Genomic DNA, 121896 nt, shown 5'->3' with positions numbered 1-121896 from the left:
CGGACACAGCTCAGTGTGACACTGACACAGCTCAGCCTGGCACTGACACGGCTCAGCCTGGCACTGACACAGCTCAGTGTGACACTGACACAGCTCAGCCTGGCACTGACACGGCTCAGCCTGGCACTGACAAGCGTGTCCCTGGCATGGCACGGACACAGCTCAGTGTGACACTGACACAGCTCAGCCTGGCACTGACGCGGCTCAGCATGGCACTGACACAGCTCAGTGTGACACTGACACACGTGTCCCTGGTGTGGCACTGACACGGCTCAGCATGGCACTGACACGGCTCAGCCTGGCACTGACACAGCTCAGTGTGACACTGACACGGCTCAGCATGGCACTGACACAGCTCAGTGTGACACTGACACAGCTCAGCCTGGCACTGACACGGCTCAGCATGGCACGGACACAGCTCAGTGTGACACTGACACACGTGTCCCTGGTGTGACACTGACACGGCTCAGCCTGGCACTGACACAGCTCAGTGTGACACTGACACAGCTCAGTGTGACACTGACACAGCTCAGCCTGGCACTGACACGGCTCAGCCTGGCACGGACACAGCTCAGTGTGACACTGACACAGCTCAGCCTGGCACTGACACGGCTCAGCCTGGCACTGACACAGCTCAGTGTGACACTGACACAGCTCAGCCTGGCACTGACACGGCTCAGCCTGGCACTGACAAGCGTGTCCCTGGCATGGCACGGACACAGCTCAGTGTGACACTGACACAGCTCAGCCTGGCACTGACACGGCTCAGCCTGGCACTGACACAGCTCAGTGTGACACTGACACAGCTCAGCCTGGCACTGACACGGCTCAGCCTGGCACTGACAAGCGTGTCCCTGGCATGGCACGGACACAGCTCAGTGTGACACTGACACAGCTCAGCCTGGCACTGACACGCGTGTCCCTGGTGTGACACTGACACAGCTCAGCCTGGCACTGACACGCGTGTCCCTGGCATGGCATGGACACAGACCAACACGGCTCGTGTGTGTCAGTGACCCAGCACAGACAGCTCGTGTGCCCAGGGCGCCCTGGCACTGGGGGAACTGGGAGCTCTGGGCTCAGGGCACTGCAGTGACTGGGAGCCCCGGGGGGACACTCAGCCGGGATTTTCCTTTCCTCCCCCCGACGCTCCCTCCCGGCTGCTTCCTTCCTCAGCCTGGGCCATGCCTGGATGCCCCAAACCCACTGGATCCCCTCGGCTCCCAGGAACACCCACCCCAGCCCTCCCCAGCCCGCTCTGTCCCCTCTCCAGGCACCCCGGTGCGGCGCCTCTGCCGGGCGGCGGGGCTGTGCGGGTCGGTGTGGGCAGAGCTGTGGCTCGGTGGGACCGATGGGTTCCTGTCGCGGGTCCTGGCGTTGCCGTGCGACGCTGTTTTGGCGGGGCTGAGTCACGGCCGTGACTCACCGGCAGCCCCGGGACCGGCACCACCGGGCGGGGCCACCGGAGGCGGCCCTGCGGGGGCCGGGGCTTGCCCAGGGGAGCGTCCCCGGGGGGGTGTCCCCCGGGGGGAGGGTGCCCGGCCCCTCCCAAGGCACGAGGCAGAGGGCCGTGGGCACCCACGGACCCCCCGGCACCCATGGGCCCCCCTGCACCCTTGGGTGCCCTCCTAGGCACCCCCAGATTCGCCTTCACCCCGAAGCCTCCCCCGAATCTTTGTGTCCCCTCGGATGCCCCTGCTTCGGTCGGGGGGGTCCCGGGGGATCCCGGTGCCGCGGGGAAGGCGGGGAGGAGGCCCCGGTGCCCCCGGAGCCGCGGGTGGGGGTACGGGGGGTGACTCAGGGCCCAGCCACGCGCCCGTGAGTCACCCTGGGGTGGGATCGGCGGGTTCGGACAAAGGCGCTTTCACAGCAATGGGTCCCCCGGCACCCCCGCAGACCCCCCCAAACCCGTAGGGCCCCTCCCGGGTGTTTGGGGGGGGCATCACCCTCGCCCCGTGCCCCGAACCCCCCCCTGTCCCGGCGTCAAGCCCCGACTTGTGGGGGCCGGTGAATCAGCGCAGCCGGGCGGGGCCGGCCCGGGGGTTGTGGCACCGCTGCGACCACCGGGAGGGGCCGCCGGGACCCCCGGGACAGGCACAGGGACCATCTGGACCTCCGGCACCGCCAGGACGGCGCAACGGGACCACCACGGCAGTGGCGCCGGGACGGCCCCAGGATAAAGCGGCGGAGCTCACGTGCCACCGTGTGCTACCGCACGTTCCACGAGTGGCTCCTGGCGGCCCGTGCCTCAGTTTCCCCGCTCGCACCGTGCCAGACTGCCGCGCCACCGAGCCCCCGCTCCCCAGCTATCCCGGGGGGCGCTGGTTGGGGCCCGGCGGGGGGAACACGGGGCTCCCCCTCTCCAGACCGGCTCCAGACCCCCCTCCCCGAGGCTCCGGCCGGGCTCGCAAGGGTTAACGGCGCCTTGCAGCGGGCGGGGCTGAGCGGGGCGGGCCGTGCCCGGAGGGAGGCGCCTGCCGCCAATGGCGGGGTGCGCTCAGCAGAGCGGGGGGACACCTGGGGACACCTGGGGACACCCCACCCACACCGGGGGGATGTCACTGTTTCTCCAGTCCTGGGACAAAAGCCGCTTTGGGGTCAAATTCGGGGGAATTGGGGTTCAGCTGGTCAGTGACCACCGCCCCCCCCAGTTTATTCCCTTTTCCCCATTTCTCACTCCAGGAGGGTTTTCCTGCTCCACTGGGGCTGCGCTGGCTCCTGGGAAGGTGCTGGGGTTCGCTGCCTGCTGGGGTTGGCTCTGGTGTGAATTACCCTTGGATTCGGTGCCTCGTTAGGGAGGAATCCCGGCGGGATTCCCGAGGGATCCCGGGTGAGACAATGCCCGCAGCAGGCTCGGACCCCGCCCGCACATGGACAATAGCTCTGGGTCCCCGAGCCGCCAGGCCACGGAGGGTGCGGCGGGATCCCCGCAGGAAGGAGAGCAGGGAGAGACCCCGGATCCCGCCGGAGAACAAAGGATGAGAGCAGATCCCAGATTCCGGGGGGAGATGGGGCCGGATCCTGGCTCCTGGTGGAAGGAGGACAGTGTTGGATCCCCTGTCCCAGCAGGGGAAGGGGGACAGCGTCAGAGCCCAAATCCTGCCAGTGAATCCCAGCGCCGTAATTTGGGTGAGTTTGGGGTAAAAGCACCGACCTTCGAGTGTATCCTGTGGCCCCCTGGAGCATCCCCAGGATCCTGGTGATCCTCACCAGGTTGGAATTTCCCGGAGCCATGGATTTCCCCCGGCAGGAGCAGCCAGGGGGTCCCTGCTCCCGAGTGGTCCATTCAGTTATGGAGCTTCTGAAGCACCCAAAATTGTGTGTTTTTCCCCTAAAATGCTGGTACTCCCGGGATTGCTAGAATGCCCCAGGGCGGGGAGTGGTTTATTCACGGTGATTTACAGGTTGATCGTGGTCATTGACGCCATGGCCAAAATGCGTCCCGTTTAACCGGACTCTCACTGGACTCTCACCTTTTCCTGGGAAGGGTCAGCGCGGACACCCGCGGGATCTCTGGTGACCACTCGGGTGGCCTGAGGAAGTGACACCGAGCAAGTGGAGCTATGTCCAGGCCCGAACCGGGAGACTGGGAGCGCTGGGAGAGCAGCACGGTGTCCGGCCCCACACCACCGGGAACAGTGGCCGAAGCAGCCCCACGCCACACCCGGAGCACCGGGAACATCTGGAGCGGGGAGCCGCATGCCGAGGGGCGCTCTGCGGCGAGCGGGGCTGCCAGAGGTGGCCCCCAGCCCCGAGCCACAGCGGAGGCTCCTCGCTCTGGAGGGACGAGAAGCCTGTGGTATCCCACTCCACGCGGATCTGGGATCACCGGGAGCACTGGGAGCACCGGGAGCACCGGGATCACCGGGAGCACTGGGATCCCCATCCCGCTGCCTCGCGCGGGACCCGCGGGCCACTTCCACATGTGGAGGGACTACTTTGGGCTGGCGGCCATGATGACCACGTGTCCCCCGGCTCCGAGCACCGAACCGGCTCCGAGCTCCGGACCGGCTCCATGTACCGGATCGGCTCCATGTACCGGACCGGCTCCGAGCTCCAGACCGGCTCCATGTACCGAACCGGCTCCGAGCTCCGGACCGGCTCCATGTACCGGATCGGCTCCATGTACCGGACCGGCTCCGAGCTCCAGACCGGCCCCATGTACCGAACCGGCTCCGAGCTCCGGACCGGCTCCATGTACCGGATCGGCTCCATGTACCGGACCGGCTCCGAGCTCCAGACCGGCTCCATGTACCGAACCGGCTCCGAGCTCCGGACCGGCCCCACCTTCTGAGCCGGCTTTGTGCTCGTTCTGCCAGCACAACGGGGAGTCCCCGGGCGTGTACCGGAGCCACAGCCTGCGGGACGCGCAGGGCCGCCTGCAGTGCCCGGTGCTCCGCAGCTACGTCTGCCCGCAGTGCGGGGCCACGCAGGACCAGGCCCACACCCGTCGCTTCTGTCCCCGCACACACCGAGGCTACACCTCCGTCTACTCCCGCCCGCTGCGCTCCGGCAGCGCCGGGAGGAGGCAGAAGAGCTGGATGTAGCCGAGAGATGGAGGATCCCGCGTCCCCCTGCAGGTACCCGCGGGCTGTGATGTGGCACATCCCATGGCACATGTGGCACATCCCACGGCACATGTGGCACATCCAAAGCTGGGCTCGGCCGGGGCTGGGATTGCCGTGAGGAGCGGCAGGGTGGAATTGGGAGTGAAGGATGCCCCTGCAGGGTTTGGGGTGTCCCCACGGTGTTTGTGCTGCACCCAAGGCTGCGTTTAGCCAGATTCCCGTGGGGAATCTCATCAGGGAATCGCAGCTACCCAAAGGAGGGCACCAAACAGGTGGCAGGTGACACTGGGAAGTAGCCAAAGCATGGAAGACTCCATGTCCCCGTGCAGAATTTTTGGATCCAAGGCTGGATTTAGCCAGGAACAGGATTCCCATGAGGGAATCTCAGCGATGAGCCAGAGCCGAAGGAAGGAGGAGGAGGAGGCACCTGGGAAACAGGTGACATAAGGAAGGAGTCATGCTTGGAGCCTGGATTTATCCAGGACGGGATTCCTGCAAGGAACCCCAGCAGGAGTTTGGCACTAACCAAGGGGCGTGTGCTGGTGCTTCCCAGTGCTCCTGCCTCTCCTGCTTTCTCTTCCAGGGACTTCCTCAGAGCCCACGGCTCGGTGCTTCCCGCTGGGACCGGCCTGCGTGGGTTTGTGTGACGCTGTGCCACCTCCTGACACCGTGGGACCCTGCAGGAGCCGCTCCAGCCAGATCTGGGTGCTCTGCCAGAGGCACCAGTTCAGTTTTGTGTTTTGTGTTCAGTTCTGACTTTTGAGTTAGGCTGGGAAGGAGCCGGTGCTCCAGCTTTGGAGCAGCCAGATCTGGGTGCTCTGCCAGCAGTGCCAGTTCTGTTTTGTGTTTTGTGTTGAGTTTTGAGTTCTGACTTTTGAGTTAGGCTGGGAAGGAGCCGGTGCTCCAGGTGCTCCAGCCAGATCTGGGTGCTCTGCCAGCGGTGCCAGTTCAGTTCTGTGTTTGTTTTGAGTTTTGAGTTGAGTTAGGCTGGGAAGGAGCCGGTGCTCCAGGTGCTGGAGCTGTCGCTGGATGTTCTGGGTTGGATTGTTGAGTTTTGGACAATCCCAGGCCAGGAAGGGACTGGGAGGGTGCTGGTGCTCCAAGTGTCAGAGCCTTTATCGCAGCACCGCAGCCGTTGCTCAGTGTTTTGGGTGGGCTTGGTGGGATTTGTTCACCCACGATGGTGGGAAGAGCCCAATAGTCAGCACTGGAGCTGTTCTCCAGATGAAGGGTGGTTTATTCCCACTGTTTCCATCAATAAATTGCTGTTCTACAACAGTTCCTGACGCCCCTACCCCTCTTTCCAGCGGCTTCCGCTGGGCACTGGCCTCCGGCCCCGCCGTGGCTTTGGCCTCCGGAGCAGCTCCAGTCCCCGGTGGGCACCCATGGCCAGGCGGCTGTGGGGGGACACAGGCGTCACCCCCAGCTGCTGGACCCCCCATCCCAGGGAAATGAACACGGATTTAGGACTCACTTGAGGTTGGAGAGTTCCCGGATCAGCCCGCGGATGACGTCGCTCGCGTCTGCCGGCTCCGCGGCTCTGCTGGGAGAAGGGGAATCAGCGCCTTCCCACTCCCCAAGTCAGGGATTTTAGTCAAAATCAGGATTTTATTCCTGCAGTGGGGTCTGGTTCCATCCACCTTTCCCGTGGCTGCACCGGGCTGTTCCCTGTGGATCCAGTGGTGTCCCAGGGCTGCTGCCCTGTGGCACCCGGGAATGGCTGCAGGGAAAGAAAGGAGCTGAGCCCAAAGGGATGGGGAGGGTCCCCGTTTGGGTGGGGAGGGGTCTCTGGGTCCCCGTTTGGGTGGGGAGGGGTCTCTGGGTCCCAGTTTGGATGGGGAGGGGTCTCTGGGTCCCAGTTTGGATGGGGAGGGGTCTCTGGGTCCCAGTTTGGGTGGAGAGGAGTCACTGGGTCCCAGTTTGGGTGGGGAGGGGTCGTCCCAGTTTGGGTGTAGGGGGGTCTCTGGGTCCCCGTTTGGGTGGGGAGGGGTCTCTGGGTCCAAGTTTAGCATGGGGAGGGGTCTCTGGGTCCCAGTTTGGGTGGGGAGGAGTCACTGGGTCCCAGTTTGGATGGGGAGGGGTCTCTGGGTCCCAGTTTGGGTGGGGAGGGGTCTCTGGGTCCCAGTTTGGGTGGGGAGGGGTCGTCCCAGTTGTACCTCCTCTGCTGGGAGCTCTGGGCTGGTTCCTTCCCGGTGTTCCTGGGGCTCGGTGCTGCTGGCTGCTGGATCTCGTCCTGGTGTTGCCATCCTGGGATTCCCGCTCTGGGAATTCCGGCTCTCTGTGTCCCCTCCATCGCTCTGGGGATCTCTGGGACCATCTGGGGACCCTGTGTCCATGCTCAGGGCAATCCCAGTGCCACCTCCCTCCTCCAGGGCACCTTCCCCCCCTCCCGCTGCGTCCGGCACCTCTGAACTCTCCGCAGGGGCTGTGCCGGTCTCCGTGTCCTCGGGGCTGGATCCCTCTGCTCCACAATCCCCTGGTTTTGGTGGCTCCAGCTGATTCTCTCCTGCCCCATCCCAAATTCCCTGTTTCAGTGGCTCTGGCTGCTCCTCTCTTGCCCCATCTGCGTCTGAAATTCCTGGTTTCACTGACTCTGGATGCTCCTCTGCTGCCCCATCCGAAATGGCGTGTGTTGGTGTTTCCAGCTGCTCCTCTGCTGCCCCATCCACCTCTGAAATTCCTGGTTTTGGTGATTCCAGCTGATCCTCTCCTGTTCCATCCAAAATTACCAGCTTCAGTGACTCCAGCTGCTCTTTTCCTGCCCCATCTGCCTCTGGAATTCTCATCTGGGGTGACTCCAGCTGCTCCTCTCCTGCTCCATTCCCCTCCAAGATCCCCAGCTGAGACGATTCCAGATGATTCTGACCCATTCCATCCAAAATTATATGTTTCCCTGACTCTGGGGGCTCCTCTCCTGCCCCATCCACCTCCAAAATTGCTGCTTTTGGTGATTCTGGACAATTCTCTCCTGCCCCATCCAGAATTCCTGGTTTTGGTGACTCCAGCTCATCCTCTCCTGTCCCATTTGCTTCCAAAATTCCCGGCTGGGGCAATTCCAGAAGATTCTCTTCCATCCCATTGGAAATGCTCTGTTTGGGTGATCCTAGTGCTCTGTCGCCTCCAATCTTGTCTCTTCCTTCCTGAAAAATAACACGTTAAAAACCCCAGTTTGGGGAGTTTTTCCCTCTGCTGGGTGTGAACACCGTGCTGGAGGTTTTCCGTACCTGCAGGGATCCGGCTCCGTGCTCTCCCACAGGGATTCCCTCTGGATCCACCTTGTTCCTGCCGTTGGACCCAGCAAATTCCAAAGGATTGGATCTGAGGGGATCCAGACTGTGAAAAACGAGGTTCACATAATTTTTATAGAATTTAAAAGTTTAATGGAAAAACAATTAGAAGAAAAAATAAAGTACACAGATAGTGCCGGGTGTCTCTGCATTCACCTCACTAACAAAGGATTGTCCCTTAAAAACAGAACCCTACTACATATCCATAAATTCTCATACATATTCCTACATTCTTCTTAGGATCTTTGGTGTTCTTCTGTTTAGTTTTCTCTTGCCCCCTTCCCAATAGATCAATCTTCTTGGTGCCATCGAGATTTACATTCCCTGATACCAGAAATGCAATAAATTCCTCCCCCAGAGTTCTGGGCACTGCTGTCTTCATCTGGATAAAATAGTTTACAAAAGAAAAAAAATATCTCCAGCTTTTTTTCAGTCTTTGGGTTACACAAATAAAAGTAGTTTTTGTTTGAATGCTGTGTCATAGCCTAACATACATGTATTATACCACTATTTCTAAGTTTCATTAATAACAGAAATTAAGAAGACTATATTTTTACAGCTAAATTTTCTAATCTTATACATATAATATTCATTATAATACTTGCGAAAAGCCAATAATATGATATGCATTTATAACACAGCCCAAGTCGCTCCCTCCCAGTTCCCTCCCATTACCTCGCCTGGGACTCCACCTTGGCAGGATCTCCATCGGGATCGCTGCTCTGGGAAGGAACGGGCACGGCTGAGCTGGCTGAAGCTCCTGGAGCTTCCTGAAGGATCCGCTTGGCTTTGGGAGCGTGGAATTTCCTGTCGCCTGTTGTGGGCAGGAAAGGGAGTCTCGGTTTTGATGTGGGGGAATCCCACTTGGGTGGGGAAGGGCCACCGTGGGCCCAAACTGGGACATTTGGGAGTTTCCCTGTTACCTGGGAGTGTGTGGGTCCTACGCTTCCCCATCCTGGTGTTACCTGAGACAGACAAGGAGTAGCCCCACATTACCCCAGCTCTCCATTATTGACACCCCTCTCATACCCTCCTGTTTCCCCTCAGCTCCCAGCAAGTCATTTTTCCCCCCAGTCCTCTATCCTGTCAGCCCAATCAATATCCCCCAGCCCCCCCAGAGGCACAACCGCAACAGAAAGCCTCAATCCCTCCAGGCCTGAGGTGAAAATCGTGGAATTTTCTCCGATTTCCACCCCATTTTCCACCTCAGCGCATTCTGCCCAGTGTCCCCCTCACGTTTTTCCCGCCTTTTCCCTGCCCGCGGGGCACGCCGGGAGTTGTAGTTCTCCCGCGCCGCCAAGCGAGACGCAACCGCAGAGGTTTTTGCGACAGCGGCTTTTGCGACGGCCGTGCTGTAAAGCGCGGGGTGTTGACAGCAGCCGGCGGAGCAGGAAGTGAGTGAGGATAAACCGGGATAACCGGGATAACCGGGATCGGCCCGCATCGCCGGGATCACCGGCATCGGGGGGTGAGGGGCGGCGGAGAGCTGGGGGGTGACGGTGCCTTGTGGGGTGCCCTGGGAGGGGGGACAAGGGGCTGTCGGGCCTTGTGGGGAGGGGCGGCGGGGCCCCGTGAGGGGGGGGGGGCACCGAGGTGTTCTGGGGGGCTCTGAGGCGGGTCGGGGCATGAAGGGGTGCTCGGAGGGGCTCGCGGGAGGCCGGGGGGAGCGGGGGCTCAGCTCAGGGCCGGGGTCCCCCCGTGTTCCCCCGCAGCTCGGCCCGGTGGGACACGGAGCCATGAGCAGAGCGAGGAGAGTCCCGGGCCGGGGGGCGGCCATGGCCAGGCAGGTGCGTGTGACCCCCGAGACCCCCTGCTCCGGATCCCGGGGGGGGATCCCCTGCTCCGGATCCCGGGATCCCCTCGCTCTCCCCTCAGCACTGTCACCGCCCTCAGATGGGGCTGCTGGCGGATCCCGGCGCCGGGGGCAGCCCGGGGGACGGGGACGGGGACGCGGCGCTGGAGGCCGAGCTGCTGCTGCTGCTGGGGGGCCGGGAGGGGCCGGAGCGGGGGGAGCAGCCCCCGCCTCCCCCGCAAGGTGAACCCCCCTCCCCTCGCCTGGACCCCCTGGAACGGGGACCCACCTCCCCCCAGACGGGTTTGTGACCCCTCCGCTCCCCCCAGCTCTGGCAGCAGTGGAGGCCCTGGCCCAGCTCTGCCTCCAGGACCCCCCGGAGGAGGAGGAGGAGGAAGGGGAGGAGGGGGAGGAAGATCTGGAGAACGAGGAGGAGCTGCTGGTGAGGAGGAGGAGGAGGGAACAGGGGAGGTCCTGAGCCTGGAAAAAGGGATCCCTGCCCCAAGCAAGGGCTGATTCCCTGGATCCCTGAGCAGGCAGAGCTGCAGGAGGTGCTGGAGGAGGGGTCCAGGAGTGCAGCCGCCGCGGAGACCCCACAGGTACGGCCTGGGCCATCCCAGCCCCGAGCCCAGGCTCGATCCCGGTGGAGGATCCCAGTGATCCGGTGTTCCCGCAGGAGCCCGCGGGTGTCGGGGCGCTGCTGGCGGAGCTGGCGGAGCGTGCGGAGCTCTACCGGGCGGCCCTGGGGAACGCCGCGAGGGAGAACGGGAACGGGGCCCGGCTCCGGCGCCTCCAGCGCGGCCTCAAGGTGAGTCCGAGCCCCTGGAATCAGGGCTTTGGTCTCTCTGGCCAGACCCGCTCCCTCTGCCCTCAAAATCCTTGGAATAACCTCGTGTTCTGCTGTTTTTCCCAGTATGGAGCAGCTTGTCACAATTCTGAACCCTGTTTGACCGAGCTTTGCCTGAGTCTAAGCAGTTTTGTCGTGTTTTTTTCCAGTTCTGAGCCCAGTTTTATCTCACTTTTCCCAGTCCTGACCAGTTTCATTCCAACGAAATTCCATTTCATTCCATTCACTTTGTTCCGTTCCATCCACTCCCTTTCATTCAATTCTGAGCCCTCTCTTACCCCATTTTCTGATTGCAGATCCCTGTTTTACCCCATTCTCCCAAGCTCTGCCCCCGTTTCACCCCATTCCTCCAGATTTTCACCGTTTCCCCCATTCCCCTTTTCCCCCAGACCCTGGAGCAGATGCTGGAGTCCGTCCGGAGTGGGAAGCCGATCGACAAGGCCGACATTCCTCCCCCGGTGGCTCTGGGGAAGGGTGGGGGAGCCCCTGGGCCACCTCCCCCTGCGAGCCCTGAGCCCCCAGTGCAGCCCCCTGCCCCTCCACAGCCTCCCCCTGCCCCGGATCCCTGCCCGGATCCCTGCCCGGATCCCAGCCCGGATCCCTGCCCGGGTCCCTGCCCGGATCCCTGCCCGGATCCCGGCTCGGTGCCGGCGCTCCAGCTGCGGCTCCAGGAGCTGCAGAAGGAAGCGCTGGCGGCCAAACGCCGCGGGGACACGGCCACGGCCCTCGGGCACTTCCGTGCGGCCAAGGTACACCCAGGATTCCCAGAATCCCCCCAGATCTCTCAGTTTCTGGGCCCAGCTGCCGTGCCGGAATTCCCGTTTTCCTGTGGTTTTCCAGAGGCTGGAGGCGCAGCTGGAGGTGCTGGGGCAGGGCCGTGTTCCGCCAGCCCCTGGTGAGACCCCGATCCTGATGGAAAGAGTTTGAACCCCTTGGTTTGGGGGTCCTGCAGGTCCTGGTGGGATCTGGCTGCTCCCTTCCCGCAGATCCACAGCCGGAGGAGCCGAAGGCTCCGCTCCTGAGGGATTCTCCAACAAAGAACCCACCGGACACCAGCCCAACCCCTCCTGCCGCAGGTCAGCTCTGGCAGCTCCCTGGGGAGGGAAAAGGGGGGACTTTTTGGGATTCTCCCGTTTTCCCCACCCCAGAGCCCCCCCGGGCGCCACGGGACGTGCGGGAGGCGCTGGAGCAGCGCATGGAGCGGTACCGGGTGGCCGCGGCCCAGGCCAAGGACAGCGGGGACGCCAGGAAGGCACGGATGCACGAGAGGATTGTCAAGGTGGGAGAGCTGCATCCCAGGACAGAGACCCCAGAACAGAGATCCCAACCCCAGGACAGAGATCCCAACCCCAGGACAGAGATCCCAGTCCCAGAACAGAGATCCCAGTCCCAGAACAGAGATCCCAGAACAGAAATCCCAGTCCAGGCACAGAGATCCCAATCCCAGAACAGAGATCCCAGTCCAGGCACAGAGATCCCAATCCCAGAACAGAGATCCCAGTCCAGGCACAGAGATCCCAGTCCCAGAACAGAGATCCCAGTCCAGGCACAGAGATCCCAGTCCAGGCACAGAGATCCCAGTCCAGGCACAGAGATCCCAGTCCCAGAACAGAGATCCCAGTCCAGGCACAGAGATCCCAATCCCAGAACAGAGATTCCAGTCCAGGCACAGAGATCCCAGTCCAGGCACAGAGATCCCAATCCCAGAACAGAGATCCCAGTCCAGGCACAGAGATCCCAGTCCAGGCACAGAGATCCCAGTCCAGGCACAGAGATCCCAGTCCAGGCACAGAGATCCCAGTCCCAGAACAGAGATCCCAGTCCAGGCACAGAGATCCCAATCCCAGAACAGAGATCCCAGTCCAGGCACAGAGATCCCAGTCCAGGCACAGAGATCCCAGTCCAGGCACAGAGATCCCAGTTCAGGCACAGAGATCCCAGTCCCAGAACAGAGATTCCAGTCCAGGCACAGAGATCCCAGTCCAGGCACAGAGATCCCAGTCCAGGCACAGAGATCCCAATCCCAGAACAGAGATCCCAATCCCAGAACAGAGATCCCAGTCCAGGCACAGAGATCCCAATCCCAGAACAGAGATCCCAGTCCAGGCACAGAGATCCCAGTCCAGGCACAGAGATCCCAATCCCAGAACAGAGATCCCAGTCCAGGCACAGAGATCCCAGTCCAGGCACAGAGATCCCAATCCCAGAACAGAGATCCCAGTCCAGGCACAGAGATCCCAGTCCAGGCACAGAGATCCCAATCCCAGAACAGAGATCCCAGTCCAGGCACAGAGATCCCAGTCCAGGCACAGAGATCCCAGTCCAGGCACAGAGATCCCAGTCCCAGAACAGAGATCCTAGTCCAGGCACAGAGATCCTAGTCCAGGCACAGAGATCCCAGTTCAGGCACAGAGATCCCAGTCCAGGCACAGAGATCCCAATCCCAGAACAGAGATCCCAGTCCAGGCACAGAGATCCCAGTCCCAGAACAGAGATCCCAGTCCAGGCACAGAGATCCCAATCCCAGAACAGAGATCCCAGTCCAGGCACAGAGATCCCAGTCCCAGAACAGAGATCCCAGTCCAGGCACAGAGATCCCAGTCCAGGCACAGAGATCCCAGTCCAGGCACAGAGATCCCAATCCCAGAACAGAGATCCCAGTCCAGGCACAGAGATCCCAGTCCAGGCACAGAGATCCCAGTCCAGGCACAGAGATCCCAATCCCAGAACAGAGATCCCAGTCCAGGCACAGAGATCCCAGTCCAGGCACAGAGATCCCAGTCCAGGCACAGAGATCCCAATCCCAGAACAGAGATCCCAGTCCAGGCACAGAGATCCCAGTCCAGGCACAGAGATCCCAATCCCAGAACAGAGATTCCAGTCCAGGCACAGAGATCCCAGTCCAGGCACAGAGATCCCAACCCCAGAACAGGAATCCCAATCCCCGAACAGTGATCCCAGTCCTGTCCTGGAGGGAGCCCAGTCCTGGTGTGTGATCTCTGATCCCAGAACGCTCCTCCTGGTGCCACCATGACGATCCTGGTCCCAGTCCCCCCACAGGGACACCGGTCCCCGCTGTGTGGGTGATCCCAGTCTGGCCCCAGTGCTCCCAGTTCCCCGTCTGAGTGTCCCCTGACCCCCCTGTGCCCCCCCAGCAATACCAGGCCGCCATCCGTGCTCACAGCGCCGGCAAAGCCGTGGATCTCTTGGAGCTGCCGGTTCCCCCGGGTACGTTCCCGCTTCCTGACCCGTGGGAGGGGGCGGTGGAGCTGGGAGGCTCCCATTCCCACCGGGACCCCCCCCCTTTTCCAGGCTGCCCCCCCATCCAGGGCACCGAGATCCAGTCGCAGCCGAGCATTTCTGGGATGCTGGAGGCGGCCTTGAAGCTGACGGGGCTGGAGCAGGAGGAGGAGGAGGAGGAAGAGGGGGACAGCAAGGTGGCCAAGGTGGGATTTGGGGGTCCAGGGAATTTGGGGAGGCGGGAAGGACCCCGAGTGGGACATTCCCAGTGGTACCAACACCATCATCCCATGGCTCCAGGTGCAGCCCAGCGCTCCCCCCGCCGCCCCTCCCAAACAGCCGCCGCCCCCTCGGAATTCCCAGCCGGCTCCCAAACCCTCTGGAAAAGGTACAGGAGGGACTGGGGGCAGGGGGGGCGGGCTGAGGGGAGCCCCCTGAGCCCCTGCCCCGCTCCCAGCTCAGCAGCAGCTGGAGTTCCTGGAGCTGCGGCGGCGGCAGCTGGCGCAGGCCGCGCTGCGGGCCAAGCGCCGCAACGACCTGGAGGGAGCCAAGCTGCTGCTGCGCCGGGCCAAGGGCATCGAGGGACTCATCGGGGCCGCCCGCGGGGGGCTGCCCGTCGACATCGCACAGGTGCGTCCAGTCAAAGATCCCAGATCCCTTCGCCTTGGGGATCTCGTTCCTCGCATCCCACAGGATCCCAGATCCTTTCACCTTGGGGATCTCACTCCTCACATCCCACGGGATCCCTTCACCTCAGGGATCTCACTTCCCGCATCCCATGGGATCCCAGATCCCTTCACCTCGGGGATCCCAACTCCCTTTGCCTTGGGGATCTCACTCCTCTCATCCCACGGGATCCCAGATCCCTTCACCTCGGGGATCTCGTTCCTCACATCCCACAGGATCCCTTCACCTTGGGGATCTCACTCCTCACATCCCACGGGATCCCTTCACCTCAGGGATCTCACTCCTCATATCCCACGGGATCCCAGATCCCTTCACCTTGGGGATCTCACTCCTCACATCCCACAAGATCCCTTCACCTTGGGGATCTCACTCCTCATATCCCACAGGATCCCTTCACCTTGGGGATCTCACTCCTCACATCCCACGGGATCCCTTCACCTCAGGGATCTCACTTCCCGCATCCCACGGGATCCCTTCACCTCAGGGATCTCACTTCCCGCATCCCATGGGATCCCAGATCCCTTCACCTCGGGGATCCCAACTCCCTTTGCCTTGGGGATCTCACTCCTCACATCCCACGGGATCCCAGATCCCTTCACCTTGGGGATCTCGTTCCTCACATCCCACGGGATCCCAGATCCCTTCACCTTGGGGATCTCACTCCTCATATCCCACAGGATCCCTTCACCTTGGGGATCTCACTCCTCACATCCCACGGGATCCCTTCACCTTGGGGATCTCATTCCTCGCATCCCACGGGATCCCAGATCCCTTCACCTTGGGGATCTCACTCCTCACATCCCACGGGATCCCAGATCCCTTCACCTTGGGGATCTCACTCCTCACATCCCACGGGATCCCTTCACCTTGGGGATCTCACTCCTCACATCCCATGGGATCCCAGATCCCTTCACCTTGGGGATCTCACTCCTCGCATCCCATGGGATCCCTTCACCTTGGGGATCTCACTCCTCGCATCCCACGGGATCCCTTCACCTTGGGGATCTCACTCCTCGCATCCCACAGGATCCCAGATCCCTTCACCTTGGGGATCTCACTCCTCACATCCCACGGGATCCCAGATCCCTTCACCTTGGGGATCTCACTCCTCGCATCCCATGGGATCCCAGATCCCTTCACCTTGGGGATCTCACTCCTCATATCCCACAGGATCCCTTCACCTTGGGGATCTCACTCCTCACATCCCACAGGATCCCTTCACCTTGGGGATCTCACTCCTCATATCCCACGGGATCCCAGATCCCTTCACCTTGGGGATCTCGTTCCTCACATCCCACGGGATCCCAGATCCCTTCACCTTGGGGATCTCACTCCTCGCATCCCATGGGATCCCAGATCCCGTCACCTTGGGGATCTCACTCCTCACATCCCATGGGATCCCAGATCCTGTCACCTTGGGGATCTCACTCCTCACATCCCACGGGATCCCTTCACCTTGGGGATCTCACTCCTCGCATCCCACGGGATCCCAGATCCCTTCAGCTCAGGGATCTCACTCCTCACTTCCCACGGGATCCCAGATCCCTTCACCTTGGGGATCCCAACTCCCTTTGCCTTGGGGATCTCACTCCTCTCATCCCACGGGATCCCAGATCCCCTCCCCTCGGGGATCTCCTCTCATCCCACGGGATCCCAGATCCTTTCCCCTTGGGGATCCCAGATCCCTTCCCCTTGAGGATCTCCTCTCATCCCACGGGATCCCAAATCCCTGCCGCAGGTCCCGGAGGTGCCGCTGGACGGGGCCGAGTTTGAGCTGGGGCCGGGCCGGGGGGTCCCGATGCCCCCCGAGGCCGCCAAGACCTTCCTGCAGCTGGCGGGGGCCCTGAGGAGGCAGCACCAGGTGGGAGTGAACCCCCAAAAATGGGGGGCACCAAAGAAAGGGGGGGAAACCCCAAAAAAATGGGAGTATCCCAAAAACTGGGGGAGTGTCCCCAAGAATTGAGGGGGGTGGGGAAGCACCCCAAAGAGGGGGGGGGGCTCCAGGATATCAGATGGATGTGGAAAATTTCCTTTTCTTCCTCCTTTTCCTCTTCTTGTCCTTCCCTATCTCCTTTTCTCCTCTTTTTCTTCCTTTTTCTCCTTATTCCTCTTTCTTTTTCCTTTTTTCTCATTTCTTTTTGTCTTTCCTTCTTTCTTTTTTCTCTCTTCCTTCTCTTTTCCTGCCTTCTCCCTCATTCTTCCTCTTCCTCCTGCTGCTCTTCCTCGCGTTGCTCCCCCAGATGTGTCTGAGCTATTCCCGGCAGTTCGCTCAGCTGGGGAACATCTCGGAGACCACCAGGTGAGCCCTGGGGTGGGGGCAGCGAGGATCTTCCTTCTCCTCTGATCCGGGGGGGGGGTCACCTGCCCAGGTGTGTCCCCCCCCTCCCCAGGTGTGAGGCTCTGGCCGAGGAATGCCGGCGGCACATGGAGACCCTGCGGAGGGAGCACAGCCGGGGGGGGCCCCCCCCAAAACCCCGCTACGAGCAGAGAACCTTCAGTGTCATCAAGTGAGGGGGGGCTCACCTGGGGTGGGGGGGTTAACCTTTGGTGGGGGCTCACCTGGGGGGTGGGGGACACACAGGGGAGGGAATGGGGGACACACCTTGGGGGTGGGGGGCTCACCTGGGGGTGGGGCACATCTGGGAGGTGGGAGCTCACCTGGGATGGGGGGCACACTTGGGGGGTGGGGGGACACACCTGGGGTGGGGGGGCCTCACCTAGGTGTCGGGGGCTCACCTGGGGGTGGGGGGGCTCACCTGGGGGTGGGGCACACCTGGGGGGTGGGGGTCGCACCTGGGGGGTGGGGCACACCTGGGGATGGGGCACACCTGGGGGTTGGGGTCACACCTGGGTGTTGGGGTCGCACCTGGGGGGTGGGGCTCACCTGGGTGTCGGGGGCTCACCTGGGTGTTTGGGTCGCACCTGGGGGGTGGGGGTCACACCTGGGTGTCGGGGGCTCACCTGGGGGGTGTTGGGGTCACACCTGGGTGTTGGGGTCACACCTGGGGGGTGGGGGGGGCTCACCTGGGTGTTGGGGTCACACCTGGGGGTGGGGGTCGGTCTGACAGGCTCCTCCCCCCTCCCCTGTAGGACGTTCCCGGAGCTGAGCAGCAGCGACCTGGAGCTGGGAATAGAGAGAGGGATCGGCCTCCCAGTGCCCCCCGGTGAGGGAATGGGGGAGCTGGGAACGGGGAGCTGGGTCCCTGTGTCCCCAACACCCATCGTGTCCCCAAAACCCGCCGTGTCCCCAACACCCACCGTGTCCCCCAACACCCAACACCCACCGTGTCCCCAACACCCGCCATGTCCCCCAACACCCGCCGTGTCCCCAACACCGCTGTGTCCCCAACACCCGCCGTGTCCCCCAACACCCAACACCCACCGTGTCCCCCAACACCCAACACCCACCGTGTCCCCCAACACCCAACACCCACCGTGTCCCCAACACCCGCCGTGTCCCCAACACCCGCCGTGTCCCCCAACACCCGCCGTGTCCCCAACACCGCTGTGTCCCCCAATACCTGCTGTGTCCCCAACACCCGCCATGTCCCCCAACACCTGCCGTGTCCCCAACACCGCTGTGTCCCCAACACCGCTGTGTCCCCAACACCCGCCATGTCCCCAACACCCGCTGTGTCCCCCAACACCCAACACCCGCTGTGTCCCCCAACACCCAACACCCGCCGTGTCCCCAACACCCACCGTGTCCCCCAACACCCAACACCCGCCGTGTCCCCAACACCTAACACCCACCGTGTCCCCAACACCCGCCGTGTCCCCAACACCGCCGTGTCCCCAACACCCGCCGTGTCCCCCAACACCCGCCGTGTCCCCCCGCAGGCGTGGCCCCCGGTGATCTGGACACCTTCGTGCGCTTCGAGTTCCCCCACCCCAGTGTGGTGAGTCCAGGGGTGCAGTGACCCCCCCAGTGACCCCCCTGTGTCCCCAGTGCCCCCCTGGTGTCCCCAGTGTCCCCCCAGTGCCCCCCGTGTCCCCAGTGCCCCCCCGGTGACCCCCCCCAGTGACCCCCCCGTGTCCCCAGTGCCCCCCCGGTGTCCCCAATGTCCCCCCAGTGTCCCAAATGTCCCCCCAGTATCCCCCTGGGTCCCCAATGCCCCCCTGGTGACACCCCCGTGTCCCCAGTGCCCCCCTGTGTCCCCAATGTCCCCACAATGTCCCCCCGTGTCCCCAGTGTCCCCCCAGTGCCCCCCCGGTGTCCCCAGTGCCCTCCTGGTGACACCCCCGTGTCCCCAGTGTCCCCCCAGTGCCCCCCTGTGTCCCCAGTGTTCCCCCAGTGCCCCCCCGGTGTCCCCAGTGCCCCCCGGTGTCCCCAGTGCCCCCCCATATTGTCCCCGAGTCCCCCCCGCAGGAGGAGGCGCAGCGGGACAAGACCAACGTTGTGAAAAGCACGGATTGTCCTGGTAAATGCTGGGGGGTTCGGGGGGCTCTGGGGGTCCCGGGGGTTGTCACTGAGCCTCCTGCCCCCTCCCCAGAATTCCGGGCACGGTTCCGGCTGCGGCTGCTCCGGGGGCACCGGGGGCTGCGCAGGCTCCTCAGCTCCCGCGGGATCAAGTTCGAGGTGACCCAGAAAGGGTAGGGGGGAAATGTGGGGAGAGGGAGGAGGGGAAATGGGAAACCTCCCGGGAAACCCTGCGGGGGACACGGGAAATGGAGAGGAAATGGGAAATGGAGGGGAAATGGAGGGGAAATGAAGGGGAAAGGAAAGGGGAAATGGAGGGGAAATGGAGGGGAAAGGAAAGGGGAAATGGAGGGGAAATGACACGGGAAATGGGAAATGACACGGGAAATGACACGGGAAATGCAGGGGAAATGGGAAATGACACGGGAAATGGAGGGGAAATGACACAGGAAATGGAGGGGAAATGGAGGGGAATGGAGGGGAAATGACACAGGAAATGGGAAATGACACAGGAAATGGGAAATGACACGGGAAATGGGAAATGACACAGGAAATGACATGGGAAATGACACGGGAAATGACATGGGAAATGACACGGGAAATGACACGGGAAATGGAGGGGAAATGACACGGGAAATGGGAAATGACACGGGAAATGAAACGGGAAATGCAGGGGAAATGGAGGGGAAATGGGAAATGGAGGGGAAATGGAGGGGAAATGGGAAATGGAGGGGAAATGAAGGGGAAAGGAAAGGGGAAATGACATGGGAAATGGAGGGGAAATGACACGGGAAATGGAGGGGAAATGACACAGGAAATGGAGGGGAAATGACACGGGAAATGGAGGGGAAATGACACGGGAAATGGAGGGGAAATGACACGGGAAATGGGAAATGACACGGGAAATGACATGGGAAATGACACGGGAAATGGGAAATGACACGGGAAATGACACGGGAAATGGAGGGGAAATGGAGGGGAAATGACACGGGAAACATGGAAGATGCAGAGAATAGGAAAAGTGGCATAGGAAATGTGGAAAGTACAGAAAACAGGCAGGGGAATTGCGAAAAATACAATGGGAGATGCAGAAAATACGGAAAATAACACAGAAAACACATAGAATAGCACAGGAAAGAGAAAATACAGAGAGGAGCACAGGAAACGCAGAACACGAGCTGGAAAATCCAGATGTATCCGGGCAAAGAGGGGGTGAAAGGCGACTCCGGAGTGCTGCAATTCCCCATTTCTTGGGGACGCCTGTGGGGCTGGGTCTCACAGCCCCACTGCCACCGGGGTTAGGGTTAGGGTCCTCTGGGACCCCCTCCCCTGCTTTGGGGGTCCTCTGGGACCCCTCCCCTGCTTTGGGGGGGCTCAGAGGACCCCCTCCCCTGCTTTGGGGGTCCTCTGGGACCCCCTACCCTGCTTTTGGGGGGGCTCAGAGGACCCCTCCCGTGCTTTGGGGGGGCTCTGGGAACCCTCCCCTGCTTTTGGGGGGGCTCAGAGGACCCCTCCCATGCTTTGGGGGGGCTCTGGGAACCCTCCCCTGCTTTGGGGGGGGCTCAGAGGACCCCCTCCCCTGCTTTGGGGGGGCTCTGGGAACCCCTCCCCTGCTTTGGGGGGGCTCAGAGGACCCCTCCCCTGCTTTGGGGGGGCTCTGGGAACCCCTCCCCTCCTTTGGGGAGGCTCTGGGAACCCCCCCCTGCTTTGGATCCAGCCGATCCCGATGATCCCTGATCCGCAGGGGGCTGTTCCGGCCGGAGCGGGCTCTGGGCTCGGCGCAGCTGCGGCTGGAGGGGCTGGAAGGGTCCTGCGAGCTCCGGGAGCACCTGGAGGTGAGCGGGGTGCTCTTCCCTCTTCCCTGGTGTTCCCGATCCCAAGTGCTCCCCAGCACATTCCCAACCCCATTCCAGCCCCATTCCCATTCCCATTCCCAACCCCATTCCCAGCCCCATTCCCAGCCCCATTCCCATTCCAGCCCCATTCCCATTCCCAACCCCATTCCCAGCCCCATTCCCGGCCCCATTCCAGCCCCATTCCCAACCCCATTCCCAGCCCCATTCCCAGCCCCATTCCCAGCCCCATTCCCATTCCCATTCCCATTCCCATTCCCATTCCCATTCCCATTCCCATTCCCAGCCCCATTCCCGGCCCCATTCCCAGCCCCATTCCCATTCCCATTCCCATTCCCATTCCCATTCCCATTCCCAGCCCCATTCCCAGCCCCATTCCCATTCCCATTCCCATTCCCATTCCCGGCCCCATTTCCGGCCCCATTCCCAACCCCATTCCCGAGCTCATCCTGCCGGTGCCCGCTGTGTCCGGTGTCCGCAGCTGCTGGACGGGCGGCGCCGCACGGGCGGGCGGCTGGAGGTGTGGGTGAGGATCCGGGAGCCGCTGGGCTCGCAGCGGCAGCTGGAGCCTCGCTCCGAGCGCTGGCTGGTGCTGGAGCCACGGGCCGAGGCCGCGGTGAGTGCGGGGAGCCCCGGGGTGGGCAGGGGGGGAGATCTTGGGGTGACCCAGAGCTGCTCCCGCTCAGGTCGCCGTTCCCAAACCCACCATGGCGGCCCCGAAGGACGGGAACAACAGGTGAGGGATGGGGGAACAATTCCGGGGGGAGATGATCCTTACGGGGGAAGCGTTGGGGTGAGGATGTGGCTGGGAAGCTCTGGGGTCCCCTGGGACCCCCATTCCCCATTTCCGATCTCCTGGGGCCGCTCTGGATTTTTCAGGGGTCCCAATCCCCCTTTTTATCTCCATCCCCGATCGCTCGTCCCAGATCCATGCCCACATTCCCGAGCCTCAACCTGCTGCAGTTTGACCGGGAGCGGCTGGAGCGGAAGGTGAGGGGGCGCTGGTGGCGCTTTGGGGGTTCAGGGAAGCCGGGGGATGTTCCTGACGCCCCCCGTTTTCCACACCCCCCACCCCAGATGGTGCCGTTCGGCCGCGCCGGGCGCCCAGTGCCCCCCGAGCTGCGGCAGCAGCACCAGGATCTGCTCCGGCGCATCCAGGGGCTGCGGACGCGGCTGCAGGCGGGGGACCCCCAGTTCCGCACGGGTGAGAGGGGGCTCGGGCTGCCCTGAGCCCCAAAATCCTCCTTTATCCCACTTTTCCTTGCTGTATCCCGGTTTTCCTGGTGTATCCCGGTGTTTCCCGCTCCCAGAGTACGCAGAGCACCTGGAGCGGCACCTGCGGCTCTACACGGAAGCAGCGCGGCGCCTCGGCATCCAGGGAGAGCGGGTGAGACCCCCGGAGCCTTCCCCGCACCCCCAAACCCTGGGGTCCCGCCCCAGAAATCCCCCCCAAAACCTCGGGACCCCCCAAACCCTGGGGTCCCACCCCAGAAATCCCCCCCAAAACCTCGGGACCCCCCAAACCCTGGGGTCCCGCCCCAGAAATCCCCCCCAAAACCTCGGGACCCCCCAAACCCTGGGGTCCCGCCCCAGAAATCCCCCCCAAAACCTCGGGACCCCCCAAACCCTGGGGTCCCGCCCCAGAAATCCCCCCCAAAACCTCGGGACCCCCCAAACCCTGGGGTCCCGCCCCAGAAATCCCCCCCAAAACCTCGGGACCCCCCAAACCCTGGGGTCCTGCCCCAGAAATCCCCCCCAAAACCTCGGGACCTCCCAAATCCTGGGGTCCCGCCCCAGAAATCCCCCCCAAAACCTCGGGACCCCCCAAACCCTGGGGTCCCGCCCCAGAAATCCCCCCCAAAACCTCGGGACCCCCAAACCCTGGGGTCCCGCCCCAGAAATCCCCCCAAAAACCTTGGGACCCCCCAAATCCTGGGGTCCCGCCCCAGAAATCCCCCCCAAAAACCTCGGGACCCCCCAAACCCTGGGGTCCCGCCCCAGAAATCCCCCCCAAAACCTCGGGACCCCCCAAACCCTGGGGTCCCGCCCCAGAAATCCCCCCCAAAACCTCGGGACCCCCCAAACCCTGGGGTCCTGCCCCAGAAATCCCCCCCAAAACCTCGGGACCTCCCAAATCCTGGGGTCCCGCCCCAGAAATCCCCCCCAAAACCTCGGGACCCCCAAACCCTGGGGTCCCGCCCCAGAAATCCTGGACTGTCCCCCCAAAACCTCAGGACCTCCCAATTCCTGGTGCCCCCTAAATTCCTGCTGCCCCCCAACCCCGATGTCTCCCAAATTCCTGCTGCCCCTCCAAACCCGCCTCAGTCCCCCCAAATCCTGGTGAACCCCTCAAATTCCTGGGCTCCCCCTAAACCCTGGAGACTCAACTCTGGTGATCCCCCCAATTCTCGGTGCCCTCACAATTTGTGTTCCCCCCCCCAATTCCTGTTGCCCCCCGAAATTCCTGATGTGACCCCCAAATTCCTGATGTGACCCCCAAACTCCTGATGTGACTCCCAAACTCCTGATGTGACCCCCAAACTCCTGGGGTGCTGTTTTGTGTCCCCCGCCACAGGAGGCAGCCAAGGAGGCTCTGTACAAGCGGAACCTGGTGGAGAGTGAGGTGAGGACCCCGAGGGGTGGAATTTGGGGGTCCCCCGGCCCCCCCTAACCCCCCCCACCCTCCTCCCTCACTGCCCTCTTCTCTTCCAGCTCCAAAAGCTCCGTGGATGAATCCCCCCGGCCCTGCCCCCTCCTGGGGCTGCCACCACGGGGGTGCTGGGGGGGCTCAGAGGACCCCTCCCCTGCTTTGGGGGGGGCTCTGGGAACCCCCCCCTCTGCTTTGGGGGGGCTCAGAGGACCCCTCCCCTGGTTTGGGGGGGCTCTGGGATCCACCCCCCCCCCACCATGCCCACTGTGACAATCACAGGGATCAGAGCTGCTACACCCCCCCTTCCCCCCGGGGTGACACTGCCCCAGTGACAGGGTGACACTAAACCCCCCCCCCAGTGACAGGGTGACACTGAACCCCCCCCCACAGTGACAGGGTGACACTGACCCCACAGTGACAGGGTGACACTGACCCCCCCACAGTGACAGGGTGACACCCCCCCCACAGTGACAGGGTGACACTGACCCCCCAGTGACAGGGTGACACTGACCCCCCCACCATTGACAGGGTGACACTGACCCCCCAGTGACAGGGTGACACTGACCCCCCCCCAGTGACAGGGTGACACTGCCCCAGTGACAGGGTGACACAGCCCCCCCCGAATACGAGGGTGACACCGACTGTCCCCATCCGGGTCCGCGTGTCCCCCCAAGCACTTTTTCCCCATCCCCGTGTCCCCCCCACCAAAGCGGATCCCCCCCAAGTGCCTGTAGGGGAGGGGCTGTTCCGGGCGCTCTCACAAATGATAAAAGTTTTTAAGAAGAAAAACGCGGATTTTGGTGACTCCGACGCGCCGCGTCCCCGACTTGTCAATCACGGCAATGGCCCCGCCCACCCCCGCCTGGCCCCGCCCACTCTGGGACCGCCCCCGCCGCTGCCTCGTCTCCATGGCAACCCCGCCAGAACGGACGGGCGCGGGCAGCAACCAATCACATTGTGGGTGTTGGCTTCCCATTGGTCGATTTGCCGCGTGGGGGCGGGGCGCGCTGGGGATTGACGGATGAGCTAGCCAATGAGGTGCGCGGGAGGTGCGTCAGCGGCCACTGGGAGCGCGGTGTGGGCGGGGCGGCGGCGGCGTGCGGCGCGCCGGAAGCGGCCGGTCCGGGAAAATGGCGCCGAGCTCGAAAGCGGAGCGGGGCGGCCCCGGGGGGAAACGGGGGGCGGCGGGGGGCGCTGGGCCCGGGGCCGCTCCCCGAGGCCGCCGCGAGCACCTCGTGAGGCAGCTGGACCGCGTCCGGGTGAGCGGCGGGTGCTGAGGGGCCGGTGGGGGAGCTGAGGGAGGGGTTGTGAGGGGGCCCTGAGGTGGGACGGGAGCGGGGTCTCTGTGAGGGGACCCTGAGGGAGGGATGGCGGCGCTGAGGGGACACTGGGCTGGGACGTGGCGGGCGCCCTGCGGGAGGAAGGGGCGACTCTGAGGGGGGGAATGCCGGCAGGGTGGGGGGTCCCTGAGGGTGCCTTGAGCTGGGGGGTCCCGTGTGGGGGGCTGCGGAGTTGGGGGCGCGGGGGGAGCCCCGATCTGGGGGTGTTCTCTGAGGGGCTGGAGGTCACGGGCTGAGGGGCTGCGGGGGGCCGTGTGGGACCCCCGGTACGCCCCCAGCTCAGGGGGCAGCTCTCCCCGGCTCTGGGGGTGTTGGGGGTCTCTGACCCGCCAGTGCCCCCCAGCTCAGCTGTGCCCTGGCTTCTGGGGGGTGTTGGGCGATTCTGGGGGTTCGGGGGTCCCCGTCCCCCCCGTGCTGCCCCAGCTCGGTGGGCAGCTCCTCCCGGCTGTGAGGGTCTGTGGGGAGGGGTAGAGGGGTCCCTGACCCTGCCGTGCCCCGCCCAGCTCAACTCTCCCCCCACCTGTGGGGAGTGCTGGGGGGTCCCTGACCCCCCCGTGCCCCCCAGCTCAGCGGGCAGCTCTCCCCCCGGCTGTTCCGGAAGCTTCCACCGCGCGTCTGCGTCACTCTCAAGAGCATCGTGGACGAGGAATTTCTATGGGCGGGGTGAGGGGGGGACCCCAGCCCTGGGGAGACACCGGGGGACCCCAACTCTGCTGGGGACCCCAGCCCTGGGGAGACACTGGGGGACCCCAACTCTGCTGGGGACCCCAGCCCTGGGGAGACACTGGGGGACCCCAACTCTGCTGGGGACCCCAGCCCTGGGGACACACTGGGGACCCCCAACTCTGCTGGGGACCCCAGCTGTGCGGGGGGACCCCCGTTACATGCCTTCTCCCCGTTCCCGTGTCCCCACCTGCCACGTCCTGCGTGTCCCCTCCTCATGTCCCTGGCCCTGTCTCGGTGTCCCCATGTCCCCCCATGTGCCGCCGTGTCCCCTCGTGTCCCCCCAGCCACATCTTCCTGGGCTTCTCCAAGTGTGGCCGCTACGTGCTGTCCTACACCAGCAGCTCTGGGGACGATGACTTCTCCTTCTACCTGTACCACCTCTACTGGTGGGAGTTCAACGTGCACAGCAAACTGCGCCTGGTAGGGACCCTCGGGGACAGCCTGGGACACCCGGGGACAGCCTGGGGCACCCGGGGACACCCAGGGACAGCCTGGGACACCCGGGGACAGCCTGGGACCCCCAGGGACACCCAGGGGCAGCCAGGGTCACCCAGGGACACCCGGGGACAGCCTGGGACACCGAGGGACACCCAGGGACAGCCTGGGAAACCCAGAGACCCCCAGGGACACCCAGGGACACCTGGGGACAGCCCGGGACACCCAGGGACCCCCAGAGACCCCCAGGGACACCCGGGGACAGCCCAGGACACCCAGGGGCACAGAGGGACACCCAGGGACAGCCTAGGACACCTGGGGACCCCCAGGGGCACGCAGGGACCCCCAGGGGCATGCAGGGACCCCCAGGGACAACCTGGGACCCCCAGGGACCCCTAGGGCCACCCAGGGACAGCCTGGGACCCCCAGGGACACCCAGGGACACCCGGGGACAGCCAGGGACACTGAGGGACACCCAGGGATACCCAGGGACCCCCAGGGACACTCAGGGACCCCTGGCATGGCCCTGGGGACTCCCCACCCACTCAGGGTCCCCCCCAGGTGCGCCAGGTGCGGCTGTTCCAGGACGAGGAGATTTACAGCGACCTTTACCTGACGGTGTGTGAGTGGCCGGGGGACAGCGACAAGGTCATCGTCTTCGGTTTCAAGTGGGTGGCGCCCCGCGAGCCCCGCGGCGTCCCCGCTGCAGCCCCGCTGACACCGCTGTCCCCTCCCGGCCGCAGCACGCGCTCAGCGCCGGGGCTGCAGGTGAACATGATGCTGATGAGCGACGAGAACCACCGGGACATCTACGTGAGCGCCGTGGCCGTGCCCCCGCCGCGGCACTGCCCCGCCTGCCGCCGGGCCGCCGCTCCCCCCGGTGAGCCCCTGAGCCCCCTGAGACCCCCCTGAGACCCGTGAGACCCCCCCTGAGCCCCCCCTGAGCCCCGTGAGACCCCCCCTGAGACCCCCCTGAGCCCCCCATGAGCCCCGAGACCCCCTGAGCCCCCCCTGAGCGCCCCCTGAGACCCGTGAGACCCCCCTGAGCCCCCCCTGAGCCCCGTGAGCCCCCCCTGAGCCCCGTGAGACCCCCTGAGACCCCCCTGAGCTCCCCCTGAGCCCTGTGAGACCCCCCTGAGACCCCCCTGAGACCCCCCTGAGCCCCGTGAGCCCCCATGAGCCCCGTGAGCCCCCCCTGAGACCCATGAGCCCCCCCTGAGCCCCCCCTGAGCCCCCCCTGAGCCCCCCCTGAGCCCCGTGAGACCCCCTGAGACCCCCCTGAGCTCCCCCTGAGCCCTGTGAGACCCCCCTGAGCCCCGTGAGCCCCCCCGAGCCCCGTGAGACCCCCCTGAGACCCCCCTGAGACCCATGAGACCCCCCCCTGAGCCCCCTGAGCTCCCCCTGAGACCCGTGAGACCCCCCTGAGACCCCCCTGAGCCCCGTGAGACCCCCCTGAGACCCGTGAGCCCCCCCTGAGACCCCCCTGAGACCCGTGAGCCCCCCCTGAGAACCCCTGAGCCCCATGAGACCCCTGAGATCCCTGAGACCTCTGAGCACCCCCTGAGACCCCGAGACCCCTGAGCCCTGTGAGACCCCTGAGCCCCCTGAGAGCCCCGTGAGACCCCTGAGACCCGTGAGCCCTGTAATACCCCTGACCCCCCGAAAACCCTGAGACCCCTGAGGCCCCTGCCCCGTGAGACCCCTGAGCCCCCTGCCCCGTGAGCCCTGAGCCCCATGAGCCCCCTGAGCCCCCCCTGAGCCCCCTGCCCCGTGAGCCCCGTGAGCTCTGGGCTGGCAGCTCCCACGCTGAGAGCGACTCGGGGCTTTTCTGGGGGGGTATCCCAGGGGGGGACCCCAGTCCGGGGTGTCCCCCCTGACCCCCCCACGCCCCCAGGTGAGGCCCCCCCCGCCTGCCTGCGCCACGGTTTCCTGCTGCACACCAAGTTCCAGGTGGTGTATCCGTTCCCCACCTTCCAGCCGGCGTTCCAGCTGCGCAAGGACCACGTCGTGCTGCTCAACACCAGCTTCTCCCTCGTGGCCTGCGCCATCGCCGTGCACCCCGCGGGTACCCCCAGGACACCCCGACACCCCCTGACCCTCCCCGGAACCCTCAGAGCCCCCCAGGACTGCCTGAACCCATCAGGAGCCCTCCAAACTCCTTGGGAACTTCTGGGCCCCCTCAAACCCTCCTGGGACCCCTCCGAATCTCCCGGGGCCCCCCAGGCCCCCCCCTGACCCCTGCACCCCCCGCAGGTGACAGCAGCTCCCAGCAGATCCTCTACGAGCGCCGGAACGTTCCAGGCCCCGACCGGAGGGGGGAAAACGCCCCCTCGCAACTCCCCGAGGAGCTGGAGGGGGCTGGGGGGGCCCCCCCGGCCGCGCAGCCCCCCCAGGGACTCCCTCAAACCCCAGACCTCCCCCCTGCGCCCCCCTCCCCGGCGGTGGCCAAGGCCAAGGAGTTCGTGGCCGACCTGTTCCGGAGGGCTCAGGGTGCGGGGGGAGGGCTCGGGGTGGCTCACGGGGAAGGGGGGGACGAGCCCCCGCCCTCCCCCCGCGGGCCGCCCCCCGAAACTCCCCCCCCAGCGCCCGGCAGTCCCCCAGGGGAGCCACATCCCCCCGGGACCTCCCCCGAGCCCGGCTACGTCAACTACACCAAACTGCGCTACGTGCTGGAGCCCGGGGAGCCCCCCGAGGGTGAGCGGGGGGCTGGGGGTGCCCCCTGTGGGGGACGGGGCTCCCCCCGTTATTGGGGTGCCCCCCTGAGCCCTGTCCCCCCCCCTCCCCCCCAGACCTGGAGGATGACAAGATCTCGCTGCCCTTCGTGGTGACCGACCTGAGTGGCCGCAGCCTGAGGCCGCTGCGGGACCGAGCCACGGCCCCGGTGAGGCTCAGGGGGTCCCCAGATCCACAGGGCACCCCTGGGAGCCCTTGGGGGGAGCCCCAGTGACCCCCCCGGACCCCCCCAGGGGCAGTACCTGACGGTGGAGCAGCTCACGCTGGACTTTGAGTACGTCATTAACGAGGTGATTCGTAACGACGCCGCCTGGTCCCGCCAGTTCTGCTCCTTCAGCGACTACGACATCGTCATCCTCGAGGTGCCGGGACCCCCCGAGCCCCCCCGAGCCCCCAGAACCCTGGGCTACCCCAAATTCCCAGTGCCCCCGCGCCAGCTTCACTGTCCCTTGTCACCCCCTTGCACCCCTGGGATACCCCAAAGCCCACCCAGCTCTCGCCCAGACCCCCGTGGGACCCCCTGAACGGGGGGGTCGCCCTCACAGTTTCCCCCCACCCCCTTCTGCACCCCCAGGTGTGCCCTGAGACCAACCAGGTGGTGATCAACATCGGGCTGCTGCTGCTGGCCTTCCCCTCCCCTGACGAGGAGGGGCAGCTCCGGTGAGAGGGGTGGGGGGGTCCCAGAGCTCCCTCGGAGCCCCCCCAGGCGCTGACGCCCCCCGTTCCAGTCCCAGGACGTACCACACCAGCCTCAAGGTCGCCTGGGACCTCAACAGCGGCACCTTCACCACCGTGGGCGTGGGGGACCTCACCGAGGTCAAGGGGCAGACCAGGTGAGGGGGGATTTTGGGGTGTGTCGAGGGGCTTGGGGGGGCTGGGGGTGGATTCAGGTGGGCCCTGGGTGAGCTTTGAGGATTTGGAGGTTCTGGGGGGGGATTTGGGTGGGCCCTGGGTGAGTTTTGAGGGGGATTTGGGGGTTCTGGGGGGTGCTCAGGTGGGTTTGGGGAGGCTGCTGCTGTTCTGGGGTGCTGGGTGAGGCCCCTGGAGCACTCTGTGCTACTGGAGGGGCTCTGGGACCCCCCCAAACCTCCCCCAGACCTCCCCGAGCCCCCCCTGGCAGCGACTGCGCTTGGGGCACCCCAAATGCTGCAGAGCCCTTTGGGGGGGCCCTGGGGGTGCAGTGGGGGGGGCGCGGGGGTCCCGGCAGCCCCCCCAAAGCGGCTGTGGCAGTGGCAGCGTGTGGAGCTCGTACCGCAAGGGCTGCGTGGACACCGTGATGCGCTGGCTCGTCCCCGAGGGGCCCGGCCGCGGCGTGCACAGGATGACCAACGAGGCCCTGCACAAGGGTGGGTCCCCCGAGGGGCTGGGGGTGTCCTGGAGGGGTCTGGGGGGGTCCCTGGAGGAGTCTGGGGGGGTCCCTGGTGGGGTCTGGGGGTTCCTGGGGCAGTCCCAGGGGTGTCCAAGGGAGGTGGGGGGTGGATCTGAGAGCTTTCAGTGGGGCTGGGGGAGTTTGGGGATACCCTGGGGGGGTCCGTGGTGGGGTCTGGGGGGTCCGTGGTGGGGTCTGGGGGGGTCCCTGGTGGGGTCTGGGGGTCCCTGGTGGGGTCTGGGGGTTCCTGGAGGAGTCTGGGGGGTCCCTGGTGGGGTCTGGGGGTTCCTGGGGCTGTCCCAGGGGTGTCCAAGGGAGGTGGGGGGTGGATCTGAGAGCTTTCAGTGGGGCTGGGGGAGTTTGGGGATACCCTGGGAGGGGTCCTGGGGGGTCAGGGGGTTCCTGGGGTTTTGGGGTGCTGGGTTTGGGGTCGTGCCCCCCCCATGGCTGCTGTTCCCCCCCAAGGCTGCTCCCTGAAGGTTCTGGCGGACAACGAGCGCTACACGTGGATCGTGCTGTGACAGCGGGACCCTCCCCAGGGGGACACAGACCCCACCCCCTCTTTGGGGACATTTCTTTTTGCTTTTCTTTTTTGTTTTTACTTTTTCTTTTTTTTTTTTTTTCTTCTTGCCGTTCAGTGTTTTATCAGGGGCGGGGAGGGGTCCCCCGGACCTCCAGTCCCACTCCCCAAAATAAAACTCCCATTTCCACGTTTTGGCGCCGTGTTTGGGTGGGATTTGGGGCCGGTTCCGAGGGCAGGTTCGGGGGGGGGATTTGGGCTGAGCCCCCTGTGCAGGCGGGGCCGGGCAAACACCGCAGTTGGTTTTTATTCCTTTTACAAAGAAGCTACAAAAGGTAAAAAACAGCGTCTGCAAGGGGGGGGGAGGGGCAGGGGGCGCGGGGGGCGGGCGGGGGGACCCCAGCCCCCCCCCCGGCCCCCCCCCAAATTCCAGGTTTGGCTTAATTTCCACACGGGCGGCCACGGACACGGCCCCTCCCCCCGGGGGGGCACAAAAGCACAAAATGATCGAAAACGCCAAAATCTAATACGGGGGGGGAGGGGCGAAGCGCGGGGGGGGGCCGGGGGGGCCCCGACATGCGGGGGGAGGGGAGGGGGCGTAAGGCAGCGGGGGAGGGGGGTTGGCACTGCGAGGGGGGAGGGGGCAGCGGCCAGGGGGTCCCCGCGGTCTTCATCTCCCCCCCCCCACCCCCGGCTTCCCCTCCCCCTCCCCCCCAAAGGGTCCCCACCCCCCCCCGGGGGGAGCGGCCATCCCCAAGTCCTGCGGGTCCCTTCCCCCCCCCGGGGGGGCCGGGGGGGGCTTTGGCACGGTCCCGGCGTCGCTTAAGGCACATTGTCCCCCCCGGGGGGGCGCGGGGGGGCTCAGCTCGAGGGCAGGGCCTGCACGAAGAGCCCGCGGGGGTCGGCCCGGGGCAGCTTGGCCGGGGGGGGCTCCAGCGGGGGCTCCAGGGGGGGCTCCAGGGCATCGGGGGGACCCTCGCCCCCCGCCAGCCCCAGCTCTGCCGGCAGCTCCTCGTCACTCTCCTCCTCCTCCTCCTCCTCCTCGTCTGGGGGGGCGGAACAGAGCGGGGAGGGGGCTGGGGTGACCCCCCCAGTGCCTCCCCTCCCAAAAAAACACAGCGGTGGGGTGGGGGGGCTGCCATCATTGAACCTCTCAATTAACACAGCACCCCAAAATTTACCCCCCCTCAGAATTAACCCCTCCCCATCCAGAACTACCCTGCCCCAGTGTAGCTGCCCCCCCTCACTGGTGAGAGGAGGGGGCTGCACCTCGCTGGGGGGGGGCGCAGGGACGGGGAGGGTGTCACCCACCTTTGTCAGGGTCCTGTGAGTTCAGGGAGCTGGTCAGGTTGGCAAACTGGGGGAGGGGGAGGAAAGGAGGGCAGGTCAAGTTTGGGGATGTTTGGGGGGCGCTGAGGGTCACTCCCCCAAATACCCCCTGCACCCCTCTATAATCCCCCCCCGTGTCCATGGCAGCGATGGGACACGTGCTGCCCCCCCGGGTGACAGAGGCGAGGGCTGAGCCCCAGAGTGCAGCCCCCTGTGCCCACCCGGGTGACAGAGGTGAGGGCTGAGCCCCCCAGCGCAGCCCCCCATGTGAGAGAGGTGAGGGCTGAGCCCCCCAGCGCAGCCCCTCCTGCCCCCCCATGTGACAGAGGCGAGGGCTGAGCCCCCCAGCGCAGCCCCTCCTGCCCCCCCGTGTGACAGAGGCGAGGGCTGAGCCCCCCAGCGCAGCCCCCCGGGTGATGGAGGCGAGGGCTGAGCCCCCCGGCACAGCCCCCCGTGCCCCCCCGGGTGATGGAGGCGAGGGCTGAGCCCTCCGGCGCAGCCCCCCGTGCCCCCCCGGGTGATGGAGGCGAGGGCTGAGCCCCCCGGTGCAGCCCCCCGTGCCCACCTCGCCCATGACGGCGATGGGGCAGGTGCCCCGGGCCCGCGCCACGCGCTGCTCCACCAGGTAGTACATGTACTCGTCGTACAGCAGCCGGATCAGGTGGAACGAGCCGAAACTGGCGGCGCTTCGCAGGGTCAGGTCCCGGATCACCATCGAGCTGGGGGGACACCGAGGGCTCAGTGGGTCTGGGGGCGGGGGCTGCAAGGCAGGGTCAGTGGGTCTGAGGGCTGCAAGGGGGGGTCAGTGGGTCAGTGGGTCTGGGGGTGCAAGGCGGGGTCAGTGGGTCTGGGGGTGCAAGGCGGGGTCAGGGGGTCTGGGAACTTCCAGGAGGCTCTGGGAACGTCCCGGGGGCCAGGTGGGGCTGGCAGGGGATGTCGGGGTGTCCGTGGGGTTTGGGGCTGTTCCTGGGGGTCCCTCACCTGTAGAAGGACCACTTGAGCAGGAAGAGCTTGGCGGCGCGGGGCAGCCCGGGGGTGCCCAGGTGCGGGCGCAGGACACGGCCCACCACAGCGTCCAGCCAGGCCGCCCACTGCTCCAGCGAGTGCTGCTGCCCCAGCGTGGCCTTGAAATCCTGCTCCAGGCGCTGCACCACCCGCGCCTCGCAGCGACACACCCAGGCCGCCTGCTCCTGCGGGCCGGGACACGGCATGGAACCTGGCACGGATCCTGCACGGACCCCCAGCCCAGCCCCAGCCCAGCCCGAGCCCACCCTCACCCCCAGCCCAGCCCCAGTCCCCCCCAGTCCCCCCCAGCCCCACCCGGGCTCCGCTCCCGGAGCGTGGGGATCTCCGCTCACAGGGGAGCGGCCCCGGCTCTCGGGATGGAGCTGGCTCAGCCTCCCCGGCCCCGTTTGGGGTCCCCCCCACCTGGACGTTGGCGAAGTCGACGCGGTTGAGGTCGCTGAGCATTTGGCTGATCTGGGCCGTGTTCTGCAGCACGGCCCGGGCCGCCTGCGCCAGGTGGTTGAGGGACGTGTAGCGCCGCAGGGTCTGCGCGAACGCCCCGGCCGCTGCTGCCTGCAGGGAAACCACGGGCTCGGGGGGGCACCAGGAACCCTCAGAGCCCCCCCAGAGCTCGGGACAGCACCCCCACACCCCACATTACCTCCTGAAACCCCCAATCCGCCCCAGGACCCACCATGACCACTCTCCACACCCCAGGTCCCCCCCAGGGCCCCACCACGAGCCCCTCAAAACCCAGAACACCCCCCCAAAACCCTCTTAGGGCCTCCAGGATCCCCCCAACTCCCCCCAAATCCAGCACAACCCCCCCAAACCCCAACACTGAGACTCTCAAACCCCCCCACTGACCCCTCACTCCCCCCATTTCCCTTCCCAGTCCCCCAACACCCCTCAGCAGGAGCTGCAGCCCCCCAGAGCCCACCTTGACTCGGACCATCTCCTCGGGCATGCTGACCATGGCGTTCCCCAACCAGCTCTCCAGGCTCTTGGCAAAGTTCCGGATCGCCTGGGTCAAGGCACCTGCAAAGGGGAGGCAAAAGAGGGATCTGGGGCACTGGGGGGGCTCATCTGGGAGGCCTTTGAAGGGCCACAATAAACTTCTGGGGGTCTGGGTGATGGTTTAAGGGTGTAGATCCTCCCTGGGAGGGTCTGAGGAAAGCTGGGTCCCTCTGGAGGCCGTTCTGGAGCCGTGCCGGGTTGGGGAGGTTCTTGGGGGATTCTGGGGGGTCCGGGGGATTTGGGGGCTCACTGGGGATGGGGCGCAGCACGTCGGGCACCAGGATCTCCACCAGCCCCTGGTACAGGGCGTGGTCGCAGTCGCGCACCCAGCGCAGGACGGGCTCGTGCCGGGCCAGCAGCAGCAGCCGCCGCCGGGGCAGGCGCCGCTCCACCTCCTCCTGCCTGCGGAACGGGGGGCCGGGGTCACCCCAAAACCTGGGGGGACACCCCAGAAACCCCAGAGCCCCCCCACATCCCACCCCAGCAACCCCAGAGCGCCCCCACATCCCACCCCAGAAACCCCAGAGCCCCCCCACATCCCACCCCAGCAACCCCAGAGCCCCCCCACATCCCACCCCAGCAGCCCCAGAGCCCCCCCACATCCCACCCCAGCAACCCCAGGACACGCCCACATCCCACCCCAGAAACCCCACAGCCCCCCCCACATCCCTCCCCAGCAACCCCAGAGCCCCCCCACATCCCACCCCAGAAACCCCAGAGCCCCCTCACATCCCACCCCAGCAACCCCAGAGCGCCCCCACATCCCACCCCAGCGGCCCCAGAGCCCCCACACATCCCACCCCAGAAACCCCAGAGCCCCCCCCACATCCCACCCCAGAAACCCCAGAGCCCCCTCACATCCCACCCCAGAACCCCCAGAGCCCCCCCACATCCCACCCCAGAAACCCCAGAGCGCCCCCACATCCCACCCCAGCGGCCCCAGAGCCCCCACACATCCCACCCCAGCAACCCCAGGACACCCCCACATCCCACCCCAGCAGCCCCAGGGCACCCCCACATCCCACCCCAGCAACCCCAGAGCCCCCTCACATCCCACCCCAGCAACCCCAGAGCGCCCCCACATCCCACCCCAGCAGCCCCAGGACACCCCCACATCCCACCCCAGCAGCCCCAGGGCACCCCCACATCCCACCCCAGCAACCCCAGAGCGCCCCCACATCCCACCCCAGCAGCCCCAAAACCATTTGCACCCCACGTCCTGGGGACCCTGAAATCCCAGGGGTCTCAGACACCCTGGCTGCAGGATCCCCCACGTCCTCAGCGCTCCCACACCCACGGGACCCCCAAATCCTGCTGTCCCCCATGTCCCCAGTGTCCCACTCCACTCACGCATCGGTCTCGCCGCTACAGCGCCAGAAGCTTTTCCAGAGCGTCTCCACCAGCGAGAACTGGAGGTTGATCATCACATCCACGATGGCCTTCGGGGGGCACAGCGGGGTCAGGGGGGTCCCCGGGTGTGGGGAGAGGGGGGTTTTGGGCTCCGGGGGGTTTCCTACCTCGCAGTGCTCCCGGTAGAGCTGCTGGAAAATGCGCAGGTCCTCGGCCCCTGTGCCCTCGGGGAGCCCCTTCCCCTGCAGGTCGATCTCGGGGAACTCCGGCAGCGTGCGGGAAGCATCTACAGGGATCCGGGGGTCAGGGGGGGTCCCCAAAATCGGGGGGGAAGGGGAATTTCTTGGGTGCACAACCGTGGGGGGGCTCACCCAGGAACTGCTGGTACTGCTGCACCTGGGCGCTGATGTCGGGGACGCCGGGGGGGGCCGGCCCCGACGACACCCCGTTGGTGACCCCTCCCTCCACCTTCTGCACGGGTTTGAGGCTGCGGGGGGCGGGAGAAGGGTGAGGATCAGCGGGGTTTTGGGGGGCTCGGGGCGGGGGGAGCCGGCTGTTTCCCCTCACCGCTGTTTCTGGGCGAAGGGCTGCTGCCGCATGGCCAGGTGCTGCTGGTCCTCCACGAGCCGCAGCAGCGGCGACCCCGCCTTGATGCGCAGCCCGTAGTAGTGGTACTTGGAGTTACCCCTGCGGAACGGGAGGCTTTGGGGGGGCTGGCTCCCCCGGGCGGGGAGGCAGGCAGCGCTGCGGGATCTCACTCAGGGCGCTCTCTGGGGCGGTTTCGGGGTGTCAGGGGGTCTGACCTGGTGCCGAGGCGCCGCGTGCGCAGCCCCATGAACACGGAGCGGATGAGCTTCCCGAAGGAGGCGGCGTTGACGGGCTCCAGCTTGTGGCCCTGGCAGTGCAGCAGGTAGTGGCAGTACAGGGCGCTGCGGGGCAAACTCACCCCCTCGGCCGTCTCGTAGTTGTCCAGCAGCCACTGCACCTGCGGGAGGGGGGAAAGGGGGAGTCACCCGCACCCCAAAAACCCCCTCGACCCCGCCCTCCCCACCTGCGCCCCCAGCCCGGAGCCCTCCCGGGTTCTGCCCTGAAATCCGGCAGGGGTTGCTGTCAGGAGCGCTGTTTGTGGGGCAGGGACGTCCCCGCGGCCAAAGCGCCGTTTCCTTCCCAAAATCTTGGTATTTCCCTCACACATCTCCACTTCCCCCCTAAACCTCCCATTCCACCTCCAAATCTTTTTTTCCCGAATCTCTCTCCTCCCTCCAAAACCGATTTCCCTCGAATCTCCCATTTCACTCCAGCTCTCCAATTAAACCCCCGTTCTTTTCCTGCTGGTTTTTCCTTCCCATCCGCCCCCTTTCCCCCTCCCAAGCCCCCGGGGGTCTCACCGTGGCGGGGGAGGCGCGGGTGGTGTGAGCGTAGGCGGCGCCGCCGCCCCCCATGTACCCCCCCTGGATAACGTAGGTGCCTCCGCCGGGGGTCCCGGAGCCGCCCTGGCTGGGGGCGGGGGGGGTCCCCAGGATCTGCCCCCCCGCCACGTACATGGGCACGGGGGCGCTGGCGGGGGGGGCCTGCGAGCTGGCCGGGGGAGGGGGCGGCGGGGGGGGGCTGGGCTGCACCGCAGCCCCCGCAGCCCCCTCGAAGTAGCCCCCCGAGTTCTGCCCGAACAGCGGCGTCTCGGCGAACGGGAACGAGCCCGAGCGGCTGCGGGGGGAGGAAAGCACAGAACGGGGGGGGTCGGTCAGGCCTGGAGACCCCCCCGAGGGGCCGCGGGGGTGGTCGGGGGGTGGGTGGGGGGACACTCACATGGCCCCGGGGGGGTACGAGCCGTCCCCCCCCTCCACGTAGGGCACGGGGGCGGGGAACACGTGCTGCACCGGCGGCAGCTGCTGCACCTGCGGGGGGACACGGACAGCGGGGGGGGTCAGCGGGGGGCACCCCCCAACACCCCCCGTCCCCCCCGAACGGCCCCCGCTCACCTCCTGGGGGGGGCCGGCCTTGGGGGCAGCCGTGGCGCTGGGGGCTGGGGAGCGCTGGGGGCACAGGGGGGGCACCCCCGGATCAGCTCTCGGGGCGCTCGGCAGCCCCGCTTTTTACCCTTTCCAGCACCGCTTTAACCCCGCTCCACACCCCTTCCGCCCCGTCCCCATTTTCGCTCTCATTCCCTTCCAATTCTCACGCTTTTCACCCCACTTTGCCCCGTTCCACCCCACTTTATCCCAGCTCATCCCGCATCGCCCCGTTCCATTTCTGTACATTTGTACCCATTTCTGTACATTTGGGGCCACTTCAGCTCAGTTTTACCCCGTCCCGCTCCATTTGAACCCCACCCCCGCCCCATTTCACCCCATTTCTCTCCATTTTGGGTAACTTCGGCAAAATTTTACCCCCTTCCAGCCCATTTCAACCCCATTTCTCCCCGCTCCAGTCCCCATTTCCACCCAGTTTTCCCCTGTTTTTCGCACCTGCTGCCCCCCCGGGCTGGGCCCGGGCTGGGGGGGCGCGGGGGGGGCGGGGCTGCCCTCGGCGCCCTCCGGGGGCCGCAGCCCCTCTGCTTTGGGGATAAAAACGGCACATTTGGGTCAGACCTCTGTCCTGCCCCCCGGTGCTGGGGTCGCCCCCAGAAGCGGGGGCTGAGGGGAGGGCTGGCTTTGGGGCGAGCCGCGGGGGTTTCGGGGTGCTCACCCGCCACGGTGACCACGATGAACTGCTGCGGGGGGGGCGCGGGCGCGGGGGGCGCCGGGGGGGGCGCCCCGGGGGCGGAGCCTCCCGGCAGCTCCGCCCCGAAAGGGGCGGTGCCGGCGGGGGGCGCTGCGGAGGGCGGCGGCTGCTGCTGCTGTGACGTCGTCGCCGTCAGCTCGGTGACGAATGAGGGTTGGGTCGCCATGGCGACGGCTAGGGGAGTGACGTCATGGCGACGGGTGACGCCAACGCGTGATTGACGTCACCGCGGGGATAAAAAGGGTGATGCTACCACCGCACGTTACATTTCGCGTGACGTCACGACACGACTCCGCCCCAGGGATGCCCGAGAGTGACGTCACGACTAGTTTGTGACATCACCGCGAGGGAGGGGGCGTGTCCAGCCGCGACCCGCGCGCCCACATTGGCTCCCGCCCCCCGCCCCGCCTTCCCATTGGCCCACCCGCCCGCCAATCGCGCGGCGCGCTCAAGCCCCGCCCTCCTCGCCCAGGCCCGCTGCCCCCCCCCCCGCTCCCCCCTTTCCCCCCCCCCGCCGCCATTTTGGCGGCGCCGCTCGGACCCACCTGCCCGCGGCCGCCGCCGGGGCCCCGCGCGGACTCCGCCTGCCCCCGGTGCCGCGGCTGCTGCTGCCGGCGGGGCCCGACGGAGCGGGGGGCGGCGGCGGCAGGGGCCGGGCCGGGCCGGAGCGCGGTCGCCACGGTGACCGTGGCTATGGCGGCCTCCCTGGTCCCTCACCGGGGCAACTGTTGCTACCCGCCTCGGCGGCGGGCGGGGCCGGCCGCGTAGGTCCCGCCCTTCATCTCCTATTGGTTATCACTCTCTGCCGACGCGTGCTGGTTGGTTAATCCACGCATCACTCCGCGACAGCCCCGCCCCCCTCAACTCTCATTGGCTTTTCCTTGCGTCCATCAGCGCTTCCTGAGGGAGGAAGGGAGGGCGGGGCCGCGCGGGGAGGTGGCGCAATCCTATTGGCCAGAGCGGCTGCTGATCAGCGCGAGGGGTGAGCGCGCCTCGGGTCGCGAAGGCTGTCGGGAGATGTGGTCCCTGGCGGTAGAGGTGCCTCCTGACGTCACGGAGGAGTGACGCAATCGCCGGGCTGTGTTCACGGCGCCGTTTGAGGGTTTGATTAGCGCCGTGAGGGGGAACACAGGCGGTTTAATCGGGGAATGAAACGGGGGTCCAGTAGTGGGGCCCTTAGTACCGGGAGCCCAGCTTGTGCCTGCGGGCACTCCTAAGGCCGTGCTCTCCGCGGGGCGCTTCCGGAACTTTAAACCGGTACAATTGTTCTATAGCGCTGTGCCGGGTCCATCGAGGGGCTGTGCCGGGTCCGGGAGGACCGCATGTACGAGGGGGACCCCAAGCTTAGCTTCCGGAGGTGTCATGGCGGCCGCGCGGCGGTGCACGACGGGAAATGTAGTCCCGAGGCGAGCCACGTGATGCCAGAAGCACCGCCCACAGAGGGGCGGGGTCGCAGAGGGGGCGCGGCCACGAGGGGGCGCGGTCGGCGGGAAGCGATGTCACGTGCGCGCGGGTCACGTGTCCCCCGAGCGCTTCCGGGGCGCGATGGGGCCGGGGGTGGCGGTGAGGGGGCGGGGGGGGCGGGGGGCGTCCCCAGGGGGTACCCGGGGTGTCCCCGGGGGGTCCCGGTTCGGCGGGAGAGTTCCGGCGTTTCCTCGGTCCGGAGCGAACCCAGAGGGAGTTCCGGTGCTGGGGTGTCCCAGTCTGGAGGGTCTCGGTTTCGGGGGCGTCCCGGTTCTGGGGGGGTTTCTGGGGGTGGTTCTTGGTCTCAGGGGTCTCGGGGGTCTCGGTGACTCCCCCTTTTCCCCCCAGCGCTCCCTCCGTCGGGTCTTTGCCGGTGCCCGGCGCTGCCTGCACGGGACGGTCCCGGCCTGCGCCCCCCCCCTCATCCCCATCGTGGTGGAGCAGACGGTGAGTGGGGGGGGGGGGGTGGCCCCTGAGCCCCCCTTGGGACCCCCACAAACACCCCCAGCCCGCCCCAGAGCATCCCCGGGTCCCCCCCCTGTCCCCCCGATCCTCCAAACTCCCACCCTTCTCCCTTTGTACCCCCAGGGCGGGGGGGTCGCACCTCCAAAACAGCGCAGGGGTCCCGTCTCTCCTCGGGCCCCTCCAGACCCCCCCAGACCTCTGAACCCCCCAAAACCCCTCCTGAGCCCCCCAGACCTCTGACCCCCCCAAAACCCCTCCAGACCCCCCCAGACCTCTGACCCCCCCAAAACCCCTCCTGAGCCCCCCAGACCTCTGAACCCCCCAAAACCCCTCCTGAGCCCCCCAGACCTCTGAACCCCCCAAAACCCCTCCTGAGCCCCCCAGACCTCTGACCCCCGCAAAAGACCTCCTGAGCCCCCCAGACCTCTGACCCCCGCAAAAGACCTCCCTGAGCCCCCCCAGACCTCTGACCCCCCCCCAAAAGCCCCTCTGAGCCCCCCCAGACCTCTGAACCCCCCAAAACCCCTCCTGAGCCCCCCCAGACCTCTGAACCCCCCCAAAAGACCCCCCTGAGCCCCCCCAGACCTCTGACCCCCCCAGAAGACCCCTCTGAGCCCCCCCTTTTCTCCTCCAGGGCCGGGGGGAGCGAGCCTACGACATCTACTCGCGGCTGCTGCGGGAGCGCATCGTGTGCGTGATGGGCCCGGTGGGTACCCCCGGGGGGGGGGGCTCGGCGGGCCCGGAGCCCCCCCTGGGGACCCCCTGACCCCTCCACCGACCCCTCCCCAGATCGATGACAGCCTGGCCAGCCTGGTGATCGCCCAGCTGCTGTTCCTGCAGTCGGAGAGCAACAAGAAACCCATCCACATGTACATCAACAGCCCCGGTGAGGCTGGGGGGGCTCGGGGGGGCTCGGGGGGCGCTCGGGGGGCTCGGGGAGGGCTCGGGGAGCTCGGGGGGGGCTCGGGGAGGGCTCGGGGGGCTCAGGGAGGGCTCGGGGGGCGCTCGGGGGGCGCTTGGGGGGCTCAGGGGACAAGGAGGGGGTTTGGGGAAGGGCTGAAAAGGGAGATGGGACCGCCTGGAGAGGGTTGTGGACCCCAAAACCTCCTTTCCCTGGAGGCAGAGAGGGGAGGGTTGGGGGAATTGGGGAATTTTTGGGGGGTCAGGGAGGGTTTGGGGGTGTCCACCCCCCCACCAGGGGCTTGCTGACCCCACCTGGGCTGCATGGAGCACGGGGGTCCCGGGGCTGTTGTGGATCTTTGGGGTTTTAACGGCCTGGGGGAGGTTGGGGGTCCCGTGGGGAGTTTGGGGCTGCCCCTGGGACCCTTCTCCAGGGGTCTCGCAGATCCCCCCTGGGCTACGACGACCCCAAGGGCCCTCTGTGGCTCTCTGGGGTCTCTACGGGGATGTGAACCCCCAGGGCAGCTTTTGGGGTGTCCCTGACGAGGTTCTGACCCCGCAGGGGGCTCGGTGACCTCGGGGCTGGCCATCTACGACACGATGCAGTACGTGCTGACCCCGGTGTGCACCTGGTGCGTGGGGCAGGCGGCCAGCATGGGCTCGCTGCTGCTGGCGGCTGGCGCGCCCGGCATGCGCCACGCGCTGCCCAACGCCCGCATCATGGTGCACCAGCCCTCGGGGGGGGCCCGGGTATGGCCCCCCAACCCCCTCGGGCGCGGGGAGGGCTGGGCGGGGGGCTCGGGGGGCGGCGGCTGCTGCTGGAAGCTGGAGGGGCATTTTGGGGGAGGGGGAAAGGGCTTGGGGGTCCCTGAAAGGGTTTGGGGGGACCCCGAAAGGGTTTGGGGGGACCCCGAAAGGGTTTGGGGAGATCCTGAAAGGGCTTGGGGGTCCCTGAAAGGGCTTGGGGGACCCTGAAAGGGTTTGGGGGGACCCCGAAAGGGTTTAGGGGTCCCTGAAAGGGCTTGGGAGGATCCTGAAAGGTCTTGGGGGTCCCTGAAGGGGCTTGGGGAGATCCTGAAAGGGCCTGGGGGGACCCTGAAAGGGTTTGGGGGGAACCTGAAAGAGTTTGGGGTCCCTGAAGGGGCTTGGAGGACCCTGAAAGGGTTTGGGGGGTCGCTGAAAGGGTTTGGGGGGACCCTGGAAGGGCCTGGGGAGATCCTGAAAGGGTTTGGGGGGACCCTGGAAGGCGGGGAGCACAGAAATGGGGAGGGGCGCGTTCCCCACCGTGTGTGTGGGGAGGGGGCTCTGAAAGAGCGTGGGCAGCGCCTGGAAGGGATAAACGGGGACCCAGGGTGTGGGGAGATGTGCTGGGGCCCCGCAGGGGATCCTGTCGGGGGTGGGTGGATTTGGGACACCCCCAGGGCTGTGGGCAGGGCTGGAGATGCCCCAGACTCCCCCAGACCCTCCTGAGCCCCCCCTGAACCCCCCACTCAGGGCCAGGCCACCGACATTGCCATCCAGGCTGAGGAGATCCTGCAGCTGAAGCGCCAGATCAACGGGCTCTACGCCAAGCACACGGGGCAGCCGCTGCCTGTCATCGGTGAGGGACCCCCGGAGCCCCCTGGGACCCCCCCAGTTTCCCCGGAGGTGCCCCTGACCCCCCTGTGCCTCCCCAGAAGCCGCCATGGAGCGGGACCGGTACCTGAGCCCGGTGGAGGCGCAGGAGTTCGGGCTCCTGGACCAGGTGCTGGTGCATCCCCCGCCCCGCGGCGAGGACGAGCCCCGGCTGGTGCAGAAGGAGCCCCCCAACAGCCCCTCTGTGCCCCCCCAAGTGCCCCCCGCGTCCTGAGGCTCCTCCTGGCAGTGTTGGGGCACGTTTTTAGAGTGAGGGAGCTCTGGGAGCCGTGTTCCTGTGTGGAAATAAAGGGCTGTGGAACCCCTGTGAGTCCTGCAGGGATTTTGGGGGGTCGGTGCCGTGGGGGGGGTGGGAGAGGCGATGGAGGGGGAGCAAGGAGGAGCCGTGGGGAGAAGAGGGAGGGTTTGGGGGACACGGGAGCATTTGTGGGGTGTGTGAATTGTTTGGGGGGGCTCGGGGGGGGGGGGTCTGGCTTTGGGGGCGGGGTTTTTTGGGGGGGGGCATTGACGATCTCGCGACCCCCCCGGCCGAGTCCTCCCGGCTGAGTCCTCCGGGCCGCCAGGGGGCGCCCGCCGCTGTCCCGTCATGCACCGCGCGCGCGGCCTGTGCCGCCCGGGGGTCTCCGCGGCCCTCGGGGGGTCCCGGGCGCTCTCGGGGGGTCCCGGGCCCGGTTCCGGGAGTCCCGCGCGGGGTTTGGGCCCCGAGGCCGAGGCGGACCCGGCGCTGCTCCGCTCCAGCAGCCCCGAGCTGGCCCGGCGGCTCCGCGGGCTCGCGCTGGTCCGCGGCGGCTTCGTGAGCGAGGGGGAGGCGGCGGAGCTGCTGCGGGAGGTGGAGCCGGGGCTGGGCCGGGGGCGGTACCAGAGCGACCACTGGGACCGGGTGAGGGGCTCGGGGGGGGATTCCTGAGGGGGGGGAGGTTCTGAGGTCAGGGTTAACCCCCGCTTTGTCCCCCCCAGGCCATCAGCGGGTACCGGGAGACGGAGCGGGGCCTGCGGGGGCCGGCGGGGCGGGCGCTGCTGCTGCGGGTCACCCCCGCCTTCCCCGCCCGCCGCCCCCCCCGGCCCAGCGCCCACGTCCTGGACTTGCTGCCCGGGGGCCGAGTGGGGCCGCACGTGGACAGCGTCAAGGTGCGGGGCTGGGGGCTCCCGGGAGCTTCCCGCGGGGATTCCGGGGGTCCCAGGGGTCTCAGGTGTGTCCGTCCCCCTTTGCCTCCCGCAGTTCTGCGGCTGCACCATCGCGGGGCTGTCGCTGCTGTCCCCCAGTGTCCTGCGGCTCCGGAGCCTCCACGACCCCCAGGACTGGCTGGAGCTGCTGCTGGAGCCGGGCTCACTCTACGTGCTCCGGTGGGTTTGGGGGAGCCCTGGGGACCCCCCCGTGGGGGTTCTGGGGACCCCTGAAGGGAGTTGAGAACCCCCTGACCCCCCGATCCCCTCCAGGGGTGCTGCCAGGTACGAGTTCACCCACGAGATCCTCCCGGACGAGGAATCGTTTTTCGGGGGGCTCCGGGTGCCGCGGGGGCGCCGGGTGGCCCTGATCTTCCGCAACGACCCCCCCGGTAAGAACCCCCCAAAACCCCCGGGACCCCTCACACCAGCCCCTTCTGGGGTACCTTGGGTGGTTCTGTAAGAGCCTCCCCCGAGGTCCTGAGCCCCCCAAATTCCCCCGAAGACCCAAAACCGCATGGGGAGCCCCCAAACCCCACCTGGCGTGTCCAAAACCCACCAGGGACACCCTTAAAATCCTCCCCAGGACCCCCTAAACATCCCCAGGGACCACCAAAGACCCCTCAAAGCCCCCACTGACCATCACTGTTTCCCCCTTACCCCAGAGACGCCTCTGGAGCCTCTCAGCGACCTCCAGGTGTTTATTGAGGACCCCCAGGACCATCCAGCCCCCCAATAAACAGCGGTTCCTCCCACACCCGGCTCTTGGGGGGCTCTTTTGGGGGCGCTTGGAGGAGGAGGAGCTTTTGGGGAACCCCCAAACCCCCCCGAGCCGACAGCCGGGGGGTGCTTTTGGGGGTGGGATGGTTGGAGGGACCCCCAACGCTCCCCCCCACAGATGGGGAGGAGTTTTGGGGGAGCCGTTCTGGGGGAGCCGTTTTGGGGTCACTTCTGGCAGCCAAGGGGGGGTCGGGGGTGATTTGGGTCGGGGGTCTCACCCCAGGCAGGCGCAGGCCCCTGCCGAGAGCTGCGGCAGCCGCTGCCAGCGCAGCCCCGAGTCCAGGAACGCCACGTCCTCGTAGCGGGTGGGGCGGCAGCAGGGACCCCCCCCGGCCCCCCCCGGGCCCAGCACGGCCCCCAGCGCCAGCCCGTGCAGGGTGGGGGGCGCGGGGCAGCCCCCCCCGCAGTAGCGGAACACCACGGTCTCGGGGGAGGGGTAGCCCAGCCCCAGAGCCCCCACCCCAACCGAGACACTGCGGAGGCCGCACGGGGGGGCGGCGGGGGGTGGCGCGGGGGGGGCGCGGCAGGGCCCGGGCAGCAGCAGGAGGAGGAGGAGGAGGAGGAGGAAGGAGCAGGAGAGCCCCAGCCTCGCCATCCTGAGCCCCCTCCGAAAATCGCGCCCCGAGGGAATTTATGGGGTGCGGAGGGGGAGGGTCCTGGGGAGGGGGGAGGAGGGGGGGGGTTAACCCTGAACTCCCCAAGGAGAGGGCACTGAACCCCCCCCATCCCCCCAGGGGAAATCTGGGGGAGGGGAACTTTAATTGGGGAGGGATAATTAGTGGGAACACCATCACCCCAAACTTGGGGGGGGGGTGAGACCCCTGGGACCCCACCCAGGGGTTTGGGGAAGGTATTTGGATAGTGGAGACCCCCCCCCCCATTCCAACAAGGGGGGAAGTGAGACCCCCGGAACCCCCAGACTGTGGGGGTGTGATGGAGACCCCCACCAGAAAAACAGCTGGGGGGGCTTGGGGGTCTCAATCCTGAGCCCCCCACCCCCAAATAACTGGGGCCCCCCCAAACAACTGCCCAACTGCCCAGGGCTGTGCTGGGGCAAAACCCCCTGGGGGAGGGAGGGAATTTGCCCCCACCCCAAATTTTGGGGAATTTTGCCCCAAAAGAAGGGGGTTCATAGGGGGATTAATATTGGGGGGGGCCCAGAGTGCTCCTGGGGGGGTGGAACATTCCAGCACCATGGGGGGTGTGGGCCTGGCACAAAGTAGAGGAAAAAAAGCCTAAAAATAGCAAAGCATCCCAATTCTGACCCAAAAAAGAGGTTGGAGGGGGGGAGTCTCTTCCCTGCCCCACCCCTGAGACATTCCAGGGCCCCCCAAATTCCCGGGGAGGGGAGGGTTTTGAGTTTGTTGAGGGGAATCTGGGGCAGGGGATGGGGGGCAGGAAGGGGCAGAGTGAGTGGGTCTGGAATGGTGGGGAGGGATTGGAAAAATGGGGAGGGGGTCCTGTGGGATTTGGGGAGGATCCTTCTGGATTTTGGTGTCTCTGTCCTGGAGATGCCTCTAAAGAAACTGGGATGGCTCTGGGGGATCCCTCTGGGTTTTGGGGGTGTGTCTGGGGCTCGGGGGTCCTGTGACTGGGGGGTCCCCTGGCCCGGGGGTCCCATGCTTTGGGGGTCCTGTGGTTCAGGGGTTCTGTGGTTTGGGGGGTCCCATGGCCCAGGGGGGGTCCCCTGGCTTGGGGGTCCCATGGCTTGGGGGTTCTGTGACTTGGGGGTCCCATGGCTTGGGGGTCACATGGCTTGGGGGTCCTCTGGCTTGGGGGGTCCCATGGCTTGGGGGGGGTCCCGTGACTTGGGGGTTCTGTGGCTCAGGGGTCCTGTCACTCAGGGGTCCCATGGCCCGGGGGGGGGTCCCCTGGCTCGGGGGTCCCGTGTTTCGGGGGTCCCTACTCCTTGAGGAAGAAGTGCATCTTGTCTGCGATGAGTTTGCGCTCGGGGTCCAGGCGCTTCAGCAGCTGCGCCAGGGCGTTGACAGTGGCGTCGCTGCTCAGCCCCGTGCGCTTGGTCTGGAACTTCTTGAGCAGGTCCTTGGTGGTCATGGGCTTTCGGGACAGGTACCGGCGCACGGCCTCCTCTGTCAGCTGCACCTCCCTGCGGGGCCGGGCGTCAGCGGGGCCAGGGCTCCCTCCGCGGGGTCCCGCAGCCCCCCGAGCCCCCAGACTCACCCGCTGCTCGGGGTCGACTTCCCAGAGTGGGGCTGGGGCGTGGATTTGCCTGAGGGGGGCCCCGGCTCCGCCTTCAGCCGCTTCTGGGGAGGGGGCTCCGACCCCCCCGGGGTCGGCCGGCGGCCTGGAGGAGATCAGGAGGTCAGGGGGGCTTTGGGGGGTCCCCAGGAGGGAGCTGCGAATTGTCCCCGCTTCACAATGTCCCTGTGACCCCTCCTCGAGTGTCCCCCACCCCCTCAGAAGTTCACCCCGAGACCCCTCAATCCCCCCCCCAGATTCCCCAACCCCCCCCCAGCACTTCCGGACCCCCTTCAGTGTCTGCCAGCCCCCAAAACCCCTCCTGGGATCCCCAAAACCCCTCCCTGGACCCCCAAAACCCCTCCCGGGACCCCGAGCCCTGTCCCACATCTCCCACTATCCCCCCCAGACTCCAACCTCCCCCCCAAACCCCCCCAGCCCCCCAACCTTGCTCCAGCCTGGCCGCCGCAGCCCGAAGGGTCCCCCCGGTGCCCCCCGAGTCTGTGGGGGTCCCGGGCCGGGAGCCCCCCCTGGAGCTGCTGCCTGAGGCCCTGCGCTCCCGTTTGGGGGGGGTCTTCTTCTTCTGAGGGGGGAGAGAAGCAGGGAGGGCTCAGGGGGTGTCCAGACCCCTGTGGGACCCCCGGAAGGATGAGACCCCCCCCCGGGCCCCCCTCACCGCCATGAACAGCGCCGAGGACGTCTCGCTGTCGATATCGCTCTCCTCCGACGTCTGCGACTCGTCGCTGCTTTCTGGGGGTTTGATCACGTCACAATCCCGCTTTTCTGGCTGTTTTCCCCCGATTCCTGCCGGGGGGAGGGGTCTTACCCCTCTTTTTCTTCTTCTCCTGGGGGGTGGGGGTCGCTTTTCCCTCCTCTTCCTCCTCCTTCTCCTCTGCCTTCTCCTCCTCGCTCTCCTCGCTGCTCTCGCTCGCCTCGTCGATGCCTTTGTTAGGGGGGATCCTGAGGATCCTGGACCCCAAAAATCCCCCCCGTGGACCCCAAAACCCCTCAGGAATTAAGAATGGGGTCCCAGCCCCGTCCCCAACTCCACCTTTTGGGCCTTCCTCCTCCTCCTTGGGCGCTTTGGCTTTGCCCGTCTCTTCCTCGCCGGAGCTGCTGCAGGACAAGGGGGGGATTGGGGAGCACAGGATGGGCTTGGTGGGATTTGGGGATCCCTGCGGGGGTTCTGGGGTCCCAGGGAGGATTTCAGCATCCCTGGGGGGGTCTGGGGGGGACACTTTAGGTGGGCAGTGCTGTTGGGAGCATCACAGGGGGTCCCCACCCTCCCCAAAATCCCTCCCAAGTGCCCCCCAGGGTGCCACAAGCCCTCACTGTGGTCCCAAAATCCACCCAGAAACTCCCAAACCCACCCAGGACCCCCCAAAATCCCCCCAAAACCCCCCCAGAACGCCCCCAGTCCCACCTGGAGCCGTCAGACATGTAATCCACCTCCTGGCCCTCAAAGTCGCCGTCATCGCTGTCCTCGAGCGCTTCGTCCTCTGAGCCCTTCCTGCCCTTCCTCCTCTTCCTCTTCGGGTGCCCCCCGGCAGCCTTCGGCCTCGCCGCCTTCTCCCCTGGGGATTCCAGGTGTCTGAGAGGCTTTCAGGGGGATTTGGGGGGGATTCTGCGGCTTTGGGGCATTTGAGAGGTAATTCTGGATTTGGGGTGGTTTGGGTGGATTTAGGGCAGGATTTGGGGGCTTTAGGGAGGATTTCTGTGGGGTTTTAGGCAGATTTTGGGGCTCCCCCCTCGCCCTCGGTGTCTCTTCTCAGAACAGGGATATTTTGGGTGGATTTGGGGGCACTTTGAGGAGGATTCTGTGGGATTTTGGGATTTCGCCTCTTACCCTCAGCCTCGCTGCCCTCGCTCTCCTCGGAGCTGAGCTCCAGATCCTCCTCCAGGTCATGGATCCGGAGCCCCCCGCCCTTGCCCGGGGCCTTCCTCCCCTTGTCCTTGTCCTCCTCCTCCTCGTCCTGGTCCCGCAGGCGCCGCTGCTGCATGATGCTGAAGTGGTTCAGCACCTTGTTCCTCCTGGGGGGAGTTGAGGGGGCTCAGCGGGGCTGGGAGGGGATTTGGGGGGGCTCACAGGGGCTGGGGGGCTGGACAAGAATTTGGGGGGCGTGGGAGGATATTTGGGGGGGGACCTGAGTGGATTTAGGGGGCTTGGGGGAGTCTTCAAAGGGATTTGGGGGTCTGGGAGAATATTTGGGGGCACCTGAGCAGTCTTGGAGGGGATTTGGGGGGAGCTCTGAGGGGCCTGGGGAGGAGCTGAGGGAGCTCTGAGGGGATTTGGGAGAGTCGTGGGAAGAACTTTGAGGGACCTGGGGATGGTCTGGAAGGGGATTTGGGGGTGCTGGGAGAGAATTTGGAGGACCTGGGAGGGGATTTAGTGTTTGGGAGGGGGATTTTGGGTCTGGGATCCTTGCCCAGGGCTTGGGGCGTCACCTCTCCCACTCCTCCTCGGCCTCCTCGGCCGTCAGGGTGCGGTGCCGGGCCAGGGGGGTGAAGTTGTACCAGTTCCGCACCGGGAAGGCCTCGAAGGCGCCGTCGGGGCACTGGGTGAACACGTAGTAGGAGGCGTTTTCTGTCACCCCGCCCTTCTTCACCCCCCGGAACCTGCGAGAGCGGGATCAGCACCCCAACATCCCCCAAAGCCCCGCTCCTTTCCCCGTTCCATCCCTTTCCCACCCCGAACCCGCCCCTTTCCCCTCTCACTTCCTGCCGGTTTTGCCGTTGACGCGCAGCAGCCAGGGCTGGTCCTCGGCCCGGAATTCCCGCAGGACGATCCCGTATTTCTTCCTCCGCGCCTCCTCGCGCAGCTTGCGGTGGAACTCGCTGCCGGCGCCGGACTCGGGCAGCTCCTCCTCGGCGTAGATGCGCTTGTTGCTCATGTCCCGCTCCATCCGCGCCTGCCGAGGGCTCGGGGTTGGTGCTGACCCCGAATCCCCGCGATCCCAGAGACCCCAAATCCTGGCTGGAGTGATGGGGGCCCTGCTCCCACGATCGGGGCCCTGCACCCTGAGCTCAGCGCTCCCCAGCCCAGCAGGAGCAGCAGGAGCGGCACTGGGAGCGATGGGGGGCCTGCAGCCACAGAGTTCAGTGCTCCCCAGCCCAGTGGGAGCATCAGGAGTGGCACTGGGAGCGATGGGGGCCCTGCACCCCGAGCTCAGCGCTCCCCAGCCCAGCAGGAGCGGCACTGGGAGCAGCACTGGGAGCAATCAGGGCCTGCACCCCAAGCTCAGCGCTCCCCAGCTCAGCAGGAGCAGCGGGAGCAGCACTGGGAGCAATGGGGGCCCTGCACCCACAGAGCTCAGCACTCCCCAGCCCCACGGGAGCAGCACCGGCAGCGATGGGGGCCCTGCTCCCACGATCGGGGCCCTGCACCCCGAGCACAGCGCTCCCCAGCTCAGCAGGAGCAGCAGAAGCAGCACTGGGAGCGATGGGGGCCCTGCACCCCAGATCTCAGCGCTCCCCAGCTCAGCAGGAGCGGCACTGGGAGCGATGGGGGCCCTGCACCCCTGATCTCAGCGCTCCCCAGCCCCACGGGCGCAGCACCGGCAGCGATGGGGGCCCTGCACCCCTGATCTCAGCGCTCCCCAGCCCCACGGGAGCAGCACTGGGAGCGATGGGGGCCCTGCACCCCAGATCTCAGCGCTCCCCAGCCCCACGGGAGCAGCACTGGGAGCGATGGGGGCGATGGGGGCCCTGCACCCCTGATCTCAGCGCTCCCCAGCCCCAGCAGGAGCGGCCCCAGGAGCCGCCTCACCTGTGCCCAGGTGCTCAGGGTCACTCTGTCGGCGCTGTTGAAGGCCATGATGTTGTAGCGCTTTGGGGTGTTCCTGGCACGGCGAAAAGACTCCTCAGATCCTCCCTGAGACCTCAGCCCAAGCCCAGACACCCCCAAAACCACCCCCAAAACAACCCCCAAAACAACCCCTGAGACCCCCCCAGCCCCGTCATACCATCTGAGACCCCTCCAAACCTCCCCCAAGAGCTCCAGACCACCCCAAACTCCCCCCGAGATGCCCCAAACAACCCCTGACCCCCCCCCCAAACCAGCTGAGAACCCCCCAAATCTGACACCCCCGAATCTCCCCGAGCCCCCTGCTGTCCCCAAACCCTTCTCGACCCCCCCGAGCCCCCCAAAGCCCCCCACTCACTTGGGCACCCTGACCACGTACTCGGTCACCACCTGGGAGCTGCTGCCCTGCGGGACAAGGGGGGGTTTGGGGGATCCCTGGGGAATTTGGGGGAGTCCCCGAGGGAGTCTGCGGCTCCCACGGGCATTTGGGGAGGGATCCCCAGGAGGGATTTTGGGGGTGAAGGGTTCTGGGGTCGTGGGGATCCCCCGGGGGGTCCCGGGGAGGGTTTTTGGGAGCCCCCCAAACTCACCAGCGAGGCCATCCCGGGGACGAGAGGGGGCCGCGGCCCCAGATCCGGCTCAGGGGAGAGTCCTGAGGGGAAAGGGAGGGGGCTCAGGGCCTGGGGCCCCCAAAGCCGGGATCCCTTCAAAGTGGGGACCCCCAGACCCTCCCGGCCCCCTCAAACCCTCCGGGCCCTCCGCAGGTCCCTTCCAAGCCCCCCAGGACCTCCCAAACCCCCCCCGGGCGCCGCCGCCCCCACCGCCCGCTCCGGCTCCGCTTCCCGCCCGAACCGGAAAGCCGGCGTCACGTGACCGGAACAGCGCATCGACACAGGAACCCACGTGACCGGAAGCGCAGCGCAGCCTCGCCGTTGCGTCACCATGGCAACCGCGGGGCCCGGCCCCAAACCCCGCAATTTTCATTTCCAGTCACCCCAAAACCTTCAAATTTCACCCCCCAAACTCTTCTTTCACCCCAGCACCCACCGCCCCCGCCGCTTTTATATCCCCAAAACCCTCTTTTACCCGCCCCCCCCACAAAATTGTGTTTTTCCCTCATTTTCCCCAACGGCAAATCCCGACTGGTTTTTGTTCCGTTTATTTGTGAAGTTAAAAACAAGCGGTAAAAAGTAAAAACTTTGAGCCTTCGGTGGTCGGAGTTTTCCAGACGCTCCGAAACGACACGGACAGGGCGGGGGGGGGCGGCCGGGGGGGTTTGGGGACCCCCGGGGGGGGTTTGGGGACCCCCGGGGGCTCGGGGGGGGCTCGGGGGGTCCCCAGGGGGGAGTTGGGGGCCCTTGGGCTCCCCGGGTGGCGTCTGGGGGTCCCCACGAAGGGACAGGAGGGTCTGGGAGGGGGTTTTGGGGTCCCGGGCGGGTTTTCGGGGGGTCCCCAGCGGCTCCCAGGAATGTTCGAGCGGCTCCGGGGGGGTTTGGGGGGACCTGGGGGGCGGGGGAGGGGGGGGGAGTTCCCTCCGGGGGGATTTTGGGGGGTCGTGGGGGAGGGGAGACCCCTCCCTCCGGGGGGATTTTGGGGGGTCGTGGGGGAGGGGGGACCCCTCCCTCCGGGGGGATTTTGGGGGGTCGTGGGGGGCCGCTCGCCCCGGCCGGCCGCGGCCGCTCGCCCAAAACAAAAGGGGGTCACAGACGGGGGGGCACGGTGGGGTCACTGAGCCTGCAGGGGGAAGCAGAGCAGGGGCTGTGGGGGACCCCAGACCCCCGGGGGGGATTTTGGGGTGTCCCCGGGGGGTTTTGGGGGTCCCCGGGGGATTTTGGGGTCCTCATGGGGTCACCGTGAGCAGTCCCAGCCCCCTCCCCCACAGGTGTGCCATGGCCCCGGGGGGTTCTCGGGGATTTTGGGGGGTCTGGGTGGGATTTTGGGGGGTCCAAGAGGAGTTCTGGAGGTCCTGGGGGTGTTGTGGGGGTGTCCGGGTGGGATTTTGGGGGTCAGGACGTGCTGGGGGGGTCCTGCAGTGCCAGCAGGAAGGGCGGAGGGGGCTGGGGGGGTCCTGAGCTGTTCGGGGGGGTCCTGGTTGGGTTTGGGGGTCCTGGGCAGTGTCTGGGGGGCTCCATCACCACAAACACTTCCCTGGGTGGGGCTGGGGGTCCCGGGGGGGACTGGGGGTCCCGGGGGAGGTCTGGGGGTCCCAAGGGAGGTCAGGGGGTCCCAGGGCAGGCTGGGGGTCCCAGGGAAGTTCTGGGGGTCCCAACGGAGGTCAGGGGGTCCCAGGGGGCAGGCAAGGGGTCTCAATGGAGGTCTGGGGGTCCCGGGGGAAGCTCTGGGGGTCCCAACGGAGGTCAGGGGGTCCCAGGGGGCAGGCAAGGGGTCTCAATGGAGGTCTGGGGGTCCCGGGGGAAGCTCTGGGGGTCCCAACGGAGGTCAGGGGGTCCCAGGGCAGTCTGGGGGTCCCAAGGGAGGTCAGGGGTTCCGGGGCAGATCTGGGGGTCCCAGGGCAGTCTGGGGGTCCCAGGGCAGGCTGGGGGTCCTGGGGGGCAGTATGGGGGTCCCAGGGCAGTCTGGGGGTCTTGGGGGGCAGTCTGGGGGTCCCAGGGCAGGCTGGGGGTCCTGGGGGGCAGTCTGGGGGTCCCAGGGCAGGCTGGGGGTCCGTACCTGCTGTCCCTGCTGCGCGGGGGGGGGCGCGGGCCCGGCCCCCCCGGGGGTCTGCCCGTAGTACGCCGCTTGCTGCCGGTAGTACTCGGCCCAGGCCGCGCTGTAGTCGGGCTGGGGGCCGGGGGGGGCCCCGGGACCGCCCCCCGAGGCCACCTGGGCCGCTGTGGGGACACGGGGGGGGCTGTCAGGGCTGGGGGGTGCCCCCAGAGCCCCCCCCCCCCGGGGGGATTTTTGGGGGGATTTACCTTGTTTCTTGTAATATTCCTCCCAGGCCTTGGTGTAATCCTGCTGCGGGGGGGCCCCCGGCTGCTGTGGCTGCTGGCCTGGGGGGGCACCGCGGGCAGGGGGGGCTTTAGAGGATCCTGGGCAGGGTTAGGGGGTACACAGGGGCAGCTCTGGGGTCCCCAGAGGTGTTTGGGGGGGTCAGAGGAGCAGGTGTGGGGTCCCCAGGGGTGTTTGGGGGGTCAGAGGAGCAGGTTTGGGGTCCCCAGAGGTGTTTGGGGGGGTCAGAGATGCAGGTTTGGGGTCCCCAGGGGCAGTTTGGGGTTCAGAGTAGCAGGTTTGGGGTCCCCAGGGACAGTTTGGGGTTTAGAGGAGCAGGTTTGGGGTCCCCAGGGGTGTTTGGGGGGGTCAGAGGTGTAGGTTTGGGGTCCCCAGGGGCAGTTTGGGGGGTCTGAGGTGCAGGTTTGGGGTCCCCAGGGGCAGTTTGGGGGGTCTGAGGTGCAGGTTTGGGGTCCCCAGGGGGTCAGAGGAGCAGGTTTAGGGTCCCCAGGGGGTGTTTGGGGTTCAGAGGAGCAGGTTTGGGGTCCCCAGAGGGTCAGAGGTGCAGGTTTGGGGTCCCCAGGGGTGTTTGGGGGTCAGAGGTGCAGGTCTGGGGTCCCCAGAGGTTCAGAGGAGCAGGTTTGGGGTCCCCAGGGGGTGAGAGGAGCAGGTTTGGGGTCCCCAGGGGCAGTTTGGGGTTCAGAGGTGCAGGTTTGGGGTCCCCAGGGGCAGTTTGGGGTTCAGAGGTGCAGGTTTGGGGTCCCCAGACGGTCAGAGGTGCAGGTTTAGGGTCCCCAGGGGGTGAGAGGAGCAGGTTTGGGGTCCCCAGGGGCAGTTTGGGGTTCAGAGGTGCAGGTTTGGGGTCCCCAGGGGGGTCAGAGGAGCAGGTTTGGAGGTCCCCAAGGGCAGTTTGGGGGGTCCCTGGGGGTCGCTCAGGGGTCTCTGTGACCAGTTCCCCCTTGGGCGCGTTTGGAGGCTCCTCAAGGGGAACTTTGCAGGTCCTGGAAGCTTTTTGGGGGGGTCCAGGACCTGCCGGGGAGCTCCTGCAGCACCCCCACCTCACCCCACCGCAAGCCCAGGACAGATTCTGGGGGGTCCCAGAGGGGCTCAGACCCTCCCGGACCCCCTGCCCAGATTTGGGGTGCCCACCTAGTTTCTTGTAGTACTCCTCCCAGGCCTTGGTGTAGTCGGCCTGGCCGGTGGGGGGGGGCTGGGGGGGCTCCCCCTGCACGGGGGGCGCGGCGGGCGGGGGCTGCGCCGGCACGGGCCCGGGGGGCTGCTGGTAGTAGTGCGAGTAGTAGGCGGCCCAGGCCGCGTTGGGGTCCGGGGCGGGCGCCTTGCCTGGGGGGGGCCCCAAAACCACGGTGTCAACCGGGGGGGGCCCCCCAAATCCGCCCCGAATTTGGGGATCCCCGCTGTAAACGCGGGGTCCGGGTGGAGCGGGGGGGGGGGATGGGATCTGGCGTCTCCCGGGAGACCCCAAAAGGCTCTGGGAGGGTTGAGGGGGGGCCCCTGAGTGCAGGGATGGAGCCCCAAATTTGGGGACCCCATCCATAGGCCAAGTGGGGTCTGAGAGCACCCCAAAATCACACCGGAGGGGGGCACAAAAACCCCAGCGTGAGTCGGGGGAGTCCCCAAGATGAGGGGAGGGGTCCCCAGAACCGAGGGGTCACATCCCCCACACTGCTGGAATCTACCCCCACTCTGCCCCCCAAAACCCCAAACCCAGCTGCTCAGCCCCAAGGGGTCCCCCAAACCTCGGCAGAGCCCCTAAACCCCCGGCAGGACCCCCTAAAGCCTCGGCAGGGCCCCCCAGAGCCTCGGCAGGGCGCCCAAATCCTTGGCAGGACCCCCCAAACCCTCATCAGGACCCCCAAACCCTCAGCAGAGCCCCCCAAAAGCTCATCAGGACCTCCCCAAACCCTCGGCCTCCCCCGCTGGGTCCCGGGGGGTCCCGGGGGGTCGCGGTACTCACTGGGGTCGTGGGGGGCTGGCGGCTGCCACTGGGGGTACGTGTTGCCCCAGCCCTGGGGGGGGTACTGGTGGGGGGGTGGCCCCCCCGGGCTGTGGGAAAGGAGGGGTGAGTTGGGCAGGATTTGGGGGGGGGGGGGGGAACCCCGAGAACACCCGAAAGAGGCCGGTACTCACTGCGGGGGGGCTCCGGGGGGACCCTGGTTGAAGGGTCCGGGGTTGAAGGGGCCCATGGGGCCGGCAGGGCCGGGAGGACCCCCGGGGCCGGGGCCGGGGCCGACGGGGCACAGCGGGCCCTGGAGGGGGGGAGAAGAGGGGTCAGGGGGGCTTTGGGGGACCCCGGGAGGAATTTGGGGGTCCCCCAGCAGAGCTCGGGGCTGCCCGTGGCAGCATGCGCTCCCCAGAGAGCTCCCAGGGCTTTGGGGCTCCCCTGGGGATTTGGGGGGGAGTTTTGGGGTGTCCCAGGGGTGTTTTTAGGGTGCCCTCACCTCAATCTTCTCCTCGATGAGCTGCTTGGCGTGGTCGATCTGCTGGGGGGTCCCCCGGATCACGAAGAGTTTGAAGTTGGGGTCCCCGTTGGGGGGCAGCTGCCGCGAGATCTCCACAAACGCCCCTGTCTGCTGGTTGATGGCCTTGACGTTCTCCCCCCCTGCACCCCAAAACCCCCCGCCGTCAGAGGGGCACCCCAAAACACCCCCAACCCCCAAAATCCCCCATGGAGCTTCCAGTCCTCCCTGGAGAACCCCCAAACCCCTCCCAGGACCCCCAAACTCTTCCCAACCCCTCTGGGAACCCCCAAACCCCCATGTGTGGACCCCCTGAGCCCCCCTCACTGAGCACCCCCATAAAAGGGAGGAGAAAGGGATTTTGGGGGGGCCAGGGGAGGTGGGGATGTGTTTGGGGGGGTCCCTGGGGGTCTCAGAGGGGGCTATGGGGGGGCTCAGGAACCTTTGAGAGAAGCTGGGGGGGTTTTGGGGGTCCCAGGGGAGTTACAGGGGCTCAGGGGAGAATTGGGGGACCCCAAAAAGGGATTTTGGGGGTTTTTGGTGGTTTTGGGGGGGTTTGGGGGGGATTTTGGGGTTTTTTGGGGGGTTTTGGGGGGATTTTGGGGGGGTTTTGAGGGTGTTTTGGGGGTTTTTTGGGGGATTTTGGGGTTTTTTGGGGGGATTTTGGGGAGATTTTGAGGGTTTTTGGGGGGATTTTGGGGAGATTTTGGGGGTTTTTGGGATGAATTGGGGGTGTGGGGGGTCCTGGGGTAGCCCCCTCCTCACCTCTGCCGATGACGAGCCCGCACTTGTGTGTGGGGATGGAGAAGGTCATCTCCCCCCCGGGGGGGCCCCAGCTGCCCTGGCCCCGGCCCCGGCCGCGCCCCCCCGGTGGCAGCCCCGGCCCGGGGGGTCCCGGGGGGCCACTCTGTGGGGAGGGGGCGTCAGGGGTGGGCAGAACCCCCAAAACAGGGGGGGACACCCCCCGAAACACATCCCTGCTCTGAAACAGCTCCTGGCTCTTCCCCAGAATAAACCCCCTCCCCAAAAACACTGCCCACCTTCCCCTACAACAGCTCCTGTCACCCCACGGTGCAGCCCCCTCCCCACGGTGCAGCCCCTTCCCCACAGTGCAGCCCCCTCCCCACGGTGCAGCCCCTTCCCCACGGTGCAGCCCCCTCCCCACGGTGCAGCCCCTTCCCCACAGGGCGCAGCCCCCTCCCCACAGGGCGCAGCCCCTTCCCCACAGTGCAGCCCCCTCCCCACGGTGCAGCCCCCTCCCCACGGTGCAGCCCCCTCCCCAAACCCCACAAGCTCTGCAGCAGGTCGTTGATGATCCTCCAGCTCACAGCCCCCTCCCCAGACCCCAGCCCCCTCCCCAGGTACCCGCAGGCTCTGCAGCAGGTCCCTGATGATCCCCCAGCCCCCTCCCCACGGTGCAGCCCCCTCCCCAGGTACCCGCAGGCTCTGCAGCAGGTCGTTGATAAGCCCCCAGCCTCCTCCCCACGGTGCAGCCCCCTCCCCAGGTACCTGCAGGCTCTGCAGCAGGTTGTTGATGATCCCCCAGCCCCAGCCCCCTCCCCAGACCCCAGCCCCCTCCCCAGGTACCCGCAGGCTCTGCAGCAGGTCGTTGATGATCCTGGCCGCGTGCTCGCAGCGCTCAGGGGGTCCCATGATGTGGGCGATTTTCTCCGGCCCCGTCCCATCGTCTGCGGGGTTTAGGGGGGGTCACTGGGGGTCCCCACACCCCCGGCTCAATGGGGAGGGGTCTTTTTTATGGGGCGGGAAGGGGCTCCCCAAACCTTGCTTGAACTGGATCCGCACCCCGGCATCGTTCTGGATCTTCTTGATCATCTCCCCGCTGCGGCCGATGACGACCCCGACCGAGTGTCGCGGCACCGGCACCTGGGGGAGGTCGGGGGCATCTGAGGGTCCTGACCCCCCTCGGGAAAAGGGCTTTGGGGTTTTGGGTGAAAAACGGGCGTTTTTGGGTAAGAGAATGTGAGTTTCAGGATAAAAATGAGGCTTTTTGCCTTGAAACTGGAATTTTTTTCATGTTAAAAAATGAGATTTTTTTTTTTATTTTTTTGGCTTAAGAGCGAGGGTTTTTATTGAAAAACAGGATTTTTTCAAACTCAAAGGTTTGTTTTTGATTGGAAGCTAATAACTTTTAAACGGGAAAATGGGATTTCTTTCAAAAGCATGCGAGTTTAAGAATGAAGAATGATGGATTTGAAAAGTCACATTTTTTTTTTTGAGCAAAATTTTGGATAAAAGAATGTGAGTTTCAGGATAAAAATGAGGCTTTTGCCTTGAAACTGGGATTTTTTTCATGTTGAATAATGAGATTTTTTGGTTTTTTTGGCTGAAGAGCGAGGGTTTTTATTGAAAAACGATTTTTTTCAAACTCAAAAATAAAGATTTGTTTCTGATTGGAAGCTAAAAAGTTTTAAACAGGAAAATGGGATTTCTTTCAAAAGCATGCGAGTTTAAGAATGAAGAATGATGGATTTGATTTGAAAAGTCACATTTTTTTTGAGCAAAAAATGGAGGCTTAGCTTGGTGTTTGTGAAAATTCCCACAAAAACTTGGAGTGAAAAATGGGATATTTGGGGTGAAACATGGGGTGGTTGGGTTTGAAAAATGAGGTTTTTTTGGGGTGAAACACAAGAGATTCTGAGATGAAAAATGGGATTTTTTTGTTTGCTGAGAGGAATTTTGGGGTGACAAAAGGGGATTTTGGGGGCACACTCACATCAATGCCCCCGCCCAGGCGGGCGCCGTAGTCCGAGCGCTCTCCGAAGCCGCCCTGGTCGCGCTCCCGAAGGATGTCCAGCACCATCTCACAGGCTTGCTGGGAACGGGGGGGTTTGGGGTCACTCTGGGGTCACTTTGGGGTCACTCTGGGGGTGTTTCCAGCTGAGGTTTGGGCTCCTCTCACCTGCACCTTGTAGGGCTCCCCGATGATCCGCAGGGGTTTGTCCACGTTGGTGTTTTGGGAACCGTCTTGGATCAGGATCATCTTCACCCCCGCCCGTTCCTGGGGGGGCACCGGGACCCCTCAGCGCTGACCCCCCCCCCAAAACCACCCAGGGACCCCCCCCCAGGGCACTTCTGGGGCTCCTGGAGCTGCTGAACGCTCCTCCCCCCTTCCCAATCCCACAGGGACGGGCAGAGACCCCCAAACTCCCCTCAGCGACTCCAAAACCCTCCCAGATCCCCCCCAATCCCCCCCAGGAGGGATTTTGGGGGGCACCTGGAGCTGTTTGATGGTCTCCCCACCCTTCCCGATGACCAATCCCGCTTTTCCTGCCGGGATCATCAGCTCCTGGACCGTCCCGTTCTGGCCGTTGGTGGCGTCGGGGAAGGGTCCCGGGGGTCCCCCCCTGCCCCGGGACACGATGTCGTCCAGCAGCGCCTTCGCCTTCCTGGGGAGGGGTTGGGGGGATCACTGGGGGGGATTTGGGGAGGTCTGGGGGGGTTTTGGGGGTCATCTGGAGGTTTAGGGGAGATCTGGAGGGGATTGGGAAGAGCTGAGCAGGATTTGGGGAGGTCGCTGGGGGCTTGGGGGGATTTGGAAGTCACTGAGGAGACCCAGGGAGAGGCTGAGGGTCCCAGGGAGCATTTTGGGGTCCCCAAGGGTTATTTTGGGGGTCCCTGAGGGGGTTCTGGCAGGGGTTTGGGGTTCCCGGGATGGTTTTGGGGTTCCCAGGATGGTTTTCTGGGGTTCCCAAGGCAGTTTTGGAGTTCCCAGGGTGATTTTGGGGTTCCCAGGGTGGTTTTGTGGAGTTCCCAAGGCAGTTTTGGGGTTCCCAGGGTGGTTTTGGAGTTCCCGGGGTGGTTTTGGGGTTCCCAGGATGGTTTTGTGGGGTTCCCAAGGCGGTTTGGGGGTTCCCAGGGTGGTTTTGGGGTTACCAAGGCAGTTTTGGGGTTCCCAGGGTGGTTTTGTGGGGTTCCCAGGGTGGTTTTGGGGTTCCCAGGATGGTTTTGTGGGGTTCCCAGGGTGGTGTTGTGGGGTTCCCAAGGCGGTTTTGGGGTTCCCAGGGTGGTTTTGGGGTTCCCAGGGTGGTTTGGGGGTTCCCAAGGCGGTTTTGGGGTTCCCAGGGTGGTTTGGGGGTTCCCAGGGTGGTTTGGGGGTTCCCAAGGCGGTTTTGGGGTTCCCAGGGTAGTTTTGGGGTTCCCAGGGTGGTTTTGTGGGGATCCCAGGGTGGTTTTGTGGGGTTCCCAGGGTAGTTTTGTGGGGTTCCCAGGGTAGTTTTGGGGTTCCCAAGGCGGTTTTGGGGTTCTAAGGGTGGTTTTGGGGCTCCCAGGGAGGTTTTGGGGTCACTCACTGCACGGACTCCGGGGACCCCGTCAGGGACACGCTGCGCTCCGGTAACCCGCCGCTGTCTGGGGGGGGCACGGGGGTGTCAGCGGGGTCCCCCCGCGTTTGGGGGGTCTGGGGGTTGTCCCCTGTAATTTGGGGGGAGCCCAGGAAGGTTTTGGGGCCTCAGGTCCCCCTACCTGGGGAGATCTGCACTTTGCACCCCGAGTCCTGCTGGATCTTATTGATCTGCTCCCCGCCACGGCCGATGACTGCGGGGGGAGGACACAGAGCGGGGTTTGGGGGTGTCCCCAAGGCTCTCCCGGAGGTCCCCAAACCCCTGGGACCCTGAAGCCCCCTCCCCAGGCCCCCAGACTCACTGAGGCCGACCATCCCGTCAGGGACCCGGTACTCCTCCGTCACCGTCGTCCTGGGGGGCACCAAGGGGTCATGGGGACCCCAAAAAACCCCACGAGCACCTCAAAATCCCCCAGCACCCCCCAGCACCCCCCCAACTCCTTAAGAATGTTTTAAAACCACCCCAAGACCCCAAAAAACTCAGCAAAACCCTCAACCCCCCACCGAGGACCCTTCAAACCTCCCTCCAAAACCTTCAGTACCCCCCTGAAATCCCCTCAAACCCCAAGGACCTCCCCAGGACCCCTCCCCCTCCTTCCCGACCCCCACAAGGAGCCCCCCCAGCCCCCAACACCCCCCTGCACCCCCATACCTGGGTGGGGGATGGATGGGCCCCATCGGTGCCGGCAGCGCTGGGGGGGGAACCTGGCCCGTCTGTGGGGGTCCCCCCGATTTGGGGGGGCCCCAACTTCCCCGCTCCCCCAACCTCTCCCAGCCCCCAAACCCCTTTGGAATGCCCCAAACCACCCCGAGGACTCCCTAAGAAACACCTGGAGACCGCTGAAAGCTGCCCTGGACACCCCAAAACTCCCCCTGGACCCCCAAACCCACCTCAAACCTCTTCCAGGACCTCCTGAGACCCCTCCAGGACACCCCCATTTCCCTCTGCCCACCCCAGACCTACCCTTTGGGGACCCCCAGAAACCTCCCTAGGACCCCATAAACCTCCCTGGGACCCCCAAAAACCTCCCTGGGACCCCCAAAACCTCCCTGGGACATTCCCCAGTGCCCCCTCCTGGCAGCAGCCCCGTGCTCCAGGAGCCCCCCCAAAGCGTCCTGAGGCCCAAAGCCCCCCTGTCCCCAAGACCCCCCAAGACCCCCAGCCCATCGTGGGGACCCCCAGCCCATCGTGGGGACCCCCAGCCCATCGTGGGGACCCCCAGCCCATCGTGGGGACCCCCAGCCCCCCTCACCTTCCCCCTGGGCCGCCAACTTCTTGCTCTCAGGCTGATCTAAGGGGGGGAACAGTGCGGTGTTACGGACCCCTCGCCTGTCCCCCCCAAAGGTTTGGGGGTCCCCCCGCGGTCCGGGGTGTTCTCTCGGGGTTTGGGGGTCCCGTGCCCCCCTTACCGCCATCCTCCAGCTGCCGTTTCTGCCCCCCGAAGCCCCCAAAGTCGGGGGGAGGGGGGTTGTTGTTGGGCACTGGCGGCGCTGTGTCCCCCCCGATCTTGGCTGCAATCTGGGGGGGGCAGGGGAGGGGTCACCGCAAAACTGGGGGGGCCTGAAGGCCGCAGGGAGCCCCAAAACCCACCAGGGACCCCCAAAATCCCCCCCAGGACCCCGAAAAACCCCTAGAGCCCCCCCTCCCGACTCAAACAGGAGATCCCAAAACACGCCGAGATGCTCCGAAACTTCCCCAAAAGCCCCCAGGGGTCACTCGAAAAGATGAACCCCCCAAACTCACGCTGAGACCCCCAAAACCCACCAAAGATCACCCAAACCTCTCAAGGAGCCCCCAAAGCCCCGCAGGTGCCCCCCCAACACCCCCAGGACCATCCAAACCCGCAGGAGAACCCCACAAAATGCCCGGTGGGGCCACCCCAAAGTCACGACCTCCCCCAATACCCCAGCACGAAACGCAGCCCCCCAAAAACTGCCCCCAAAATCCCCCGGAGGGGGGGCCCAAACAGCAAGAAACCCCCTCGAGAGGGTCCCTCTGAGAACAGGACCCCCAAAAACCGAACCCAAAGCCACGTGCGGACCCCCCAGAGCCCTCCCGGAGCCCCCCAGAAACCCCCAGGATCCTCCCGGAGCCCCCCGAATCTCCTCACGCCGATGGGCTCCCCCCAAATTTTGGGGTCCGCTGAAATCCCCCCTGAGAGCCACCAGAGACCCCCGAACTGGGGCTGCCGGGGCCCAGCTCAGCACCCCCGCCCCGCGCCGCTGTTAACTAGCGTGTTAATTACGGTAATTACCGTAATTGCGGCGCCAAAGGGCGCGCGAGCCCGGGGGAGGCGCCGGGCTTTGGGGGGAATTACGGTAAAGGACCGTAAGTACCGGACTGAGGGCGGCGGGACCTCCCGGAACGGGGGGAAAACACGCGGGGGGGGTGCGGGGTTTTATTGTGGGGCGGGGGGGGCCGGGAAGCGGGGCGGGAACGCGTGAGGGGGTCCCGGGGGTGGGGGAGGGGCGACCTCCCCTCCCGCGACCCCCGAGGGGGGCGGGGCCTTACCGGGAAGGTGGGGGCAGGGCCGCGGCGCCCCGGGAGGGGTCGCGGGGGGTCCCCGACCCCTCCCGCCGCCTCCCGCCGCCCCGCCGCGCCCCTCACCTGCCGCGCGCGCTGCACCGCGTCGGCGAACGCGTCCTTGCGCCCCGTCCCGCCGCCGCCACCGCCGCCGCCGCCGCCCCCCGGGCCCCCCCCGGGCCCGGCCGAGGTGGGGGCGGCGGGGGCGGCCCCGGGCTGGGGGGGCGGGGGCGGCGCGGGGCCGAACTCGGACATGGCGGAGGCGGCGACGGGCACGGGCCGCGCTCGCCTCGGGCCGCGCGGGGCACGCTGGGAGCGCGGCGGGGACGCCCGCCCTCACCGGCGCCAAGCGCCCAATCGCCGCGCCGGAGCGCCCGGAGTGACGGAACTATCGACCAATCAGTGGCTGCGTGCAGCGCGCAGTGACCAATAGGAGAAGAGAAGGCGCCGGCGCGCCGCGATTGAGGCGTGTTGGCGTGATGGGCAGCCGGGCGGGCCAATGGAAGCGCTGGGATTCGCCGCCGTGCGTGGGCGGGACTGCGGCGTGCGCAGCCAATCGAGCCGCGCACCGCCCCCGGGCAACCCCGCGGGACGCCGCCATTGGCCGGGGAAGCGGAAATCACGGAAATGGCGGGGCGAGCATTGAGTGACGTTGGCCACGGCCAGTAGCTTGCAGCGCGCTCTTCCTCCCACCCCCGCCGCACAGCGATTGGAGGATACGTTTGATTGACGGCTGGCACAGCCAATGGAGCGCGGGCAGCGGGAGGGGCGGAGCGTCGCTAGAATGACAGGCGCGGGAATCAATCGGAGGCGGGACACGAGGTGACCAATCACAGCCCGCGTTGGGGGAGGTGGGGCGTGATGGGCAGTGCGCCCAACCAATAGCGTGCGTTCCCCCGAGCGCGCCGTCCAATGAGCATCGAGCGGCTATTTTGGAGGGAAACGGCGACCAATCAGAGCCCGTGCCGCAGGGGCGGGGACGAGGCTGCGGCGCTCTGGGCCAATCGCGTGCGAGGAGGTTTCCCTATGCCCCGCCCCCGCGCTCCCAGTCCATCCCAGTTCACCCAGTCTGATCTCTCAGAGCTCAATAAATAAAATTTTATTGATGGGGAAGGGGCGGGGCCACCTCGGCTCCTCCCACTTCCCCAGGCCTCAGTCCGGGAGGAATTCACAGTATTTTGGTTAAAAAAAACCCCAAAGTGCCCCAGGGGTTACTTGGGGCACCTGGACAGCCCTGAACGAGCACGGACAGCTGGCACAGGTGTGCACAGCCATGGCCAGGTGTGCACTGGTGTGCACAGGTGTGTCTGCAGCCATGGCCAGGTGTATCAGGCTGTGTCCAGGTGTGTCCAGCTGTGTCTGCAGCCATAGCCAGGTGTGCACAGCCTTGTCCAGGTGTCTCCAGGTGTGCCCAGCTGTGTCCAGGTGTGTCTGCAGCCATGGCCAGCTGTGTCCAGGTGTGTCCAGTTGTGTCTGCAGCCATGACCAAGTGTGTCAGGCTGTGCCCAGGTGTGTCTGCAGCCATAGCCGGGTGTGCACAGCCCCATCAAGATGTGCCCAGATGTGCCCAGGTGTGTCTGCAGCCATGTCCAGGTGTGCACAGCTATTCCCAGCTGTGTCCAGCTGTGTCTGCAGCCATGCCCAGGTGTGCACAGCTATTCCCAGCTATTCCCAGCTGTTCCCAGCTGTGTCCAGCTGTGCCCAGCTATGTCTAGCTGTGTCTGCAGCCATGTCTAGATGTGCACAGCCATGTCCAGGTGTATCCAGCTGTTCCCAGCTGTGTCCAGCTGTCCACCCAGCTGTGCCCAGGTGTGCACAGCTGTGTCTGCAGCCATGTCCAGGTGTATCCAGCTGCTCCCAGCTGTGCCCAGGTGTGTCCAGGTGCACACAGCTGCTCCCAGCTGTGCCTGCCCCCAGCCCTGCTCTCAGTCCTGCGGCTCCTGGGGGCCGCTCCCCCACCCCGGGGGGCTCTGGGGGGGTCTCGGCTCCCCCAAATCCTCAGGGCTCGTCGTCCTCTGACGTCAGCGGCCGCTGGGGGAGGAAGCGGCGGGTCAGTGGGGGGGTCCCTGAACCCCCTCCTGCCCCAGAGCCCCATCCCGGCTGTCCCCGGGCCCCCCACGCCCCCCCCTCACTCACCAGGGGGTCCCCGAGCCCCCCCCCATCCAGGGGGTCCCCGGGCCCTTTCCGGAAGGTGGCGTTGGTGAAGCTGATGCTGTTGGTGTTGCGCCGACGCCACTCCTGCCACAGCGCCCTGGCTGCCACCCCCAGGCCCAGCACCAGTCCTGGTGGGCACGGGGGGGTCACGGGGGGTCCCCAAAACCGGGACACCCCCCCTCCCCAAAATCCGGGACTTTGCCCCAGAAATCCGTGCCCCCCCCATGGCCCGACCCCTGCTGGGCCAATCCCCAGAGCCCCCTGGTGGCCACGGGCGGGAACTGCAGGCACGGGACCCCCCCTTGGGACCTCCCCCTGTGGGACCCCCCCCTTGGGACCCTCCCCCGCTTTGGGACCCCCCCTTGGGACCCCCACTTTGGGACCCCCAACCTTTGGGACCCCCCCCCCCACTTTGGGAACCCCCTATGGGACCACCCTCCTTGGGACTCTCCCCCCCCTTGGGACCCCCCCCCTACATTGGCATCCCCCCCTTTGAACCCCCCCTTGGGACCCCCACCCTTTGGGACCCCCCTTTTGAACCCCACCATCCTCCCAAATTTTGCCTCCACCCCATTCTGGGACCCCCCTCCCCCAACCCTCCATTTTTGGCTCCTCTGTTTTGAAACTCCCCCCACTTTGGGACCCCCAAATCTGCCCCCCCCATTCTGCCCCGCCCCCCCAGACCCCCGAATCTGCCCCCCCCATTCTGCCCCGCCCCCCTGCCCCCCCATTCTTTGGGACCCCCTGCACCCTCCCAGCCCCCCGCAATCCGTGTCCCCCGGGGGGGCCATACCGAGGGGCAGCAGCACCAGCAGCGCCGTCAGCCCCGGCCGGGACCCCCCGGGACCCCCCGGCAGCCGCAGATCACCTGAGAGGGCAGGAGAGGGCAGGGGGGTGAGCAGGGGTGGGGTCGGTGTGTGGCCGGGGGTGTGGTCAGTGGGCGTGGCCGGTGGGTGTGATCAGGGGTGGGACCTGGGGTGTGTCAGGAGGGTGTGACTGGTGGGTGTGACTGGTGGGTGTGGTCAGGGGGTGTGGTCATGGGGGTGTGACCGGGGGTGTGACTGGGGGTGTGGCCAGGGGTGTGACCGGGGGGTGTGGCCGGGGGGTTGTGTGCGTGACAGGTGGGCGTGGCCGGTGGGCGTGGCCGGTGGGCGTGGCCGGTGGGTGAGGCCAGTAGGTATGATCAGGGGTGTGGACAGTGGGTGTGACCGGTGGGTGTGGCCCGTGGGTGTGGCCCGTGGGTGTGGATGATGTGTGTGGCCAGTGGGTGCAGCCGGTGGTTGTGATCAGGGGTGTGGCCGGTGGGTGTGGCCGGTGGGTGTGATCAGGGTGTGGCCGATGGGTGTGGCCGGTGGGTGTGATCAGGGGTGTGGCTGGTGGGTGTGGCCGGTGGGTGCAATCAAGGCTGTGGCCAGCGGGTGTGATCGTGGTGTGGCCAGTGGGTGTGGCCAGCAGGTGTGAACGGGGTGTGGCAGGTGGGTGTGGCCAGGGCTGGGGCCGTTACCTATCGAGGCGTTTTCCTCCCTGCTGAAGTTCCGTGTGAGAGGCTCAGGGGTCCCGGGGGGCTCTGGGGGGACACGGGGGGGTCACCTGGGCACAGGTGAACCCAGGGAGGGCTTTGGGGGGATTCCTGGGGGGTCTCAGGGGAGTTCAGGGTGATGTCAGGGTGATGTCACAGCTGGGGCTGGGAGGGGCTGGGGGGAGCTGGAGGGGTCTCAGGAGGGTCTGGGGGGTCTCAGGTGTGGCTCAGGTGAGTCTGGTGTGGGGGAGTGGGGGGGTTCAGGGTTACCTGTGGCACAGGGGGGTCTGGGGGGGTCTCAGGTGTGTCTGGAGGGGGTTCAGGGGGATCCCAGGGGTTACCTGTGACATGGGGGGTTTTGGGGGGGTCTCAGGTGAGTCTGGAGGGGGTTTGTGGGGGGTCCCAGGGTTTCCTATGACACAGGGGGGTCAGGGTGGTCTCAAGTATGTCTGGAGGGGGTTTGGGGGGTTCAGGGGGGTTCAGGGTTACCTGTCACACAGGGGGGGTTCAGGGGGGTTTGGGGGGTCTCAGGGGGGTTCAGGGTTACCTGTCACACAGGGGGGGTTCAGGGGGGTTTGGGGGGTCTCAGGGGGGTTCAGGGTTACCTGTCACACAGGGGGGTTCAGGGGGTTCAGGGGGGTCCCAGGGTTACCTGTCACACAGGGGGGGTTCAGGGGGGTTTGGGGGGTTCAGGGGGGTCCCAGGGTTACCTGTCACACAGGGGGGGTTCAGGGGGGTTTGGGGGGTCTCAGGGGGGTTCAGGGTTACCTGTCACACAGGTGTGTCCGTCCCTGTCCAGGTGCTCCCCGTCAGGGCAGGCGCAGGTGAATCGGGGGGAGCCAGGGCCGCGGGTGGGGGAGGGGAGGCAGAGGAAGGAGCAGAGACCCCCGGGACCCTCGCAGCGGTTGGGGCCTGGGGGAGGGGCACAGGTGAGGGGGGGGTCTGCGGGAAATCGGGGTCACGGGGGGGTCACAGGGTGTCTGGGGAGGCCCAGGGATCTCTTTGGGGTGTGTTTGTGTGGTTCGGGGTGCTTTGGGTGTTTTTGGGGTCCCAGGGGTGTTTTGGGGGTGTTTCTGGGGCGTTTTGGGGGTCCCAGGGGTGTTTTGGGGGGTCCCGGGGGTGTTTGGGGGGTGTTTTTGGGGGTCCCAGGGGTGTTTTTGGGGTGTTTCAGGGGTTTTGGGGGAGTTTTAGGGGTCCCAGAGGTGTTATTGGGGGTGTTTTGGGGGTGTTTTGGGGGTCCCAGGGGTGTTCTGGGGGGTGTTTTTTGGGTCCCAGGGGTGTTTTGAGGGTGTTTTGGGGGTCCCAGGGGTGTTTTGGGGGTGTTTTGGGGTTTTACCTGCTGGCTGCCTCCCCGGGTGCAGAACCACGACGGCCTCGGGGCTGAAGAGCTCCTGGGCCACCACCTGGGGGGTGGGGGAGCCCCCCCCGAGCCGTGCGGCCACCAGGGACCCCCGGTGGGGGTCGGTCCAGAAGGCCCAGTCCTGGGGGGGACATAGGGGGGGCAGAGAGGACACGGGGGGGTCAGAGGGGACACGGGGGGGGCAGAGGGGACACGGGGGGGGCAGAGGGGACACGGGGGGGGCAGAGGGGACACGGGGGGGGTCAGAGACCAAGGGAAAGGGGACAGGAGGGGCTGTGGGAGGACTCTGGGGGGTCTCACCTGGAAGACGGCGAGGCCGAGGGGCTGCGCCAGGTGCTGGGGGTCCCTCAGGTGCGTCCGGCGGCCGCTCCCGTCCAGGGCCACGCTGGACACGGTGTGCAGGCGGCCGTCGGTCCAGTACAGGCGCTGGGAGGACTGGTCTGGGGGGGCACGGCTGGGTCAGGGGGGCACTGGGGGGGTCACATGGGGGGGGACACGGGGACGGGTTTGGGGTGTGGGACCCTCACCCAGGGCCAGCCCCTGGGGCCGCTCCACGTCCTCGGTCACCAGGGGCTCGGGGGGGGCCCCATCCTGGGCCCCGCGGGCGATGTGGGGGCGGGACCCCCAGTCTGACCAGTACAGGTACCTGGGGGACACCGTGGGTGTCACCGGTGCCACCGGTGCCCCCCTTCCCCCCCACAGCCCCCGTCCCTCCCGGGCCATGCCATCGTCTGTGCCCCAAGTACCCCTTGTCCCTCCCGCTGTGTCCCCCCACTGTCACCCTCCGTGTCCCCACATCCCCCTGTCCCCCTCACACCCCGTGTCCCCACCACTGTCACCCTCCGTGTCCCCACATCCCCCTGTCCCCCTCACCCCCCCCGTCCCCACCACTGTCACCCTCCCTGTCCCCCTGTGTCACCCCCCACTGTCACCCTCCATGTCCCCCCCATCACCCCTGTGTCCTCACACCCCCTGTCCCACCCACTGTCCTTTGCGCTGTCCCCCCCCGTCCCCCCTGTCCCCCCGTACCCGTTCAGGGGGTCCACGACCAGCGCCCAGGGCCGTGTCCGGGGGTCCCGGTGCAGGCTGCGGTGCCGGGTCCCCGCGGGGTCGGTGACGGCCACACGGCCGGAGCCCGGCTCGGTCCAGTACAGGAGCCGATGGATCCAGTCCAGGGCGAGCCCGGCCGGGGACCCCGGGCCCGGGACCACCCCCAGCGGCACCGGCGGGCCCGCGGCCAGGGGGGCTCTGGGGAGCAGCGGGGTCAGCGCGGGGAGATGGGGGAGTGGGAGGGGGGTCCTGGGGGGGGTCCTGGGGGGGGGTCCTGGCGGGTCCTGGGGGTCCTGGGGTGTCCTGGGGAGTCCTGGGGGAGTTCTGGGGCATCCTGGGGGGGGTTCTGGGGCATCCTGGGGGGTCCTGGGGGTTTTGGGGGATTCTGGGGAGGTCCTGGGGGGGGCTGGGGGGTCCTGGGCAGGTCCTGAAGGGTCCTGGGCGGGTCCTGGGAGGTCCTGAGAGGTTCTAGGGGGGTTCTGGGGGAGGTCCTGAGGGGGGTCCTGGGGAGGTCCTTGGGGGGTTCTGGGAGGTCCTGGGGGGGTCTTGGGGGGTCCTGGGAGGTCCTGGGCGGGGTCAGGGTGGAGGGAACCCGGGGGGGAATTGGGGCCCCTGACGGGACATGGGGGGCAATGGGGGGTGATGAGAGGATTTGGGTGCGCTGGGAGGGGTTGGGGGTCACTGGGGGGGGGTCAGAGGGCACTGGGGAGGCACTGGGGGGCACTGGGGGGCACCGGGGGGCCCCGGGGGGGCTCTCACCTGTAGATGAGCCCCTCACTGGGGTCCCCCCAGAACAGGGAGCCCCCCTCGACGCCGACGTCCAGCGCAGCCACGTGCTTGAGGGGCCCCTGCAGGATTCGGGGTTCGGGGCCCCCCAGCGCCAGCACCTGGTGCCGGGTGCTCACCAGGAGGGTCCCGGGGGGGCCTGGGGGGCACAGCGGGGTCACCTCTCGCAGGGAGCCCCCCAAAATCCCCCCAAATCCCCTTAGGGCCCCTCAAACCCCTGACACTCCCAAACCCCCTGGACCTCCCTGATCCACCCCCCCCCAGGACACCCCCAAAACTCCTCCAGGAACTCATTTCCCTCTTGGGGACCCCCACCCCCTCCCGGGGCCATTTGGGGGTGTCAGGGTTCCCCTGTGGGGTCTTGGCAGGGGCTTGGGGCATTTTGGGGGTCCTCGGAGAGAGGTTGAGGTGTTTTGGGATATTTTGGGATAGTTTGGGATAGTCTGGGATATTTTGGGATATTTTGGGATATTTTGGGATATTTTGGGATATTTTGGGATAGTCTGGGATATTTTGGGATAGTTTGGGATAGTTTGGGGGTATTTTTTGGTATTTTGAGTGTCCTGGGAAAGAGGTTGAGGTATTTTGGGATATTTTGGGATATTTGGGGGTATTTCGGGGTACTTTGGGGATATTTTGGGGGTATTTCAGGGGGTATTTCAGGGGGTATTTCAGGGGGTATTTTGGGATACTTTGCGATGTTTTGGGGATGTTTTGGGGTATTTTGGGATATTTTGTGATGTTTTGGGGGTGTTTTGGGGTATTTTGCGATGTTTTGGGGGTATTTTGGGGTATTTTGGGATATTTTGTGATGTTTTGGGGGTGTTTTGGGGTATTTTGCGATGTTTTGGGAGTATTTTGGGATATTTTGGGGTATTTTGGGGGAATTTCGGGGTATTTTGGGGGTATTTTGGGATACTTTGCGATGTTTTGGGGGTGTTTTGGGGTATTTTGGGATATTTTGTGATGTTTTGGGGGTGTTTTGGGGTATTTTGGGATATTTTGCGATGTTTTGGGGGTGTTTTGGGGTATTTCGGGGTATTTTGGGGGTGGTACACACCGTGACACGTCCGGTTGTCGAGGTCCAGGCTGAAGCCGGGGGGGCACAGACACTCGAAGCCCACCCGCAGGTCCCGGCAGCCGTGGGAGCAGCCCCCGCCCCCCAGCAGGCACTCGTTCACCCCTGGGAGGCACAAAGGGGGCTCAGACCGCCCAAAATCCCCCCCAAAAGGGGCAGAGACCCCCAGAATCCCATGGAGGAGGAGCTGGGAGGGGGTGAAAGCGGGGCTTGGGGGCTCAGGGAGGTTTTGGGGTGACCTGACGGGGCTTCAGGGGTTTTTTTGGGGGGGTTCAGGGGGGATTTGGGGTTGTTTTTGGGGGGGTTTCCAGGGAATTGTGGGGGGCCCGGGGGGGTTCAGGCTGCTCCAGGCAGTTTGGGGCTCTCCGGGGTCCTGGAGCTGCTTTGGGGCGGGTTCAGAACGTCCCGGGAGGGGATTTGGGGTTTTTGGGGGTCTCACGGGGCGGTTTTGGGGCCCCTCCTCACCGCACTCTTTGAGCGGCTCATCCGACCAGTCGCGACAGTGGCGCCGCCCATCGCAGACCTGCCCTATCGCGATACACTCGCCCGAGCGGCAGCGGAACCGGTGCGGGGGGGGACACGACGGGGCTGGGGGGGCGCGGGGGGGGGCGTCAGAGACCGAGAGACCCCCGAAACATCCCCAAAACTCCTCCTTAAGGTCTCTCAAACACCCCCCGGGCTTCCCCCCCGTCCTCTAAAAACCCCCTCAAACCCCCCGGGAAAAGCCTCCCTGACCCCCCCAAACCTCTCTGAGCCCCCTCAAACACCCCCAGACCCCCTCACCCCTCCCCCAGTACCGTCGGGACATTCCTCCTCGTCGTCACCGTCGCGACAGTCGGGGGTCCCGTCACAGGCGCGGGCGCCGGGGATGCAGCGCCCGTCGCGACAGCGGAGCTGCCCGGAGGGGCACGGGGGGGGCGTCCCTGGGGGGCGCGGGGGGGTCAGCGAGGCAGCGACCCCCCCCCCCGAACGTCCCAGTCCCTCCCAGTTCATCCCAATGCCCTCCCAGTCCATCCCAGTGCCCTCCCAGTCCATCCCATTCATCCCAGTGCCCTCCCAGTCCCCTCCCAGTGCCCTCCCAGTCCATCCCAGTTCATCCCAGTGCCCTCCCAGTCCATCCCAGCCCATCCCATCGCACGCACCACACCCCTCCTCGTCGGAGCTGTCGCGACAGTCGGGGGTCCCGTCGCAGCGCCAGCGCCGGTGCACGCACTCCCCGGAGCCGCAGGGGAACTGCAGGGGGGGGCAGGCGCGGGGGGGCCGGGGGGTCCCGCACAGCTCCGGCTCCTCGTCCTCCCCGTCGCGACAGTCGGGGTCGCCGTCGCAGCTCCAGAGGCGCGGGACGCAGCTCCCGTCGCGACAGCGGAAGGAGGAGGGGGCGCAGGGCGGCGGCGAGGGCGGGGGGGCGCAGCCCAGCTCGTCCCCCCCGTCGGGACAGTCGCGCTCCCCGTCGCAGGCGAAGGATCGCGACAGGCACGAGCCGTCCCCGCAGCGCAGCTGGTCCGAGGCGCACGGCGGGGGCGCTGCGGACGGGGGACAATCGGTTCAGGGACCCCCAAAAGCCCCCCCAGGAACCCCCAAAATAAACCCGAGGAGCCAAAATATCCCCTGGGACCCCTGAACCCCCCCCGGGTCCCCACTCCCCCACCCAGAGCCCCCCAAAAGCCTCCAGAGACCCCCCAGCCTCCCCCCTCAAGGACCCCAAAACATCCCCAGGGATCCCGGGACCCCCAAAACATCCCCAGGGACCCCCCAAACCCTCCCCGAACTCGGGGGGTCCCGGGGGAAGCTCCAGCCCCGCGTGTTCATCCGGGGGTCCTTTTTTGGGGCTCCCGGTCCCACTTTGTGGGGTCTTTCCGCATTTTGGGTGATTTTAGCCCCCTTTTGCCGTGTTTTGGCCCCACTTTGAGAGTTCCGATCCCATTTTGGAGTTTGACCCCACTTTGGGAGCGCTCTGCTCCCATTCGCGGAGGTGCCGGCCACATTTTTGGCGAGTTTTAGTCCCGTTTTTTGGGTTCCGGTCGCGTTTTTGGGGCTCCCGGGCCCATTCCGAAGGGTTTTGGTGCCATTTTCGGGTGTTTTACCCCCATTTTGGGGGGGGGTCCCGATTTCCGCCCCGGCCCCACCCGGGCGCGCCCTCCCCGCGCGCCGCGCTCTGATTGGCTGGCGCAGGCCCCGCCCTCGCGGGTGGCCAGTCTGGCCTCAGCCAATGGGAGCCGCGTCCGTCGCGGGGCGGGGCGGACCTCGCGCGCTGATTGGCCCTTCCCGGGCCGGGGGGGCGGGGCCTCCCAGCCCGTGGGGCGGGGGTTGACACGTGGGGGGGCCCGGGGCGACTTTGGGGGTCCCGGGGGGTCACGAAGGGGTCACGGGGGAGCCCCAAAACCGAGCGCTCCCCGGTTCCCCACCCGCGGGACACCCCGGGAAGGCGGGAGGGGCGTCCCCGCTGTGGTGGGGACAAATCCCGCGGCGAGGGGCGACCCCCGGTGTCCCCCCCCGTCCCTTCCGGTTCCCTTCACCCCTTTCCCAGCCCTTCCCGGGATTCCCGGTGCCCTCCCCCACCCGAAATGTGGGTCTGGGCGTGGGGGGTCCCCCACCCCCTCCAGACCCCCAAAATCCCCCCTTTCCCCCCCCCCACCTGCGCTCGGTGTCGCCGCCGCCGTTCCCAGAAGGAGCAGGAGGATCCCGGCGGTCCCGGTGCTTCCCGGTCTGCTCCCGGATCCGCTCCCGGCTGTTCCCGCTCTTATCCCGGTGCTGCCGGGTCCCATCCCGGTGTTTCCCGGCTCCTTTCCTTTGGCTCTGGGCTCTGTCCCGGTTTTCCAGCCGGGGTTCGTGTCCTGGCGCTCACCGGGAGCGGAGCCGGGGCTTGGAGGGATCCGGGCGCTCGGTGCGGATCCCGGTACCGCTCAGTCCTGTGCTGGCCCCGGTGCTGGCCCCGGTGCTGATCCCGGTCCGGTCCGGTCCGGTCCGGTCTGTCCCGGAGCTCCCGGTGCCGCCGCCCGGTGCTGATCCCGCTCCGGTCTGTCCCGGAGCTCCCGGTGCCGCCGCCCGTGGCCGCGGATCCCGCCGGGCCCCATTTAACGGGCGGGGGGAGGAGCTCGGGGCGTTCAAAAGGTGGAGGGTGGGGCAGGAAAACCGGGAATGAGGGAGGGACAGAGGGAAAACCGGGATCGGGGGAGACACCGACACCGGGGCGAAGATCGGGATGGGGGGAGGAAAACCGGGGTAAAGGCAGGAAAGGAAAACCGGGAGGGAGCGGGAGAAAGCCGGGATAAAGGGGGGAAAAACGGGAGGGAAGGAGGGAAAAGCAGGAAGGAGAAAGGGCGCGGCACGGGGGTCCCTTTTCCCACCCCCACCCAAAAACTGCTTTTTGAGTGTTTTCCCTCTTTTAGTGCCGGATTAATCGCGGGTTTTCCACCGGGGGCGATTCCCGGGGGGCTTGGAGCAGGACCGGGGGGTGGGGGGGGCACAAGGGGGTTCAGCTCTCCCCAACTCCTCCCGCCCCCCCAGTTCCCAGGGGAGGGAGGGGTCGCTGCTGTGGCACTTCGGGAATGACACGAACCCCGCCGGGGGGACACCCCAGGGACCCTCTGGGACCCCCCCCCAATACCCCAGGGTCTCCCCAGTACTCCCAGAGCCCCCAGTACCCAGAGTCACCCCCACAACACCCCCTGAGACTCCTCTGGAACCCCCCAATTCCCCCCAGGATCTCCCCTGGAAACGACTCAGCTCCTGTAGGATTAATTTATTAATTAATTATCGACTGCTGGGAATCCAGGGACAGCGACAACACAGGGAGGGGGGACTGGGATCAGCCGGGAGGATCCCAGGGGATGGAAGGTGGTCCGGGACAACCTGAGAGCACCCAGGATGATCCAGATTGGGACCACTCAGGACAGGCTGGGATGATCCAGGACAACCCAGGGACAATCTGGGCTGATCTCAGATGATCCAGGAGGACCTAAAACCACCCGGGATGGTCTGGATCTGAATCTGGGACAGCCCAGGACCACTTGGGACAATCTGGATCTGGGATGAGCAGGGACAACTTGGGACCATCTGAAACAACTTGGGATAAAGCCCAGTTGGACCATCCAGGACCACCTGGATCCGGGATGATCTGGGAGCTCCGGTGGCTGCGGCAGTGCCGGTTCTGGTATAAATACGGATGAGGTTGGATGTGGTTTTTTGGGATTTTCGGGATTTTGGGAATTCTGGTGTCGCTGCCGTCGGAGCTACGGGGGAGAGTGGGGGCAGGGGGCTCTGGGGTTTCGCAGAATTCTGGAGACGTGGAATGTTTGGGTCAGTCGTCCTCGGTGCCACTGCCGGAGCGATCCTGGAAAGGGGAAAAGGGGTGAGGAATTGGAGGCCAGGATGAGGCATTTGGAGGGTTCAGGATAGGATCTGGGAGTCAGGGCATGGATTTGGGATTGAGATGGGGCACTTTGGGGTTCAGCTCAAGATCTGGGGTCAGGATGAAGGGTTTGGGGGTCATTCCCAGGATTTGGGGTCAGAGTGAGGGGTTCAGGGTCACTCCCAACGTGTGGGGTCACTCCCAGGATTTGGGATCAGGATGATGGATTTGAGATCACTGCCAGAATCCAAAGTCACTCCCTGGATTTGGGGCTCTCAGGATCCAGAGGCATTCCCAGATTCTCTCACCTCCTCCTGTTCATCCTCGCTCTCGTCGTCGCTCAGGAGGGGTTTGGGGCGTCCCCCCCGCCCCCCCCGGCGCCGGCCCTTCCCACGCTCCGGAACCTTCTCCTTTCGGCCCAGACGGATCTTCACCTTCACTGAGCGGGCTGGGGGGAATCCAAACCCTCCAAATGATCCTGATCCTCCATCCCCATCCCCATCCATCCCATCCCCATCCCCATCCCATCTCCATCCCATCCCCACACCCACCCTCGGACTCGGATCCTTCTTCCTCTCCCTCCTCCTCCTCCTCGCTCTCCTCTCCGTCACTTTCCTCCTCCTTTTCCACCTTCTGCCGGACGCTGGTGAACACGGACTGCAGCACGATGGAATCCTCGTAGATCTGGGGGAAAATCTCGGTCACTCCAGGCCATTCCAAGCCATCGTGGCTGTTATTCCAGGCTGTTCCTGGCCATTCCCAACCCTTCCCAGGCACAATTCCAGGCCATTCCTGGTTATGCTGGGGGCTCCTTCCTGGATTTCCGTACCAGGGACCCCTCCAGGTTGAAGGTCTGGGCGTTCTGGCACAGCAGCATCACATCCTTCTCCAGGTCGTTGAGGCTCCGGTACTTGTGGTTTCGGATCCGCTCCTGGGAGCAGGAAAAAGGATGAGGGGGGGCTCAGGGGGTGGATTCCAATGGATCCTGACAGATCCTGGCAGATCCCGGTACCTTGATCTTCTTGAAGTCCACAGGTTTCCGGATGAGCTCGTAGTACTCTGGCAGCTCCTTGCGGGACGGGAGCTGGATGAAAACTTCACTCAGCTGTCGCCCGCTGCTGCTGTGGGGGGGGGAAAATGGGCGTGAGGGGTGGCCTTCCTCATCCTCCTCATCCTCATCCCATCCCATCCCACTCCCTCTGATCTTCATCCCCTCAGAGCCGTGGTTCCCTGGAAACGCCTGGGAACCCGGCAGCACCTGGCCCCCCTCACCTGTCCTTGTACTTGATGACCGCATCCACGATTTTCCGCATTTTCCGAGTCAGGGGGGGTGGATTTGGGGACAGTTTTTCAGCTGGGGGCCGCCCCCTCTTCTTCTGCTTCCGGCTCTCCTCATCCTTATCCCGGCTCCGGGCGCTTGGGGGGGGCCCCGTGGGACCCTCGGGCTCTCGCTTCCGCTTCCGAGAGGATTTCTTCTGCCGGACTTCCTCCTCTATCTCCTCCAGCGTCCCCTCCTCGATGGCCTGCAGGGAACGGGGATCCTTGGGATTGGGGATCGACAGGGATGGGGTGGGCCCACATGGATGGGGGGTCCTGGAAAGATGAGGATTTCCAAAGGGACAGGTGCTCCCCGTAGACCTTCTCCAGCCCCCACAGGCACATTCCCATCCCTCTGGGCAGATCCACTCTGGGAATACCTTGAGCCACTGTTTTTCCGTGAGGGAATCGCTGTAATCCACTTCCTTGCGGTGCCGGGAGCCGCGGCCGAACATCTTCTCCTCCTCTTCCTCGCAGGTGAGCCGCTCCACCTCGGCGTCGTCCTTCAGGATCCAGGATGGGAGCTCGTCCTCCTCCATCAGCCGCGGCTTCCGCTTGGGGTTCCGCGCCTCCTCCCGCCGCCGGTCCAGGTCCATGCGCTGCCGGGACAGAACCCGTCACCGCGGCTCTGGGCAGGGCTCACCGGGCTTGGGGGTGGGATGGGGATGAGGGGTGGATCCAAAGAAGGATTTTGAGGGGATCGGGGGCATCTGAGGTGGGATGGGATGGGATGAGGGGGATTGCTGCTGAAGAACAGGGATGGAGGAGCCACGCCCAGAGCCAGAGGCTGCTTCGGGAGCCGGAGGAACTTTGGGACTGGAAAAACGTTTTGGGAGTTGAAGGAACCAACTCTGGGAACTGCAGGACTTTTGAGAACTGAGGCAGGTTTGGGAACTGCAGGAACCACACCGTGAGAATGGGAATTGTGAGCTGGTGGAGCCACAGTGGAAGTTGGGGGTGATTTGTGAGAGGAATTCTGGGAGCAGCACAGGCTGCACAGCCAAAGCATTGGGGAGTTTTGGGAACTGAGAAGTTTGGGAATTGGGAGAGTTTTGGGAATTGGGAATGGTCCCAGAGCCACTGGCCTCCCCGTGCCCTGCTCCTCTGTCCAGGTCCAGCACCACTGGCATTCTGGGCACGGACACTCCCTGCACGCTGGGACTGGATCCCTGGGGGTTCCCCAGCCTGGGAATGTCGCTGCCATCGAGGCTCCTGCACCAGGACAAGCTCTCACTCTTCAGCCCCCTCCCCTCCCCTCCCTTCCCTGGGCTGTGGGAATTCTGGATAGGAAAATGGCTTTTTCCACACTCCTGGCCACGTCTCCTCCTGCTCTTCCTGGGGCTTCTGAGCTCATCCTGTACCGGAGCTGGGAGGCTCCTGCCCTTCTCCATCCTTCTCATTTATCCTCTTCCTCTCCTTCCTCCTCCTGCTGCTCATGGACACCTCAATTCCCCACCCTTCCTCCCTCATGGAGACCCTAAAGCCCTCTTGCTACTCCTCTTCCTCTTCTCCTCCTCTCCTCTCTTCTCTTCCTCGGGGGATCTCCTGCTCTTCCTTGTCTCTTGCTCTCTGCTTTCTCCCCCCTTTTCCTTCCTCTTTGTGAGATCTCCCTCCTCTTCCTCCTCCTCCTTCTGTCCTTCCTCTTCCTCCTCACAAGATCCTCACCTCCTGCTCCTTTTCCTCCTCATGAGACCCCTCCCCATCTCCTCCTCTCCTTCCTCCTCCTTTCCCTTGGGAAATCTCCCTTCTCCCCCATCTCCTCCTCCCGTCCCGCCCTTCCTCCCTCCCCCGCTCCTCTTCCTCACCATGAACAGGTCGAACTCCTCCTCGTGCCGGGCGATCATCTGATTCACCGTCTCGTCGTCGGGCACCTCGTCCTCCTCCTGGGAAAACCCAAACCCAGGGATTCAGCTGCTGCCCCCGGCGCCTCAGGCACGGCCCCCCCGAGACCCCTCCGACGCTTGTTGGCTTCCCACGGCTCGGGGACCTTCCTCAGGGTTCGGGGGCCTTGCGCTCCCCTTCGCATTTTTCGCTGTCGCTTGACCCCGTTTTGGGGCACTTCAGGCTCGTTTCTGCTCGTTTTTGGGTGGCTTCAGTGGATTTTTTTTTTTTTTCTTGGTTTTTTTTGGATGGTTTCAGTGTGTTTTGCTTGGTTTTTGGGCTGTTCCTGTGGATTTTGCTCATTTCGGGGTGTTTTAGTATCTATTTGCTCGTTTTTTTGGTACTTCAGCTCATTTCAGGGCGGTTCTAGCTCAGTTTGGGGCATTTTTAGCTGGTTTTTCAGTGATTTTGTGTTCTTTTTCTGTTTTCAGGGTGGTTTTAGGCGGTTTTTAGTTCATTTTGGGGGGGTTTCGCTTTGATTTTCTTTATAAAGTTTTCTCGTTTTTAGGCATTTTTATTCGTCTTTGCTTTCAGCTCATTTTGGCTTTCAGTCCTTTGTGGCTGTTTTTGTGCTGTCTTTAGATCATTTTGCCTCCTTTTGGGCCAGTTTATCTCACCTTTGTCACTTTCAGGCTGTTTTTAACTCACTTCTGGCACTTTCAGGTCAGTTTTACCTCACTTTCAGCCCTTTCAGTCAGGTTTTAACTCACTTTTATAACTTTCAGGCTGTTTTTTCTCCCTTTTGGCATCTTTGGGTAGATTTTAACTCATTTTTGGCTGTTTTCAGGCTGCTTCTAACTCTTTTTTAGCACTTTTGGTCTCATTTTAACTCCCTTCTGGCACTTTCATGCAACTTTTAATTCACTTTTGGCTGTCTTTAGGCTGTTTTTTTCCCCAGTTCTGGCACTTTCAAGCCATTTCCATCTTACTTTTGTCACTTTCAGGCTGGTTTTAACTAATTCTTTACTTTTTCAGGCCATTACCATTTATTTGGCATTTCCAGGCCACTCCTAACTCTCTCATGGCTGCTTCAGGCCATTTAAAATCTCATTTCTGGCACTATCAGGCCATTTAGATCTGACATTCGGCCATTTCAATCTCACTCCTTGCTCTTGCCAGCCCATTTCTCTCTGGGTTCTGTCCCTCCCTGGCCGGCTGGGGCTCCTCGCGGGCCGGTCCCTGCCTGTGGCGCGGCGGTGCCGGGCAGTGCTGGCGGGAGGATTGAATGGGCAGTGGAGACTGAACGACCCCGCTCACCTTTAGAGGTGCTTCCTCCGACTCAGCGCCCAGGCACAGGGAGGAGGCAGCGTGGGGGAAGCTGCCACTGCCCGCGCTCTGTCTGCTCTGTGGATAAACACAGGGATTCAGTCTCCAGGGCTGTCAATCCGGCGCCTTTGTTCCCGACGCTACTCCCAAAAAACTCCAAACAAGCCGCCATGCTCCTGCTCTGGGGTTGGTTTGTTGGCTTTTTTTTTTTTTTTTTTCTTTTTTTTTTTTTTTTCCTTCTCTTCTCTCTGACTCCTGACCCCCAAATTCCCACGGGAACTCTGCTCCAGCCCTCACCTCATCCTGCTCCTCGTGCTCCAGGATGGCTTGAAGGAACGCCCGGCGCTCGTGGCTGGAGGATTTCTGGTCGAACATTCCGGCCTGGATCACCTTCTGGTCCACGTTGAGCTTGTACTTGGCGGCCGCCAGGATCTTCTCCTCCACGCTGTTGACGGTGCAGAGCCGGAGCACGCGGACCTCGTTCTGCTGCCCGATGCGGTGGGCCCGGTCCTGGGCCTGCAGGTCCTGGGGGAAGGGGCAGCGATAGCACCGGGCTCCCAAAAATCCCCCTCTTGTCATCAAAATCCATGGGGGGAGATGTGGGATGAGGCCTGAGGGCATCCAGGGATTCCCAAGGATGACTGGGATGTGGCAATGGGATCACCAGGACTATGCAAGTCCTGTGGGATGGGGCCGTGGAGGCCAAAGGGTTCCAAAACCCCCGATTTTATCCTCAAAATCTGCAGGGATTCTCAAGGATGATGGAGATGTGGCAATGGGAACACCAGGACTATGTAAGTCCTGTGGGACAGGGCAAGAGGTGCCAAAACTCCCACTTTTGTCCTCAAAACCCACAGGGAAGATGTGGGATGAGGCCTGAGGGAACTCAGGGATCCCCAAGGATCACAGGGATTCAACAATGGGATCATGGAGGTCCCATGGGAAGGGGCAGCACTGGCCAAGAGCCGCCAAAACTCCACTTTTAGCCTCAACAGGGAAAACGTGGGATGCACCCCAAGGGCTCTCAAAGACCACCAAGGATTACGGGAATTTGAGTAACAGGAGTGTTGGGACCATGTAGGTCCTGGAGGAAGTGGCCACATTGGCCAAGAGGTGCCAAAAAAGCCAGTTTTAACCTCAAATAAAGTATGGGAGAGATGTGGGATGCACCATGAGGAGTTCAGGGATCCCCAAGGATTAGGGAATCTGGGTAACAGAACCACCAGGACCCCATGAACAGCATTCCTGCAGGAACGAGCAGCATTAGATGAGGGGTCCCAAAAACCCCGTTTTTATCCTCAAAGACATGGGATATGCTCCTGCAATCCCAGAGGATTACGGGAATTCCAGAATGGGATCATTGATTGCACTTTATTTCTGAGACAGAGGGTGCAGGACAAACCCAGCTGCAGCGCTGGGATCTGGGGGTGGCTCTCCAGGACAGCACCAGCGGCTCTTGGAGAATGACAGAATTCCAACCCCACGGCTCCTCTTTGGGTCAGCTGGTTTTGGGGCTGGTTCATTGGATTTTGGGTCAGCCAGTTGGTTTTGGGTTGGATCACTGATGTTTTTTTTGTTTGGCTGAATTTTAGGTTGGTTGGCTGTGGTTTGGGTCAGTCAGCTGACCTGGGGTCACTGGCTTTTGGGTTGCTCTTTGGGTCAGTCGGCTGGGTTTTGAGTCGGTCAGTTGGGTTTTGAGTCGGTCAGTTGGGTTTTGGGTAGATTTGTGTTGGTGGTTTTTTGGGCCAGTTGGTTTTAGGTTGATTTTCAGGTCAATGGATTGGGGTTTGGGTGTTTTTTTGTATCAAGGGGCTGATTTTAAAGTTGATTTTTGGGTCAGCTGGGTTTGGGTAGATTTGTGTCGGTGTTTTTTTGGGCCAGTTGGTTTTGGGTAGATTTGTGTTGGTGGTTTTTTGGGCCAGTTGGTTTTAGGTTGATTTTCAGGTCAATGGATTGGGGTTTGGGTGTTTTTTTGAATCAATGGGCCGACTTTTAAGTTGATTTTTGGGTCAGCTGGGTTTTGGGTAGATTTCTTTGTTGGTGATTTTTTTTGGCCAGTTGGTTTTGGGTTGATTTTCAGGTCAATGGATTGGGGTTTGGGTGTTTTTTTGGATCAAAGGGCCGATTTTAAAGTTGATTTTTGGGTCAATTTTGGATTCCATGGGTCCGTTTTGGGGCCGCTCTCCGGGCGAGCGGGTTCTGGCCATACCTGGTGTGGGTTCCAGTCGCTGTCGAAGATGATGACGGTGTCAGCTGACTGCAGGTTGAGCCCCAGCCCCCCGGCCCGCGTGCTCAGCAGGAAGATGAAATACTCGGAGCCTGGCTCATTGAATGTCTTCAGCAACATTCCCCGGTCCTCTGCCTTCGTGGTCCCTGGAATCCCACACGGGCGTCACTCCCGGCACCAGAGCCAGGGGTGCTGGGGGTCCAGGGAGCCCTTTCCCCCCGGGAGGGGGGGTCCTGTGTAAGGCTGGGCTGGTTTTGGTGGAAAGATTGGAAAAAGGAGGGAAAAAGGGGCAGATCCTGCTCCAAGGTGGGGTGGGAGGCGTCCCAGACGTTGGGATTGCAGCAGCCGGAATTACGGCAGCGTTGAGGCCGTTTTGGGGCCGTTCTCAGGGATATGTGGGGGCTGTGGGTCACATCTGTGCTCCTAACCCGTGTTCATTTCCAAATCACGGAACGGTTTGTGTTGGAAGGGACCATAAAGCCCAACCCGTTCCAACTCAACCCTGCAATCCAACCAATTAATCCAGATTTGTTTTAGTCACATGGGAGTCCCCAGGGCCCTCTCCCAACCCCACAAGATCCCAGGATTAATCAGGAGATCAGCTGGAATAAATGGGAAAAACAGCAGACAATGAGGACATGATGCCATGATATCCAACTTTGACATCTTGATATCCATCCTGACATCAATCTTCTATAACTTGATATCAATCTTTGATATATTTTTGAATATCTTGATATCAAAACTTAAAAAATATTGATATCAATCTCTGATATCTTGAATCAGTCTTGATAGAAACCCTGATCTTGATATCTTTAATGCTGATCCTGATACAAACCTTGATATTGATCTTTCTACTGGTATCTCATTATCAATGTCTCGATGTATATACTGCAATCTGGATATCAAGATATTGATCTTGATATCTTGATATCAATCTTGATATCAATGTCTCAGTGACTTTGATGTTTGTATAAATACTGATATAAATCTTGCTATCTCAATCTTGATACTGATCTTGCAATCTGCATATCAAGATATTCATATCTGAAATCTTGATGCCAATCTTGATACAAACCTTGATATCAATCTCACTATTGATGTCTCAATATCAATGCCTCAATATTGATCCTGAAATCTGGATATCAAGACATCAATCTTTATATTTACTGATATCTCAGTTTCTCCCTTGATACTGACACATTGAAATTTATCTCAGTATCTTCCGATCTATTTTGATATCTTTTCAGCTTTACTTAGAGGTTTATTTTCGTATCTTGATGGTTCTGTATTTTTCTATCTTGATATTCCTCAATATCTTTCTGTCCAGCACAATATTTTCATTTCTTTCCATCTTGATATCTTTCTTGATGTCTTGACTTTGAGCTCCACCTTGAGCAGGGCACCCACTGTCCCCCGACGCCCTGGGGTCACCACTGACCCCCACCCAGGGGTCACCACTGACCCCCACCCAGGGGTCACCACTGACCCCCACCCAGGAGCACCACTGACCCCCACCCAGGAGCACCACTGACCCCCACGCCCCGCAGAGGCACCACTGACCCCCACCCAGGGGCACCACTGACCCCCACGCCCCCCAGGGGCACTCACCATCCAGCCTGAGGTATTTGAAGCCGCGGTAAGCAAAATAGTCCTCCATGATGGTCATCAGGGAGGTCATCTGGCAGAAGAGCAGCACCTTGTGGTTGGTGGCCCGGAGCTTGGGCAGGATCCGGTCCAGGAGCTCAAATTTCCCGGAGGCACGGTACAAATCCAGCCTGGGACAGACAAAAACCAGCACAGTTAGAGGACGGCCAGGATTTGAGGCTGAGAATGTGGTTTTTCCCCCTTGCTGGGATCATCGGGCTGCTTGGAGTGAAGGTGGCTCATCCTGCACCCCTAGAAACCATTTGAGTTTGCAAATTCACAAATTTCTTCACTGGTAATTCCAAAATTCGTGACTCACCCCTGCACGATCCCGCCCGTGAACCCCAAGTGCTCTGAGAAGGATTCCTGAAATCGAGAGGAGAAACAGTGTCAGAAACCAGCACAAACTGTCTGGAAGCTGCCTAACAGAGCCACGCCCTGCTCCCTCTCCAATTCCCTCATGGAATGGATTGGTTTGGATGGAAAACAGAGTGTCGGGAGTGGGTGGGCCCAATGAACTGATCTAGTTCATCCTTCTTGGGTTGAGCTCTGTTTTGGTTTATCCCTGCTTGGGTTTATCCCCATTAGGGTTATCCCTGCTTTTGGTTTACCCCAGTTTTGTTTGGTTTATCCCTCTTTTTGATTCATCCCTGGCTTTCCTGGGTTGAACCTGTGGGGTTTATGGCTGTTTAGGTTCATCCCCCTGGGTTTATCCCCGTTTCTGCACGTCGGCCTGACCTCGATGTGCTGGAACATGTAGGGGTGGTTGCAGATCTTGCGCAGCTGCATGATCGTGTTCATCAGTGTCTTCGTGCCGCCCTTCCCCTGCCAGGAACAATCCAGGAGGTTAAAACCCAGATCAATGCTGGGTTCCATCTGTTTTTGCCAGTCCAGCATTCCCAGGAATGTTTGGGAACATCCACTGGGAGTTCACAGTCCTGACAGTGGGGCTCAGAGACGTTAAAATAAATTAAAGGTTTTAAGAAACCTCCAAGTCCCCTTGAGGTGAGGCTGCTCCTACCCAGCTGTTTTGTGGGAATGGAGCTGGAAAACAGGGAGTCTCCCACCTCTAGCTTTTAGCTGGGATCAAAGTGTCTTTTTCCAATTATTTTGTTTTTTTAATCTCCTCACAGACCTGTTGACGGCTTTGAGGAACCTCCATGGATCACCCAAATATGCTGGGGGCCCAAGCTCAACCCACCCTGCAGTGGATAAAACCCGCCCATGCTCAGCATTCCCAGCAGCCATTCCCAAATCCAGACCTTCTTGTCTTTCTCAGAGCCGTCGGTGAGGAGGACACCCTTGGCCTGCATGTGCCGGTACAGGACCCGCTGCAGCGCCGACATGTCGCATTTGATCACGTACTCGACCTGCCAGGACCCAGTGGGGAGTCACACCCAGCCCCTCTGGGAAAACACCAATTCCCAGAGGGATCAAACCCAACTGCCTGCTCAACCCAACCCAGCAATGACTGTGGAGCGGGGTGAAACTCCACCTGCACCTTCCAGGATGGGGAAGAGCAGCATGGACATGCCCTAAGTGTAGTCCAGAATGGGGAAGGTTGGGATGGAGCCCAAAATCTCACTCTAAGGACTCATCAAACCCCCGGTTCCCAGAAGGATCAACCCAAACACCTGTCCAACCCATCCCAGCAATGGTTCTGGAGTGGGATGAAGCTCCATGATGCTCCCCATCCCAGGATGGGGAGAGGCAAGGTGTCACCTTTTCTGGCAGCTGAGCTTCCACCTCCTTCTTGAGGCGCCGGAGCAGGAAGGGCCGGAGCACCTTGTGCAGGCGGCGGATAATGAGGATCGTCTCCTCCTCGTTCAGATCCACCTGGCCAGGGAAGGGAATTGTCACCAGGAACAGGAATTGTCATCAGAAATGGAACTGGATGGACCCCAACATCCCAAAACACCAGGTCTCTCTGCTCCAAGAACCCCCTGACCCTCAGTTCCTGGCGGGATCAATAGAACTGCCTGCTCGACTCGAGAGTTTGGAGTGGGATGAAGCTCCATGGGAGCATCCTGGGATGGGGAGGGCAGGGCATTGTCACCAGGGAAAGGAATTGTCACCCAGAGAAGGGAACCGAGCCCTCAATGGTGACACTGAGCCACCTCCCACAGCTCCAGGGAGACTCCCAACCCCTCTGGAGCCATTAACAGTGAGCCCCATCTGACAGCTCCAGAGTCAATTCCATCCCCTCTGCAGCTGTGAATGGTGACACCACATCCCACAGCTCCAGAGCCACTTCCAGCTTCTCCAGATCCATTAAAGACACCGATCCACGTCCCAGAACTCCAGAGACACTTCCAACCGCTCCCTATCCATTAACATCGACCCCAATCCTGTCCCTGCTGCCAGCAGCCCCCAGCCACTCCCGCATTCTCCCTTTCCCGCACCTTCTCCCCGGTCATGGCAAACGGCGCGTTGAACCACTGCTCGAAGGTGCTGCAGCTCTTGAAGATGGTGGGGAGCAGGAAGTTGAGGAGCGCCCAGAGCTCCGGGAGCTTGTTCTGGAGCGGGGTCCCAGTGAGCAGCAGCCGCCGTGGGGCCACGTAGTGGGTGTTGAGCACCTGCGTCAGTTTGCAGTGGTGGTTCTTCATCCGGTGTCCCTCGTCCACGATCATGTACTTCCAGCGGATCTGTGGGAGCAGGAAGGGCAGGGATGCAGGGAACTAGGGGGTGTGGATGTGCCCGGAGCAGCTCACGGTGGCTCCGTGACGCTGGAGCAGCTCAAGGAGGCTCTGAGAGAGGAACACGCCAGGCGGGTCCCCCCACACCAGGAGGGAAACCAGGGGATCCCTGCCAGGATGGCTGATCCCAGCTCCACTGAGGAGGAGGAGGCCCTACTTCCTCAGTCTCAAACATTGGGATTTGGAGCATTATCCAAGTCCTGTTCCATTGGCACAATGCTCCATCCCACTTATCTTTCCTCCGTGGCCATGGATCTGAACCCCTTGGCAACAATGGTCTTGTTAATATTAATATAATTAATATTAATTATCCAAGGAATTTTTCATGAAAAGGGAACCACGTTATCTGATGGATCATGGGATATATTGCCAAAAATCAGGAGCAGGAGCAGGAATTCCACCACAGCTTTGGCTGCCAAGGGGGAGCAGCTTCTGCAGAGGCTCCAAGGAATAAAATACCAGGTTTTGGCATAAACAAGGCAGGGATTTTCCTGTTTGCAGCATGTGTGTGCAGGTGAGATTGGGAAAACCTCCAGGTCCAGTGCTTCCCAGCCTCACCTTGGCCAGGATGTGCTTGTCCTTGATGATGTACTCGTACGTTGTGAGCAGGACGTTGAATTTTCCACTCCGGAGCTGTGGGACGAAGGCGCGTCGTGCCGCCGGAGAGCCCTGCAGGGAGAATTCCAACCAGTAACGTCAGGCGAGGAGGGAATTCCCAGAAGAGGGGGTAGGAGGGGCTGTTATCCACAGGGAACAGAAAAGTGAGGAGGTTTGGGGCTTCCTGCTGCTGAGGAGCAATCAAAAATGGGATTTCATGGAGCTGGGACCCAGTGCAGCTTCCTCAGTGTAACGGTAACAGAGCGGGAAGAGGAAAACGGAATCCGAGGAGCGCGGCACTTACCTTGTAGGAGACCTTGACCACGGAAGGAGCCCATTTGTCGAACTCATAGGCCCAGTTGGACAAAGTCCTGGGGGACATGGAAAGGGTGGGAATCTGGGAATGTGGGGCTGGAGTGTGGCAGCTGGGTGGGATTTTCCAGGCGCTCCGGTACTCACGAGAGTGGGACGATGATGAGGAAGGGGCCGTTGATCCGCTTATGCTCCATGAGGTACGTGATGAGGGCGATGGTCTGGATGGTTTTCCCCAGTCCCATCTCGTCCGCCAGGATTCCATTGAGGTTGTTGTTGTACAGGGACACGAGCCACTCCAGGCCTTTGATCTGTGGGAATGCAGACAGGGGTGGGAATGGGGGTGGGAGAGCCCCCTGCCTGGGTACATGCAAATGAGCTGGTAATGAGGTTGGGTTAATTATTCAGAGCCAATTGAAGGAATTGGGATATTCCATGGATTCACACAGAAGGCGATGGGTTTGGCTCCCAGCAGGGAGGAAATCCAGCTCATTATCCAGCTCTGGCTTCACCTCATTATCCCACTCTGGCTTTGGCTCATTATCCCACACCATTCCATTTATTACCCCACACCACCTCAGACTCATTATCCCTTCCCAGCCCTGGCTCCTCATCCTACAGTCATTATCCTACCACAGATCTTCATCCCCCACCGCTTCCAGCTTCTTATCCTATTATCCCACCCCCGGACCACCAGAGTCTCTGTCGCCTCCCCCGGCACTCCCACCTCTCTGAGGGTCCCACACCTGGTACTGCTTGAGGACGCCGTTGACCATCAGGGCCGACTGCTTGTCCACGCGCTCAGTCACGGCGTGAGCCACGGCGTAGTAGGACTGCAGCCCCCGCGCCAGCGCCTGCGACACCCCGTACTCGTCATCCACGTCCTGCTTGGCGTTCCTGCCCGGAAAATCGGGATAACGTGTCGTGGCACACCAGGGAACACAGTCAGAGCGAGGATGAAGAGGGGGAAATGGGGTGGGGGGGGAGTGTGGGGGGAATAATTGAGGTGAGCAGGAGAAATGGGGGGAAAACTGGGATAACGGGTGAGGGGAGGGGCTTGGAGAAAAATATGGGATAAATAGGGGGAGAGGGGGAAACTTGGGGGAAAAACAGGAATACTGGAAGAGAGGGTGATAATGAGATGGAAAGACATGGATGAGAGGGAGGATCCCTGCTCCTCATGGGCAGAAATGGGAAAATAAAGGAGGAAAAAGGGAGACGATTTGCATTTCTGGGGTGGAAAAAGGGAGGTTTGAAGGATGATGCTGTTGGGGGAATTCCTGGGAAACACAGTCAGTCCTGTGTGAGGTGGTTTTCCCACTGAATTTCCAGATAAAATGCCATGTTATGGCTTGTTCTGGGAAGACTTGGAAAAAAAAATGGGCTTGGGGGAATGCTGCTTGTGGAACCCTGCTCCTGGAGCAGGGAAGTGACTGGGAATGGGAATGCGGAGCAGGAAAACGGGAAGAGAGAGGGAAGGGCTCACTCAATGATGTGTCGGGCATCCACTTCCGAGACATCGTCACTGTCTGGATCTGGAATCTTCTTCTTCTCCTCCACAGGCAGTGCTGGCTGTGCTGGCTGTGGCTGCTCCTCTTCCTCCTCCTGCAGGGTTCCCAGGAATTTCAGGAAAAACTGCCTCAAGAACATCCTGGGAAGCACCCACACCCTCCCACCCAAAGCTCCCAGAGATGGGAGGCTCCCACAGAATCCTGCCATTCCCTTTGGAAACATGCCAGGAACATTCAGGATGCAAACTGGGGTCTCTGAAAGGGAATTTACAAGTGTTCCCAGCTGCCCCGCACTTGTTTAACACAGAGATTCCATTTTATCCCACTACTTTATTTTTATATCTTAGTTTATCCCATTTTTTAATACTTTTTTCCCATTTTTCGTTCTATTCCAGTTAATTTTATCCTATTGTTTGGTCCCATTTTACGCTATAGCTTTATTCCACATTTATACTATTCTGTCTCATTTTAATCCATGTTATCCTTCCTGTTTCGTTCCATTTTATCCCATTTTTTCTGAGCTGCCAAACAGCCATTGCTGAGGTCAGCTCTTTCCTGTTCCTCCCAGAACACTCCCAGTGGGAATGCTGCAGGACCACCCTCACCTCCTCCTCCTCCTCGGAGCCGCTCTCCTCGCTGTCGGAGCGTGGAGCCACCTCGTACCTGGGGGGAAAAGAGGGGAACAGGGAATTCCAAATGGAACTTGGCTCTGGTGTTCCCAGCTCCCTGTTTCCTCCCGGCTCTGACATTCCCAGACTCTGATTTCCTCCTGGGTCCAGCACTCCTAGCTCTCCACTGCCATTCCCAGTCCTCCACTCCATTCCTGACTCCAGCATCCCCAGCTTCCTACTGCCATTCCCAACCCCAGCACTCCCAGCTCTGGTATTCCCAGTTGCAGCATTCCCAGTGCCCCATTTCCAGTATTCCCAGCATACCCAGGGTTCATTTCCAGCCAGGCCTCCAGCTGCCCGGCCTTGGGTGCATCGGTGCCGGTGAGGATCTTCCCACTCTCCACATGGATCACCTTCACCGGGAGGTCGCTCATCTGGCTCGTCTCATCCAGTGGCTGTGGGAGGAACCAACAGATCGGGATTGGGAATTCTCAGCCCCAAACCCCCCTGAACCCACTGGGAAAAGGGAGGATCCTGATGGACCCGGTGGGACTTGGCCTGTGCCCCCTGCCCGTGGTGGGCTGCAGTGGAATGGTCTGTGCCCCTTCCCAGCCATCCCAGGATCCAAGGATTGAGCCTGGACTCACCTCCCCATCGGGGCCGATGGCTGGAGCCTGTCCCTCGGCGTTCTCCGCCTTCTGTGGGAGCAACAGGGCAGGAGGAGAAGGAAAAGGAAGGAGAGGGGGCGTAGAGAAGGAAGAGAAAGAAGAGAAAGAAGAAAAGGATAGGAAGGGGAACAAAAAAGGGAAGGAGGTGAAGGATGGGAAGGAAGAAAAGGAGAGGAGAAAAGAGAAGAGAAAGAGTGAAGAGAAGAAGGAAAGGAAAGAAAGAGAGGAGGAGGCAGAAGGAGAGGGGAGTCAGCCTGTGCAGTCCAGCCCTGGTGCTCCCTCCATGAGCCATTCCCAGTGCCATTCCTAGAGTTTCTTCTCTCTCTCACCTTCTTTTTTTTCTTCTTCTTCTTCTCCTTGGCCACCTGGGCTGCCTTGTGCTGCCTCACAAGCTCTGTTAGGTTGGCCACGTACTCATCTGTCTGCTGCAGCAAGTAGGCCAGGCGCTTGTCCTTCTTCTGGTCGATGAGCTTCCGGTAGCCCTCCTCATCCTCTGCCTGCCCGGGGTGAACAACACACTTGGGATCATCTGGAAGCAGCTGGGATCACCCTGACCTCATCCCACACACCCCTCAGTGCCCCTCCTCACCCTCAGTGAGGACAAAGATCCCACTGCATCCCTCTGATCCCGCCCCTCCTGTCTCTTGGCTGCTTTTTCCCGGTATCCCACATCTGGCTCACCATGAGCCGGCGCATCCGCTCCTTCTCGATGCGCTCGTTCTCCTTCTTCTGCTCGCGCTCGGTGTTGGCGTGGTACGTGGCCACTGCCTTGGTCAGCTTCTGGATCTTCCCACTCACGCTCCGGTGGTATTCCTTGAAGTCCTTGGCATGCTGCAGGATGCTGTTGAGGTATTCCTGTGGGAACAGAACACGTCGTCAGATTGCGGGGTTCGGTGCGCGGGGATTGCGAGAGAAGCTGGAATGGCGGCGTTGGGAGGGATTGGTTGTGGTTGGGAGAGAGCAAAGGGAACTGGAGAGTCTCAGCAGTCAGTAAAGGGTCGCATTGGCCATGGCAGAGTCCCACTGGCCACTGAGTGGTCCCAACAGCCATCACCAAACCCTTGGCCGCAATCCTTCAGAGTCAACCTTCCCAAATCAGGTGATCCCCTTATCCCTCCATCCCTGTCACCTCCTTGCCCCGATTCCCAGGGATCCCCCAACCTGGTGTTTCTGCCGGCGCTTCCGCTCCTGCTCGATCTTCTGCTGCTTCTCCAGCTTCTCCGTGATGCGGGCCTCACGCAGCGACTGCCGCTTGCTGCGCTTGTAGGCCTTGGCATTGAGCGCCGTCTCCAGCGCCGTGTCCCGCCGCATGCACACCACCACCTCCTGCCGCAGCTGCAACCCCGGCAAAACCGTGTGTGATCACACCTCGGGTCACCCTGCACCGTTCCTGCTCCCAAATCCTGCTGTTCCCAGCGCTCACCTGGCGCTGGAAGTTGAGCAGCCGCAGAGCCTTGAGCTCAATGGTTGCTTTGGTCCGCAGGTCTCCGGCCAAGGAGCCGGGAAGGTTTTCCAGCTCTTGGATGCGGTGGGCGATGCGGGCTTGGAGCCTGTGGAGGAGGGGGAGGAATTTCAGGACGAGTTCAGCTCATTCCCAACCTAGTTCCCATTGGGAAGAGCATGGGAGCAGGGCAAGGGCATTGGGAAGTTGCTTCCAGAATCCTGGGATGAGTTTTGGGGGCCCCCATGGGAACAAGGACACAGCAAGGTCAGAGCACGGCCAGGGAAGGGCAACAGAGCTGGGAAGGGTCAGGAAGAATCTCCAAGGAAAACGTTCTCCTGCTCATCCTTCTGGATCTTGAGAAGAGGAAAAATGGGATTGAGGCAGTTAGAGATGGGAGAAACCTTGGGAATTTCCAAGGAAAACCCATTCCCACTCACCCCTCTGGACCTGTGGACACTGGGAAATGGGAAAACAGGATGGGGGGAAGTTGGGGCTGGGAGAAGTCTTGGGAATTCCAAGGAAAACGTCCTCTTGCTCATCCAGAGGGATCTCAGGAAAAAGGAACATGGGATGCAGGCAGCTGGGACTGGGAGGATCCCTGGGAACAGGAATCCAGGTGGGACCATACCTGTACTCCCGCTCCTGCAGGATCTCGACGGGGTCGAGGCCGCGGGGTTTCTGGATGGGGGTGATCCGGTTCTGTTTGGGATGGATCGGGAGCGCGGGCGGCGCCGGCTGCCCCGGTGAGGGCGGGGGGGGCCCAGGGGACGCTGGGGGCACAGCCGGGGGCACGGGGGAGGGACGGCCCGCAGGGGGTGGCGGCAGCAGCTTCTGGGGGGCCCCGCCCGGAGCCGCCGCTGACAGCGGCCCTGTGGGAACAGGGGGTGTGGGAACAGCAGCCTGAGCACAGGCACAGCTTCCCGGGAGATGCGGATCTCAATTCCCGCAGAAAAACCCAATTATTTGGTCAGAAATGAAGTTAAATTCCCCAAAAATTTGAACATCTCACTCAGAATGAGCTTGTGGACTAACTGTAGAGATTTAATGGGAAATTCATTCCAATTCCCTGCAAAACTCCTCTTATTTACCTGGAAATCAACCCCAGATCCTAAAAAAAGTCTAATTATTTGGCTGAAAATTAACCCTTATCCCCTGCAAAAAATTCCAATTATTTGGCTGGAAATCAGCCCCCAATCCCCCCAAGCTCCAGATGTTTATGGGAAAATAAAGCACAATTCCCTAAAAAACTCCAAATGTCTATCTTGGAATGAGTCAAGCATCCCTGCAAAGCTCCAGTATAGAAGTTAAAGCAGCCATCCATAGAACTCCAGCTAATTCCAGGGCTTTAACCAGGATCTTCCTTCCATTCCCATCCCCCAAAGCATCCCTTGCTCACAGATCTGGGATAAATTCCCAGAAATTTTGTGACCCAGGTCTTACCTTCTGGCCAGGGTTTGGGGGGGCCCCCGGGGGGCTGTCCCGGCATGCCGGGGGGAACTCCTGAGGGTCCGGGAGGGGGCATGTTGGGCCCTCCTATTCCTGGAAATGCCCAAAAACCAGGCAGAAAAGGGAAAAGAAAGGGAAATCCCATGAGGATGCTGTCTTCAGGGGGTGAGTCCCAGTGGGAAGGGTGGTCTGCTCTGGCTGAAGATGAGGACGTGCAGGTACAGCTCCCTTTCCCCTGAACTGCCAGAGTCTGGATGGACCTGAACTCTCAGCCTCTGGAATGCCCATGGACACAGGAGGGAGAAGAGTGGGAAACCCAGACTGGGGGATACTGGAGCAAACTGGGACCAAATGCTTCCCATGGATCATCCAGGATGGGATGGGATGAGGTCCCTTCCCACGGATCCCCTGGGATAGAGCAGGACAAGCTCTTCATGACTATCCCAGGACAATCCTGGATTTCCCAGGATAACATGAGATGGAACGGGATGATTTCCCCACAGATCCCAGGATGGAACAGGACAGAACCCCTGGATGAATGAATCAATGGGGTTGGTGTGGAGAGGGTTTTCCCATTCCTGAGCTCCCCACAGATCCCTCAGGATGGAACAAGATGCGCTCCCCTTGGATTGCCCAAGACACAACCAGACAATCCCAGCCCCCCGCTTCCCCCCAGCCCCTCCTCACCGTGAGGTCTGGAATACCCGGGCGGCGCTTGCCCCGCTCCGGGCGCTTGTCCCGGGCCCTGTGCGGCGCCGGCGGGCGGAGGTAGAGCAGGAATCTGCGGCTGCATCCCGGGCAGGGGCCGCTTTCCCTGGACGGCGACCTGCAGGTGCTCTGGGAGCGGCTGCCCCCGCGCCAGCAGCTTGTAGGCCATGATCTGGGCACGGAGCTGGTGCAGCTGCGCCGCGTTGAACGGGGACGGGCCCCGGCCCAGCGCCGGCGAGTCGGAGCCGGAGCCATCCAGCGCCGCTCCAGAGCCGCCCGCGGAGCCGCTGGAGGGGCCGTTGGATGGCACTGGGCTGGAGGCGTGCTCCGAGCCACCCAGAGGGGATGGATAACCTGGCAGGGAACACAGGGATGCACTTGGGAGTGGTGCAAGGGGTTGAATTCCAAACCAAAATGAAGGATTTACAGCTAGAATCTCTGGAGAGCTGTGTCTGCCCTCAAAAATAAGGATTTCTGCCCTCCCCAGACCCCACAGGATTTTATTGTTCCTCCCCAAAAATCCAGCATGTGGACCTGGAAATCCCCTGGAGTGCTACTGGAATTTGGGATTTATGCCCTGGTATCCAGGATTTAAGCCTGGAATGATGACACCCCCTGCCTCTCCAAATCCAGGATTTGGACACAGTTCCTCCCCTTCCCCCCACCGTGTTTCTTCCCAAGTTCCCAACCTTGGGAATGCTGATCCATGGGGCTGGGTGGGGGGCCCATTCCTGCATGTCCCCCTGGCCGCATTCCCATTCCCTTCATCTGCCCGTAGCGCGGATCCTCCGACATTCCCTTCTCATGCATTGGATCCAGGGGCTGCAGGAGAGAAACATCCCGGGAAATCAGACACTGGCAGAGCATTCCTGCAGGAAATCCTGATGCTCTCCATCTGCCCAGCCCACAGAATTCCCAGGGGTTGGAGCTGGAGCTCCATTTCATTATTGTCAGATTCTACCTGCTCCAGCCATGAAAATCCTTCCCACAGCACAGTTTCCTGGATTTTTTTATTAAAAACCCCCTGGATTCCCCAGGCGAGGAATTGTTGTTAAAGCATGAAATCCAGGAAGAAAAACCTCTCAATTAATTAGTTAATTAATGGGGCTGGGGTGGGGGATTTTCCCATTCCTGAGGTTTTTCAGTGCGTTTTTGGAGCAGAAGAGTCCAGGAGGGATTTGGGGTGGATGGGGGGTGAAATAAGGTGGGAGGAGAGAGAAGACAGGAATGGGAAGGGGCTGCAGGTGCAGTTCATGGATTTTAACTACACTCTTTAGTTATTCTTCTCTTCCCATCTCCTTCTGATGCTGGAGTAGGAAAACGGAACATTCCAGCAGTGGGAATTTGCAGAGGTGACAAGGCTGGGGGGACACATGAATGGGGATAAATCCCCCACCCAAGGCTGAGGGTTTCTGAGGCCCGGAATGCTGGGATGCCTCACCTTGTGCAGGGGGTGGATGGTGTCCGGGGCGTATCCTGGCGCCGGGAGCGCATGTCCTGAGTGTCCCGAGTGTCCGGATCCCGGAGAAGGGCCGGGAGAGGGGCCCAGCATGGATCCCGGGGAAGGGCCGGGACCAGGAGAGGGGCCAGGCCGGGGAGTCCCTCCCAGCGGAGGCTCTGGAGTCGCCATCTCACATCAGGAGCTGGGAATGGGTGCCTGGAGCCACACCTGGAATGGGGGATCCGGGTTAATTCTAGGAATGAACTGAAAAAGCAGCAGGCGAGAAACACTCCTCCCAATCTATCATCGAATAATGAGCAAGAAACCCTCTCCACAGTGCATGCTCAGGCACGAGGAATTCACTTCCCAATCCATCCTTGAAGCGTTTGGAATGGGAAATACGCTTCCAAATCTGTTAGCCAGGAATAAGGAGCAAGGAATCCCCGCCCAAATCCATAATTTGGGAACAAGCAATGGGAATCCTATTCCCAATCCGTCCTCAAAGCAGGAGGGATGGGAAGTCTGCTTCCCAACCCATCACAGAGGGAGGAGGGATAGGAAACCCTCTTCTGCAATCCATCACCAAGATCTCAACACCAGATCCATTACTCCATTCCCAACCCATTGCTGAGAAATGAGAAACACGGAATCAGCCTGCATGTCCATCACCAAGGAATGATGTGGACTGACCGCAGAGATTCCATGAGGAACGAGGAATGGGAATGCCCCATCCTGATCCATCCTAGAGGGCTGCACAAGATCTGGGAATTCCTGGTAATTCAGAAGGGCCATGAAGAGTCACAATGCTGATCCCAATCTGGGGTTAGCTGGAATGGGTTTGCTGGGAAGCTGCATCCATCCTCCAGTCCGAAAGAGGGAGAGATTTCACCCAAAACCACTGGAATTCTTATGGGAGATGCTCCCTTTCCAGGAAAATCCCTTCTCTTTCCAGGGAAAAAACTCCTTTTCCAGAAAAAATACCTTTTCCTGGGCATACCCCTCATTTTCTGTGCAAATCCCTCCTTACCCAAAAGCAAGTTCCTCCCTTTTCCAGGCAAAACTTGGAGTAGGTTTTTCTGGAAAAACCCTCCTTTTCCATAAGGAAAAAAACAACAACAAAAAACTTTTCCAAGCAAAACACTGATTTTTCACCCTTGAACACTCCAGAGCAGCACTGAATCCATGGATCTAATAATTCCAGGGTCTGTGGGTCAGGAAAAGTTCACACAGACTTCCGTATTTCTGTTCGTTTCCTGCTGGAAAACCTGCATTTCAGCACCAGGGCAACAATTCCCAGGACATGAAGTGGGGGGGAAATTCCTAAAATCCATCAGGAAACTTCCTTGGTGGCACCTGGAAGCTCCTTCATCCATAAAAATTTGTTTTCCAGGGATGCTGCTGCTCCCAGAGCAGCTTCCCAAGGATCCGTGTGCATCCCTGGCTTCCCCCAGAAACTTCTTTGGCTTAAAATTCTCAGATTCAAACGAAGGAAAGTTTAACAGCCACGGAATTCCAGGACTGGGGGATTGCTGCCTGGAGAATCCCCATTCTGAGGGTTCTGACACTCCCAGGAACGATGAGAAATGGGATAAAACATGCACCCAGGGATAGTTTTCCCTGATTTTCCCCATTTGGGTTGTTCTGGCACTGTTAAAAATTCAGATTTCCCAGCGTCTGCTTCCCCCTACATGGAGGAATTTATCCCAATTTAAGTCATTCCAGCCCTTGGGAATCTCCCACCTCCCATGGACAGAGCCGTTCCTGTCCCCTCTTCCGATGGGGAAACAGGGATTGACAAAGTGGTTTTCCAGGAAAGAGAGGGATTAATTCCTGCTTGATCTGACAGTTCATCCCAGCATGGCTTTCCCCGGAAAACCACCGCCATTCCAGGGATACCAGGGAATGAATTTTTAATTAAGTTCCATTCCTGCTCTTTTCCAGTCCTGGTATCACCATTCCCTCCCAACCATGGGAATTTTATGCCTAATTCCAAGGAAACCTGTCATTTCCAACATAGTATTCCCGTGAGATGTCACTTCCCAGAGGCTGGGGAGGGGGAAATTTCAGCACCTACCTACGGGCATGGCAGTCTTCCTATGCCTCTGGAGGGATGAGCTCCTAACGCCAGGCTGGGGGGAAAGTGGGAATTAATTGGGAATTAAGTCAGGAATGTCATTATCCAGCAGCACCGGAGCATTAACGGAGCACAAGACTCCTAAAAAATGGCTATTTCCTCACGGATGAACCCAATTCAGTGTTATGTTTGGGGAATTTGTCGACTTCCAGCGAGGAAACACTCCAAAATCCATTTAAAAAATTGCTCTTAATAATTCCTGGAGGCAGTGGATTCCACCTGCTCCAGCCACAAAAATCCTTCCCACAGCACAATTTGAATTTTCCTGGATTGATTTATTAAAAACCCCCTGGATTACAGGTGGGAAACTGTCATTAAATCCTGAAATCCAGGAAAGAAACCCCTGGATTAATGAATCGATGGGGTTGGTGTGGAGAGGGATTTCCCATTCCTGAGCTTTTTCAGCCCATTTTTGGAGCGGGAGAGTCTGGGAGGGATTTGGGGGGCTGGAAAATAAGTCGGGAAGGGGGAGAAGAAATGGGAATGGGCTGCAGATGCAGCTTTAATTTAAATTAAATCCTTGCTTATCCTCCTGTTCCCATCTTCTTCCACCTCCGGAGCAGGAAAACGGGTAATTCCAGCAGTGGGAATTCACGGAGGTGAAAAGGAGGCGGGGCAGAAACGGGGATAAATGGATCGGGATAAATCCCTCCCCTTCCAAAATCGGGGGGCCTACTGCGACCTGATACCCCCTCCCCAGACCTGCCCTGGATTCCTGCAGGAAGGGGCCAAATTCCCAGCGGGAAAGTCGGGAATTCATCCGAGCGGCCTCGGAAATCGCGTCAAAAATGGGGGAAAACCGGGTAATTTGTGGCAGAGGGGGGGAGATGGGAAAGGATGGGGGAAAACGGAGTCGGGAAAGCGGAGGTGAAAACATCGGGATTCCCAAAAGCAGCGCGGGGGGGGCCGTGACCCCACAAAACCAGGAAGGGCCTGGGGGGGGGGCGGGAGAAGCCCCCCGCGATCGGAAGGATTGGGGGGGCACGGGGGATTTGGTGTCATCGGGAAGGACAAAGACGGAAACGATCCGGGAGTGTTTGTGAGGGGAGAGGGAGATACATGGGGGGGATAGTGAGATATGAGGGGAAATGGAGGAGGGAAAGGGGGATATAGGGGGTGTGGGAAAAGCAGATATGGGGGGAAAATAGGGGGATATGGAGGGGGGAAAAATGGGGGTATAGGATGCTGAGGGGGGATGGAACCTGTAGGGGATGAAGGGGGGGCCGATCCTGTGGTGGTGGTGGGGGGGAACCCCAAGGCCGAGCACCCCGGGCTGAGGTCGTCGCCGGTCCCGAACAAAGGGCCCGTGACCCTCGCGGGCCGCCGTACCCGCCCCGCGCCCCCCCCCGCTCGGCCTTACCGGGGCCGGGGCCCTTCCCGGGGCCCTTCCCGGGGCTCATCCCGGCCCGATCTCGACACGATCCCGGTCTCGGTCCCGGCGGGGGAACAAAGGAGCCACCGGAGTCGCCGCCGCCGCCTGAGGGTGCGCCGGGCCCGCGCCTGCGCGCCCCGCCCCGCGCCGAGCCCCGTCCGCCGCGCGCGCTCAGCCAATGGCGCGGCGCCCCGGCGCCAGCGCAGCCAATGAGAGGCGAGCGGAGGGGAGAGCGAGCCGCGGCCCCTCCCGCGCCCCCCGCGAAAGCAGCCAATGGGAACGCGGCGCGCTGCCCCCGGCCAGGGAAGGGAGGGGGACGAGGAGAGGCCGCGCCCACCCGCGGCTCGGCAGCCAATGGGAGGCGCGATCGCCGATTTTCCCCGTTCCCCCCCACGGCCGACCTGTCAGTCACTCGCCCACGCAGCCAATCAGCGCGGCGCTCTCCCGCCGCGGCCAATGAGACGGCGGGGAAAGGAGCGGGGGGGCGGTGCTGGCGGGGCGTGGCGGGCGCGCGTGCGCGGAGCGCGCGGCACTGCGGCGGGGCGTGAGGGGCGGGCAGGCCGCGGGATGGGGGCGGGGAGCGGGAGCGGATCCCCGGGTAAGGGGGGCTTCATGTGGGGCCTGAGAGCGACGTGGGTGTCCCAGTCCCGGGTGATCCCCTGGGCTTTGGGGCTTCCTCCGCATGTGGAGGTCACTGGGTCGAAGATCCCCGAGGTTTAAGGGGTTTAGGGGGTCCCAGTCTCGGGTGATCCCGGGGATTTTGGGGGTTCCTCCCTGTTCGTGGGACCGGGGGATTCCCGGGTTGGATGGTTCCAGGCCAGCAGCATTCCGGGATTTGAGGGGTCCCAGCTCAGGGGTCGCTTCCGTTTATCTGCAGTTTACATCTTCAGTTTACCCACTGCCACACTGTTTGTTTGGAAAGACAAACCCGGCATTCCTTTCAGGGCTGTGGCTCTGGTGTCGCTGTTTTCACATCCTGGGATCGGTCACCCCCTAATTCTTGGGATAGATCCGCTGGAATTGGGCCAACTTGATTCATAAACTGAACTCTTGAGGTACACCAGGAATTTAGGTGGTCCTGAGCTGGGGGTGGCTCAGTGAGATGGGGGGGGGTCCCATCTGCAGCTCTGTAATGTCACTGCTCACCCTGACTCACAGTTTTTGCTACAAATCCACTGGAATTTGAGGAATTCTCAGGTAATTTCTGAGTTACAGCGAATGTTTGGGGGCAGCAGTAAGTGCATTTGGGTCAGTAAGTGAGCAGGTTCCTCTCTGTGCCTCCGTGATGTCTCCACACACCCATCCCCACTAATTTTCGGACAAATCCACTGGAACCGAACCAATTTAAGGAATTTTCAGGGAAACCCTGAGTTGCAGCAGATGTGTGGCAGGGGTTTCTGACTGCATGTGGGGTCAGTAGGTGGGATTTCTCCCCCTAAAGTGGCAAACGGCACAGGATTTCCTCCAGCTGAAGGGGCAAGCAGCTGGGCCTCCCTTGGAGCACCAGTCCTGCGCCGTTCGCAGTTTCAGGTGGGGACAGTCCACTCCTGGCCATGGGCCCCTGGACACAAAAGTCAGCCCTTTTCCATCTTAAATAACCCCAGGTTCCTGATGTCAGTTTGTCAGAGCCTTTGGCACTCCCAGGGCAGCTCGAGCTGGTGGCAGCTTTGGTCTGGGAGAAATAAGGTGGCACCTTTTTAAGTTGTAAACAATGCAGGATTTTTCCCAGATTAAAACTGCCAGGAACTTGGGCTCTGGCTGCCCTTGGACTGCCAGGTGCCACCTCTGAGCTGAGTTTGAGGCATTGAGGTGCTGAGCGTTGTTTCCCTGTCAAAGAGGCCAGTGTTCACATGCTGTGGCTGGAAATGGGGTGCCCCCTCCTAACCCTCACCTTCTCCCCTCAGCCCCTCTCCTGCCTTGCCCCTTCCTCTGCCCCTCAACTCGACTCAAACTTTCACCCCGTCCCCTGCTCCATCCCTGCCCCACCTGTGAGCGCTCACACCTGGGGGCCAGCACATCCCCCCGGCAGGACAACACCCAAATGGAAAAGGACAGCACCCAAATGGAAAAGGCAGGGACTACATCTGTGGGCTGCACGGTGTCACGAAGGGGCTGGGGGCTGAGGGGAGGTCAGAAGAGGGGCTTGAGGAGCAGAGGGGAGGCTCCAGGGTGTCACGTGGAAGCTGACAGGCTACACTGGGGGAGCTTGAGCATGACACAAAGAGGCTGAGGAGCACGGGGTGCCTGGAGGGACAGAGGGGGGATGCTTGAGTGTGACAGGTGAACCAGCCCGCACTCCACCCCTGACCCCACCCTTCAAACCACTCCTAACCAGGTGGAGAGCACAAGGTGGAGTTTAGGGGGCCAAGGGAAAGGACACAGGGTCCTAATTAGGGTTAGATACAGGTGCAGCAGCCCTCACCCCAGCCCTAAGGCCACCCTAAACACCATCCCTGTTACAGTGGAGAGCACTCAGTGGAGATCAGGGGTACAGGGTACCACTTCGGGTAAGGGAACAGGTGCAGCAGCCCTCACCCCAGCCCTAAGGCCACCCTAAACACCATCCCTGTCACAGTGGAGAGCACTCAGTGGAGATCAGGGGTACAGGGTACCACTTCAGGTAAGGGAACAGGTGCAGCAGCCCTCACCCTTGCCCTAAGGTCACCCTGAACAGCCACCCTAAGAACACCATTTTCCCCCAACAGCAGCACAAGGCAGCAACCCTAACACTGGGACAGCCGCAGAACCCTCCCAGCAACACAACACAGCAACCAGGTCAACCCCAGAGCCCTCCCAGTAGGACAAGACCCACTGCAGAATGGTAGGGATGGCATCTGTGGGCCAGAGAGTGACAGGTAGGGGCTGGGTGCTGAGCAGTTTTTTTAAGGGTATTTTTAGTTTGGTTTTTTAATTATTATTATGTTTCTTCCAGGGCTTTTAAAGGATTTTTTAACTTTTTTGGGGAGTTTTTTTAGGGCTTTTCTGAGGGTGTTTAAGATACTTTAAGGGCTTTTTCAGGGCTTTTTTGAGATATTTTTAGGGGATTTTTAGAGTTTTTTAGTCTTATTTAGAATTTTTATGGTTTTTTTTGGATAGTCTTAGAGCTCTTTCAGAACTAATTAAAATTTTTAGGACTTAAAGATAATTTAGGGAATTTTTAAGACTAGGATATTTTTAGGGTTTTTGAGGGAAACACAAAGATTTTTTATGGTCTTATCAGGGCATTTAAGGATTTTTAGAGCTTTATTATGACTATTTAGGGTTTTTTTGGGGGGGATTTTAATTTTTTAAAATTTTAGTGGTAATTTAAGAGCTTATTAACAGCTAGGGAATCACTAATGTATTTCAAGGGCATTCTAAGGCTATTTTCTGGGTTTTTATTTAGGGAATTCCTAGAGTTTTTAGGGTCTTTTCAGTGAATGAAACCTAGAGGCTGAGGGGCAGCTTGAGAAGCAATGTAGGGGCTTGAGGATGACAGAGCTGAGGGAGGAACAGGGATAGGGGACGTTGGGTGACACACAGAGATGGTCCTGGAACCAAGCTGTCCCCACCCAAAATCTGCCCTTGGAGTGCCAAATGCCTCTGACAGGCTGACATCAGGAACCTGGGGGAGTGAGCTTTCTTTAGCATGGATAAGGGCCAAAAATTATGAACAGAGCAAGATTAATCCCAGACCCAAGCCACCCCACCTTGAAGTCGGGCTGCCCTTGGAGTGCCAAATGCCTCTGACAAGCTGATGTCAGGAATTTGGGTGGGTGAGTTTTGTTTCCCCTGGAAAAGACCTGCCATTCGTGTCCAGGGGCCCGTGGCCACAAGCCAGCTTCTGCCTCCAAAAATTATAAACAAAGCTGGAGTGCTCCTGGACCCAAGCTGTCCTCACCTAGAACTCGGGCTACCCTTGGAGTGCAAAACACCTCTGATGAACTGACATCAGGAACCTGGGGTGGTGAGTTTTTATAACATGAAAAACTGTGTCCAGGAGCCCATGGCCAGGAGCTGCCTTCTGCCTCTGAAAATTACGAATGGAGCAGGATTCCTCCCAGACCCAAACTGCCCCCACCTGGAACTCGGGCTGCCCTTGGAGTGCAGAATGCCTCTGACAGACTGACATCAGGAGCCTGGTGGGATGAGTTTTGTTTCCCCTGGAAAAGGGCTGCCGTTCGTGTCCAGGGGCCTGTGGCTGTGAGCGGCTTCTGCCTCGGAATATTGAGAGCAGAGCAGGATTCCTCCCTGTCCTGGGTTGATTATGATGTTAAATTGTATCCCCATTCATCCACCTAGCCCAGACACAGATTTTGTATCCTTAAAACTTCATCTAAGAGTAAAAGTGAGTGGAGAAGAAGCACTGAGTCTTTTATCAGAGACTGTACTTGCTCCCCCCACATCCCAGGATGGGATTTTTGACTACAGCACAGACAAAGAACAAGAGAGAGATCACCTTGCCTTTCCAACTAGCCGGAGCAGAGAGGTCTTCCTGGACTGCTTTCTTTCCCTTTTCCTTGGAATGGATCGAACCTCCTCTGGACAGGGGACTTGGGGGAGCACCAGGAGCTTGCACCCGTGGAACACCAGGAGCCCAGCCTGGGCAGCAGCATTTTCCAGCACCACAGAGACTGACAACACACCGAACACCCGAAGGAGGGAGACCCTCTGAATTTGTCATCTCTTCGGAGCGGCGAGAGGTTTTGTAATTTGATATTGTTCATTCTTCTGCTGGGTAGTGCTGTGCCTGTGAAATAAACAGGTTTTTTTCCACTTCTCTCAGAGAAATCTCTTCCCGAACCGTTTGGGGGGTGGCAGAAAGGGGCCACGTGGGTTTGCTTCCTAGGGGGGGCACCCGTTGGAGGCTTTCTCCCAAATTTGCCCTAAACCAGGACACTTCCAGACCCAATCCACCCCCACCTAGAACTCAAGCTGCCCTTAGAGTGCCAAACACCTCTGACAAACTGAAATCAGGAACCTGGGGGTTTAGTTTTCTTTCCCCTGGAAATGGGCCGCTGTTCGTGTCCAGGGGCCCATGGACACAAGCAGGCTTTTCCCTCCGAAAATTGCGAATGGAGCAGGATTCCTCCCGGATCCAATCCATCCCCACCTAGAAGCCAGGCTGCTCTTTGAGTGCCAGTCACCTCTGAGATCAGGAACCTGTGGGGGTGAGTTTTTATAACATGAAAAAGGGCTGCTGTTAGTGTCCAGGAACCCGTGGCTGCAACCGAGCTTCTGCCTCGGAATATTATGAATGGAGCAGGATTCCTCCCGGGCCCAAGCCACCCCCACATAGAAATCGAGATGCCCTTGGAGTGCTAAATGCCTCTGACATTTAACTGACATCAGGAACCTGGTGGGGGGTGGATGAGTTTTGTTTCCCCTGGAAAAGAGCTGCTGTTCTTGTCCAGGGGCCTGTGGCAGCGAGCGGGCTTCTGCCTTCGAAAATTACGAACGGAGCAGGATTCCTCCCAGATCCACGCTGTCCTGACCTAGAAAGCAGGCTTCTCTTGTAGTGCCAAATGCCTCTGACAAACTGACATCTGGAAACTGGGAAGGTGTCGTGGTTTTAAACCACTAACTAAGAAAATTACTTACTTCTTGCTGTGAGATACGGATTAGAGTAAGAGCAAAACAGGCATACTTAAAAGGGAAAAAAAAAGAAAGTTTATTGACAAACCACAATAATAAGAACACCAGAATAAACTTCCAGAAAAACCTTTCCATCCCCTATCTACCCACTATTCCCTTGTTCACATGACAACAGAGACAAAAACTCTGGAACTCTGATGGTTAAAACAGTCCCAATTCTTGCTAGTCTTTTTACCACTCTTTATAGAGAAACAGAAGTTTCTTCCTGTTAATTTATGGAGTTTCTCACAAGAAAACTATTTTTGTTATAGTTTTCTATTGTCCTAATGTTAGCTGCTCAGAGCTGCTATTATTAGAGTTCACTCCTCCCATTTTCACATCACTCTGAAGTATGTATGGGCCATGCGTCTAGAGATAGCATTTTTAAGGATAAGTTATTCAAAGGCAAAAAAAGTCTTCTTCATCTGTTTCTGTGAGCTTCACCAGAAAACAGTTTTCTCATGGCCTCTCAGGGCTTCAAATCTCTCAACAGTTTTCTCATTGCCTCTCAAGGCTTTTAATCTCCCAGCACTTCACTATACTATAATTACTCTTTACTCAAATTTACACTTTGAACACTATTCCTCTCTAGATCTTATATCATGAATTAAAGGAGTTCTTTTCAGGACTTCATTGTCTATCTCCATAGTTTTAACAGAGAGATATTTCAGTTTAATTAAAGCATCTTCTTAATTCTCTGCCTTTCCTGAAGCTTCTTTTCTTTCTTGTCACTGGTAGTTTATAAAGTCTCTTTTCATGTTGATCTCTCTCTTTCTCTCTCTCTGGATAAAAAGATTAATCCGTAAGTCTCATCTGGGTAATGAAAGAGTTAACATCTTGCCCAGGCTTTTGTAGATGGTTCGAGGATCTCTGCTGAACAGGAGCTGGAGCCGTCTGCGATGGAAAGTTCTTCATGGCTGCTCTGGAGCGTGGAGTCGCTGTTCTAACCCGCTGCAAGTCCAGGGCCTCTCTCTTTCTTCACTGGGCAGTTTCTAGTGAATTAGTTACAGCAAAACCTGCAGCCGAGCCAGAGATCGGCTCGGCCCGGCCCGGGCCCGAGGAAAACCTTCCCCAGGCCCCCCCATCTCCCGGCCAGGGGCAGGCCCGGCCCCATCCCCGCCCGGCCGCATGGCCTGGGCAGGGACGGGAGGCCTGGAGCTCAGCCACCCTCCACAGCCAGAAAACAAAGAGAACTCAGAGAGCTCTGCTTTTACATTTTAAGGTAGGGTTCACAAGTTGATCCCATTTTTCAATGGCCTAAACTGCTGTCAATTCCCAGCAATGACCGATAATTGGTCAGGAGAAAAGACTCCAAGCACTTCCCAGCAACTCCAACTCTCTTAAAGGTAAAGTAACTCCATGACAGAAGGTGAGTTGTAATTTTCTGTTTGGGAAGGGGCACCTTAAAATTTTAGGGAAAGGCCCAGTTGTTGAGTTACTGGTTTGTAATTTTCTGTTTGAGTAAAGATGTGAAAAGTGAGGTGTGAAAAGGAATGGGGAAGTGTTATAGTAAGAGAGCAACGATCAAGGGCAGGAGAGAACAGAAAGTGGAGAATATTTCCCCTAGCAGCCCCCTTGGGCAGCTATTAGACCAATGGGAGAGTTGTGAATTTACAAAAGATCTTGATAAGATAAAAATGATACATTATAGTCTGGAGGTCTGGCCCAAGCTAAATATAGAAGGAGGCTAGCCATGGTGCAGAACAAAATATCTATGGATGTGCACCCAGTTAAGGCAATATCTAAGAACAAGTGATGGCCTAGACCCTGAGCAGTTAATTTATGCTGAGTGTTGGTTAAGAAATGCTAAAAGTGAAGAAAAAATAAAAATTTGTAAACTAAAGAAAGGAGAAGACCAAGAAAGGGAGAGAAACAAAGGGAAAGATAACAATAGTAAGGAATGGGATGCCCTCGATCATTCACCTCCTCCTCCTATAGTCCACCCAGCTCCTCCTCCCGCCTATCCTACCTTACCTCCAGCTTTATCTCCAACTGTACCCCATTCTCTAATTGCTCCCAAAAGAGATCAAAGTCTAGATACCAATTCCTTTCCTCCCCCAAATTCTGCTCCTACTACTCTGAGCCCTGTTGCCTCTACTCAAATGCTGCTCTTCGCAAAACCTGTTTCTGGTACTGCTTTCCTGAACCCTCTCTTAAACACTGACCAGTCTTCTCCTCCTCATCTTCCAGGCCTGGGTTCAGCCTGTTCTCCTTCCTCTACCACAGTACCATTACCTCCTCCCAGCTGGGGAATGAGCCTCTCTTCCCCCAGCTCTGGCACAACACCTGACCCCATACCTGCTGTTGCTGAGCAGACAAATAACCTGGTAGAGGGGCCTTACTGTCACACCAGGTCAAAAACATCACAAGTAGAGAAATTATTCCCTTTAAAGGAAGTTCCAATGCATGGGGTGCCTGGGGGAGTAGGATTTATGAATGCCCCCTTGACAGCATCTGAAGTTTTAAGAAAGATTTAGGTAATCTAGGGGAAGACCCAGTAGGCATATTCCACCAGGCTGATCAATTTTTAGGACCTAATGTTTACACCTGGAAAGACATGAACTTTATCCTTAACATACTATTTTCTCCAGAGGAAGTCAGATTAATTCGAGCTGCAGGAATAAAAACCTGGGAAAGGGAGAACAGAGTAGGCCCACCAGGAGATCATAAAGTGCCTAAAGCAGACCCCGGATGGGACCCTAATCGGGAAGAGAGCCAGAGAAGTATGGAAGATTACAGACTCTTAATAATCAGAGGAATAGGAGAGTCTGTCCCCTGGGGTAGTAATACCAAACTGGCGTTTGATTGCACCCAAGAAAAAGACGAGTCTCCAGCAACTTGGCTAAACAGACTAAAATGGAACTTTCAATTATACTCCAGTATTGATCCTGACAGCTTAGAAGGCCAAGTGCTTTTAAAAGTTCAATTTGTAATGAAATCTTGGCCGGATGTTAGGAGGAAATTAGAAAAATTGGAAGATTGGCAAGAAAAAAGTATAAATGACTTATTAAAAAAGGCTCTAAAAGTATATTTGAGAGGGAAGAGGAGAAAACGAAAGCAAAGGCAAGAATCATGGTGGCAGTAGCAAGAGAAAGTGTGGGGGCAGATAAACCAGCCCTGGCAAACAAACCAAAAGGGAGCGGACAAGGAACACCTAAAGGGAGCAAGGAGGTGGATGGGTTAGAAAGAACAACTCTGGACAACAGAAAGTGTTATTATTGTGGGGAAACAGGTCATGTAAGGAGGAACTGTAAGAAGATGTATACTGATGGAGTGATTGCAAGGGAGCAAGATACCTTAGAAAAGATTTTAAGAGGAGATGATTAGGGGTGTCAAGGGCTCTCTGTGATGGGGGACCCAACAAACCATCAAGAAGAGCCCGTAGTAAACTTTGAGGCGGGTCCCCAAAGTGAGAAATTTGAATTCCTTGTAGACACAGGTGCAGACAAATCAACAATTAACAAGTTACCATTAGGAGTCTCTATTGGAAAAAGAGTATGTGAGGTGCTAGGTGTGGAAAGGAAGCCCTTTAAAGCTTCAGTGATTGAGAATGTTGAAATAAAAGGGAATTTTAAGCAATGCTGGGCAGATTTTACCTATCTACCTAACCTAGAGAATAACCTACTAGCAAGAGACAGGTTCAGCTAGGAGTAGGGATTTTTCCATTATTCCATTATTCCAAGGTGGGAAAATGGTAGTGAGAATAATGAAGTTGACTCAATGGAACATAGAAGAAATCAATCCGGAAATATGGGCTGAAGAGGGTAAATATGGATATTTAAATATTCCACCAATAGAAACTGAAATACAAAAGGATACCCCTCCAATTAGAATAAAACAATACCCCATTTCCCCAGAAAGTAAATAGGGCTTAGCTATCAAGCAGTTATTAGAAAAGGGAGTATTAGAAACATGTATGTCCTCACACAACACCCCCATTTTAGCAGTCAAAAAGGCAGAGAGGAAATACGGATTAGTTCAGGATTTAAGGGAGATAAATAAGAGAACCATTTCCAGATACCCGGTGGTACCTAATCCCTACACGCTCCTTAGCCAAATTCCCACCGAGCACTTGTGATTCACAATAATTAACCTAAAAGATGCTTTTTGGGCTTGCCCCTGGCTGAGTCATGTTGAGACTGGCTCACATTCAAGTGGGAAGATCCGGACAAAAAAAAAAAACAACAGTTGAGGTGGACCCACCTTCTTCAAGGGTTCACAGACTCCCCCAACCTTTTTGGGCAGGCTTTAGAAAATGGGAGGAGTGGGCTCTAATAATAGCAGCTCTGAGCAGCCAACATTAGGGCAATAGAAAACTATAACAAAAATAGTTTTCTTGTGAGAAACTCCATAAATTAACAGGAAGAAACTTCTGTTTCTCTATAAAGACTGGTGAAAAGACTGTAGCAAGAATTGTTAACCATCAAAGTTCCAGAGTTTTTGTCTCTGTTGTCATGTGAACGGGGAAGCGGTGGGTGGATAAGGGATGGAAGGGTTTTTCTGGAAGTTTATTCTGGTGTTCTTGTTGTTGTAGTTTGTCAATAAACTTCCTTTTTTTTCCCGTTTAAGTTGTATGCCTGTTTTGCTCTTGTTCTAATCCATATCTCACAGCAAAAAATAAGTAATTTTCTTAGTTATTAGTTTAAAACCACGACAATAGTACACATAAAAGGGCATCAAAAGGGAAACACCATAGAAGCAAAAGGAAACCAGTTAGCTGACCAGGAAGCAAAGAAGGCAGCTTTAGACCCAGGAGATCCAGTAAAAGTGTTAGCATTAAGAGAAACTCCAAATAAAATAGAAGAAGAAAAGGAGCTGAACTTTAGTGAGGAAGAACTGAAACACATAAAGGAACTGGGGTTACATCAAGGAGAGCATGGGGAGTGGTTAACCCCTGATGGGCGTAAATACTTGAACAAAGCCTTAGCCCGGAGAGTTCTGACTGAGTGGCATGAACTCACCCATTGGGGAGTTCAAGGATTGTGTGATCACTTTTTAAGAGACCACCTATGTATTGGGGTATATAACCCAGCCAAAGGAGTCACCCAGGGCTGCACGGTGTGTCAGAAGGTGAATCAGAGAGCAATGAAAAAGACTACACCAGGGGTAGAGAATTGGCTCTAAGACCTTTTCAAAATATTCAAGTAGATTTCACCGACATGCCCCCTGTGCAGGGATACAAGTATCTACTGGTGATAGTAGACACCTCACACATTGGGTGGAGGCTTTCCCAACAAGAAATGAGACAGCCCAAACAGTCTTGAAGATAATTTTAAAGGAACTAATTCCCCAATATGGGTTAGTGAATAATACAGATTCAGACCGAGGTCCACACTTTGTGGCACAGTCATTACATCAAAACATCAAAGCATTAGGCATAAAATGGAGGCAGCATACTCCATGGCATCCCCAAAGTTCAGGCAGAGTCGAAAGGATGAATAAGACTCTTAAAAATGTACTAACAAAATTGATTGAAGAAACAAAACTCAATTGGCTTAAATGTTCACCTCTGTCCTGGGGTGACTTTATGATACTGGTATCCCCAATCGTCTGGTTTATGTTATATATTAAGTCCTGCACCTTTAAGACTGGCTTTGAGAGCAAGAGAGGGGGAAGAAGAAGCGCGCAGTGTGTTAAGGAAAACATCACTCCTACACACCCCGCTGCTGGACTGTGTTGTCTGCAGCACGGACAGACAGCGGGACAGAGCTTCTCTCTGGCTTTTAGTTAGTTTTAGCTAGCTGAGGCAGAGGAGTTCCCTGGACCTTTGTTTTTTTCCAATTTTCCTAGATCTGTGCAAGCCTGCTCTGGACTGAACACCCAGCCAAACCCTGGGAGCTCAGGCCTGTGGCCCACCGGGGCCTGGGCCTCGGCACTTTTCCAGCGCTGGAGGGACTGATAAGAACCTGAGCGAGCCGAGCTGCACCACATGAAAAAAGACTTTTCTTCCTAGACTTACCATCCCATCGAACAGCAAGAGGTTTTATTATTTAATATTACTCAATTTCTGTTAAATAAACAGCTTTTTCCACTTCTCTCCACGGAATTTTTTTTCCCTTTTCCCGGACCCGTTGGTGGGGAGGGGCATTTCCCTGTGGAGATCCCCATTTGGAGTTTTCCTTCCTGATTTGCCCTAAACTAGGACAACCTCTCACCTTGTTGTGTGTATGAACAAGGCCTCGGTCTGACTTGGGGGTATCTCCCTATGAAATGATGTTTGGGCTCCCCTTCTTATTAGCACCATATAGCACTGGAGATTACCTTGAAGAGGAAGAAGCGGCGCAAAGGTATTTAAAAACTATAAGCAAGACCCTAGAAATCTCTGGTAAAAGGGATACCTTCCCCAGACCTCTCCTCTAGACACCAAGGTACATAACATTAACCCTGGGGATTGGGTATTGATAAAGTCCTGGAATAAAAACCCATTAACTCCAACATTTGAAGGACCATTCCAAATACTTCTCACAACTCACACATCAGTGAGGACCCTGGAAAAAGGTTGGACCCACGTAAGCCAAGTAAAAGACCCAGTCCCTCCCCCAGAAGGAAGTCTGGACTCAACTGCAACTTCTCCAAGCTCTCCAGAGTGGGTTGTAGTCAAGCAACCTGAAAAACTCAGACTGACTCTCAAAAAGAAACCTAAAGACAGTTAAACTGATAATGGACAGTGATACAGTTAAGTGAAATGGTTTGTACTGTTGTACAATTTGTACAGTTGTTAAAATAGTTTTACCATATTGTTGCTAGAACGTTTGTGTAATATTTTAAGCTTGTAAGCGAGCTGTAAGAGTTACTAAAAAGGTTTGGCTATATTGTGAGTCTGAAGAACGTGTAAAAGAGTTGTCAGAGCCGGATCTCCCAAGATCTCCTCCGAGGCATTTCCCAAGTCATTCCAAACTGATAAGGAAATAGAGAAGGAGTTAGCTGAAACAAAAACCCGGGACCTCACGGTCTCCCTGTTACTAGGAGGCAAGACTGGGTGGACTGATCAAGATGATGGCCCATACCAGAATCCTAGGAGGATATGTGATTCTTGTGCTCTTCGGGAGCACCATGAGTAATGGGGTAGGCCCCTGCACCAAATGTTATCATCCTCTGTATGATGGGGAAGACTTGGTGTCACTGCTGAGGGTCCACACTAACATAAACCCAAGCTGCACAGATCCTTCTCAGTTGAATACCAGTCAGGAAGACGGGAAAGCTTATTGGATGGCCCGTAATATTGCCTCTTATAGGCAACGTTTGCTTGGAGATACCTAGCTTTGCTTTGCATGAGAAACTAATCAAAAAGACCTAGTAAAAGAAAAAGAGATAAAAGTTACAGATGATCTTAAAAACAATTTAGAAATATCTACTAGGAAGAATTTATTTATTGACCTAGTAGAAAGAATCAGCAAAGAATTAAATCTATAAGACTGTTGGGTCTGTGGGAGCACCCAAATATCAGAAGATTGGCCCTGGGAAGGGATAAGTCTAAGTCCCTTAGAAATCCTAAGGTGGAAACAGACCAAACAAGAATCAGAAATTGTAAAAACAAGGAGGAAGGAACAATAGAACCTAAAGTAAAAAATAATTGGGGAAGAATGCATTACAAGAAAAGGCAAAATGTATAAGACCCTAGTTGGAAAGATGGCATGCAAGAGGTATTTAATAATTAAAGATACAAGCACTAAATGGATCCCCCAAGAACTGAATAGGTATTGGTCCATTAGAAAGAAGGAGAGGGATGTATGTACCATGAGGGTTATGGGTTGCATGAGTGTGCCGAAAAAGGAATAAACCCCTTTTGGGGAATAAGGGAAATATCTAAGTATTGGGAATTTCCATTTACAACTATCAACAACTTTTGGGAAGCCCCCAACTATCTATTTTGGATTTGTGGTGACAAAGCATATACCAAATTACCTGAAGGTTGGTCAGGAAATAACAAACATAAACTTCTTCAAATGCTTACAAGGTGTAGGAGTATACTCCACAGAGGGGCAGAGGAGTGAAATGAATTGAGCAGGACTAGAGGTCCTTTTTAATGCCTTTATTTGAAGAATCAGCTTGGATGGGGGCCCAATCTTCACAGTCTTACTGTGGTCCACACGGTAAGGTCCAAAAGTCCACACAACTCCTTCCTGAGGTCTCCCTCTGGAGTCCCCATGTTGGGCGCCAGCTGACGCTGCGTTGCACCGGAGCTCTCGCTAGCTCTACAGTGTTTGCTCTCACTCTGGCGCAGGTGAACGCCAAGAATGGGGAATCACTGGGGATAAGGCTTGTCCCACAGTGAAAACTCCAGAGACTTAGGCAGCCCTAAGTTCTGTAGTGCACAGCATCACAGGCGGAAGCAAGAGAGCAGAGGAGACTCTCTGAAGTTCCCAGCAATGGTTTGTTTAGGGCAGGGAAAACGAGGGATCTGCACCAGAAAGGGTCAGGTCCAACAGAACCCCGAGCACCTCTGTGCAAGGGGTTAAATACAGCCTGGCCTCCAGGGAAGAGTACAGAGAATGGGACAATAAGGAATCCCAAGGGGAGGAGTAAGGGGAGGGGATTACAAATCCAGAACCAGTAAGGATACACAGGGGGAGAGAACAAGACACAACAACAAGTAGGGCATTGAAGGACAAATGATTGTCAGGGAAGGATCTGGAAGATTTGGTGGGGCTTACAGTGATGGATGAGGGAATAGAGGCAGGGTTGGGGTGATAGGCAAGGAACCTTTGGGAAGGAAGGGAGGGGTTAGCTTTGATGGGCAGGATATGGGAGGGATAACAACTTGGAAAACTCAATGCATTAGACCTGGGGGGAGGGATGGAACATACCAACTAACAGTTTGAACATATCAACTTTGAAAAAATTAAACAAACACACTGCAACACTACTGGGGTGCAAATCTATGCCAAAGCCTCTAGGAGTTCCCTGAATGTCCCATGGGGAAAGGCAGAGTTGCAGTTGGGGTTTGGGTGTCCTTCTTTTTGTTCTGTCTCACCTAGGGAATTTTTGCCCATCAGTGGCAGGATAATCTGACTGCTGGTGCTTAGTGGGTGCTTGAGAAACACAGAGTTCAGCTGGGCCCAGGGGGGAAGGGGGGCAGGAAAAAGGGAGGGCAGGGGCAGCTGGGGGCTGGCTGCTTTCTTCAGCTTCAGAGCAGAACTGTCACTGGGAGCTGTTGTGACTGCGAGAAGGGAATTCGCCGTCAGCCAAATGGAGCTACTGCTTCTTCTTCTCCTTCTTCCTTCTTCGTTTGTGTGCTTCACACCCCCTGTCCTGCCAGGACGTGCAGCAGTGACAGCCACCGCCATGGAGCTGCTGATACACCTCAGCCACCGGCCCAGGATCTCAGCTCATTCCTGCTGTTCCAGCTGAGCATTCCTCAGAGCCCTGCAGGAGCACCGGGACTGCCTGCCCGAGTGCATTTGCGAAGCAAAGCCTCTCCTCCATCCTTTCCTGTCTCAGCCAAGAAGGACCTGACCTGTCATGGGGTCCCTGCTTCTGTTTTTTTGTTAACACTGTAGTTATTGTTGTTTGTTTGCCTTGTTATACATATTAGTAAAGGACTGTTATTCCTGTCCCCAGATCTCTACCTTAGAGCCCCTTGATTTCAAAATTATAATGATTTGGAGGGAGGGGATCTACATTTTCATTGCAAGGTAGGTGCTGGAAAGTGCCGAAGCCCACCCCCAGTGAGCTACAGGCATGAGGTTCTGGGGTTTTTCTGGGTTTTCAGTCCAGAGCAGGTTTGAACAGATCCAAGAAAAAAGGAAATAAACAGTCTGGGGAACTTCTCTGCCTGAGCTAGCTAAAAGCTAACTAAAAGCAGAGGAGAGCTCTTTCCTGCTGTCTGTCCGGGCTGCAGACAACACAACCCAGAGCAACATGCCTCTTAATACAATTGGTTGTTGTCGTGCAATTTTTTCTGCTTCAGTGAGAGCTAGACTGACTACAAACAATCCCTTTTCCCAGGTAGTGTACCTTTCTTTAGCATCTTTAAAGCCATGGGAATAAAAACAAACAGGCCTTGTAGGGCCTTCTGGGCCCCATTGCCGTCTGTGTACTGATGACCCTGAGGAGGCAAATCCCCATTCTACTTGGAAAGGATCTGTGGGATAAATGGGGCCCAGGGCTTGATGAGCTGCTGCTTCAAAAACCATCAATTGCAATGCTTCCTCCTGAGAAGGAGTCCAATCCCATTTCACCCCTTTCCTCAGCAAGTCATAAAGAGGCCTGGCAATTGAAAAATCTGGAATGTGTTTTCTCCAAGACACTAATAATCCTAGAGCTTGTTGGAGATCTTTCCTGGATTCAGGCATTTTAATCTGATCTAAGGATGTTAGGGCATCAGGTGGAATACATGTCCTCCTTTCCACCAAATTCCCAAAAACTTCACTTTCTGAGAAGGCTTTTGAATTTTCTCTGGGAGAATTTGTAAATTAAGAATTTCTAAATGGGAGATTATTTTTTGTTGGGTATCTCCCACTAGTTCTTGTTCTGTTAATCGAATTTGATCTCCCCATGTGAGAGACACTTGGAATACGTATTCTGTCTCTGACTCGTGATTGAGACACCCATACTCCTTTTTTAACTTAGCCAATTCAGTAGCAGTGTATGGGATTTCTTTAGTGGTTATATGCAGATCAAGATCTTCATCATTGATATGATTATAACCTGTTTTAATTAGAGGTTTCAAACTAGGACAGCAGTGTTCTCCACAATTTTTCTTCAGAGTTAGCTCTTTTTGAGGGTAAATTTGATTAATGAAAGGGGTTCCCTCCTTCTGTGTTTCTTTTGGTGAGTCAGCACATTTTGAATTTTTAACACGTTCCTTTCTTAGGGCCACTCACAACAAATGGTTCTCATTCCTTTCTTCATCTAATTGTTTTTGCAAAATTTCAACTAGGTTTTAGAGGGAGTCTATTGTAGTTCTTTCCTCACTTCTTTGCTTGAAGGGAGTTTCTATAGCTGCTGTAAGACAAGCTCCCAAAACTGAACAAAGTACAGTTTTATTTTTGCCCAGTTTAAATTTTATTTCATGTTGTAAAGAACTCTATCAATTACATTTTCCAAATTAATCCAATTACTAGGAGCCCACTCTTTCCCTCCCGGAGAAGGTCTGGCATTATGTTTTGCTAACAGAGCATAAAATGCAGCTTTAACTTCTGCAGTGCAATTTTCAGTCATTTTTACGGAGGGAAAACCACTACAGGGCGGTAAAAACTTAAGTTACACACAAATGCAGCCTTTGCCACATTGCCCTTTGCTTCCCTGTGTGGGTGAAGAGACCAAATCTGCTTGGGAGGGTACTCTTTCATTTTGAAATTCTGGGTGTCTCTTCACTACACCAAGCAGTCAAAATTTAAAACACAAAACAATTTATGAAAGGAAAACCACTTCAGGGAGGTAGAAGCTTAAATTACGCACACACGCAGCTTTTCGACGCGTCACCCTTTGCTTCTCTGTGTGGGTAAAATGACCAGATCTGCTTGGGAGGCTCCCTAAACCAAGCAGTCAAAATTCATACACACAACAACAACAAAAACAGTCCCGCCCTTTTGCACTAAGAGATCTTTTGTGAAATTCTGCAGACAGAGCCCTCAGGTGAGTGTGGGATGCTTTTCACCTCAGCATGTGCAGTTTGCGGGAAATTCGAGTGTTGCCTCAGATGAGGTGTAGTGACCCGGTTCGTGAGTGATACAACGGCTAACCTTACAGGCCTGTCGGGCTAATCACACGCGAACACCAATGTGGTGGATGGTGAAGAGCATTTATTGCCGGTGTGCAAGGTTTTATATGACCGAGTTATGATTACGTCACCACCGTGATATTATGGGTTATAGAACTTTGGAGAAAGAGGGGCCCTATCTTCCCGTACAACGCGAGATCTTCCAATCGGCTTTCCCTATCTAACCACATCATTCGAGTCGCCCCCCTTGCTTTCTAGACACCGCTCACTCTTTTGGGAGTGTCGGGCTGGGTGTGGCTGGAGCAAAACGTCTTTCCCCTAATACAGACTGCACAACAAACCTGCAGCCCCTTCTGTCTGTCAGAAATCCTGTCCGTGACTCCAATTTAGATGTCACGATTCGCTAACGCCAGTGGGAGTCGTGAGAGGTTTGTTTGATTTCAGAGTGCAAAAAGGACACAAGGGATTTCAGTTTAAATCACAACAGCAATAATGCACCTTTATTTTAGTGCCAGCAACATGGGTTATGCGATAGATGAGAGGGAGAGAAAAAGAGAGAGAGAGAGAGTGAGAGAGGGATAAAGAGGCAAAGTGAAAAGAGAGAAAAAGGGGAGGTTACAGCTAGCAATGGGTGAGATGGGGTCACCAGTGTCTTCTTCCAGGGGGAGATCTCTTTCCAAGAAAATAACTTATAAAAGTCACTTTTATAGTCTGTTTCAAAGCGATAGGCAGCTGGCCAAGAGGTGGGGAGATTCCCAGGCTATTGTGATGAGACCCCTTGCTCTGGGAAGCAGGTGTAAGGTACAGAACAGGCCGCTCCGTACAAGTCCCTGCTCAGCAGCGGGAATGAAGGCAGTGTACCGTGGCAGCACAACATGCACACCTGCAAACAATCACCTGGCAAGCATTGACCTCAGCCAGGCCAGAACCCCTGCACAAAATCCCTTGGGGTCTTCAGGGTCTTAGTCTGTTTTTGCAACGGTTGTGAGGCAGAGGAGAGAAACTTTGGGCTGTCTCTTACACCGGGCAGGGGTTTCAGTCACACCCTCACCTCCTCCTCCTCCTTTTTCACCAGGAGGTGATGTCACTCATCCTGCTGGGGACGTGCTGGTGACACTGAGGGGACACCTTGGGTCACCCCTCAAAGGGACTACAGGGTTGTGGTGGCTCCTGGAGCCCTCCCAGTGTGACAGCTGGGGGGCTTGGGATTCTGTGGTGACAGTTTGGGGGGTGGTTGCTCATTTTGGTGTCTCCAGGGTGGCTCACAAAGTCTCCTCCCATCACAGTAAAGTCACCCCCCCAGACCATGCCTCAGTTTCCCCCTCGCTCTGCAGGAACCACCTGGAGCCAGTGTTCTGGAATTGGGTTTATTTTGTGGGATTTTGGGACTGGGGCTACTGGGATGGGCTGGTGGGCCAGTGGGATGCACCAGGGTATGTCCAGGCTGGTGGTCATGTGGGCTGGGGGCTGCAGGGCCATTCATTCCAGTGTCCAGCTGGGACCCATGGCTCTGGTGTCCATCTGGACCAGTGTCCAACCTCTCCTGCCCCACCCATCCCAAGCTCCCCAGCTGGGGCTGCTCCCCACTGCAGAGTGGACAAGACTCATGGTCAGTGCCAAGATGACCCCAAACCCCCTCCCACCAACCCCACCAGGACACCCACCCTGAGCCCTGGGGCTACTGGTGTCCCCTGGAAGCCAGCCCAGCTCTGGAGCTCCTGGAAGAGGACATCCACAGTCCTGGACCAGGGACTCAAGGGCATCAAGGATGGCAAGCACAGAGTCCATGTGGCACAGGCGGACAGTTGTGACACAGCTGGCCACATGCCTGAGGGGACAGGGGGTGGGGGTGAGGGGGGTTAAGGGGTGAAGAGGGAGTTGGATTGGGGGGATGCACCCAAAAATATATTAAAGTCAAGGGGAGGGTGCCCAAAATTGGGGGAAAGGATTGAAAAGAGGGAAAACATCCAATTATGGGGGAAAGAATCCAAAAGGGGGGGATGGACCCAAAATAGGGAGAAAGTATCCAAAATAGGGAGAAAGGACCCAAAAGAGGAGGGGGATGGACCCAAAATAGGGAGAAAGTATCCAAATAGGGAGAAAGGACCCAAAATAGGGAGAAGGGTCCCAAAAGAGGGAGAAAGGATCCTAAAGAGGGGGAAAGGACCCAAAATGGGAGAGGAAGGACCCAAAATCAGAGGACAATGGGTGCTGGGGTGGCTGTAGATGCTCAGCACCAGGAGCAGCCATGGGAACATCCTGAGGGACATGGCAACACGCTGTAGGACACAAGGACACCCTGCAGGACATGGGCCTGGGACTTCGGAGACCTTGGCCCTGCCAGGGGTGGGGGACAGGGATACAGGGACACACAGATGGCTGACATGGAGCCACAGCTGGAGGTGGGGATAGGGAGGGGACGCGATGCCACCAGGACACACATCAGGGGTCAATGTTGCCCCATCTGTGGGGACACTGCCACCACACCACCTCTGGTGATGCCCCGTGCAGGGCCACGCAACCCTGCGGGTGACACTGACCCTTGCCCTATCCCCAGGGGTGGCTGGGGTCCCCTGAGCTCAGTGGCCCTGGGACACCCTGGTGGCTGTCACTCACGTCTGGCCCACTTGTCACCAGCTGAACAAGTTCCCCGTCCTGCCCTGGTGAGTGTGACATTCAGCTGGGACACTGTGATGATAGAAGTGGGGATGTGGTGGCAGGAACTGCATTGGGCAGTGGTTCCCCATGGCCAAGATGAAGGTGCTGGTAACACAGGTGGTGGCATTGATGCTGCCCCAGTTCATGTCCCCATCCATGTTCCCCATGTCCACGTCCCCTTGTGTCCTTTCCCAGGCCTGTGTCCCCCCAGGTCCCCATCCATGGCCAAGTCCCCATCCATGTCCATGTCCCCATCCCTAGTCATGTTCCCCATGTCATTATCCCCCCATGGCCCCACCCATGCCTTAGCTCAACATCTTAATTTTTACCCCTGTTTCAGGGCTTTCAAAGGGATGAACAGAAACCTTTTCCTTTCAAGGCCAAAACAAAAAGATTTAGGTGTCCCTGCTGGCAGAGCATCCACATGCTTGGGTGGGTGGGAAGAACCATTTTTGGAAGGGTTTTCACCCCACTGTCTCCAAAATTGTGAGTTTTTCCCCAATCCATCCCCATTTGGCTGTGGAAGATGCCCGTGGGCCAGAGGGAATTTAAAGGATGGATTTATGTTGGAGCAGGCCAAGGCCATCCAGTGTTGCTTGATGCTTGATGTCACCACTTTACAGAGGATGCAAAAAGTGAGTTTTGGGGTCAGAAGTCAACAAATCTGCTGTCCACAATGGATTTCTGATGTTGGTCTGTGGATGTGTCCAGGTGCCCACAGAGATCCAGGAGGAAGTGGAGTCCCCCAGCCAGGTGTCTTCCCCGCACAGATCACTGGGGCCCTGCCCACTGGGGGTCACTGGGGATCATCCAATGCAGATCCTCCCACGAGGGATGGAGCTGGTGCAGCACATGATGCTCTTCCCACCCCCGGGGCACTTGCACCTCTGTGGAGCCTCCATTGGTGTTGGGTCAAGTTTGAGCTCCTGGAGAAGCTCTTCCCACACTCGGGACACATGTAGGGCCTCTCCCCAGTGTGGATGCACCGGTGCCTGATGAGGGTGGAGTTTTGCCTGAAGCCCTTCCTGCAGTCAGGGCAGCGGAAGGGCCTCTCGTCTGTGTGAATCCGCTGGTGCAGGAGGAGATGGGAAGTGCTGTGAAACCTCTTCCTGCATTTATCACACTCGTAAGGCCGCTCTCCTGTGTGGCTCCTCTGGTGAATGATCAGTTCGGAGCTCCTCCTGAAGCTCTTCCCACACTCCCAACACTCATAGGGCCGTTTCCCTGTGTGGACTCCTGTTGGGGAGGATGAAACAGGGAAACCTTGTGAATATGATTGTTTAACAGAAGATTCTGAAAGTATGAGGCCTAGAATCAAGATAGAAATGAAAGCCTGCTTTGAGTCATAAGATACAGAGTACTGGTTACTATATGACCAAAGAACAATAGCCTAGTCAGCTAGGGGAGAATCCCTGCTGATAAAACAATGTCCTTCTGCTGACAGAAAGTCCAAAGGTAAAGGAGCAAGGAAAGAACTTGTAAAGCTTTGTAGAGTCTAAAATGCACCACTGTATGTTAATATATGGAAGCGCATAGGCTGTATGTAAATTCTTTAGGGGGTGTGTCTCATGGTGATTGGTTACTAAGAATTAGAATATTCACTACAGGAAAGCATATATTGGATTGTAAAAAGAGCCTCACTCTCTTACGCCCTCCCTCCCCTTTTCCAACCTCTCCTCCCCTGCTCTACCTGTGCTCTCTCCCTCCTCCCCCTGACCACGTGGACGCCGAGGCTGGTGGCAGACACGGGTCTCCCCTCTTTTTACCCTTATAATAAATTGCTTATACTTGAACAGCTTGACCCAGGAGAAGTCTCTCACCGTGAGCGAGCGTTTTTACACAGCAATTGACTCCCATGTGGTGGATCAGGTGGCAGCTCCGTCTGAAGCTCTTCTTACACTGCCCACACTCATAGGGCCGTTCCCCTGTGTGGATCCTCTGGTGGGCAGTCAGGGTGGAGCTCTGGGTGAAGCTCATCCCACACTCCCCACACTCATAGGGCCTCTCCCTGGTGTGGATGCGTCGGTGATTGACGAGGGTGGAGCTGTGCTTGAAGCCCTTCCCACAGTCGGGGCAGCAGAAGGGCCTCTCATCCGTGTGAATCCGCTGATGCCTGAGGAGAGTGGATCTGTTATGAAACCTCTTCCTGCATTTCTCACACTCATAGGGCCTCTCCCTGGTGTGGATCATCTGGTGGCGGATCAGAGAGGATCTCTGGCTTAAGCTCTTCCCACATTTTGAGCACTTGTAGGACTTCTCTCCATTGTGAAGCTGCTCATGGAACCCCAGCTCTGCGCTCCGGCCGCCTCTCCGGCCCAAGGTGGCTCTTATCCCCTTGGATCCCTGTGATCTGCGTTTGCAGCCCCTCCTCGTCCAGGATCTCCGTGGCTTTTCCTCCCCGTTGGATTCCTGGGCTGTGGAGACACTCAAAACAGCCTCTTCCACGAGGTTCTGCTGTGGGGATTTGTCCTCCCTGGTCTCCATCCTCAGCTCCTTGTCTGGGGGAAGAGGGACAAGGAGAGGATGGGATTTGCCTCTGTGCCAGAGGGAAGGGGAAGGTGATCCCCCCAGTGCGTCCCCAGCAGGACGGCATCGGCAGCGGGGTTGTCCTGCAGGCGGGGGCCATGCTGGGCTGGGAGATGGAGCAGGAGAGAGGGGGAAAGGGGCAGTGACTTCCTCCTCACCTGCCTGGGTGTCCTGGGGCATCTTCCTCTTCCTCACAGCTGCCTCCACCTCCATCGGGCCAAGGTTTGGGAATGGGAAATCCTGGTTTGGAGGGAAAGAAGGGCTGAGGCCATGCGTTTGATGATGCCGCTGCCGAAGTCCAGCTGGAGAAGTCACCGGCCCTTTCAGTCCTCAGGGGAGCCCAGACCCTGCTCATCCCAGCCTCCCCCACCCCTGCAGGCTGTAGGGCTTTCCTGGCTCCGGGATCGCCCCTCTGTGCTCTCCCCGCTCCGGGGCTCTCGCGTTCCCCCCCGGCTCCTCCGGGGATCCTCAAATCCGCTATCGCCCCTCTGCCCACCGATACCGGGCGATCGCCACGTGGGACCTCCGCAAAGGGCACTGGGGTCCTACAAGGTCCAAACATACCTTGCCCCGCAAAAAAAGACCAAACCCCGGAGACTCCCCACCCTACCCAGTAGATTTGGGGCGAGCTCCCCCTCCCCGCTCACCTCTGGGTTCCGGGGGAGGGGGCGAGTGGGTGATGCTGCTGGAGCCGGGCGAGCTGCGGCCTGAGCGGGCGGAACCGCGTGGTTCTGCTGCTCCCCTCCCTCCCGCCCCTCCTCTGTCCTTCCTGTTCCTGCTCCTCCTCTTCTTCCTCCCACTCCTCGCTTTCCCTTTCCTTTTCCTCCTCTTCTCTCTCTCCTCTTCCTCCCACTCCTCGCTTTCCCTTTCCTTTTCCTCCTCTTCTCTCCTCTTCCTCCCGCTCCTCCTCTCCCAGGCCGGCCCGGACAGGTGCCGACACCCAAAAGCAGCCGCACTGTGGCCTGGGGGGATGGTTCCCAAAGTGGTCCCGGCCCGCGCGGCACTGGGAGCGATACTGGGAGCACCGGGAAGGAACTGGGAGCGCTTTCCCTCCCAGGGCGGCTCTTACGGGGAGCACTGGAGGGAATGGGAGGAAACAGCGCCGGGACGCGGCTCCAGCTCGCGGTGGGCGTGGCCAAACACAAAGGGCGTGATTATGCAAATAAAGGAGCGATCGCGCGCTGTGATTGGTGGGTGGGAGCAGCGCGGTTTCCCTCTGCCACGTGAGCGCTGGAGGGGGCCTGAGAGTGGCGGCAGCGTCTCGTGAG

The 121896-nt window shown here is 60.6% G+C and overlaps 12 protein-coding genes and 2 long non-coding RNA genes across 31 annotated transcripts in view; 6 read left to right on the top strand and 8 right to left on the bottom strand.

The window, feature by feature from the left end:
* Positions 1 to 3354: 3354 nt before the first annotated feature.
* On the bottom strand, positions 3355 to 9129 carry BRME1 (break repair meiotic recombinase recruitment factor 1). Its single transcript, XM_086871246.1, has 8 exons — positions 9092 to 9129; positions 8779 to 8820; positions 8531 to 8669; positions 7793 to 7901; positions 6725 to 7708; positions 6209 to 6288; positions 6043 to 6108; positions 3355 to 5965 (listed from the first exon to the last, which is right to left on the bottom strand). The coding sequence occupies exons 2-8, from the start codon at positions 8807 to 8809 to the stop codon at positions 5860 to 5862; spliced, it is 1515 nt and encodes a 504-aa protein (XP_086727372.1). The 5' UTR covers positions 8810 to 8820; positions 9092 to 9129; the 3' UTR covers positions 3355 to 5859.
* A 47-nt stretch (positions 9130 to 9176) lies between these two features.
* On the top strand, positions 9177 to 24133 carry CC2D1A (coiled-coil and C2 domain containing 1A). Of its 4 annotated transcripts, none has more exons than XM_086871243.1 (29): positions 9177 to 9249; positions 9568 to 9642; positions 9749 to 9890; positions 9977 to 10089; positions 10184 to 10246; positions 10324 to 10455; positions 10884 to 11243; positions 11335 to 11389; positions 11481 to 11570; positions 11643 to 11773; positions 13650 to 13722; positions 13807 to 13940; positions 14035 to 14122; positions 14192 to 14364; positions 16160 to 16282; positions 16662 to 16720; positions 16812 to 16928; positions 17512 to 17585; positions 18262 to 18320; positions 18791 to 18842; positions 18915 to 19014; positions 20586 to 20676; positions 21176 to 21310; positions 21381 to 21430; positions 21621 to 21684; positions 21772 to 21898; positions 22005 to 22081; positions 23270 to 23317; positions 23407 to 24133. In XM_086871243.1, exons 2-29 carry the CDS (start codon positions 9592 to 9594, stop codon positions 23425 to 23427), a joined length of 2802 nt encoding a protein of 933 aa, XP_086727369.1. In that variant the 5' UTR covers positions 9177 to 9249; positions 9568 to 9591; the 3' UTR covers positions 23428 to 24133. The 4 variants fall into 4 exon arrangements, with proteins under 4 accessions (XP_086727369.1, XP_086727368.1, XP_086727370.1 ...); XM_086871242.1 differs by having other exon boundaries at positions 9731 to 9890; XM_086871244.1 differs by lacking the exon at positions 9177 to 9249 and adding an exon at positions 9267 to 9323.
* Positions 24134 to 24463: 330 nt separating this feature from the next.
* DCAF15 (DDB1 and CUL4 associated factor 15) lies at positions 24464 to 30657 on the top strand. Of its 2 annotated transcripts, none has more exons than XM_086871375.1 (13): positions 24464 to 24603; positions 25250 to 25347; positions 25695 to 25830; positions 26407 to 26513; positions 26589 to 26725; positions 27740 to 27910; positions 28099 to 28539; positions 28635 to 28726; positions 28812 to 28940; positions 29153 to 29238; positions 29307 to 29411; positions 29815 to 29924; positions 30413 to 30657. In XM_086871375.1, the coding sequence occupies exons 1-13, from the start codon at positions 24475 to 24477 to the stop codon at positions 30466 to 30468; spliced, it is 1797 nt and encodes a 598-aa protein (XP_086727501.1). In that variant the 5' UTR covers positions 24464 to 24474; the 3' UTR covers positions 30469 to 30657. The 2 variants fall into 2 exon arrangements, with proteins under 2 accessions (XP_086727501.1, XP_086727500.1); XM_086871374.1 differs by having other exon boundaries at positions 29809 to 29924.
* A 213-nt stretch (positions 30658 to 30870) lies between these two features.
* RFX1 (regulatory factor X1) lies at positions 30871 to 38542 on the bottom strand. Its single transcript, XM_086871405.1, has 17 exons — positions 38435 to 38542; positions 37854 to 38063; positions 37634 to 37722; positions 36975 to 37063; positions 36557 to 36872; positions 35972 to 36153; positions 35736 to 35855; positions 35540 to 35655; positions 35336 to 35454; positions 35169 to 35257; positions 34069 to 34220; positions 33742 to 33839; positions 33225 to 33374; positions 32778 to 32986; positions 32362 to 32515; positions 31779 to 31824; positions 30871 to 31513 (listed from the first exon to the last, which is right to left on the bottom strand). The coding sequence occupies exons 2-17, from the start codon at positions 38053 to 38055 to the stop codon at positions 31329 to 31331; spliced, it is 2316 nt and encodes a 771-aa protein (XP_086727531.1). The 5' UTR covers positions 38056 to 38063; positions 38435 to 38542; the 3' UTR covers positions 30871 to 31328.
* Positions 38543 to 39026: 484 nt separating this feature from the next.
* Positions 39027 to 42658, top strand: CLPP (caseinolytic mitochondrial matrix peptidase proteolytic subunit). 3 transcript variants are annotated; one of them, XM_086871394.1, is made up of 7 exons: positions 39027 to 39452; positions 39702 to 39800; positions 40453 to 40508; positions 40608 to 40704; positions 41281 to 41468; positions 42213 to 42318; positions 42395 to 42658. In XM_086871394.1, exons 1-7 carry the CDS (start codon positions 39212 to 39214, stop codon positions 42565 to 42567), a joined length of 960 nt encoding a protein of 319 aa, XP_086727520.1. In that variant the 5' UTR covers positions 39027 to 39211; the 3' UTR covers positions 42568 to 42658. The 3 variants fall into 3 exon arrangements, with proteins under 3 accessions (XP_086727520.1, XP_086727521.1, XP_086727522.1); XM_086871395.1 differs by having other exon boundaries at positions 39029 to 39392; XM_086871396.1 differs by having other exon boundaries at positions 39345 to 39452; positions 40453 to 40524.
* A 270-nt stretch (positions 42659 to 42928) lies between these two features.
* Positions 42929 to 44272, top strand: ALKBH7 (alkB homolog 7, RNA demethylase). The gene is made up of 5 exons (XM_086871397.1): positions 42929 to 43233; positions 43311 to 43481; positions 43573 to 43697; positions 43791 to 43909; positions 44183 to 44272. The coding sequence occupies exons 1-5, from the start codon at positions 42940 to 42942 to the stop codon at positions 44254 to 44256; spliced, it is 783 nt and encodes a 260-aa protein (XP_086727523.1). The 5' UTR covers positions 42929 to 42939; the 3' UTR covers positions 44257 to 44272.
* PSPN (persephin) lies at positions 44201 to 45387 on the bottom strand. The gene has a single exon (XM_086871402.1). It carries the CDS (start codon positions 44890 to 44892, stop codon positions 44512 to 44514), a length of 381 nt encoding a protein of 126 aa, XP_086727528.1. The 5' UTR covers positions 44893 to 45387; the 3' UTR covers positions 44201 to 44511.
* A 152-nt stretch (positions 45388 to 45539) lies between these two features.
* Positions 45540 to 51180, bottom strand: GTF2F1 (general transcription factor IIF subunit 1). 3 transcript variants are annotated; one of them, XM_086871379.1, is made up of 14 exons: positions 51151 to 51180; positions 50889 to 50950; positions 50657 to 50703; positions 50263 to 50335; positions 49212 to 49405; positions 48942 to 49112; positions 48343 to 48527; positions 47920 to 48070; positions 47548 to 47612; positions 47323 to 47439; positions 47173 to 47246; positions 46944 to 47079; positions 46479 to 46602; positions 45540 to 46404 (listed from the first exon to the last, which is right to left on the bottom strand). In XM_086871379.1, exons 2-14 carry the CDS (start codon positions 50898 to 50900, stop codon positions 46200 to 46202), a joined length of 1554 nt encoding a protein of 517 aa, XP_086727505.1. In that variant the 5' UTR covers positions 50901 to 50950; positions 51151 to 51180; the 3' UTR covers positions 45540 to 46199. The 3 variants fall into 3 exon arrangements, with proteins under 3 accessions (XP_086727505.1, XP_086727504.1, XP_086727506.1); XM_086871378.1 differs by having other exon boundaries at positions 51120 to 51159; XM_086871380.1 differs by having other exon boundaries at positions 47548 to 47609; positions 51120 to 51159.
* Positions 51181 to 51441: 261 nt separating this feature from the next.
* Positions 51442 to 62860, bottom strand: KHSRP (KH-type splicing regulatory protein). 2 transcript variants are annotated; one of them, XM_086871364.1, is made up of 20 exons: positions 62579 to 62860; positions 61477 to 61585; positions 61320 to 61358; positions 60719 to 60758; positions 60369 to 60418; positions 60189 to 60260; positions 60017 to 60074; positions 58942 to 59113; positions 58627 to 58725; positions 58441 to 58539; positions 57488 to 57590; positions 57294 to 57394; positions 56472 to 56613; positions 55689 to 55849; positions 55378 to 55496; positions 55205 to 55293; positions 54379 to 54570; positions 53214 to 53291; positions 52969 to 53129; positions 51442 to 52032 (listed from the first exon to the last, which is right to left on the bottom strand). In XM_086871364.1, the coding sequence occupies exons 1-20, from the start codon at positions 62843 to 62845 to the stop codon at positions 52024 to 52026; spliced, it is 2160 nt and encodes a 719-aa protein (XP_086727490.1). In that variant the 5' UTR covers positions 62846 to 62860; the 3' UTR covers positions 51442 to 52023. The 2 variants fall into 2 exon arrangements, with proteins under 2 accessions (XP_086727490.1, XP_086727491.1); XM_086871365.1 differs by having other exon boundaries at positions 62675 to 62860.
* An 814-nt stretch (positions 62861 to 63674) lies between these two features.
* On the bottom strand, positions 63675 to 73613 carry LOC147647649 (low-density lipoprotein receptor-like). 2 transcript variants are annotated; one of them, XM_086871369.1, is made up of 15 exons: positions 73173 to 73613; positions 71680 to 72060; positions 71335 to 71460; positions 71003 to 71125; positions 70520 to 70642; positions 69433 to 69598; positions 68653 to 68871; positions 68151 to 68269; positions 67924 to 68063; positions 67600 to 67744; positions 67032 to 67175; positions 66249 to 66311; positions 65538 to 65612; positions 64727 to 64872; positions 63675 to 64621 (listed from the first exon to the last, which is right to left on the bottom strand). In XM_086871369.1, the coding sequence occupies exons 1-15, from the start codon at positions 73300 to 73302 to the stop codon at positions 64589 to 64591; spliced, it is 2133 nt and encodes a 710-aa protein (XP_086727495.1). In that variant the 5' UTR covers positions 73303 to 73613; the 3' UTR covers positions 63675 to 64588. The 2 variants fall into 2 exon arrangements, with proteins under 2 accessions (XP_086727495.1, XP_086727496.1); XM_086871370.1 differs by lacking the exon at positions 73173 to 73613 and adding an exon at positions 72480 to 72662.
* A 651-nt stretch (positions 73614 to 74264) lies between these two features.
* On the bottom strand, positions 74265 to 98317 carry SMARCA4 (SWI/SNF related BAF chromatin remodeling complex subunit ATPase 4). Of its 7 annotated transcripts, none has more exons than XM_086871334.1 (36): positions 98155 to 98317; positions 96735 to 96789; positions 94661 to 94888; positions 93909 to 94041; positions 93199 to 93573; positions 92506 to 92604; positions 91694 to 91934; positions 91045 to 91171; positions 90783 to 90956; positions 90303 to 90476; positions 89951 to 90118; positions 89601 to 89651; positions 89278 to 89408; positions 88948 to 89005; positions 88318 to 88436; positions 87578 to 87728; positions 86979 to 87142; positions 86824 to 86890; positions 86481 to 86591; positions 85629 to 85871; positions 84949 to 85062; positions 84489 to 84596; positions 83965 to 84051; positions 83546 to 83592; positions 83191 to 83357; positions 81562 to 81725; positions 79650 to 79877; positions 79344 to 79430; positions 78011 to 78088; positions 76586 to 76804; positions 76161 to 76411; positions 75901 to 76009; positions 75718 to 75819; positions 75440 to 75572; positions 75197 to 75354; positions 74265 to 74870 (listed from the first exon to the last, which is right to left on the bottom strand). In XM_086871334.1, the coding sequence occupies exons 3-36, from the start codon at positions 94847 to 94849 to the stop codon at positions 74838 to 74840; spliced, it is 4860 nt and encodes a 1619-aa protein (XP_086727460.1). In that variant the 5' UTR covers positions 94850 to 94888; positions 96735 to 96789; positions 98155 to 98317; the 3' UTR covers positions 74265 to 74837. The 7 variants fall into 7 exon arrangements, with proteins under 7 accessions (XP_086727460.1, XP_086727462.1, XP_086727461.1 ...); XM_086871336.1 differs by having other exon boundaries at positions 75197 to 75336; XM_086871335.1 differs by having other exon boundaries at positions 75901 to 76006.
* LOC147647648 (uncharacterized) lies at positions 97564 to 102921 on the top strand. Its single transcript, XR_015281459.1, has 2 exons — positions 97564 to 97597; positions 99111 to 102921. It is a non-coding gene; the product is annotated as an uncharacterized LOC147647648 (long non-coding RNA).
* A 9795-nt stretch (positions 102922 to 112716) lies between these two features.
* The window catches only part of LOC147647647 (uncharacterized), a 40045-nt gene continuing 30865 nt past the window's right edge, over positions 112717 to 121896 (top strand). The window contains exon 1 of the long non-coding RNA XR_015281461.1: positions 112717 to 113428. This is a non-coding gene — a long non-coding RNA (uncharacterized LOC147647647). The remainder of the gene's footprint in view (positions 113429 to 121896) is intronic.
* Positions 114497 to 121760, bottom strand: LOC111942286 (uncharacterized). 2 transcript variants are annotated; one of them, XM_086871388.1, is made up of 4 exons: positions 121276 to 121753; positions 120787 to 120868; positions 119923 to 120600; positions 114497 to 119338 (listed from the first exon to the last, which is right to left on the bottom strand). In XM_086871388.1, exons 2-4 carry the CDS (start codon positions 120839 to 120841, stop codon positions 118899 to 118901), a joined length of 1173 nt encoding a protein of 390 aa, XP_086727514.1. In that variant the 5' UTR covers positions 120842 to 120868; positions 121276 to 121753; the 3' UTR covers positions 114497 to 118898. The 2 variants fall into 2 exon arrangements, with proteins under 2 accessions (XP_086727514.1, XP_086727515.1); XM_086871389.1 differs by having other exon boundaries at positions 117727 to 119338; positions 121698 to 121760.

The sequence above is a fragment of the Cyanistes caeruleus genome, chromosome 35 (assembly GCF_971803275.1).
Source record: "Cyanistes caeruleus chromosome 35, bCyaCae1.hap1.1, whole genome shotgun sequence".
Taxonomy (NCBI): Eukaryota; Metazoa; Chordata; class Aves; order Passeriformes; family Paridae; genus Cyanistes; species Cyanistes caeruleus.
This window is presented reverse-complemented; position numbering and strand designations above follow the sequence as displayed.

Coding starts and splice junctions, on each gene's coding strand:
- BRME1 (XM_086871246.1), bottom strand. CDS start 8,809: ATGGGGAAGCGTAGGACCCACACACTCCCAG. Junction 8,670..8,778: donor TAGGACCCACACACTCCCAG/GTAACAGGGAAA, acceptor TGCCCACAACAG/GCGACAGGAAATTCCACGCT. Junction 7,902..8,530: donor AAGGTGGAGTCCCAGGCGAG/GTAATGGGAGGG, acceptor CGTTTTTCACAG/TCTGGATCCCCTCAGATCCA.
- CC2D1A (XM_086871242.1), top strand. CDS start 9,592: ATGAGCAGAGCGAGGAGAGTCCCGGGCCGGGGGGCGGCCATGGCCAGG. Junction 10,456..10,883: donor GCCTCCAGCGCGGCCTCAAG/GTGAGTCCGAGC, acceptor CTTTTCCCCCAG/ACCCTGGAGCAGATGCTGGA. Junction 21,311..21,380: donor AGCCACGGGCCGAGGCCGCG/GTGAGTGCGGGG, acceptor GCTCCCGCTCAG/GTCGCCGTTCCCAAACCCAC.
- DCAF15 (XM_086871374.1), top strand. CDS start 24,475: ATGGCGCCGAGCTCGAAAGCGGAGCGGGGCGGCCCCGGGGGGAAACGG. Junction 24,604..25,249: donor GGCAGCTGGACCGCGTCCGG/GTGAGCGGCGGG, acceptor CGTGCCCCCCAG/CTCAGCGGGCAGCTCTCCCC. Junction 28,941..29,152: donor ACGACATCGTCATCCTCGAG/GTGCCGGGACCC, acceptor CTGCACCCCCAG/GTGTGCCCTGAGACCAACCA.
- RFX1 (XM_086871405.1), bottom strand. CDS start 38,055: ATGGCGACCCAACCCTCATTCGTCACCGAGCTGACGGCGACGACGTCA. Junction 36,873..36,974: donor TCGTACCCCCCCGGGGCCAT/GTGAGTGTCCCC, acceptor CTCCCCCCGCAG/CCGCTCGGGCTCGTTCCCGT. Junction 35,856..35,971: donor ACGCGGCGCCTCGGCACCAG/GTCAGACCCCCT, acceptor CCCGTTCCGCAG/GGGTAACTCCAAGTACCACT.
- CLPP (XM_086871394.1), top strand. CDS start 39,212: ATGTACGAGGGGGACCCCAAGCTTAGCTTCCGGAGGTGTCATGGCGGC. Junction 39,801..40,452: donor CCATCGTGGTGGAGCAGACG/GTGAGTGGGGGG, acceptor TTTCTCCTCCAG/GGCCGGGGGGAGCGAGCCTA. Junction 40,705..41,280: donor CATGTACATCAACAGCCCCG/GTGAGGCTGGGG, acceptor CTGACCCCGCAG/GGGGCTCGGTGACCTCGGGG.
- ALKBH7 (XM_086871397.1), top strand. CDS start 42,940: ATGCACCGCGCGCGCGGCCTGTGCCGCCCGGGGGTCTCCGCGGCCCTC. Junction 43,698..43,790: donor GGCTCACTCTACGTGCTCCG/GTGGGTTTGGGG, acceptor GATCCCCTCCAG/GGGTGCTGCCAGGTACGAGT. Junction 43,910..44,182: donor CTTCCGCAACGACCCCCCCG/GTAAGAACCCCC, acceptor CCCTTACCCCAG/AGACGCCTCTGGAGCCTCTC.
- PSPN (XM_086871402.1), bottom strand. CDS start 44,892: ATGGCGAGGCTGGGGCTCTCCTGCTCCTTCCTCCTCCTCCTCCTCCTC.
- GTF2F1 (XM_086871379.1), bottom strand. Junction 47,613..47,919: donor TACATGTCTGACGGCTCCAG/GTGGGACTGGGG, acceptor CTTGTCCTGCAG/CAGCTCCGGCGAGGAAGAGA. Junction 47,440..47,547: donor GGAGGAGGAAGGCCCAAAAG/GTGGAGTTGGGG, acceptor CCCCTAACAAAG/GCATCGACGAGGCGAGCGAG.
- KHSRP (XM_086871364.1), bottom strand. CDS start 62,845: ATGTCCGAGTTCGGCCCCGCGCCGCCCCCGCCCCCCCAGCCCGGGGCC. Junction 61,586..62,578: donor GCCCTGCCCCCACCTTCCCG/GTAAGGCCCCGC, acceptor TGCCCCCCCCAG/ATTGCAGCCAAGATCGGGGG. Junction 60,759..61,319: donor GTTGGCGGCCCAGGGGGAAG/GTGAGGGGGGCT, acceptor TTCCCCCCCCAG/CGCTGCCGGCACCGATGGGG.
- LOC147647649 (XM_086871369.1), bottom strand. CDS start 73,302: ATGGGACCCGGCAGCACCGGGATAAGAGCGGGAACAGCCGGGAGCGGA. Junction 70,643..71,002: donor TGAGCCGCTCAAAGAGTGCG/GTGAGGAGGGGC, acceptor TGTGCCTCCCAG/GGGTGAACGAGTGCCTGCTG. Junction 69,599..70,519: donor CGACAACCGGACGTGTCACG/GTGTGTACCACC, acceptor TGTGCCCCCCAG/GCCCCCCCGGGACCCTCCTG.
- SMARCA4 (XM_086871334.1), bottom strand. CDS start 94,849: ATGGCGACTCCAGAGCCTCCGCTGGGAGGGACTCCCCGGCCTGGCCCC. Junction 84,597..84,948: donor AAGCTCAGCTGCCAGAAAAG/GTGACACCTTGC, acceptor GGGTCCTGGCAG/GTCGAGTACGTGATCAAATG. Junction 76,412..76,585: donor CGGAAAAACAGTGGCTCAAG/GTATTCCCAGAG, acceptor CGTTCCCTGCAG/GCCATCGAGGAGGGGACGCT.
- LOC111942286 (XM_086871389.1), bottom strand. CDS start 120,841: ATGGAGGTGGAGGCAGCTGTGAGGAAGAGGAAGATGCCCCAGGACACC. Junction 120,601..120,786: donor GCCCCAGGACACCCAGGCAG/GTGAGGAGGAAG, acceptor CTCTTCCCCCAG/ACAAGGAGCTGAGGATGGAG. Junction 119,339..119,922: donor TGTAAAAACGCTCGCTCACG/GTGAGAGACTTC, acceptor CCTCCCCAACAG/GAGTCCACACAGGGAAACGG.